The sequence below is a fragment of the Chiloscyllium plagiosum genome, unplaced genomic scaffold (assembly GCF_037043375.1).
Source record: "Chiloscyllium plagiosum isolate Xiang-an unplaced genomic scaffold, Cpla_swu_hap1 HiC_scaffold_14, whole genome shotgun sequence".
NCBI classification, from domain to species: Eukaryota; Metazoa; Chordata; class Chondrichthyes; order Orectolobiformes; family Hemiscylliidae; genus Chiloscyllium; species Chiloscyllium plagiosum.
The window spans coordinates 104651269-104795447 of record NW_028270152.1 but is presented as its reverse complement, the minus strand read 5'-3'; the positions used below and the strand labels follow the sequence as shown (position 1 = coordinate 104795447).

Below are 144179 nucleotides of genomic sequence, written 5' to 3'. Positions count from 1 at the left end.
ACTAAGGGAGTGGAATCCCTGGTCAAGAAGAACAAGAAGTCTTATGTTAGGACAAAATGTGAAAACTCAGTTAGAGCGCTCGAGGGTTCCAACGATATCAGGAAAGACCTAAAAAGAGAGCTGAGAAGAGCCAGGAGGAGACATGAGAAGTTGTTGGCAGATAGGATCAGGGTTGACCCAAAGGCTTTCCATAGGTATGTCAGGAATAAAAGAATGACGAGAGTTAAGTTTGGGACAATCAAGGAGAATAGTGGGAAGTTGTGCGTGGAGTCAGAGGAGATGGGGGAAGCACTAAATAAATATTTTTCGAAAGTGTTCGCTATAGAAAATGAAAATGTTGGCGAGGAAGATACAGAGATACTTGCATGTAGACTAGAAGAGATTGAGGTTCACAAGGAAGAGCTATTAGAAATACTGCAGAGTGTGAAAATAGATAAGTCAGCTGGGCCGGATGGGATCTGTCCTAGGATCCTCTGGGAAGCAAGGGAAGAGATTGATGACCCTTTTGGCATCGATCGTCAAATCATCGTTGTCTACAGGAATAGTGCCTGTGGAATGGAGCATAGCATATGTTGTTCCCGTGTTCAAAAATTGTCGTAGAGACAACCCTGGTAATTACAGACTAGTGAGTCTCACTGCAGTTGTTGGTAACGTGTTGGAAAAGGTTATTATAGATAGGATTTATGACCATCTAGAAAAGAGTAATCTGATCAGGGACAGTCAGCACGGTTTTGTGATGGGTAGTCCTTGCCGAACGAATCTTATTGACTTTTTTGACAAAGTGACCAAACAGGGAGATGACAGTAAACCGGTTGACGTGGTGTATATGGGTTTCAGAAAGTTGTTCGATAAGGTTCCCCACAATAGGGTATTATACAAAATGCTGTGGAATGGAATTGTGGGAGAGATTGCAGCTTTGATCAGTAATTGGCTTGCCAATAGAAAACAGTGTTGTAGTTGATGGAACATGTTCTTCTTGGTGTCCAGGTACTGGCGGCGTACTACGAGGGTCGATGTTAGGTCCACTGCTGTTACATGAGATCTAACCTTGCCAATCAGTCTCCCATGGGGAACATTGTTGAACGCTTTACTGAAGTCCATATAGATCACAGTTACTGCTCTGCCCTCATCAATCTTCTTTGTTACTTCTTCAAAAAACTCAATCAAATTTGTGAGACATGATTTCCCACGCACAAAGCCATGTTAACTGTCCCGAATCAGTCCTTGCCTTTCCAAATACATGTACATTCTGTTCCTCAGGATTCCCTCCAACAATTGGAGTATTCTTGGCAGATGCAGTTTCATGTCGGGAATGCGAGGTCATATACTTTGTTGGGAAGAATCAAAAGACACGCTACTATTAAAATCGATAGAAACGCAAAAGATGTGCACTGCAGATGAGTCTCAGTGTTCTTATACATGAAACGAACAAAGATTAATCACATATTTATTTCTTGCTGGCAAATAAAAAGCCTTTTCTGATGCTCACAATTCAAGAGATGGTTTCCAAGAAAATAGCAAAATTAAGTCACCAGTAGAGTAATCAATTACCAAGATATTCCTTCGTGATGTTTTATGGGACATGTGGGATTTTTTTGATGATGGTTCTCCAAACGTTTTTACAATGGAACAGAGAGTTTTAGATGGGAAGTTAAGATCACGCATGATTATTGCCATTTTTGTCACTCACACACAATTGTTTTTCCTTGTATGATTTATTTCGCTTTGTGGTTACTGCGAGTGGGCTTGTAAACTGCACATGCTTGTGAGTTCATTCCTCACTGTTCCTCAACTCCAGCCAAACAGAGTTTACATCCTTCTTTCCTGAATCAAGGTAATCTCTAACCATTGCATAGATGTCATTAACACTTCGGTATTTCACAGGCCTCTGTATATCATCTTACAATATTAATTGATCCTTTACTGTGTTGCAGTTGTGCATAAGAAGAGAAAAATAGAATAGAGAATGGTGGACCTCCGCTTCACACACCCGTTATTGAAGCGAAAATACAGATTACTGCCCATAATACGATCGTGGAAGCATGTGCCAAACCCTCAGGAAACACAGAATAAGTGCAGTGCCACAGGGCATGTCTGGTACAGCACCACAAAGACAACAGAAATGCTTATCTGAGCTTCTATTTTGGATGTATTTCTAAATGAGCAATAGAGTGTTACGTGTGTTCCATTAGGAGTTACCTCACACAAGGAAGTAACCAGTGTTGCAGACGGTCATATCATCCGAGTTCCAAGCCCTGGAATCAGAGACATTCAATATTCTGTGCATAACTGCAAGGAACAGCTGTCCGAGCCGTTTACAGTCCAGATGAAATTATGAATGCAGCTCTCTAGCTGTCAGCCTCTTTCTCCTTTGTCGTGTTTCGTGCAGTCCCTGCGTGGAATCTCGTCAACCACGCTTGACCTGCACATGATGCGGATTGGGCCTTGTTTTCTCGTGAGTTGTTGTCTGCGTGAGGTTCTCGGTTTCTATGCTGTCATACGTCCGAGTGTTCGGAGGAGTCTGGATATCGTTTTCCAGAATTTGTTTTTAATACAGGGAAGCATGATTTAAAAATTACCTCAAAGCATATCCTCGCTGCGAACTTTGTGTGCCATGCATTTGCGAATGAAGGTGTGTGGATATTGGTTCTTGGTAAAGAATTTGTGTGGGCGTCAGTCCAGCAGTCCCTAGTAGCAATACGTACAAACGGCAAGGGCCACACATTCGACTAGAATAGCACAACAATAATAGGACAGGGCAAGCAGAAGACAGCCAGACAATTCCTGGAAGCAGGGCACTCATCCACGGATTCCATCCGTTGGACCCAATCTGCAATCGCAACAAGCGGAAGCAGCGGTAATGAAACCAAATAAATTCGTACCAAAACGTGAGAGCCGCGTTTCACAGGAACCTCTGCAGCGCTGAGAATGTCGCCCAGACAGGCGAGGAAAAGTCTGCAAACCATATTCCTAGCGTCACCGAACTTTTCAACAAGAACTCCAGAAGCATCCGAGCTTCACATCTTTCTGCTCCAAAACACTTTGCTTTTCCACAACAGAGAATTGCACACTCAACTACCGCGTGTAAGATGAGAATACCAGCCCCTACACTACCAAGGCGGCAGTAAGAGCGAGGGGAAATAGCTGACACTGTCATTCCACAGCTACAAACGCTCTCTTTGAAAGGTACATTTTCGTATGAATGTCAGGGCAGCAGTAGAATATGGGAACTAAACAGCCCGCGCTGTGTATTCATATTCTGGACAATGTGAGTTGTTCACAGCTTTCCCTGAAAGTGAGTGGACGTCGTTATTTCACCGCTGTTGTGAAGCCAGATCCTGCACTGAATCTGCTCCCTCGTTTTTTGTTGTTGTGGCTAAAAGGTGGGCAATCGCAACGTGAAACTTTGTTATATTTCTCTCATTTCCTTCATTACTGTCCTGGTGAGGGAGCCTGGAGATTGGCTCGCTCGATCAGATGGAGGCACCAGCGCATTGTTGACCTAATTTAATCGAGAATATAATTGGTAATATTCACTTTGCATGGTACATTTTTCTGTTTTGTTTTATGTTACTTGAGCACTTTCTGTTACTTGGCAATGCACTAAATCTCCAGAATGTCGGCAAGCTCCGTTTGGAATTGTTTCGGTGCTATTTGTGTGAACAGTTCTTGACATACACGTCTCGCACTGCCTCACAGAGAGAAGTAATGAGTTTGTGTGTCTGATAATGACTCTGCCTTTTGAGTTTTGCACCTTGTCCACGTTAAGAGCTGTCAGTTTTTGGATTCTCAGGAGAGTTGAGGGGATAACACGATTTGTGAGTTTTTTTTTAGTCAACGAAATTATTTGATGGAGAACTTGGGAATGTATCAAGGAGAATGGTCATTGTCTGTAAATGCCTGGAAAACATTCCTCTCTGTGTCATTTCAAAACATTACGCCTCAAGAAAAAATAAAATTCAAACACGCTGACTTCGTAACAAACAGCATGCGTTTTTGCAAGTGGTCTATTGAAACTGTTGTCAGGCACTGGAGTGTCACAGAATTGCCGAGCACGGAAGCAAACCTTCTTATCCAACTTGCACCTGCTGAACAGATGACCGTAACTAATCTAAACATATTTGCCAATATTTGTCCCTTATCTCTCCGAACATTTCCTGTCTGCATACCCATTTAGATGCCTTTGAAGTGTTGTGAGTGCACCAAAATGTGCCACTAAATGTGGCAATTTATTCCACACGCACAAAAATGTCTGTATTAAAAACAACTGTCGCTCACATCCCTTTCAAATTGTACTGCTCTCACATAAAACCTATGCTATCTCGCTTTAAACTCACGTGACTTCTGAAAAAGCGAAGATTGACTCTGTTCTCTGCACGTCTCCCTCATGATTTTGTAACCTTTTCCAAGGACATCCCTCAGGCCTGAAGCTCCGGGGAAAGCTGTCGAAGAATATTCAGCTTCTCACTAATGTCCACACCGTGCAAACCTTTCAAATCGTTGTAAATATTTTTTTTAATTATGCGAAGGTATTCATAGAAAGTGCCAGGGGAAATTGTCTGAAGTGAAGCGATGCTGAAACATTAGTCTTGACAGGTTTGGCGCTTAGTTATCGTCAGGGAGCGTCGCCGAGTGGTTTAATGGAGGTAAAAACAATGAATGCAGATGCTGGAGACCAGATTGAGGATTAGTGCTGCTGAAGATCCCTGTATTCCTGATGAAGGGCTTTTACCTGAAACGTCGATTTTACTGCTCCTCGGATGCTGCCTGAACTGCTGTGCTCTTCCAGCACCACTAATCCAGAGAGGTTTAATGTGCTGTGTTTAGGGTCCAGTCTCTATTGTGTCGTGGGTTTGAAACCACACTTTGCAATAGAACAACTGCAGGAAGCTTCTTATGACAGAACTACACAGGTCCTGATATTGCTTTATGGGTGTGTTTGTTACTCCTCGGGTCTCTCACCCTCTCTGCGATAAACACGGGAACATGAGCAACTGATTCTTAAAATAATGAGAACTACTGCTGTCCACTTCCTCTCGAGCACTGTGCGTTTGGACGTGTAGACGCACAATTTTGCTGCCAGTTGCTGTGTCTCAAATGGTCAGAGCATTTGGCTGAAATGTTGGTTGTCCGAGCCCAAAAAGAGCACAGAGCCTCAAATATTTCACATCAAGTATTGTGACCGACCATATACTGACAATACAACCACGAGAACTCATCCATAATTGACCCTGAGTCCACAGTGAGTGAGACGGTCACGTGCAGCAAAATGTGACCCCACTCTCTACAAGCCCCTGCTGCCACCAGAAAGGGGCCACTGCAGTTTCAATCAGCGGCTTCCTGCCCATCCCTGGGACACACCTAATGGAAACTCCTTCCTCAGGAACGGCTGTTACCGTGTGAAAGGGTAAAAAAATTCGAATTCAAATTGGAAATGGCTTCAGAAGACTGTCCCTGTTTTTAAAACATTTTATAATCAGAATTCCTGTCTCGAATATTAGAAGTGGTAAACTTTGTAGGCAGGTAGAACAAAGAAAGTGTTGAATTGTGAGGACTCTGTCTCTTCAGCAGATGGGATTCCCTACACTCCAATCAGAAATGATTTGGTTTCCTGAGGTATTTTCCCGATTGACTGGCAGTCTGCCAGAGTGTCTGGGAATCAGTTCGGCGACCTAAGGATCAGGGTCAAAATATGAACATATTAACAGAGAATCGTACATCCCGGGGCAAGGCCTAAATGGATTGTAATGGTCTGAAGGAATAAATCTGAGATTTGAAAGACTTGAATAATGCTATTTGCAATGGGGAGGAATGAACGAGATTTTTGAAAATTGCCGTGTCAGCTGAATTAAACTCAGGATGAAATCATAAATTAACCAACACCAATCCTGTCCTGGTTCACTCAGTCAGTAGAGCTTGAGACCTTTAATCTCAATTATGTGGGGTCGAGACCCACGCAGGGCGCTGTTGTTTGCTAATCGGTTTGCCGCTCTTCATTAATGTTGCAAGAGCGAAATCGCTCGCTGAGGCAGGTTTTGTTGACACATTTTTTTCCTCCGTTTTTGATCATCTCTTGGTTTCTGAGTGAAAACTGTCTCCACTGTACTGCAGGTGCAAGAGACAAGGTTATCAGTTCAGCCGAATATGCTATAAACAATGTCCCTTCCAAAACGTGAGTTACCATTCCAAACGTGCCCCAACCAAAATGTCCAGAGACGTCGAATGCGAATGGCCACATGACAGTGACAGCTGCATGTCAAATGGTGCTGTAATATAATTAACTGAATGAGAATGCTGTGATGGAAACCGAATGGAACTCTCCCTGAAATTTTCCCAATTCACTCGGTAAATGATGCTGTTGTGTACCCATATGGGTTTACGAAATGAACAGCTTATTGTCAATAACAGAGGTGGGGGTGATGCAGGATAGTGAGGTTTTCGTGTGGGTCAGAAGTGATTTGTTCGAACAGGGAATTCAAACGTCCACAGAGCAGACATAGCTGATTGGTCCAGGATCGCACTTCTCCCTTCTGTTTCAGTACCAACAAAAGAAATTGCGGGAAAATCTCAGCAGGTCTGGTAGAATCTTGGAATGGAAAACCGAGTTAAATCTTCAAGACCAGTGACACTTATTTCTCCATGTCCATCTCCGTCTACCTTTTTTATTGAATATCTCCTGACTCTCAACTTTATACTCAGTTTGTCTTTTATTACTCCGTCTCCAAACTTTCAATGAACTTTCAATGTACGGAAAGTGAAATATGGGGCTGTAAGTTTTCTCAATGAATCCACTTTTTTTTTCATTTGTGATCATTTTAGCTGCACATCAGTTTCTTTCTTTCTTCCATTTCTGTCCGCTAGGAAAAGGCCTTTCCGCCCATCTGCAGTTCGGGTTATTGAACATTCATCTTTTCGAGTCCAGGAGCTACTATTTCTTGGAGGACCTTCTGCACTGCATCTCGGGTGGGGTGGGTGCGAGGCTGTACCACTATATTCATCTGTCTATAGATATCGGAGCAGGGTCTATTTATTCCACACCACCAGGCTTCGTCATCGCTCTTCTGAATCTTGGTTATTATTACCCTTGCCATGGCACCTCCTTCCTTGATAACAGGAAACCGATATCACGTGTCAGGTGTATCTGTAGCCGTGGTGGATACTACTAAGTGCCAGTAACTGGGTACACAAGGATCTCTGCGTAAATATTTAGTGACTTATTTATAGTCGTCCTGGTTACCAAACGGGCATGGGTGGCATGTAAATGTCAACTTAACATCCTTGGTTAAGATTACCGTCTGCGGTTGTATCCCAAATACCCCTGCCTTCACGATTCGTCCTGCCACGCAGCACCATATTTCTATGAGTCTACTAATCACTACTTACACTGATTTGGATCCGGTGTTGTCCAATGTCTCCTCAAGGTCAGCTGCACGTTTGCAATGGCTGGCGTGTATCAACGTGGCTCTTTCGGCGATCTTAACAGCTGTCTGTGTTGTAGGGAGCCCTTGGAACAATCCCAGCCAGCTCTTCGCCTTCATGCTTTTGCTCCTGAAGTCTTTCACCACCAGCCAGTCTTCAGGTTCTAGATTGTGCATCTTCCCTTCTGTAGGTTGGGGTAGTGCTGCCCTTCTTTTGATTCTGCATTTGAGACAGAAGTGTTGAGAGTTTTATTCCGCAACATAACATCTCGACCTCACAGTGGTCTGATACCTGTCTTACAATCGGTCTTGGGCCAATTCCTGTATTGGGCCACCTTCCAAACAAAATCTCAAACGTCCAAAGATTTACTCTTCCTCTCCTTCATATACATTAGCACAATTGGAAATGCCTTTGTCCATGTCACCTCTAGTTCCTCACAACATTTTGTCAATTTATTTTAAAGGGTAATTTTCTCTCTTTCCACTGCCCCACCGCTCGCTGGGTGGTAGGCACAATGTTGCCTCACCTTTATTCCCAAGTAATCACTGATCTGCTGGAGGGCAATATTTATAAATGGCTTTCCATTGTCGCTGATTAGCCTTTCAGGGATGCTCCATCTCGGAATTATTTCAGTTAGCAAAGCCTTGGCTACTGCACTGGCATCCTGTTTAGACGTGGGAGCACTTCCACCCCTTGGGAAAACATCAACTATTACCAGACAATGCCTTTTCCCCTCGCTGGGTGTTAGTTCAATAAAATCAATCTGTAAATGTTAAAGGGTCATTGGGCTTGGGGGTGTTCTGCCTGATTCATTTGTATTCCCCTCCCCACATTATTAGTGGCGCAGAAAACACATTATTCACTTTTTTTAAATGAGTAATGAGTAAATCCCTTTCTGTACCAGCGTGCTGAAATATTGTCGAACATCCCCACTTTTGACACGTGGTCCTTACCGTGTGTTACTTTGGCATAGAAAGGGAATAAAGATCGTGGTAGACAGGGTTTACCATTGGGGCCACACCACACCCATTCCCTCATTCTGCACCCTGCCCTTGTCAATTCACGCTTCTCCTTCGATGTGGCCTGCGACTGTAACTCCCATAAGTCTGCTTTGGATTACAAATATTTGACATACACATGTCAAACTGATCACTTGGCGGCTGATTGGCTGCCGTCCTTGCCGCTCAATCTACATTTTCATTGCCTTGAGAAATTGAATCATAAATTTTCCTGTGGGCTTCACATGTACATACAGTGATTGATTTCGGCAATCGGACTGCTTTGAGGAGGTCAGAAATCAGGCCATGTTATGTGATTGGCTTTCTAGTGGAGGTCAAGAAGCCCTTGTTTATCCACAGGGATCCAAAATTATGTACAACCCCGAATGCATATCTGCTGTCGATGTAAATATTCACTGTTCTTCTTTCGGCCAATTTACATGCCTCAATCAAGGCAATCAGCTCTGCTGCTTGCGCTGACAGATGAGAAGGAAGTGATCCCGCTTTGACTACCTCGTGGGTAGTTGCTACAACAAACCAGACACTGGCCTAGCTCTTTGCTTCTGAATGCTGACCTATCCACAATAAAACGCCGTATCCAGATTCTGAATTGGTGAATCCGAACACGTCTGGTCTCGGGCTTCAAACCTAAGAACTTCAACTGTTGTTCCACAAGTTGTAATTTTGCGAGACTCGCAGAGCATCGCAAGCCTACCTTTCTCACATTGTTTCTCTGTTGATGCTGCGATTAAGCATTCGCTTACATACTGCTGAAGCGCTGATCCCCCAGGTTAAAACAAGACTCTCCAGACTCCTGTGTAGAACCTCTTTAATTATGGCGGGGACTCACAGTAATCTTGAAAATGTCACGTGAAAGTATACTATTTGCCTTTGAATGAAAAAGTGAACCAGAATTGACTGTCGGCGTGTAACGGTACACACAACAAGGCATTTGCTAAATCCACAATAGAGAGCCATTTACATCCGGTGGAATTTGAGCCAATATAATATAGGGGTTGGGAACATTTGGGGTGTGCGGAACAACAGCGTTCTTGATAACCTGCAGGTCATGAACAAACCTCCATTCCCCCGATTCACCTGGTATGTTTGCCTTTTTGAACGAAAAAAATGGGTGTTCTCACCAGTGATTGTTCACGGGGGATTATCACTCCAGCCTATAAGAGAGATTCAAAGACTGGGGTAATTCCTTACACAGCCTCGGGTTTTGACGGCTCTTTTGCTTTGCAAGGACGACACTCAGACTTCGGGGTTATTCTTAAGGGTTCGTATGAGCCCCACATCGTGTTTGCCTTTTGCCCTGAAATCTTTTGGGACCCTTCTTAATCTTGGGTCCGAGACATCTACCATAGGTAAACGCCAGACGACACTCCTGGCGGGGATTACCTGGACTGCCCTGTCTGCCTGAGTTAGCCGATTTAGTATCTTCCTATACGTCCTTTTAACTGCATGGAAGCAGATACCCACACCGACACTGAAGATACAATCTTTCGTTTTTTGTGCCTGTCGTACCCATGGTCCCAAATTCTGACACCTGTCGCTAGATGCCTTCGCCAATGATCCGTGAGGAAAAAAGCCTTCCACATCAAAAAAACAGGGTATACTTACCGTCACAGATACTTAAAAACGTTTAAAGTGACAGCACATCGGTGATCATTCCAATAAAATTCGCACAATAACAACTGATCTGGTTTCACCAATCTCCTGAACCAATCCTTCTCTTATGATTTGTCAGGACCATCGCGGTGTATGTGTGCTGTGCAGTGCAGCATATCTCCAGCAAGAAAATCGGTGTTAATGGGATTAACATGGCTACTTGCTTCCTGGGTGAGTGAATCGCTCATGGACCCTATCGCTCTCTGACATGCATCAGGGGTCGTGATTCGTATTTTCCAGCCTGCACTGTTAAATCTTCTTTTTGTATTACCTGCAAGCCCGTCGGGGTACTGCGCAAATCCGACACCAGTCTCACTATGAGATCCCGAGACATCAGATATACAGAACAAGATTCTGATAACAGAAATGAGAATTGGAATGTTTCCCCATTACTGGTTTTGCACAATAGGGGTGCGGTAAAACTCTCTCGTGTCACGACTCCTGATGCACCGATTAAGTTCAGGAAGCTTCCGTTCATCTTTATTTGCGACGACTCTCTGAACTGCCTTGATTTATGACCTGAATATGTTGCCCTTGTATCTTCCAAAAAAGTAAGAGGTGCACCTTCCACATATAACATAGATGTAAGCATTGACTTATATGCATCATCGTTGTACTGAAAATATAGTTCATGCTTCGCAAACTCAATGCTCAGTGTAGAGGTGGGACATGTTTCAGTGCTAATAAGGTTAGTAGTAGAGATGAGCATAAGCGATTATTCGTTTGCAAGCATAAAGCAAAGAGGTTTACCTGTAACTTTGGGGCTTCCCACCTCCACCTCAACCTTCCTCCATTAGTCACCCTGCTGCCCAGCCCCCACGGCCGATTGAGACTGTCTGGGCGTGCACTGTCTCACTCATTGCTCTGCAAACAAAGCACCCGCCAGATTTACCTCTGCCAGCCCTTCTTTTCACGCAGCACCTCCTTCCAACGGCTGGGCGACCATTTGCATCATAGTCAGCTGAGCTTTATGTGTTTGCTGTTCCATCTTTAATTTCCGTTTTTCCTTCTCTTGGGCCAGAAAGTTTTCAGCATGTAGCGCGTGGAGTTCCATCAAATTCAGGTTTTTCCGTGTACCAGGGAAGACATTAGCAAGACGCCTCATGTAATGGGTGCCTGATAGCTTTCACATATTTGCTTTAAAGCACAATTCGCTTCTTCTTAACAACACTTCAAGGTCAGTGGCCTGAAACATTCGAGTTCCTTTCCAGATATGGAGTTGTTTTTTTTCTAATTCCTTGGCTGTTGATATGGTAGTTTGCTGGCCTTGTACGTCTGCTATTAGTTCGGTTTAAATATACATATATTTTCTTTCTGTCTGCAACACTTGCCCTCTGAAAAGTCAGGCCCTTACTTTTTTTGTTTCCCTGTGCTTTTATTGGTTTCAAAAGAAATGTTAATTTTCATTATAATGGACATCACATTATTTTCACAGTTCGGTGCACCATCGGGGGCCGACGTGCCTGTACTGCACTGTAACGTTCTCTGTTGTAAGATACATTTCCTGCTGGTTTCCGATGTCTCTCCTCACTGGAAACTTCCAGACACATCTTCCAGTGATTTGTCTGCACTTCATTCAATCCAGAAAACTGTAGTTCTTGCTGAGAATGTGATCTCTCTACAATGGAGAGAGGAAAACAGAGTCGGTGACAAAGCTGAGATCACTTAAGTTCTGTCCAGAATCAACAAAAATTACCCCGGTCTTCCAGTGTCCTGTCACTTTAACATTGCACTGTGTACCCGAGCCATCATACCAGTCTCTGGTCTGCTGCAGTTCTCCTTCCAGGCACAGCGCAAGCTGGAAAATCGGCAATTCATTTTCTACTGAAAGACCATGCAGATTTCAGGACCCAACATCGAGTTCAATCATTTTGGATCCTGTCCGCCCTCTTCCACATTTTTCACCCACCTATACATCCCATCAGTTCCCAGCACGAATCGTTGGACTCGAAGCGTTCACTGTCCTTTCTCATCATAGATGGACAAGAGCTGCTGATTTTGTTCAGCCATTTTGGCATTTCTTCAAAGAACATTTATTGGTCAGTTGTAATCGCAAGACTGCAGGAACCGTCTGATTGCAGGCGGAGAAGTTCACAGGAGATGAAAATAATACCAAGGGCTGGACCATTCCCATTGTGAAGGCAGATGAGCTAAGCTGGGGCTGTGTAACTAAGCACAGAGAAGGCTGAGTGAGAAACTGATTAACATGCATTATGAAGCGGATAGATATGTATGACAGGAATAAGGCTTTTCGGGAAGGAATAATAACCAGTGACAAAGATGAAAAGCAGGAGAAAAGCGGTTTAGAGGAGTTTTAGGAAAAACGCTTTCACCCATAGAGTGTTGTTCATCTGGAATTTCTTATCTGAACGTGTGGTAATGCTCAGTGTTATGAGGATTTTTCAGCAGTATGTAGCCGAACACTTGAAGATCCAGAGCACACGTGGATAAGGACCAGATTCTGGAAAGTGTGACGAGGTCAGACAGATGTGAGATGGATGTCCCGAACGAAATCGTTCTAAGTCAAACTTTTCTGCTGAAAACTGGGTGAGGCCGCGACTCTGTGGTGCAGTGGAAAGCGCGTTGAATTTCTACGCCTTTCTTAAGACTGCCATTCAAAAGTTGTGGATGCAAATCTCATCAGAGTCGAGTTTTAGTTTATGGTTTGAAAGGTGTTCAGACCAGACTCGGCTGCTCATCTGCAAAACCTATGACATTCATGAAGAAACCCAACTGGCTCCAAATGCAACATTTTCCTCTCAGCGATGAATAACCTCGATGTGTATTTATGGTAGAGATCGATAAATATGTGTTGGCCACTTGGCAACACGATGATATGGATACGATGGAAAAAGACATAAAAGTGCTGTGTGAGCTGTGATGGTACAGAATGGCGTGGCCGGGCAGGAGCGGTGTTAAGAATGGCCTACTTTTGCTCCATTCTGCTTGAGTCTTTTCTGGCCCAGGTTTTTAAACAATCACAATTAGAACAATGTGAATCTACACCAATTAATATTTTCTGTCTCACCTCCACTTCGCTACCCTCCAAGCTGGAATAGATAGCTCCTGTTTCAGCTTTAGGTCAGACAGTGGAGGATTCTCACAAGTTCTCTGTCAGGCTGAACATCCCTTCACATAGGTTTCCAAGTGGACACATGGAGCAAGCGATTACATGGATGCTGGGGATTGAGGGACAGATTTCCCTCTTGCTGGGCTAGAATTCTGGCCAAGGTAATGAACGTGAATTTCTGACATTTTGGAACTGACTCTGGATTCTTGCGACTTTACTGATTAAACTAAAATACAATTTGCCCGTGTATAACATGATTAATTTTTCACTATTTATAAAAAAAAACCATGCGACGTGTCCTTGGATGTAGTAATGCAGAAGATTGTTGACGTTGTGTACAGTGTGGGTCATTGTGCCGTATGAACATTCCAAAGGAGACTGGTGAAGTACCAGTGAATCGAATTCTCTGACGAATTGATACCGATAGAAGGAAAATCCCAGTACAGTAGCGACATGACATTGCCTGTGATCAACGCAGGAAGCCATGGTAAACGAACACAGAATTCAATAATGCCTATTTTCACCACATTTTACTATGTCATTTTCCTGAACCTGATGCTCCATAATCGAAAATCCATCATCAGTATAACTTTCTCTTCGCTGTGTTTCATTTCAGATCTTCAGCAAAAAAGGAGTAATTGTTTTGAGGGGCGCAGTGGTAGGACCAGTAGCGATTGGTCATTAGTACACGGCAGCTCCAGTGGTGCAATTCGTCAGTTTGATGTAATTGCACGACAGACTGGAAGTGCGTAAGGTGCCGAAGTTGCAAATTCGGTTCTCGCCAGGTGTTGGTTTCACTGATAGTGACCAGAGATGATTGCAACTTCAAGCTGAAGAACATTTCAAAGACCGAATATTACACCGCAATAAAGTTCACTTTGGCCCTAACACTGCACCGACCTGTGATACCAATCTGACTAGTATTTTACCATCATAATCCGCAAGTTTATACAATGACCATTTAATTGCCCTGAAAGTTGTTGAGTCTACGAGTGTTGAAGACAAGGCATTCAGCACCCTTTCTACTCACTGATAAAGGAACCTACCTCGGTATCTATCACCCTCAATTTACATCGATGTGCTCTTGTGCCAAAATTACCATTTGAAGAAAAATGCCTTCACTGTCCACCTTATGGCAACCTCTGATCATCTTCTATGTCTCTCTAAATTCAGCCCTCAAACTTCTTGTCGCTATCAAAAACCGCCTCAAGTCCCTCAACCTTCCCTCGTAAGACCATCTCTCCATAGAAGGCAACATCCTAGAAAATGCCCTCTGCACCCTTTCCAATGCTTTCACATCCATCGTATAATGTGGCGACCAGAAATGCACGCAACTCTACGAGTGCGGCCACACCAGTTAATTTCTGGAGCTGCAAAGTGATAATTTCGCTCTGAAACTGAATCAATCTCCCAAGAAAAAACTAACACACCGTGCTCCTTGCAAACAAACCTGTCAACGTGGGTGATAAATATCCGAGTTTTATATACATGGGCACCGAGATTGCTCTGCACATCTACACTTCCAAGAATATTACAATTAGCCAAAAACTCTTTATTCTTGTTGCTCCTTCCAAAGTAAATTATCTCACACTTTTCCACATTAAAATCCATTTGCCACTTCTGAGGTCAGCTCTGCAGATTATCCATGCCCCTCTGTAACCGTCAGCAGATATTGGCACTATTGACAGCATCGTCGATCTTAATGTCATCTGCAAACTTACGAATCCATCATTCCATGCCCTAATCCAGGTCATTTATAAAAATGACAAACAACAGCGGACACAAAAATGAACCCTGTAGTACACCATCAGTTACTGAACTCCAGGATCATCATTTCCCATGAACTGCCACACTCTGTCTTCTTTCAGCGAGCCAATTTCTGATCCAAACCGCTAAACCATCCTCAATCCCATGACTCTGTATTTCATGCAACAGCCGACAGTGCCTTACTGAAAACCATATCCACCACATCAACCACTTTACTCTCATCCACCTGTTTGCTCACCTTCTCAAAGACCTCAATAAGGTTTGTGAGGCACAACCTGCTATTCATAAAATCGTACTCACTATCCCGAATCAACTTCTTCCTTTTTCGATGATCATAAATCCTATCTCTCATAATCTGTTCCAAAAAGTTAGCTGCAAGAAAGCTAAGGATCTATAATTACCAGCATTGTCTCTACTCCCCTTCGCGAAGAAGGGGACAATATTTGCTAAACTCGGGTCTTCTAGCACTAATGACATAAACACTGACGAAATAAAGCTTATAGTCAAACATTCTGCAATCTCCTCCCACGATTCGCAGAGAATCCTCGGATACATACTGTGGAAGGCGATTTTCATAAACAATTGAGATGTGCATGACCCTAAAGTCTAAGGAGAATAGAGCCATAGGGGTGGGGTAAAACAGGCTTCTCTATAATAAAGGATAAGACATTTGCTACAGATTGATAAGACCACTCACGTTGACAGAGTAGAAAAACAAGTCCTTGATTGATAAGACCACTAACTCTGACAGAGAAGAATAAGTCCTTGACTGATAAGACTACAGGGTAGAAAAACAACTCGGGAGACATCTGCTGCAGACTTTGTGATAAGGGTGCAGAATAAAAAAATACTGACGGTTTAGAATGTGAACCTCGTGACTCTTTAGCGCCAAAGAGGGGAGGGACTTGTGCTGTATATAATGAGAAACGTTGTTAGCCTCGGGGCGCCTTTTTCTGAGAAGGGTACCCAACTCTGCAGACTTGCTAATAGAACTTTGTTTTCCTAAATTTGTCCAGAGCGATGATTGAGAAGCGATTTTCGTTTCTAACAAACTTGGGGGCTCGTCCGATCAACACTCCGGCCGCGGGGGGGGCTGAGGAAGGACATCGGAGAAGGTGCACCCTGCCGAGTTCGGCAGTCCATGATTCCTTGCTTGTCGCCCCGCGCGGCTTGAGCGAGTGATATCCGGAAGGCTCAGGAAAACAAAGGAGGGGTGTGGCCGAGGCAGTGGGGACGGTTAACGATCGAGTAAATTCGGTGCACCGAACCCAGGTAAGAACAGACTTGCGGGGACCGTCTTTCCGGAGGACTGGGGACCTGCGGAGTGCCTGTAGATTTTTCTACAGAGACGTGGGACTCAGGAATCTAGAGACCGGGACTCGTCTGTGAGAGATTTTGCAGAGACCGTGTTTGCGGAGGAACGTGGACCTACGGGGTGCCTGTGATCTGTTTCACAGAGACGTAGGACACAGGAATCCAAAGACCGGGGGTGCCTGCAAAGGGACCTGGACGATCACGGGACTGATGGTCCGGGAATTGGTTAAATAGTGATAGATTATCACGGGATAATACGGAAAACAGTCCTCGGCAATGGGAAATAAGGGATCCAAGGCGAATAAGGGAAAGGTAGGCTTGAACGTAGACAATGAAAAATATCCCGGGGTACCTGACGATAGTCCGTTAGGAAACATGTTAAATAATTGGGATCAGGGTAGGAGAAAAGGAAAATCTAGAAAAAAGATGGTGAAATACTGTCAGACGTGGTCCCAGAAACCTATTCAGGGAGACTCAGTGTGGTGGCCTAAATTCGGCACTGACGAAGACTGGGTTCGGCAAGCTCTAATTTTATATGTCAATTCAAAACCTAATGTTACTCGGGAGGAAAGTGATTACGCCCTTTGTTGGCTACCGGTCGCAATATCTTGCAAAATGAGGGTAACTAATGAAGACTCGAAAGGGCAGAAAGAATAGGAACCTTTAGATCACTTACCGCCGCCCTACGTGACCCCGTCTGCACCACAAAATAATCCTTCGGGTGGCGACGATTCAGGGGAAGGGGAAGAAAACGGGGAGGAACCACCAGGAGCCTCAGGAGTACAGACTAGATCTCAAGCTGAGAAGAGTCACAGACAAAACTCTGTCCCGATTGCAAGGATGAATCCACTCTGGGAAGTGCCCATGGGAGGCGCGGAAGGAGGGACGGGATATGTGAACGTCCCCTTAACGAGTACTGAAGTACGGAATTACAAGAGGGAGATGAAGGGCCTACTGGAGGACCCCATGGGCCTGGCTGAACAATTAGATCAGTTCCTGGGGCCGAATACTTACCCGTGGGATGACATGTATTCCATCATGGGAACATTGTTCTCTAGCCAGGAGCGACAGATGATACGACAAGCTGCGCTGTTGGTCTGGGAGAGAGAGAGAGGAGCAGGAGGGGAGCAGAAATTTCCCCTTTCCGACCCCGGGTGGGATATGCAAACGGAAGAAGGACGGCGCAACATGAGGCACATGCGGGAATATTGGATAAAAGGAATAAGGCAGGCAGCCCCGAAGGGGCACAATTTTACCAAGGCCTTTGGGAATCATCAAAACCCGGAGGAAACCCCTACAGACTTCCTAGACAGGATTAGGAAGAACTTGCAGCAGTTCGCTGGGGTGGACCCTGAGACGGAAGTGGGGCAACAACTCATACGGGTAGAGTTTGTATCAAAAGCCTGGCCGGACATACGAAAGAAGTTAGAGAAAATGGATGATTGGGATAGTAAACCTCTAAGTGAACTACTTCGGGAGGCGCAAAAGGTGTTTGTGAGAAGGGACGATGAGAAGCAAAAGAAGGCGACAAAGATAATGATGCAGACGGTGCAACAAGTGACAGTTGGAAGGAGGGAAAAGGGAGAGCCGTGGCAGGAACAGGAAAGGGGAGAGTCGTGGCAAGAGCAGAGGAAAAGAGGACCGTGGCCAGAACAAAGGAAGGGTGGAGGAACTCGAGGCCGTGACAGGGAAACGAGAAGGATACTCAGATGTTACTACTGTAATGAAGAGGGACATTTTAAGCGAGAGTGCCCCCGTTACAAGCGGGAAGTGCGGTCGTACGCCCTGATGGAGGAAGATTAGGGAGGTCGGGGGTTCCTACTCTTGGGGCAAAAGGACTATCGACAGGAACCCCTGGTAAACTTGAAAGTAGGGCCCCAAGGGTCGGAGATCACATTTATGGTGGACTCGGGAGCCGAAAGATCAAGTATAATCCAAATACCCCCCGGCGCCCGAGCAGGAAGAACAGTTATGGGGGTATCTGGTATTGGAGGAAAGACATTGCAAGTCCCAGTCGTGGAGGACGTGGAAATTGGGTATGAAAACAGAACTACTAGACGAGACCTCCTTCTACTGCCATCGGCGGGGTTTAATTTGTTAGGAAGAGACTTGCAGGTCAAACTAGGGATCGGAACGGTACCAAGTAACGGGGAAATAGTGGTAAGGTTGTTCGCCCTCACCGAAGAAGATGATCAACAAATAGACCCGGGAGTATGGTACCGAGAGGGGAACAGAGGGGGTCTAAACATCAAACCTCTCCAAATCACCATGTTACCAGGAAAAAGGCCCGGTAAGAAGGAAACAGTACCCGATTGCTATGGAAGGACGGGAAGGGTTGCAACCTGTGATAGAAAGATTAATCACAGATGGACTACTGGAGGAATGTATGTCCCCCTTCAATACTCCAATACTCCCTGTGAGAAAGCCGGATGGGACGTATAGGCTGGTGCAAGACTTGCGAGGGTTGAATGAAGTAGTCCAGGCTAGATACCCGGTGGTACCCAATCCCTACACGTTAATGAGTAAAATTCCCCCCGAACATGAATGGTTCAGCGTAATAGATCTGAAGGATGCCTTCTGGAGTTGCCCCCTTGACGAAGAAAGTCGGAACCTTTTTGCATTTGAATGAGAGAATCCCTTCACAGGACGAAAGCGACAGTTAAGATGGACAGTCTTGCCGCAGGGATTCACGGAGTCACCCAACTTGTTTGGACAAATACTGGAGCAGATCTTAGGAGGATTTCGATGTAATGCGGAGAATCAATTGCTCCAATATGTCGATGATCTCTTACTCTCAGGACCGAGAGAAGAGGAGGTACGAGCAGACACCGTTGCCCTGCTGAACTTCCTGGGGAAACAGGGCGTACGCGTCTCCAGGACAAAACTCCAGTTTGTGGAGCAAGAAGTAAGATATCTGGGCCATCAGGTCAGTAAGGGGCATCGCCATATCACGCCAGAACGAATATCGGGGATTACGGGTATGCCAATACCCAGGACGAAGAAGGAAATCAGCCAATTCCTGGGGCTAGTAGGGTATTGCCGGATATGGATTGAAAGTTACACCACTCTAGTAAAGTTTTTGTACGACACACTGGGACAAGAAGAACAAAAACTGAACTGGTCAGATGAGGAGGGGCAGCGATTTAATATTATTAAAAGTAAACTGATCCGAGCTCCGGTATTGGCTTTACCCACCCTGAAGGAACCGTTCCAGTTATATGTTAATAGCGCCGGCGGAATTGCCCAAGGTGTGCTTACCCAGCTGAGGGCAGGGAAACGTCAGCCGGTTGCATTTTTGTCAAAAATGTTAGACCCTGTGTCACGTGGATGGCCGACCTGTATCCAGGCAGTGGCAGCTACGGCAATATTAGTAGAAGAGGCCCGGAAACTTACCTTTGGAGGAAGAATCACAGTATACTCCCCACATTCGGTTAGTAACATACTGGCTCAAAAGGCTCACCACTGGTTAACAGACTCTCGCATCCTGAAGTATGAGACGATTTTGATGACCGGAGACGATCTCAATTTTGCAAAAGATCTCAGTTGCAACACTGCCCAGTTTCTATATGGACGTCCTGCAGATGGGGAACAGGAGCATGATTGTGTGGAATTTGTAGACTTACAGACCAAAAGCCGAGAGGACCTGCAAGAGGCCCCGCTGGGTGAAGGACAGGAACTGTACATCGACGGGTCCTCCCAGTGCATCAGTCGGGTACGGTACAGTGGCTATGCGGTCGTAGATGGCGCAACGAAACGGACGATCGAGTCCGGACGACTGCCCGGGAAGTGGTCAGCCCAATCCTGTGAGTTGTACGCCCTCCAGAGGGCCCTGAAGTTGTTGGAGGGGAAAGTGGGGACTATATATACTGACTCAAAGTATGCATACGGAATCGTTCATACTTTCGGGAAAATCTGGAAAGAGCGAGGATTGATAACTTCCCGGGGAAAAGAATTTGTTCACGAACAAATGATCAGCCTAACGTTGGAAGCCCTGGCGTTGCCTACAGAACTCGCAGTAGTCCATGTACCCGGTCACCAGAAGGGGTCGACACTGGAAGCGGTGGGAAACCGGCTGGCAGATGAGGAAGCCAAGCGGGCAGCGGTCGAAAAACCCAACCAATTATTAACATTAATACCGTTGAGGGAAGGGCTCGCTAAACAACCCGTCTTCACCCCGGGGGAGATTGATAAAATGGATCAATTGGGTGCCCGGCTAGAAACTAACGGGAAGTGGACGGGTCCTGATGGGAGACAAGTACTGAACAAACAGATCATCCGGAGTATTCTGCACCGATTACACCATCAGACCCACTGGGGGGGTGCAAGCCATGTGTGACACGATCCTGAGAGACTATGTATGTAGGGGGATATACACGTTAGCCCAACAAGAAATAGTCGGATGACCCACTTGCCAGCGAATTAACAAGAAAGCCATGCGTTCTATGCCAGCTGGTGGTCAGCCTCTCGCAATTAGGCCATTCCAGAGGTTCCAAATAGACTTTACAGACTTACCCCCAGTACAGAGATGGAAGCATCTGCTATTAATAGTAGACCATTTCACCCACTGTGTAGAGGCTTTCCCAACCGCCAAAGCCGATGCACCAACCGTGGCCCGTCTATTGTTAGAGAACATAATCCCGAGATATGGCATGATGGAATCTATAGACTCAGACTGCGGGACACATTTTGTTTCTAGGCTACACCATTTGATCTGTACTGCCCTGGGTATCCAATGGAAATTCCATGCACCCTGGCATCCCCAAAGCTCGGGTCGTGTTGAGAGAATGAATGGCACGCTCAAGACCCAATTGACTAAGCTGATGTTAGAAACTAAGTTACCATGGCCAAAGTGCCTTCCCATTGCCCTATTGAAGATACGTACAGCGCCTCGCCGGGATATCGGGGTCTCCCCCTATGAGATGCTGTTCGGATTACCATATTGGAGTAAGGTTGATGGGTGTCCCACTCTATAAGGGGGAGATGTATTTGTCAGAGACTATTTACTGGCCTTATCCCGTTCTTTTGCAGAACTCCGGAGGAAGGGTCTCCTGGCTCAGACTCCGCCGCTCGACTTCCTCTTGCATAATGTGGAGCCCGGAGATTGGGTACTTGTAAAGACCTGGAGGGCCGAAAAGCTCCAGCCGCAGTGGGAAGGACCGTTCCTGGTCCTGTTAACAACTGAAGCCGCTGTTTGGACGAAAGAAAAAGGGTGGGCCCACGCATCGAGGATAAAGGGGCCTGTTCCGCCAGAAGGAGAGAGCACTTGGACATGCGGGCCAGGGGACAAGCCATTGGTGGTAAAGCTGAAAAGACAGCGACAATGAACTCTACCTGGACTGTATTGGTGGGGATATTGATCGGTTTACTCCTGTATGTGGGGGAGGGCAAGGGGAGATGTGACAAATGTCGGACTACGGTGAGGCTTGGGAGTCAGATCTACTCGGGATCATTTGTGTCTCACTCCCATGTGAACGATCGGTGTTACGATGTGAATGCACGGCAAGAATGTTGGGAGGGTGGAAAACCCTATTATCAAGTGTATAATAAAGGGTACGGTGGCAAAGTCCGTGGATGCCCTAAAAATGACCGCTGGGTGTGTGTTAACAAAGATGGGCAGTGGGGCCTACCCTCCGTGTTGCTCAGAGAGCAGGTTGACAGAGTCAAGGAGACCAGAGTTCAGAACACTGAACGGGAGTTAGAGAAAGAGCACGACCGTCAGAGAACGGTCATTGTCTCTAAAGTGCCATCTATATATAAAGAGGTAGAAGAGCAGATTGAGCTCCCTGATGTAACACAAAACCTGTTTATTGATCTCACCTCTAGGATTGCCACTGTTTTAAATGTTAGCAATTGCTGGGTTTGTGGGGGGCCACATATGTCAGAACAATGGCCGTGGTCTGGTCAAAGCTTAGACATATGGGAATTGCTTCAATACAATTGGACACATGTCAACGAAAGGAAAAGCCAGGGGTGGAGACTGACAAATAGCCCTGAGGGCCAGTTATGTGTTGAAGGCAAGGGGACCGTGGAGGTAGGAATTAGTCCCTGTCAGAGTGTATTGAATGCCACCACACAAGTATGGTGGCCTGAGAATATTGCTTGGTACATTGCAAACCGAGATCATCAAAATTGCGTTCGGTTACGTACTGATTCCTCCTCTTACGAGCTAAGTGCTGACCCTTCTGATGGCATGAAAAGAGTGTGGAGCGGTGGTTGTCAGGGGAATCAATGCTGGGATAATCCTGTCCAGACTCTGCCACGGGGCCAAGAATCCGAATACTGAAATTGCAGTGGTCCTGGTCCTTATGAGGGCATCCCTGGGGTAAAGGAGCTGTGGGATGACGTTGTGAGGCTGGGAGGGCCTGCTCCAGATGGCCTATTTTGGATATGCGGTAATCAGGCATATTCCAAACTGCCCATGGAATGGGCTGGAGTATGCTTCCTGGGTCTAATACGACCTGAATTCTTCCTATTACCCCGTGAGGAAGGCGATGATTTGGGAGGCAAACACTTTGACTCCCTGCGTAGGTCGCCAAGGGATATCCAAGTCGGTGATTGGGGGGATGAGTGGCCACCGGCCCGTATTATTGAATACTACGGACCTGCTACATGGGCACAGGACGGATCATGGGGATACCGTACTCCTATCTATATGTTAAATCGAATTATCAGGCTCCAAGCAGTCGTAGAGGTCATTACCAATCAGACCGCCCTGGCCATGGAGTTGCTGGCTAAGCAGCAGAATCAGATGAGGGCTGCTATATACCAAAACCGGCTTGCCTTGGATTATCTGTTGGCCTCGGAAGGGGGCGTGTGCGGGAAGTTTAACCTGACTAACTGCTGTCTGAAAATTGACGATAATGGTAAAGCGGTTTTGAAGATTTCCGATAAAATTCGGAAATTGGCCCATGTGCCGGTACAATCCTGGCGTCCTCTTGGTGGCATCGGATGGTGGGATGGTCTCCTAGGTGGTAGTAGGTGGCGCACGGCGTTACTGGTGGCTGGGGGGGCGTAATGCTTCTACTCATCTTACCCTGCCTGACCCCCTGTCTTTAATCCAGAAAAATATTTCCCAACTCCAGGCAGTGGCGGTACCCCAACATGGAACGCAGGAACTTAAGGTGCTGTTGCTGCGAAAGACCAAGGATTTCCCTGGCCCTTGATGGGAGGAGGCTTATCTTTGTCATGCACACCTTAAAAAAAAAAGGGTGGAATTGTGAGAGACGATTTCGGTACAAACAATTGAGATATGCATGAACCCAAAGTCTAAGGGGAATAGAGCCATAGGGGTAGGGTAAAACATGCTTCTCTATAATAAAGGACGAGACATCTGCTGCTACGGATTGATAAGACCACTCACATAGACAGAGTAGAAAAACAAGTCATTGACTGATAAGACTACAGGGTAGAAAAACAACTCGGGAAACGTCTGCTGCAGACTTTGTGATAAGGGATGGAAAAATACTGACTGTTTAGAATGTGAACCGCGTGACTCTTTAGAGCTATAGAGGGGAGGGACTTGTCCTGTATTTAATCAGAAACATTGTTAGCCTCGGAGCGCCTTTTTCTCAGAAGGGTGCCCAACTCTGCAGGCTTGCTAATAAAACTTTGTTTTCCTGAATTTGTCTAGAGCGATTATTGAGAGGCGATATTCGTTTCTAACACACCCCATAACCTCCCTCCCCCATTCCAGTGGACTTACATGCTTCCCGTACGGCTGCCACCATCATTTTTGTCTTCTGTTTCTCCCTTATTACATCCCTCTGAACGTACACCTTCTGTGCTTCCCGTAATAATTCTGCAACATCTTTTTCAGCCCAATCCTCCACTTTCTGTAATTTCTTCTGAATGTCAGGCCATGACTTAGTCACAAAGTGCAGCTTAAGCATGCCCTTGCCTATTTCTCCATCGGGGTCTAAACCTGAATACTTTCGCATGGACTCCCGCAAACGGTCTAAAAACTCACTCGGGGATTCATCCTTTTTCTGTCCAACTTTGAATGCTTTCGCTAAATTCCGCTGTTTGGGCACGCAGGTTTGGATCCCCCTGATTATAAGGCTTCTGAAATCTGTCATATTTGCCCGTCCCCCCGCATCGTTATGATCCCACTGTGGGTCCTCTAAGGGGTACTTCTGCTCTCCACGCTGAGGGCCGTCCTGATGCTCCCTATCCCAAATGGCCATTGCACTATTCCGGATCATAACAATTTCATCGTAATTAAATAGTATTCTCATCATGGCCTGCAGTTCAGCCCATGTGTATATACTGGGCCCCAGAAATTGGTCCAGTTGTATTCCCACACTGATGGGGTCTCCAGTAGACGGGGTAGTTCGTTACGGAGTTGCCGGATATCCCCAGAATTTAAAGGTTGTACTACGAACCCAGTCCGTTCGTTCCCAAACGGCACCTCTCGTAAGGGGTTCAGCTGTTCAATATTGTCACTCCTCCCAGCTCTCAATTCCTCTTCTCGGCCTTACCGCATCTCGAGTCGGACTGATTTCCTAGTGCCTGGGGTGGGTTCTGCGCCCCCTCCTGTGCCCCCCCCCCCCAGCAGTCCCTGCCTCACTGGTCGTAGCCTGCTGGGGATCGGATTTATCCGTCGCAGGAGGGAGGTCCACGCTGGAAGCCTGGTCGTGCTCCTGGTCGTGCGCCTGGTCGTGCGCGGGTGGTATATACGGGGGCGGGGCAGACGGTGGCAAACCGTCGGTGAGGATGTCCCAAGACTTCTGGGGCTTCCTCGGGTCTGTTTGGAGAATCAGAGGATAGAGATGCGTGGGACTCTCGCCGTCGCCCGCCAACCAGGCGGCGGCGTATTTGCTCTCTTCTGGGTCAAACGGTTGTTTTCTGTTAACATATACATGTAGGATTTGACACACCCAGTCTTCATCAGACCCATACTCGGGCCAAATTACCGAGGGGGCGCGGATAGGTTCCTTCCATATAAAACAACAATATTTTATCATGGTCTCTTTCTTTAAGTCCTTCGTTCTACTACTGTCCGTCCATAGACTTAACTTCGACCTAATGGACTATCGGGGGGTATTTCTTTCCCATTTGCAGTCTTCCCTGACTTCTCCTTAGTAAATCTAGAAGTCTGATTTCCCATGGTCTATCTTCGGTCCTGGTCTTAAACGCCGAAAGCTTTTTCACAGATGACCGTCAAACCACAATTTCCCGTGGTTTATCTTCAGTCCTGGTCTTAAACGCCCAAAGCGTTTTCACAGATGACCGTCAAAACCACGCGGCCAACAAGGAAGAACAAAAGAAACTCTCTTACCTTGATCCGTGCACGGAGTTGTCTGGCCTTTTTAAATGTGTGTACCCCCGTGTATAGTCACTAACCGGTCGTCCCAACACTCGTCCGTGTGTTCCTTTTCCAGGATTCAAAATTATTTTTAAATAAGCTGGGTCACATCCTCTCTTGGCCGACGGCCGACGGACCAAGCTGATCAGTCAGAAGTATAAATATATACTAGACGCGTCTTTGTTGTGATCAGGCTTGATCCGTGAGCCGAAGAGACTGCCCCCCCGGCAATAATTATTTCATCCCGGACGAGCCCCCAATTGTGCGAGATAAGCGGCTGTCCAGCCCCATCTCCGGCACTTTTATTTCCCTTCCCAGGAACAAAGACACGGAGGAGTCTGTCCAAAACTTTTCATTCAACTTTGCAAAGTCGGGTGCAGTGCCTCGTGGGTACACACATGAATAATTATCTCCACACATTATATACACGTAAATGTGGGCTGGGTCTCCTACTGCTGTCTTGACCAACGAGTGCTAGGGTTCCCCACTGTTTTCCTTATTTGGGTTCTGGTGCCTGCGATTATTTTGTTACTCACTTGGCCAATCAGTGTTCGAGTTCCCCGTTCTTTCCTTATATGGATGATGTTGTACAACTGTGGTTAAGGGCCGTCTCTCAACTATCGAGGAAAGCTGTTACAATTGTTTCATTCATAAAAACATGGGGGAGGTCCGGCAACAGTTTCGAGTGTCTGCTTGTGTTTACTATAAGGTAGAAAAGACTAAAATGCAGCTAACCGTTTAAAAATTACACTACCCCCTACAATAGTTCTATTTGGTGTTGCTTGCGCTGTTTGGCGTGCAGGTTGGGTAGCTTCACCAGGTTAGCACCACATTTTTATGTATGCCTGGTATTGCTCCTGGCATGCTCTGTGGAACTCTCCATTGAACTAGGGTTGATCCCCTGGCTTGATGTTAATGGTTGAGTGGGGGTTATACCAGGCCATGAGATTTCAGATTGGGCTGGAGTACACTTCTGCTGCTGTTATTGGCCCACAGTGAGGCGGAAGTTGCAGGGTCAAGAGGGCTGATTGCGTTGTTGTATTTTCCAGTGCATTGGTAGATGTAATGTGGTCCATCAAGTTTCATTCCTTTGTTGAGACTGTGCAGTGATTAATACAATGAGTGATTTGGTGGGAGTGTTGAGTGTTGTCAGGAATGCAACTTTTAAAATAAGGTTTTGTGATTTACACATGAAAGAAATGAAACTATCATGGTATTCAAACAGATGAAAGACTCAACAGGCAATCAAGGTATTTTTCAATGGAAAATTTCACTTACATCACACTATAAATTTTTGCTATAAATTCTGTGCCATAGAACTGTGCCCTCCACAATCACCTGATGAAGGAGCGGCGCTCCGAAAGCTAGTGTACTTATAATTACACCTGGTGGACTATAACCTGGTGTTGTGTGATTCTTAGAACATTACAACACTACTAACAGGGCTGCATATAAACAGGCTCAGTCCAGTTAATCAATACATTCGGAAGGATTTCCTCCAAGTTTGATGACACAATATTAGTCAAAACCGTCAACTTCAACCTGCAATGTTGCTCTTAACAAAAACTTCAGTCTGACACAAAGCTCCCCACCCCCACTGCAATGTAGGAACTGGGCCCGGCCCAGGAACTGGAACTGGGACATTTGTGGACTGTGATCTCAAAGGAAGCGAGCAAACACAATTCTGACAGATTAGTCCTCAAAGGTGAGTAGCAAGTTTGAGACAAGGCAGGTGGTATGCCATCTTGCACTTAGCTTAATTGCATTTCTTATTTACAGTCGTGTTTTCCAAAGTATAAAGAACTGTGTTTTTTTTTCATGGTTGGGGAGTTTTATTCTAGTTGATCACAGTTGCCCCCTCTCGCTCCCCAAGTCAAATCATAGGATCGATAACAAAACAATAAACTGCAGGTGCTGGAGATCTAAACCCCAGAAACAAAGTGCTGGAGAAACCTAGCAGTTCTGAGGGCATCGGTGAAGAGAAAAAATGTTACATTTCAACTTCACTGACTCTTCATCTGAAAGGACAAAAGGTCATGAGACTTTGAACTTACAATGTTTTATTCCCCTCAGAGATGCTGCTGGACCTGCGGTTCTCCAACATTGTGCTTTTTATATTGAACTTTATTTACAAAACAGATTGGAAAAATACTGATCTGCAAAAGTGAAAAGTTCATTGTAAACCTGAGCATAGTGTCTACACTTGAGTTACAGAAGCACACCTCAGTTTAAAAACAAGATTTAACTCAAAATAACATTCCATCTGAAAATTAGCCGAGTTACACCAGTAATAAAGCTCATCCACCCAATGAGACACTTCAGCACAACATCCTGCAGTGTTGCACACAGCCACCTTTACCAAAGAATGATCACATGTCACAAAATTGAAGGCCAAGAGCATGTCTCTTTAAAGGAACTGAAGTCAAACTCAATTTTTGGAAGGATTTTTATTAAACCTGATTGAACATTTAAATCTCAGAGCATAATCTTTGCTTTTTTTAAACAAAGTTTGTTGGAAAGATCCCACATCTTACTAAAGGTTCAGTTCGGCCTGATACATAGAGCCAAAGGTCAAACAAACATCACACTTTCCATTCACTTCTACAAATTGTTTGTAAAATCATGTTACATTAAAGAACTGAACAATAAATGTCATTGTATACAATAAGAGTGAAGCCTGTGACAGCAGATTTAGCTTTGGAAGGCAGTGTGTGTGCTTTCTAAATTCTGGGAGCACTTTGGGAGACTGCTCCCAGATGGTGATAGTGAGCATATCTGGAATGCACCGTTTAGATTTGGGAATCCTTGGGAGACAATCTGTGGTTTCAGTAGTACTTGGCTTGTGTTGGTGTACAGTAAGCAATTTAAAAAGTTACTTATGCATTGTTGGTGACTACCCGAATGGTATTTAAATCTGCCAGGTTTCCTTTAATAGTGTGAATGCATCTATTGTAAATATTTGGAATATTTCAGAACTGCCTAGTGCTTGGCAAATTCAGGGGGGACAAAAAAATCACATTTGAGTAATTTGAAATTAAGAATCCAAGAGGACTTAACCACTGAAGTATTCAATTCAAATAGTTAAATGGAATGCTCACATTTAAAATACCTGTTATCCATAGGAATGGATGGACTGACAGAATTGGGATCAAATTCCTGACTGGGGAGTGTGAAATGTGCTTTGATAAAGTCACCTGCATTTACCAACAATAATTTGGCAAGCTCGGAAATTTAAAAAAACAATACGAGCTTCATTGCTGCTCCAGTCGGGTCCCAAGCTCTGTGAAAAAAATAACAATGTTCAGGTTTATTGCATACACTCTGAAACACGTGTTCCTTCTACAGATCCTGCAAGTTTCCCCAATGAGCATAGTCCATCCAAATGATGTTGCTAACTTTGGCCAACTCATTTCTTTCCAAGACTCGAAAACCTGAAGAGTGACCAGAAGCAATTACTCCAACATATGTGTCAACATTACTGACGAGGATTTTTTCGTTCAGCATTGACTTCCATATATTCAGTGCCCAGAAAAGATAAAACGCTTGTTACCTTTTATAGAGCAATGATTCAATGGAAGTAAAACGCTAACCTTTTCTTGCTTAATAATCAAGCTGCCTAAATTCTAAAAATGAACACTTCTTAATAGTTCACTAGATCATAACGAAATATTTTGTGCAAAACAAATCACATGATACATAGTTATTCAGATAACAAAACAAGTTTGTTCATTGAAGAACCCAGAGGAAAAGGTCATGAAACAATGTGAGTTCAAAGTTTGTGCGAAGATTTGTAGCTCGGGTGCTCGTTGCTGTGGTTCCAGCTTGGCGAACAGAACCACAGCAACAATGTGAGTTTGATATACCTCAATCATCATTTCAAGTGCATTGTCTGCATAAATTCTCCTTTTCTCCTCGAAGTATTTAACGTCTTGAATAATTGAGAGAATGAAGTCACAGTTGTACAACACAAAATCAGACCCTTCAGTCCAACTTGCCCATGCTGACCAGATATCAAAAATTAATCTAGTCCTATTTGCCAGCATTTGTTCCATATCCATCTTAAACCCTTTCTACTGATTATCAGTTTATTTTTCGTTATCAGCACTTGAAATACTGACTTTTTTGTCTCCCAACATTGGTTAAAGAAATCATTCATTCAAGTTAGTTTTGTAATCTTTCACAAAGAAACAAGTGAGAACAGCATATAGCTGAGTGCAAAACAAAATACTGCAGCTGCGCGATACCTGGGAACACGCTAAAGGTGAGGCACTGATATTGCACAAGTTTGTCAGCACGGTTTCAATTACTGACAATCATTTAGTAATGTCTTAGCCTTCACATAGTTAAGGTAAATGTGAGATATCTGAATTTCATGAATTGGTTCCTATTGCACTTTGATCAACAAAAAATATTCTTGGTTTAATCTACTCAAAGAAGAAAGTGACGACCAAAGATGCTGGACATCAGTATGGAAAAGTGTCATGCTGGAAAAGCACAGCAAGTCAGGCAGCATCCGAGAAGCAGGAGAGTTAATGTTTCGGGCATAAGCCCTTCATCAGGAAACACAGGCTTCAGAAAAATAACTGGCATAGACTTATGCCAATACATACGTAGAAGGGTCAGAACATGTTACTATCATATTAGAGACTAATTTCAGATTTGGTACCATTCAGTGCAACATTTCGGTATGATATTTACATATGTACCTAAAAGAGAAGTTGTCTAAAATTACAAGCTCTAGAATGATTATAGGATTAAACCTGGAAATAAAGCTGGTGAACAAGAATGGCAAAGTAAAGTCCCATCAGTATCGCCTTGGGCAGTGTCAAGTAAGAATTTGAGAGCAGAGTTGCCACTTTGGTGTAATCTTCAGTCTGGCCAAATTGCAGCAAAAAGCTGTTCAATTTTATCTGCAAATTATTGAATGCAAAATCCTCCTTGCTCAATAATGAGGCAGCATTTTGGGACGTCATTTTTAAAATATATTATTTTCAAAGTTACTCACAATTAAGAGTGATCATTCGGTGCTGTCTGCATAACACAGTATGAAAAGGAATTAACAGAAAAAAAACATTATAACCCAAATTCAGAGTCACAAATTCATTGATTATTGCTTGGGTCCAGCATTTATAAGTAATCTATTTTTTAAAAATAAATACAGATACATTTACTAACTATATTGGAGTACAGTCAAGTTTCTTAATGAACAGTGACAGGATTGGACAGAGTCCGCATGGATTTAAGAGAGGGGAATCATACTTAGCAAATCTACTGAAAGAACCTACAGAGTCGAATATTAAAGTAAGAAATTGTAGGACATTTAGAAAAGCTTATCATTAAAACATGATAGACTGGGGTTTGTGAAAGAGAAACTATATTTGACAAATTTGCGACTGTTCATTGAGGAGATAATAGGCAGGGCTGATAAAGGGTAATCCAATTACGTTCTGTGTTTGGATTTTAAAAATGCAAATGATAAGGTGCTACATAAAAGTTAATTGCACAATTTAGGAGCTCATGGTATCAGGGTAATGTATTAGCATGGACTGAGGATTGGTTAACCACACTGGCTGTTGCTGAGTCCTCACTTGGAGTACTGTATATAATGTTAGCTCCCATATTTAATAAAGGATAAACCACATCGGAGACCATTAAAAAAGATTCACTTAGCTGCTTCGAGGACGAAAGGGTTGACCTATCAAGAATAGATAAGCAGGGGTGATCTTACGGAAACAAGGTTCAGAGGAGCTTGAAAGGGTAGATGTTGACTAGATCTAGCACTAGTGAAGTCTCAAACCAGGGGACATTACATAAGGGAACATTCATTTTAGAAAAAATAAAGATTTTTTTCTCTCAGTGAATGGCTAGAATTTTCTCGCCCAAACAATTGTTAAAGTTAAATGTGGGAGGGGAATGGTTGGGTTACTCTTCAGAGGGTTATTCTGGCTTGTTGGGCTGAAGGGCCTGTTTCTACACAGTAGGGAATCTATGATTCTATCTCAAATTATTTTAAAAGAGGGCAGATAGATTTTTGAAATATTGAGCAGTTGAGGGCTATGTGGATCAAGCATAAAAGAGGTGTTGAGGTCTGGGTTGGCCAAGCCATGATCTGATAGAATGGGGGAACAAGCTGGAGGGAATGAATGCCCTCCTCCTGCTCCGATTCCTGGAGGCTCTGTTTCATGTATTTTTTTGTTTCCAAAGAAGAACGTGATACAATGTGCTAAAGATCTCAGATGTTGTGAAAATGGGCAGTTTATGTACTGATTTCAGATGGCACTGATTGATCAATCACAGCTATACAGTCATGAGTAGGAAGGTAATTCCCTCCATGAATAAAGGAAATCTACTGCACAGCTCATACAAAGGGAATTCTTACCCTCAGTAAACTTTCCCATCACATTATCCAACATATCAGCTAAAGCAGGACACACTGCGCATGCTCGAGTCAACAAAGCGACCCCCGGGTGATTGATGTCAGCACCGGACCAATGAAAGGACGGTGGGCGGGACTGGATGACCGAGCGGGATGTTGGTCCTCCAACCAATCAAAGTGAATGAAGGGCGGAGCTAAACTAAACCATGTGATCACCCTCGCGCGCGGCGCAGAGTCGCTGTAATGAATGTTCGGGAAGTTATGGAGAGAAAGGATACGGTAAGGAAAGAAATAAACAGGGAAACCGGAGAAAAACTGTGTTGCTACGAGCGGAGAGGCTCTACAAACAAATTGTGCACGTCGGAAAACACAAATTTGAACGTCCCAATTCCTTTTTTGCAGTAAACGGGGAATTGCCTCAGCGCGGCTGCAGGCCTGAGTGAGCGCCGCCATCTTTATTTGGGGCAACGATTCTCTGTACACGTGCGGAGCCGCCATCTTTGTAGGGGGCAAGGTGCAGCCAGGCGCATGTGCAGCCTTTCTCTGGTATAGAGTCATTGGGATCATAGCAGCCCATACTGCTCTGATTCACCTCTGGGCTCCCTCATGACCACTTTGTCAATATCTAGCTTCCTCAGTCTCGAACCATGGGTGTATTTTTGGTCTGTTTACTACTGTATTATGACTTTTATAGACCCTTTGTAAATGAGTTTTTCACTGCGGCCCAGCCCCTGACCATGTGCTGCTCTATTATCAGATTACTTTTATCTTGAATATTTTTGACAGTCAACAATTCTTTTTTCGAACAAGCAAGTGTATTTTCCTTCCATTTCTGACTATCAAATTCTGCACCATTTTCATTCCCTGTAACCCATTTTGCATTCCCTGAAACATCAACTGTGTTTCTCCTTCCACAGATAGCAGTGATTAATGCCAAAGCCCTGTTGCTTGTGGAGAGGGTGATGTTTGACTTTCTTGTACAGCTGCAGTTTGTGTGCTGAAGGTGTTCCTACAATGTGGTTGGGTAAGTGGCATGATAGATTATTCATTCAGCAACAGTGATGATTTGAAAATAATGTCTAAATCAGCAATAGTTTGTATTTTTATTATCATGCTTATAATTTCACAAAAGTACTATTGAGAACTTTAGTCATAAGACCAGAGAGGGAGATATTAGGTCAGGTGACCAAAAACATTGCCAAAAAACAGGTTTTGAGGGATGTCTTAAAGGTGGAAAGCAGACCTGTGAGGTTTTGGCTGTGAATTTCAGACTATGCTGCTTCAGCAACTGTAGAAACATCCACACAGGTGAAGTAATGAATTAACAAATGGTTGGGAGTCTTGAAGAAAATGGGTTGTCGAGGTGTCAAAATGTGTGTGGTGCAGGGAGCGAGGGATGATCACAGCCAGGAATTAAATCAAGTGTGAGAATTCTAAATTGAGGATATTGGCCAGGTGCTGGCAGGTGAGACTAGATTGGGTTGGGGTGTCTGGTCGGCATGGACGGGTTGGACCGAAGGCTCTGTTTCCTTGCTGTACATCTCTATGGCTGTATGCTGTTGATTATAATTAGGAGCCTTTTGATGAATCAACAAGCAGAGATTTAGACTTTCTTGAGATGACAGGGAGGTTGAATGTGGGAAGCTGGGCCTGAGTGTGTTTGGAAAATGAAGTCTGGAGATAACACAAGGTGGATGAAAGTATATGAGCTGAGACAAGGGTGGAATCAGCTAGAAATAGTGGTCTTGGAGTGGGCCTGAGTTATCACACTCACCTCACCTCTGGGATACAGCTGGTTGCCAGATTGTGAATCAGGGCGGTAACACAATCGGGAGCTGAGTGGCCCTGGTGGAGCCTAAAATGAGTGTCACTCAGCTGGCTGTTGCTGAGCAGCTGCTGCTTGGTAGCCCTGTTGATGACATCTTCCATCACTTTACTACTGATCGAGTGTGGACTGATAGAGGGAAATTGGCTGGGTTGGATTGCCCTGTGCTTTTGTGTTGAACATCCCTGGGCAATGTTCCACATTGTCGGTAGATGCCAGTGCTGGAGCAGTATGTGGCTTGGTGGGTGGCGAGTTCTGGAGCACAAGCCATCAGTATTATTGCCAGAATATTGGCAGGGCCCGTCGGCTTTGCACTACTTAACCATTTCTTGATGTTATTCAAACTTAATCGAACTGGCTTAAAATTCTCATCTGTGATGTTAGAAACCACTGGAGAAGGCTAAGATGGATCATCCCACTTTGCACTTCTGGCTGCAGATTGCTGCAAATGCTGTCATCTTATCTGGTGCATGGATGTGTGAGGCCCCTCCATCAGTAAGGGTGGGGATATATGTGATGCTTCCTCCAGTGAGTTGTTTAATTGTCCATCACTGTTCACAACTGGGTGTGGCAGAACTGCAGAGTTCCGATATGTTCCATTGGATGTAGGATCACTTAGCTCTGTTGCTTGCTGCTGATGCTGTTTGATATGCAGGTAATTCTGTTTGATAGCTTCACCAGGTTGGCAATTCAGTTTTAAGTCTGCCTGGTGCTGCACATGGTATGCCCTCCTTTACTGTCCATTGTGATGGGTGAGAGCAGGAATTACAAACCCATGAGATTACAGATTGTGCTGGAGTACAGTTCTGCTGCTGTTGATGTCCCACAGTCCCTCATAGATACCCAGTTTGAGATCCTACATCTCTTCGAAGTCTGTCCCATTTAGAACGGTGATAGTGTCACTCAACACAATGGAGGTTTTTCTCAACTTTAAGGCAAGACTTTGTCTCCAAAAGGAATGTGTGATGGTCGCTCGTACTGATACTGTCATGGCCAGATGTATCTGCAGCTGGTCAATTCATAACAATGAGATCAAGGATGTTTTACACTCTTGTTGGTTCCCTCACCACCCGCTGCAGACTCAGTTGAGCAGCTATATCCTTTAGGACCTGACCAGCTCAGTCAGTAATTCTGTTGCAGAGCTCGTCTTGATTATGGACATTGAAATCCTGTACCCAGAGTACGTTTGACACCATTTTATTGCCTGAGTGCTTCCCCCAAATGTTGTTCAACATGAAGGAGAACTGATCCATCAGCGAAGGGAGGACGGTACGTGGTAATCGGCAGGAGCCATGAGACTTCCTGGTCTCTGGAGCCAATGCTGTGTACTCCCAGGGCAAATCCTCCCAGTCTGTACACCACTGTGCCACCACCTCTGCCTGGTCTGTCCTGCTGGTGGGACAGGACATATCCAGAGATTTCAGGAGAAAGTGAAGACTGCAGATGCTGGAGATCAGAGTCAAGAGTCTGGTGCTGGAAAAGCACAGCAGGTCAGGCTGATGAAGGGCTTAGGCTCCAAACGCCAATTCTCCTGCTCCTCGGATGCTGCCTGACCTGTTGTGCTTTTCCAGCACCACACTCTCGATATCTAGGGATGGTGATGGTGGTGTCCGGTCATTGTCTGTAAGGGATGATTCCATGAGTATGAGTATGTCAGGCTGTTCCTTGACTAGTCTGTGAGACAGCTCTCCACATTTTGGCACCAAAAACCATATGTTAGTGAGGAGGACGTTGCACCATTGAGAGGGCTGATTCTGTGGTTGTAATTTCTGGTGGCTTGTTAGGTGCCAACTGGTCCATCCAGTTTCATTCCTGTGTTGAGACTTTGCAGTGATTAGTACAGTGAGTAGCTGGCTGGGCCGCTGTCAGGTTGGCAGGATTTTTTTCGCCATTGACAATGGTTCCATGGAGATCAGGAGATTCCGAACACTTTTTTTTTCTTGAATTCAGATTCCACCATCTGCCAAGACGGGATTCGAACCAGGACTTCAGTCATTTGTTTTAATATTCTGGATAAAACCTGAATACATCAGTCATTTTAAATATCACTAACCCTGGTTTTGTTTCTTTGTAAAACACTGTCCCTCATCTTGTCTCCTCCATCCTCTCCTCTAACAACGAGTGAAGAGCACATGGAGTTTCTCTGACACTAAGACTGAGATAATCCGATCTGCTCCTTCCCTCCCTCCCACGAGCCCACTGAGCCAAACTGCCTCACGTGGTGTTGCTGGTTTTCGTCCCAAACCTACATCTTTCTCCAGTCTCTTGTCAAGCCTTATCAGAGCTCACCTTGACCCTTTACCCTAATCTCGCTAAACTCACTTTCCAACTCTCTGTCCTCCGCTGCCGCCTCATCACCCCCCTCGCCAATTCATAGATATTGTTCCTTGTTCTGTCTATTGGTCTTTCTTTGGTTGTGCCCTTCTCTCCCATTCTGTGAAAAACTAATATTTGACATCACCATTGTTGGAAAATCCTGTTCCATCTCCACTCTCCCTTTCCTTTCTGTATTACTTACATTTGGTGTCCCTCAACGATCTATCCTTGGTCTGTCCTCTATCTCACGTACATAGTGCCAGGAAGTGATATCATCCAAAAACACTGTTAGGTTTCACATGTTCATTGACGATGCCCAGCTCTCCCTCCCCATCATCCCTCTCCATTACTCCACTGTTACTCAGTTATCAAACTGCTTATCACATTCCCACTACTCGATTAGCTGCAATTTCCTCCAATGAAACATTGTCACGGTTAAACCCATTGCCTTACCTTTACCTTTCTGCTGAGCCCCTCCCTCCCACTGGGAACTCTCTGAGGCAGAACAACACTCGTCACAATATTGCTGTTACATCTGACCCCAAGGTGACCTTCTGATCAGACATCCACACGATCCCAATCTCTTCAAAGTTGCATTTCTCCACCTCACCCCAGCTCCATTGCTACTGAAACCCCTTACCCGTGTCTGTGTTGCCTTATCTTGATGAATCCAAAACAGACCCCTTGATTCCGTGACTCAGAATCTGGTTTCAGACTCCTCTCTCAGTATTTACCCTCAGACACATCCTCTCAGTATTTATCCTGTCAAAACCCTTAAGAATCCCATCTGTCTCAATGAGATTACCTCTCTTACTCCAAAATCCAGTGAGTAGTGTCCCAACCTTTTCAGCCTTTATTTAAAAGATAATCCCTCCAAACCAGGGATCATCTCATTGAATCTTCCCTGAAATGCCTCCAATAAAGTGACACATTTCCTTATCTCAAGGGACCAAAACTCCTCTCATTACTGCAGATATGGTGGTCACACCAGCACTCCCACACGTTACTCTCAGGTATATATTCCAAACTCTAATACTAAAAACCTTTGAAACAAAATATTCCATTCCCCTTCCTGATTCCCTGTTGTAACTGTGTGGTAGCTTTCTGTGTTTCCTGAACAATTACCCCTGGTCCCTTTGTGGTGCAGTTTTCTACAGTTTCCACCATTTAAATAGTACTTTGTTCTTTTATTATCTCCTCCAAAATGAGCAACTTCCCATTTTCCCAAGTTACACCCCATCTGGCAACTTGTTGCCCCCTTCTCCTGTGCATCTCTCTCTTTTCATAATCCTTTTAGACCTTTACAGTTATGCCTTTTCTAGGAGATATCCCCCCTTCCCATTCTTCCAAACATTTACTGAGAGCACTGGGCAGTGGGAAGCAGGCAGAGTTGCTATCTTTTTAGGGATACGCTTTGAAGTGATTGCGAGGATCTCATACCCATTGGTCAGGATGGAGACAACTTGCCCATCGTTAGGCATTAGCCTTTCACACCCATGTCTTATTGATGAGGCAGAGCGGCAGCACGGAATGAAAGAAAAGAAAGCAATTCTTGTTCCCCATATCTCATTGACGCTTGGATCATTTTCTCCAATGTGTCAAAGAACTGCTGTGTTCAGTCACATGAGATCTCCAGTTGGAATCTCCTAGAAACCCACAGATTTCCCCCTGCGTTGACTGCTGTTGTCCTCAAGGGTAATATGTCCAGTCATCCTGGGCCACAAGGAGGGGATGGTGTGAGTTTCTAACTTGAACTGAGAGTGACAGATTTTATAAACTTGTATTACAGGATATTATAGGTGGACATTCAGATGGTAATCTCAGTAAATGTTCTGCCAAACTCTGATTGAATTACTCAGTACATTCGCATTGTGTGTGTGAGTATTGCGTTCTAGATCAATCCCATTTGCTGCTTAAAAATTCTCCTTTGAATCATCGCATTCTCTCAAAAGGTCTCCCCAAACCTTCAATGTGTCATGTAATCCTTTTATGATGACCTGATGAGTGTAAGGTTTATTATTCGAATGTGTAATTTTTGGATAAGAATGTCTCAGAGAGGGAGCAGAATATTCTTAAAGGGGAGAATAACCATTTTGAGGGGAGGCTGTTGTTTATTGGTGTCAATGACATAGGAATAGAAGAGTTAACATTGTTGGATCATTGGAATCTCTTGTGGGGTAGAATTGACCTCCATCAGAAGGATGGATTGTACCTGCACTGGAAAGGAAGAGTTGCCAGTGCTATTCAGGAGGCATTAAACAGTGAAGGGATGTGGGTAAACCGAAAGAGAAAGTGAGGAAAGAGCTAAGTCTGAGGCTGGGACAGTTCAGACGTCAAACAGTCAAGGCAGGCAAAGGCATGGCAGAGAACGAGGTAGGACAGAGCAGTTACACTGCATTTATTTCACCTGCCCAATAGGTCAGGCAGATGAGCTCAGGGTATGGTTTTGAACATCGCACTGGGATATTATAGCAATTACAGAGGCATGACTTAATGATGGATAGGACTAGCAGCTTAATGTTCCAGTGTATAGATGCTATAGCAAAGATAGAAAGGGGGCAACAGAGTGGTATTTTTGATTAGGGATAACATTACAGCTGGGCTTCAAGAGGGTATTCCTGGGAGTACATCCAGGCAGGTTATACAGGTGGAACTGAGAAATAAGAAAGGGATGATCTCCTTATTGGGATGGTACTATTGACCCCCCCTTCCCCAATAGTCAGCGGGGAGTTGAGAAGCAAATTTACTAAGAGATGACTTCTCTGTAAGAATAGTATGGTTATGTACAAGACTTGACCTTCTTTGTTATTCATTCACAGAATGAGGGTGTCACTGGCTGGGCTCAAAGGGCAGTAAAGAGTCAACCACATTGCTGTGGGTCTGGAGTCACATGTAGGCCAGACCAGGTAAGGATGGCAGATTCCTTCCCTGAAGGATATTAGCGAATCTGATGAGATTTGTTTTCGTAATAATCAACAATGGACTCATGATCTTTAATAGATTCTTAATTCCAAATTTTTATTGAATTCACATTCCATTGTCTGCCGTGACGGGATCCAAACCCCTGGCCACAGAACGTTTTCTGGGTGTCTGGATTATCCATCTAGTGATAATCTCACTAGGCCATTTGGCAGGGTGAGTGACTGAGGTATCCGTGGGGCAACACATCAGCACCAAAGATCCCATGATCTCTGCGGAAGATAGAAAGGGCTGGGGAGGGAGATATATCCCTGGTGGTGGGGTCTGACTGTAGGTAGCGGACATAGCAGAGGTTAATGGCGATTAGTGGGTGGCAGGTGAGGACCGGGGGATTATATTCTTATTGTGGTTGGAGGGGTGGGGGGAAGGCGGAGGTACAGGAAGTGGAGGATATGCGTTGGAGTGCATTGTTGATCAAGTGGGAGGGAAATCCGGTCCTTGAAAGAGGAAACCTTTCTGGGATGTCCTGGAGTGGAATTGCTTCTCCTGGGAGCAGATATGGCAGAGGCGGAGGAATTGGGAGTACAGGATCACGTTTTAACAGGAATATACTCGAGGGTAATCAGGAGAGCAAAAAGGGGACTTGAAATATCTCTAGGAAATAGTTTAAGGAGAATCCAAAGAGATTCTACAAATACATTAAGTATACAATAATAACCAGATGGAGAATAGGAATTCTTAAAGATCAACAAGGCCATCTATGGAACAACAGGAGGTGGGAGAAATACTATGCTATTCTATTCTAGAGAGTTTGGAGAAATAAATAGTGATCACTTGAAAAGTGTCTCGATTACAGAGGGGGAAGTACTAGATGTCTTAAACAGTAGCAAGGTGGAGAAATCCCTGTGACCTGATCAGGTGTATCCCAGAAATTTGTGGAAAGCTAGGAAGGTGATGGCAGTGCCCCTCCCTGAGGTATTTATATCATTGTTTGTGACAGGTGAGGTGCTGGAAGATGGGTGCCATTATTTTTAAAAGGTGGTAAGGAAAGGCCAGGGAACAAGAGAACAATAAACCTAACGTCAGTGGTAGGTAAGTTGTTGGAAGGGATTCTGAGGGACAGGATTTACATGTATTTGGAAAGACGAGGATTGATTAGGGATAGTTAACATGGCTTTGTGTGTGGGAAATTCTCTCTCTCTAACTTGATTGAGATTTTTTTGAAGTTGTGACAAAGATGATTGATGAAGGCAGACTATGGACGTTGTCTATATGGACACTGAACGATGTTCCACAAAGCAGACTGGTTAGCAAGGATAGATAACATGAAATGTTGGGAGAACTAGCCATTGGAATACAAACTGGCTTGAAGGGAGGAGGCAGAGGGTGGTGGTGGAGGGTTGCTTTGTGGACTGGAGGCCTGTGAGCAGCAATGTGCTGCAAGGATGGATATTGGGCCCTTAAATAAATGACTTGGATGTGAATCTATGAGATATGGTCAGTGGGTTTATAGAAGACACCAAAATTGGAGGTGTCGTGTACAATGAAGAAGGTTAGTTCAGAATACAACAGGATCTTGACTAGATGGGCCATTGGGGCGAGGAATGGCAGACTGGGTTCAATTTAGACAAATGTAAGCTGTTGGATTTTGGAAAGGCAAATCAGGGCAGGACTTGTACACTTAATGGTAAAGTCCTTGGGAATGTTGCTGAACATAGAGACCATGGAGTGCAGGTTCATTGTTCCTTGAAAGGAGAGTCGCAGGTAGGCAGACTAGTGAAGGTGGGGTTTGGTATGCTTATATTTATTGGTCAATGCATTGAGTACAGAAGGTGGGATGTCAAATTGTGGTTGGACAGGACATTGATTAAGCCATTTCAGGAATTATGTTTTAAGTTCGAAATTCCCTGTTCTGGAAAGGATGTTGTGAATCTTGAAAGAGTTCAGACAAGGTTTACAAAGACTTTGCTAGGGTTGGAGGATTTGGGCTACAGGGAGAGGCTGAATAGGCCAGGGTTAATTTCCCTGGAGAGTCAAAGACTGAGAGGTGACTTCATGGAGATTTATATAATCATGAAGGGCACGGATAAGGTGAACAGCCAGGGTCTTTTCCCCCAGTTAGGTGGGATCAAAATAAGATCACATGGGCTTAAGTTGAGCGGGCAAAGATTAAAAACGGATCTAAGGGGTAAAGTTTTCAAGCTGTGTGTGGTGTATGTGTGGAATGAGCTGCCAGATGAAGAAGTGGAGGCTGCTACAATTACAACATTTGAAAGGCATCCGATTGGGTACATGAATTGGAAGAGTTTCGAATGATATGGACCAATAGCTGGCAAATGGGGCTCCATTTGTTGAGGATTCCTAGGTGGCATGGACAAATTAGACCAAAGGTCTGTTTCTGTGCTGTACATCTCTATGACACTAATTAATGAAAATAAGATGTGTTCCTCTTTTGTGGAGAGCTAGCAGAAGCACAGATAATTGACCTTGGAGCTGAGAAGGTTAAGCAGTGATTTTGACCAGGTGCAGATTTGGTTCTAGGATATTTAATTTGCAGAGAGAGGGGAATTGTTAACAATGTCACAATTTTAGTAACTGTTTTCAGGTAATTGGCAAATAGAACATAGAACAATACAGCGCAGTACCGGCCCTTTCAGCCCTCGATGTTGCGCCGATCCAAGCCCACCTAACCTACACTAGCCCACTATCCTCCATATGCCTACCCAATCCAATAATATGTGAATATGTGAACATTATTTTATTCAGTAAGTTCTGAGCATCTGGAACAGTCTGAATGACAGCTGGACACAGACTCAGCAGTTATTCATAAACAGATTTGGAATTTTACTTTTTAAGGGAAGATTTGGGGGGCTTTGGGCAAATGGGAAGGGAATTGGGACAGACTTGCAGCATCTCCAGAGGGAGAGAGTACATCCCAAATGGGCTGAATAGCCCCAGACCCTGTGCTCTGTGATACTGCCCCATTCACTGTGAATGATGAAGCTTATCCCAGGGCAGAGAGAGGGAGGATCCCACCACTCACCTCACAATGGGCCCCAATGATTGATGTCAGCGCAGGCCAATAGGAGGCAGAGGGCAATACTGGAGGACCAGCCCGTAACAGTTTGTCTTCCAACCAATCGGAGTGAATGAGGGTATCCTCAAGGCTGGAACTAAAGAAAGGCACATATCGCAGAGATTTGAGAAACTGGAGGACATGAGATAGGGAGCGTTCTGTGGCTGGTGAGGAATTATATAAATAAGGAAGAGTTGTGAGGCTGGATGAAGTGACAGCGATCGGGAGAGTTGAGGATGGAGGAATTTAGAGTTAGTAAGGGTTAGAGTCATAATGATATACAGCAAGGAAACAGGCCCTGTGGTGCAACCAGTCCATGCCAACCATAATTCCAAACTGAACTAATTGTACCTGCCTCCGCTTAGTCCACATCCATCCAAATATTTCCTATTTATGTACTAATCTGAATGTCTTTTAAATATTGTAATTGTACTCACAGCTAACACTTCCTCTGGAAGTTCATTTCACACATATACATTTTTTTTATAAAAACCCTAATGTCTTTTCTCAAATCTTCCTAATTTCTTCCCAAAATGAATGCACTCGAGTTTTGAATCCCCCTCTCCCCTGGCTATTCACCTTATCTACATTCTTTCTGATTTCGTAAACCTCTCAGGTCACCCCTCAACCTTGTGCATGCTGGTGAAAAAATTTCCCAGCCTGTCCTTAGAACACAATCCCTCCATTCATGGCAACATGCTGGTAAATCTCTTCAGAACCTGCTCCAATTTAATAATATCCTTCCTATAACAGCGCAACCAGAACTGGACAGAGTATTCCAGAAGAGGCCTCTCCAATGTCCTGTTCATCCTCAACATAACGTCCCAACTCCTGTACTCAAAGGTCTGAACAATGAAGGTAAGTGTGCTAAGCACCTTCTTAACCACCCTGTCTACATGTAACACAAACTTCAAAGATGTGAAGTCCTTGGTCTCTTTGTTCCCATATCACTACTCAAGGCCGTACTTTTATTGAGTGTAAGTCCTACCCTCGTTTGTTTTGTCAGGATGTTATATTTTGCATTTATTCCAATCCAAAGAAATTTTGAGTATAAAGGCAGTAGGAGTATAATTAAGAGGGAAATCAAGAGGCAAAAAAGAGACGTGAGATAGCTTTGGCGAACAGGGTTAAGGATAATCCGAAGGGCTTTTGTAAATATATGAGGAACAAAAGGCTAACTAGGGAGAAAATAGAGACCCTCAAAGATCAGCAAGGCAGCCATTGTGTGGAGCTGCAGGCGATGGCCGAGATAGGGAAACAAGTATTTTGCATCAGTGTTTACTGTGAAGAAGTACATGGGAGATATAGAATGTGGGGAAATAAATGGTGATATCTTGAAAAATGTCCATATTACGGAGGAGGAGGAGGTGCTCAATGAGTGGCTAAGGAGCTGGTGCAGGGGAAAAGGATTCACGTTTTTGGATCATTGTGATCCCCTCTGGAGTAGAGTTGACCTGCATAAGAAGGATGGATTGTACCTGAATTGGAAGGTGTCTAATGTCTAGGCAGGGAGACTTGCTGGTGATACTCGGGAGGCATTAAACGAATGAGGGAGTGGGTGTAAACCCAAGAAGGGAGTGAGGAAAGAGATATGTCTGAGGCTGGTACAGTTCAGAAATCAAATAGTCAAGGCAGGCAAGGGCAAGGCACAGAATGAAGTCGGACTGAGCATTTGCACTGTATTTGCTTCAATAGAAGAGGCCTGACAGGGAAGGCAGAGGAGCTCAGGGTATGGTTTTGAACATGGCACTGGGATATTATAGCAATTACAGAGGCATCACTCAGGGATGGATAGGCCTGGCAGCTTAATGTTCCAGGGTATTGATGCTATAGGAAGAATAGAAAGGGGGACAAGAGAGGAGTGAGAGTGGCATTTTTGATTCGGGATAGCATTATGTTTTTGCTGAGGGAAGATATTCCTGGGAGTACGCCCAGTGAAGTTATTTAGGTGGAACTGGGAAATAAGAAAGGATGATCACCTTATTGGGATTTTCTGCATGAATTTCGTCCGGGTGCTCTGGTTTCCTCCCACAGTCCAAAGATGTGCAGGTTGGGTGGATTATCCAGGCTGAATTGCTCATAGTGTCCAGGGATGTGCCGGCTGGGTGGATTATCCAGTCTGAATTGCCCATAATATTCAGGGATGTGAAGGTTGGTTGGCCCTGGGAAATGCAATGTTTTCGGAGGAGGTTAGGAGGCTCTCCTGGTCAGTATCAATGTGATGGGCTGAATGACCTGCTTCCACACTGTTGGGAGTCTCTGATAATTCTACAAGTTTTAAAATAGTTACAGAAAATAATATACCAGATCTAAAAGTTAAGGTTCTGAATTGGACAAAGGCCAATTTTGATGGCACAAGGCAAGAACTTTCTTCTGGCCCCTCAAGCCTGCTCTACCATTCAATAAGATCAGGGCTGAGCTTTTCATGGCCTCAGCTCCACTTTCCTGCTCTCTCACCATAACCCTTAATTCTTTTCCTGTTCACAAATCTAACTTTTGCCTTCAAGGCATTCAAGTTGATAACGTTAAATGCTGCACTCGGCAGCGAATTCCACAGATTCACAACCCTTTAGCTGAAGAAGCGTCTCCTGAACTCAGTCCTAAATCTGCACCCCCTTATTTGTAGGTAATGCTCTGTAGATTGACCCGCCCCAGTGGAAATAGCCTCCCTGCTTTTGTCTTATCTATTCACTTCATAATTTTATTTTTTCCTCTCCAACTTCCCATTCTTCTAAATTACAATGACTATCGAACCAGTTTTCTCAATTTCTCCACATACACCAATCCTCTCAACTCCTGACTCAAACTAGTGAACCTCCTCTGTACTCCCTCCAATGCCAATACATCCTTCCTGAAGTAAGGAGAACAAACCTGTACACAGTACTCCAGGTGTGGCCTCCCCAGCACTCTGTACAGCTGCAGCATTACCATCCCTCTAGCAAGGAAGGACAATATTCCCTTCACTGCCTTAATTACCTGCTGCACCTGCAAACCAACTTCCTGTGATTCATGCACAAAGACACCCAACTCACTCTGTACAGCAGCATGGTGCACATTTTCACCATTTCATCATCCAGTTTGCTGTTAGTCCGACCAAAATGGATGGCCTCACATTTCCCAACATTGAACTCCATCTGCCAGATCCTTACCCACTCGCGTAACTGATCTGTATCCCTGTGCAGACTTACAGTGGCCTCTGCAGACATTGCTTTACCTCATCTTCGTATCAAATGTGAACTCTGACACCGTACACTTGGTCCTCAACTCCAAAACATTTGTGTAAGTTGTAAACAGTTGTCGTGCCAACACAAATCCAAACTCACATTTATCCCTGTTCTTTACTTTTTGTTGGTTAACCAATCCAGTATCAATGATAATACATTACCCACAATGCTGTGCATCTTTACCTTATACAGCAGCCTTTTGTGTGGCAACTTATCGAATACCTTCTGGAAATCCAGGTACACCACATCCACCGAGTCCCCCTTGTCCAACGCACTCGTCGTGTCCTCAAATAATTCCAGTAAATGCATTAAACGTGACATGTCTTTCATGAATCCATGCTTTGTTTGCTCAATGAGACAGTTTCTACCCAGATATCTCACCACTACTTCCTTGAGGTTCAAGCATTTTCTCCACAACAGAAGTTAAGCTAATATTTTGTAAAATAGTGGCACCACATTTGAGCTTCCATTCTGTCAAAACCATCCCAGAATCCAACAAATTTTAGTGAATTATCACAAGATCTATTTGTTATTCTCACACACACACCCCCACCACCCCCTTCCCTCCATCTCTTTTATTCCCTGGGATACATTCCATCAGGGCCAGGAGACCCATCTACCTTTAGGCTGTTATCTTTCCCAACATTACCTCTTTACTGAGAATGATTGCTTCTGTATCCTCATCTGCCATTGCCTCCATAGGCCTGCGACAATGAGAGTACATAGACAGTATGTTCCTGTTAAGGCCAAGGCTGGTAGGTGTAAAGAATGCTGCCTGACGAAAGAAATTGTGGACCTGGTCAAGAAAATGAAGGAGGGATATGGCAGGTACAGAGAGCTGTGTTTGTGTGAATCCCTAGAGGAGTGTAGGGGCAGTAGGAGGTAAACCATGAGGGTGAAAAGGGGACATGAGATAGCTTTCGGAAATAGGTTTAAGGAGAATCCACAGTGATTGTACAAATACACTAAGGACAAACGAGTAACCAGGCAGAGAATAGGTACCCGCAAAAATCATCAAGGCTGTCTGTGGAACCGCAGGAGGTGAGAGAGATTCTGTATGAGCGGAGAGGTTTTACAAACAAAATGTGCACAGCGGAAAACACAAATTTGAACGTCCCAGTCTCGTGTTTTCAGTAAACGGGGAATTGCCTCAGTGTGGCTGCAGGCATGAGTGCGCGCTGCCATCTTTATTTGGGGCAAGAATTCAATGGACATGTGCGGAGCCGCCAGCTTTGTAGGGGGCAAGGTGTAATCTTCAGTCCAATGGATAGGTTGGATTGAAGGATCTGTTTCCATGCTGTACATCGCTGTGGCTCTATGTTGTTGATTATGAATCGGAGCCTTTTGATGGATCAACACGTTTTAGTACGAGGGAGCACTTGGGCAGCAGAGATTTAGGGTTTTTCTTGATATTACAGTGAGGTTGAATGTGGGAAACTGGCCAGGAGTATGAAGTCTGGAGATAACACAAGATGGATGAGTGTATATGAGCTGAGACAAGGGTGGAATCAGCTAGAGTTAGTGATCTTGTAGTGGGACTGGGCAGTCACCCTCACCTCGCCTCTGGGATTCAGCTGGTTGTAAGGTTGTGAATCAGGGCGGTAACACAATCGGGAGCTGAATGGCCCTGGTGGTGCCTAAAATGAGTGTCGCTAAGCTGGCTGTTGCTGAGCAGCTGCTGTTTGATAGCCCTGTTAATGACATCTTCCATCACTTTACAGCTGATCGAGTGTGGACTGATAGAGGGAAATTGGCTGGGTTGGATTGCCCTGTGTTTTTGTGTTGAACATCCCTGGGCAATGTTCCACATTGTCAGTAGATGCCGGTGCTGGAGCGGTACTTGGCTTGGTGGGTGGCAAGTTCTGGAGCACAAGCCATCAGTATTATTGCCAGAATGTTGGCAGGGCCCGTAGCCTTTGCACTACTTAACCATTTCTTGATGTTATTCAAACTGAATCGATCTGGCTTAAAACTCACATCTATGATGTTAGAAACCACTAGAGAAGGCTGAGATGGATCATCCCACTTTGCACTTCCGCTGCAGATTGCTGCAAATGCTGTCATCTTATCTGGTGCATGGATGTGTGAGACCCCTCCATCAGTAAAGGTGGGGATATCTGTGATGTTTCCTCCAGTGAGTTGTTTAATTGTCCATCACCGTTCACAACTGGGTGTGGCAGAACTGCAGAGTTTCGATCTGATCCATTGGATGTGGGATCACTTAGCTCTGTTGCTTGCTACTGATGCTGTTTGATATGCAAGTAGTTCTGTTTGATAGCTTCACCAGGTTGGCACTTCATTTTTAAGTCTGCCTGGTGCTGCTCATGGCATGCCCTCCTTTCCTGTCCATTGTGGTGGGTGAGACCGGGATTTACAAACCCATGAGATTACAGATTGTGCTGGAGTACAGTTCTGCTGCTGTTGATGTCCCACAGTGCCTCAGAGATACCCAGTTTGAGATCCTACATCTGTTCAAAGTCTGTCCCTATTAGAACGGTGATAGTGTCACTCAACACAATGGAGGTTTTTTCTCAACTTTAAGGCAAGACTTTGTCTCCAAAAGGAATGTGTGATGGTCGCTCGTACTGATACTGTCATGGACAGATGTATCTGCAGCTGCTCAATTCATAACAATGAGATCAAGGATGTTTTACACTCTTGTTGGTTCCCTCACCACCCGCTGCAGACTCAGTTGAGCAGATATGTCCTTTAGGACCTGGCCAGCTCAGTCAGTAATTCTGTTGCAGAGCTAATCTCGATTGTGGACATTGAAATCCTGTACCCAGAGTACGTTTGACACCATTTTATTGCCTGAGTGCTTCCTCCAAATGTTGTTCAACATGAAGGAGAACTGACCCATCAGCCAAGGGAGGACGGTACGTGGTAATCGGCAGGAGCCATGAGACTTCCTGGTCTCCGTAGTCAATGTTGTGTACTCCCAGGGCAAATCCTCCCAGTCTGTACACCACTGTGCCACCACCTCTGCCTGGTCTGTCCTGCTGGTGGGACAGGACATATCCAGAGATTTCAGGAGAAAGTGAAGACTGCAGATGCTGGATATCAGAGTCAAGAGTCTGGTGCTGGAAAAGCACAGCAGGTCAGGCTGATGAAGGGCTTAGGCTCCAAACGTCGATTCTCCTGCTCCTCGGATGCTGCCTGACTGTTGTGTTTTTCCAGCACCACACTCTCGATATCTAGGGATGGTGATGGTGGTGTCCGCTCATTGTTTGTAAGAGATGATTCCGTGAGTATGACTATGTCAGGCTGTTCCTTGACTAGTCTGTGAGACAGCTCTGCACATTTTGGCATCAAAAACCATATGTTAGTGAGGAGGACGTTGCACCACTAAGAGGGCTGAATCTGTGGTTGTATTAAATGGTGCCTTCTTAGATGCCGAGTGGTCCATCCAGTTTCATTCCTGTGTTGAGACTTTGCAGTGATTAATACAGTGAATAGCTGGCTGGGCCGCTGTCAGGTTGGCAGGATTTTTTTTGCCATTGTTAATAGTTTCGTGGAGATCAGGAGATTCTTAATACGTTGTTTTTTTTTCTTGAATTCAGATTCCACCATCTGCCAAGATGGGATTCGAAACAGGACTTCAGTCGTTTGTTTTAATAATCTGGATAAAAGCTACATCAGGTTTGTTCACTCATTTTAAATATCACTAACCCTGGTTTTGTTTCTTTGTAAAACACTGTCCATCATCTTGTCTCCTCCATCCTCTCCTCTAACAACGAGTGAAGAGCACATGGAGTTTCTCTGACACTAAGACTGAGATAATCCGATCTGCTCCTTCCCTCCCTCCCACGAGCCCACTGAGCCAAACTGCCTCACGTGGTGTTCCTGGTTTTTATCCTAAACCTACATCTTTCTACAGTCTCTTGTCAAGCCTAATCAGAGCTCACCTTGACCCTTTACCCTAATCTCGGTAAACTCACTTTCCAACTCTCTTTCCTCCGCTGCCGCCTCATCACCCCCCTCGCCAATTCATAGATATTGTTCCTTGTTCTGTCTATTGGTCTTTTTTGGTTGTGCCCTTCTCTCCCATTCTGTGAAAAACTAATATTTGACCTCACCATTGTTGGAAAATCCTGCTCCATCTCCACTCTCCCTTTCCTTTCTGAAATCTTTGCACTTGGTGTCCCTCAACGATCTATCCTTGGTCTCTCCTCTATCTCACGTACATAGTGCCAGGAGGTGATATCGTCCAAAAACACTGTTAGGTTTCACATGTACACTGACGATGCCCAGCTCTCCCTCCCCATCATCCCTCTCCATTACTCCACTGTTACTCAGTTATCAAACTGCTTATCACATTCCCACTACTCGATTAGCTGCAATTTCCTCCAATGAAACATTGTCACGGTTAAACCCATTGTCTTACCTGTACCTTTCTGCTCAGCCCCTCCCTCCCACTGGGAACTCTCTGAGGCAGAACAACACTCGTCACAATATTGCTGTTACATCTGACCCCAAGGTGACCTTCTGATCAGACATCCACACAATCACAACACCAGGAATTCCAATCTCTTCAACGTTCCTTTTCTCCACCTCACCCCAGCTCCATTGCTACTGAAACCCCTTACCCGTGTCTGTGTCGCCTTATCTTGATGAATCCAAAACAGACCCCTTGATTCCGTGACTCAGAATCTGGTTTCAGACTCCCCTCTCAGTATTTACCCTCAGACACATCCTTACAGTATTTATCCTGTCAAACCCCTTCAGAATCCCATCTGTCTCAATGAGATCACCTCTCTTTCTCCAAAATCCAGTGAGTAGAGTCCCAACCTTTTCAGCCTTTATTTAAAAAATAATCCCTCCAAACCAGGGATCATCTCATTGAATCTTCCCTGAAATGCCTCCAATAAAGTGACACATTTCCTTATCTCAAGGGACCAAAACTCCTCTCATTACTGCAGATATGGTGGTCTCACCAGCACTCCCACACGTTACTCTCAGGTATATACTCCAAGCTCTAATACTGAACACCTTTGAAACAAAATATTCCATTCCCCTTCCTGGTTCCCTGTTGTAACTGTGTGGTAGCTTTCTGTGTTTCCTGAACAATTACCCCTTTTCCCGTTGTGGTGCAGTTTTCTACAGTTTCCACCATTTAAATAGTACTTTGTTCTTTTATTATCTCCTCCAAAATGAGCAACTTCCCATTTTCCCAAGTTACACCCCATCTGGCAACTTGTTGCCCCCTTCTCCTGTGCATCTCTCTCTTTTCATAATCCTCTTAGACCTTTACAGTTATGCCTTTTCTAGGAGATATCCACCCTTCCCATTCTTCCAAACATTTACTGGGAGCACTGGGCAGTGGGAAGCAGACAGAGTTGCTATCTTTTTAGGGATACGCTTTGGAGTGATTGAAAGGATCTTCCTACCCATTGATCAGGATGGAGACAACTTGCCCATCGTTAGGCATTAGCCTTTCACACCCATGTCTTATTGATGAGGCAGAGCGGCAGCACGGAATGAAAGAAAAGAAAGTAATTCTTGTTCCCCATATCTCACTGACGCTTGGATCATTTTCTCCAATGTGTCAAAGAACTGCTGTGTTCAGTCACATGAGATCTCATTGAATCTTCCCTGAAATGCCTCCAATAAAGTGCCACAGTGGTCAGCACTGCTGCCTCACAGCGTCAGAGACCCGGGTTCAATTCCCGCCTCAGACGACTGACTGTGTGGAGTTTGCACGTTCTCCTTGTGCCTGCGTGGGTTTCCTCCGGGTGCTCCGGTTTCCTCCCACAGTCCAAAAATGTGCAGGTCAGGTAAATTGGCCTTGCTAATTTGCCCGTAGTGTTAGGTAAGGGGTAAATGTAGGGGTATGGGTGGGTTGCGCTTCGGCGGATCGGTGTCGGCGGGCCGAAGGGCCTGTTTCCACACTGTGAGCAATCTAATCTAATCAAGTTGGAATATCCTAGAAACCCACAGATTTCCCCCTGAGTTGACTGCTTTTGTCCTCAAGGGTAATATGTACAGTCATCCTGGGCCACGAGGAGGGTTGGTGTGAGTTTCTAACCTGAACTGAGAGTGACAGATTTTATAAACTTGTATTACAGGATATTACAGGTGGACATTCAGATGGTAATCTCAGTAAATGTTCTGCCAAACTCTGATTGAATTACTCAGTATATCAGGACCTGGATATTCGCATTGTGTGTGTGTGAGTATTGTGTATCAGATCAATCCCATTCGCTGCTTAAAAATTCTCCTTTGAATCAATCGCATTCTCTCAAGAGGTCTCCCCAAACCTTCAATGTGTCATGTAATCCTTTTATGATGACCTGATGAGTGTAAGGTTTATTATTCGAATGTGTAATTTTTGGATAAGGATGTCTCAGAGAGGGAGCAGAATATTCTTAAAGTGGAGAATAACCATTTTGCGGGGAGGCTGTTGTTTATTGGTATCAATGACATCGGAATAGAAGAGTTCACATTGTTTGATCATTGGATCAAGGGGACATAAATTTAAGGTGAAGGGTGGAAGGTATAGGGGAGATTTCAGGGGTGGGTTCTTTACCCAGAGAGTGGTGGGGGCATGGAATGCGCTGCCCGTGGGAGTGGTAGAGTCGGAATCATTGGCGACCTTTTAGCGGCATTTGGATAGGTTCATGGATGGGTACTTAATCTAGGTTAGAAGTTCGGCACAACATCGTGGGCCAAAGGGCCTGTTCTGTGCTGTATTGTTCTATGTTCTATGTTCTATGAATCTCTTGTGGGGTAGAATAGACCTCCATCAGAAGGATGGATTGTACCTGCACTGAAAGGGAACAGTTGCTAGTGCTATTCAGGAGGCATTAAACCAGTGAAGGAATGTGGGTAAACCCAGAGAGAGAGTGAGGAAGAGCTAAGTCTGACGCTGGTACAGTTCAGACGTCAAACGGTCAAGGCAGACAAGGGCAAGGCACAGAATGAGCAGTTACACTGCATTTATTTCAACACAGGAGGCCCGATAGGTCGGGGAGAGGAGCTCAGGGTATGGGTTTGAACATCGCACTGGGATATTATAGCAATTACAGAGGCATGACTTAATGATGGATAGGGCAAGCAGCTTAATGTTCCAGTGTATAGATGCTATAGCAAAGATAGAAAGGGGGCAACAGAGTGGTATTTTTGATTAGGGATAACATTACAGCTGGGCTTCAAGAGGGTATTCCTGGGAGTACATCCAGGCAGGTTATACAGGGGGAACTGAGAAATAAGAAAGGGATGATCTCCTTATTGGGATGGTACTATTGACCCCTCCCCCCCCCCCCCCACTCCCCAATAGTCAGCAGGGAGTTGAGAAGCAAATTTACTAAGAGATGACTTCTCTGTAAGAATAGTATGGTTGTGTACAAGACTTGACCTTCTTTGTTATTCATTCACAGGATGAGGGTGTCACTGGCTGGGCTCAAAGGGCAGTAAAGAGTCAACCACATTGCTGTGGGTCTGGAGTCACATGTAGGCCAGACCAGGTAAGGATGGCAGATTCCTTCCCTGAAGGATATTAGCGAATCTGATGAGATTTGTTTTCGTAATAATCAACAATGGACTCATGATCTTTAATAGATTCTTAATTCCAAATTTTTATTGATTTCACGTACCACTGTCTGCCGTGACGGGATCCAAACCCCTGGCCACAGAACGTTATCTGGGTGTCTAGATTATCCAACTAGTGATCATCTCACTAGGCCATTTGGCAGGGTGAGTGACTGAGGTATCCGTGGGGCAGCACATCAGCACCAAAGATCCCATGATCTCTGCGGAAGATAGAAAGGGCTGGGGAGGGAGATATATCCCTGGTGGTGGGGTCTGATTGTAGGTAGCGGACATAGCAGAGGTTAATGGCGATTAGTGGGTGGCAGGTGAGGACTGGGAGATTATATTCTTATTGTGGTTGGAGGGGTGGGGGGAAGGCGGAGGTACAGGAAGTGGAGGATATGCGTTGGAGTGCATTGTTGATCAAGTGGGAGGGAAATCTGGTCCGTGAAAGAGGATACCTTTCTGGGATGTCCTGGAGTGGAATTGCTTCTCCTGGGAGCAGATATGGCAGAGGCGGAGGAATTGAGAGGACAGAATCACGTTTTTACAGGAGTATACTCGAGGGTAATCAGGAGAGCAAAAAGGGGACTTGAAATATCTCTAGGAAATAGTTTAAGGAGAATCCAAAGAGATTTTACAAATACATTAAGGATAAAATAATAACCGGACAGAGAATAGGACCCCTTAAAGATCAACAAGGCCATCTATGGAACAACAGGAGGTGGGAGAATTATTATGCTATTCTATTCTAGAGAGTTTGGAGAAATAAATAGTGATAACTTGAAAAGTGTCTATATTACAGAGGAGGAAATACTGGATGTCTTAAACAGTAGCAAGGTGGAGAAATCCCTGGGACCTGATCAGGTGTATCCCAGAAATTTGTGGAAAGCTAGGGAGGTGATGGCAGTGCCCCTCCCGAAAGTATTTGTATCATTGTTTGTGACAGGTAAGATGCTGGAAGATGGGTGCCATTATTTAAAAAAGGTGGTAAGGAAAGGCCAGGGAACAAGAGAACAATAAACCTAACGTCAGTGGTAGGTAAGTTGTTGGAAGGGATTCTGAGGGACAGGATTTACATGTATTTGGAAAGACGAGGATTGATTAGGGATAGTTAACATGGCTTTGTGTGTGGGAAATTCTCTCTCTCTAACTTGATTGAGTTTTTTTGAAGATGTGACAAAGATGATTGATGAAGGCAGACTGTGGACGTTGTCTATATGGACAATGAACGATGTTCCACAAAGCAGACTGGTGAGCAAGGTTAGATAACATGAAATGTTGGGAGAATAAGCCATTTGGATACAAAACTGGCTTGAAGGCAGGAGACAGAGGGTGGTGATGGAGGGTTGCTTTGCGGACTGGAGGCCTGTGAGCAGCATTGTCCTGCAGGAATAGATATTGGGTCCTTAAATAAATGACTTGGATGTGACTCTATGAGGTATGGTCAGTGGGTTTACAGAAGACACCAAAATTGGAGGTGTCGTGGACAATGAAGAAGGTTAGTTCAGAATGCAACAGTATCTTGACCAGATAGGCCATTGGAGCGAGGAATGGCAGACTGGGTTCAATTTAGACAAATGTAAGCTGTTGGATTTTGGAAAGGCAAATCAGAGCAGGACTTGTACACTTAATGGTAAAGTCCTTGGGAATGTTGCTGAACATAGAGACCATGGAGTGCAGGTTCATTGTTCCTTGAAGGGAGAGTCGCAGGTAGGCAGACGAGTGAAGGTGGGGTTTGGTATGCTTATATTTATTGGTCAATGCATTGAGTACAGAAGCTGGGACGTCAAATTGTGGTTGGACAGGACATTGATTAAGCCATTTCAGGAATTATGTTTTAAGTTCGAAATTCCCTGTTCTGGAAAGGATGTTGTGAATCTTGAAAGAGTTCAGACAAGATTTACAAAGATTTTGCTCGGGTTGGAGGATTTGGGCTACAGGGGGAGGCTGAATAGGCCGGGGTTAATTTCCCTGGAGAGTCAAAGACTGAGAGGTGACTTCATGGAGATTTATAAAATCATGAAGGGCATGGATAAGGTGAACAGCCAGGGACTTTTCCCCCAGGTAGGTGGGTTCAAAACAAGATCACATGGGCTTAAGTTGAGAGGGCAAAGTTTAAAAACGGATCTAAGGGGCAAAGTTTTCAAGCTGTGTGTGGTGTATGTGTGGAATGAGCTGCCAGATGAAAAAGTGGAGGCTGATACATTTACAACGTTTGAAAGGCATCCGATTGGGTACATGAAGAGGAAGAGTTTCCAATGATACGGACCAATAGCTGGCAAATGGGGCTCCATTTGTTGAGGATTCCTAGTTGGCATGGACAAATTAGACCAAAGGTCTGTTTCTGTGCTGTACATCTCTATGACACTAATAAATGAAAATAAGATGTGTTCCTCTTTTGTGGAGAGTTAGCAGAAGCACAGATAATTGACCTTGGAGCTGAGAAGGTTCACCAGTGATTTTGACTAGGTGCAAATTTGTTTCTAGGATAGCTAATCTGCAGAGAGAGGGGAAATGTTAACAATGTCACAATTTTAGTAACTATTTTCAGGTAATTGGCAAATAATGTGAACATTATTTTATTCAGTAAGTTCCAAGCATCTGGAACAGTCTGAATGCAGCTGGACACACTCAGCAGTTATTCATAAACAGATTTGGAATTTTACTTTTTAAGGGAAGATTTGGGGGGGCATTGGCAAATGGGAACGGAATTGGGACAGACTTGCAGCATCTCCAGAGGGAGAGGGTACATCCCAAATGGGCTGAATAGCCCCAACCCCTGTGCTCTGTGATACTGCCCCATTCACTGTGAATGTTGAAGCTCATCCCAGGGCAGAGAGAGGCAGGATCCCACCACTCACCTCACAATGGGCCCCAATGATTGATGTCAGCGCAGGCCAATAGGAGGCAGAGGGCATACTGGAGGACCAGGCCGTACCAGTTTGTCTTCCAACCAATCGGAGTGAATGAGGGCATCCTCAAGGCTGGAACTAAAGAAAGGCACATATCGCAGAGATTTGAGAAACTGGAGGACATGAGATAGGGAACGTTCTGTGGCTGGTGAGGAATTATATAAATAAGGAAGAGTTGTGAGGCTGGATGGAGTGACAGTGATCGGGAGAGTTGAGGATGGAGGAATTTCGAGTTAGTGAGGATTAGAGCCATAATGTTATACAGCAAGGAAACAGGCCGTGTGGTCCAACCAGTCCATGCCAACCATAATTCCAAACTGAACTAATTGTACTTGCCTCCGCTTAGTCCACATCCATCCAAATATTTCCTATTTATGCACTAATCTGAATGTCTTTTAAATATTGTAATTGTATTCACAGCCACCACTTCCTCTGGAAGTTCATTTCACACGTATACATTTTTTTAAAAAATCCTAATGTCTTTTCTGAAACCTTTCTCATTTCTTCTCAAAATGAATGCACCCGAGTTTTGAATCCCCCTCTCCCCCGGCTTTTCACCTTATCTACACTCTTTCTGATTTTATAAACCTCTAATAAGGTCACCCCTCAACCTCGTGCACGCCAGTGAAAAACTTCCAGCCTATCCAGCCTCTCCTTAGAACACAATCCCTCCATTCATGGCAACATGCAGGTAAATCTCTCCTGAACCTGATCCAATTTAATAATATCCTTCCTATAACAGCGCAACCAGAACCGGACAGAGTATTCCAGAAGAGGCCTCTCCAATATCCTGTACATCCTCAACATAACGTCCCAACTCCTGTACTCAAACGTCTGAACAATGAAGGTAAGTGTGCTAAGCACCTTCTTAACCACCCTGTCTACATGTAACACAAACTTCAAAGACGTGAAGTCCTTGGTCTCTTTGTTCCCATATCACTACTCAAGGCCGTACTTTTATTGAGTGTAAGTCCTACCCTCGTTTGTTTTGTCAGGATGTTATATTTTGCATTTATTCCAATCCAAAAAATTTTTGAGTATAAAGGCAGTAGGAGTATAATTAAGAGGGAAATCAAGAGGCAAAAAAGGGACGTGAGATAGCTTTGGCGAATAGGGTTAAGGATAATCCGAAGGGCTTTTGTAAATATATGAGGAACAAAAGGCTAACGAGGGAGAAAATAGAGACCCTCAAAGATCAGCAAGGCAGCCATTGTGTGGAGCTGCAGGCGATGGCCGAGATAGGGAAACAAGTATTTTGCATCAGTGTTTACTGTGAAGAAGTACATGGGAGATATAGAATGTGGGGAAATAAATGGTGACATCTTGAAAAATGTCCATATTACGGAGGAGGAGGAGGTGCTCAATGAGTGGCTAAGGAGCTGGTGCAGGGGAAAAGAATTCACATTTTGTGGACCGTTGTGATCTCCTCTGGAGTAGAGTTGACCTGCATAAGAAGGATGGATTGTACCTGAATTGGAAGGTGTCTAATTTCTAGGCAGGGAGACTTGCTGGTGATACTTGGGAGGCATTAAACCAGTGAGGGAGTGGGTGTAAACCCAAGAAGGTAGTGAGGAAAGAGATATGTCTGAGGCTGGTACAGTTCAGAAATCAAATAGTCAAGGCAGGCAAGGGCAAGGCACGAATGAAGTCGGACTGAGCAGTTGCACTGCATTTACTTCAATAGAAGAGGCCTGACAGGGAAGGCAGATGAGCTCAAGGTATGGTTTTGAACATGGCACTGGGATATTATAGCAATTACAGAGGCATCACTCAGGGATGGATAGGACTGGCAGCTTAATGTTCCAGGGTATAGATGCTATAGGAAGAATAGAAAGGGGGACGAGAGAGGAGGGGGAGTGGCATTTTTGATTCGAGATAGCATTATGTTTTTTCTTAGGGAGGATATTCCTGGGAGTACGCCCAGTGAAGTTATTTAGGTGGAACTGGGAAATAAGAAAGGGATGATCATTTTATTAGGGGTTTCTGCATGGATTTCATCTGGTTCCTCTGGTTTCCTCCCACAGTCCAAAGATGTGCAGGTTGGGTGGATTGTCCAGGCTGAATTGCCCATAATGTTCAGGGATGTGTACGTTGGGTAGCCCTGGGAAATGCAATGTTACAGCGGGAGGTTAAGAGGCTCTCAGGGTCAGTATCAATGTGATAGGCTGAATGACCTGCTTCTACACTGTTGGGATTCTCTGATAATTCTACTATTTTTAAAATAGTTATAGAAAATAATATATCAGATCTAAACGTTTAGGATCTGAATTGGACAAAGGCCAATTTTGATGGCACAAGGCAAGAACTTTCACCTGCCCCCTCAAGCCTGCTCTGCCATTCAACAAGATCAGGGCTGATCTTCTCATGGCCTCAGCTCCACATTCCTGCTCTCTCACCATAACCCTTAATTCTTTTCCTGTTCACAAATCTACATTTTGCCTTAAAGGCATGCAAGTTGATAACGTCAAATGCTGCACTCAGCAGGGAATTCCACAGATTCACAACCCTTTAGCTGAAGAAGCTGCTCCTGAGCTCAGTCCTAATTCTGATCCCCCTTATTTTGAGGTAATGCTCTGTTGTTTGACCTGCCCCCAGTGGAAATAGCCTCCCTGCTTCTATCTTATCTACTCCCGTCATAATTTTATTGTTTCCTATCCAAACTCCCATTCTTCTAAATTACAATGACAAGAGAACCAGTTTTCTCAATCTCCACATACGCCAACCCTCTCAACTCCCAACTCAAACTAATGAACCTCCTCTGTTATCCCTCCAGTGCCAGTACATCCTTGCTAATGTAAGGGGACCAAACCTGTACACAGTTCCCCAGGTGTGGCCTCACCAGCAGCATAACCATCCCTCTCGCATGAAAGGATAATATTCCCTTCACTGTCTTAATTACCTGCTGGAGCTGCAAACCAACTTCCTGTGATTCATGCAGAAGGACACCCAGCTCCCACCGCACAGCAGCATGCTGCAAGTTTTCACCATTTCATCATCCAGTTTGCTGTTCGTCCGACCAAAATGGATGACCTCACATTTCCCAACATTGAACTCCATCTGCCAGACCCTTACCCACTCACTTAACCGATCTGTATCCCTGTCCAGACTGACAGTGGCCTCTGCAGACATTGCTTTACCTCATCTTCGTATCAAATGTGAACTCTGACACCGTACACTTGGTCCTCAACTCCAAAACATTTGTGTAAATTGCAAATAGTAGACAATTTCTACCCAAATATCTCACCACTACTTCCTTGAGAGGTTCAAGCATTTTCTCCACTACAGAAGTTAAGCTAACGGATCCTTTTTGAAAAATAGTGGCACCACATTTGCAGCTTCCAGTCTGTCAAAACTATCCCAGAATCCAACAACTTTTAATGAATTATTACGAGTTGTATTTGCTATCCCACCCCCCGCCATCTTTTCTTTTTTTCCCGGGATGCATTCCATCAGAGTCAGGAGACTCATCTACCTTTAGGCTGTTATCTTTCCCAACATTACCTCTTTACTGAGAATAATTGCTTCTGTATCCTCATCTGCCATTGCCTCCATAGGCCTGCGACAATGAGAGTACATAGACAGTATGTTCCTGTTAAGGCCAAGGCTGGTAGGTGTAAAGAATGCTGCCTGACGAAAGAAATTGTGGACCTGGTCAAGAAAATGAAGGAGGGATATGGCAGGTACAGAGAGCTGTGTTTGTGTGAATCCCTAGAGGAGTATAGGGGCAGTAGGAGTATACTCGAGGTAAACCAGGAGGGCAAAAAGGGGACATGAGATAGCTTTAGGAAATAGGTTTAAGGAGAATCCAAAGTGATTGTACAAATACACTAAGGACAAACGATAACCAGGCAGAGAACAGGTACCCGCAAAAATCATCAAGGCTGTCTGTGGAACCGCAGGAGGTGAGAGAGATTCTATATGAGATTCTTTTACTGAAAGAGGATGTGGCAGCTCGAGTGTTTGGAGAAATAAATAGTGATAACGTGATAAGTGTCCATATTACAGAGGAGGATGTCTTAAACGGTAGCAAGGTGGAATAATCCCTGGGACCTGCTCAGGTGTAACCCAGAACTTTGTGGGAATCTAAGGAAGTGTTTGCTGGACCCCTCGCTGAGATATTTGTGTCATTGATTGTCACAGGTGAGGTGCTGGAAGCTGGGCACAATTATTTGAGAAAGGTGGGAAGGAAAGGCCAGGGAACAATAGACCAGTGAGCCTGAAATCAGTGGCAGAGAAGTTGTTGGATGTGATTCTCAGGGACATGATTTACATGTAATTGGAAAGGCAAGAAGTGATGTGGGACAGGCAGCCTGGCTTTGTACATGGAAGTCACTAACTTGGACTCCAGGAAGACACACGGTTCTACATAACAGACTGGTTAGCAAGCTTGAGACTGTAGAATACAGGGAGGACTAGCTATTTAGATACAGAATTGTCTAGAAGGTATGGAGATGTATAACATGGAAACAAACCCTTCAGTCCGTACCGTCCATGCCAACAACTTACCCAACCCAACAACTGTGTGAGAAATATGCTGTCAGGATGGGTGCTGGGTCCACTGCTTTTTGTCCTGTATATCAATGATTTCTATGTGAATATATGAGGTATGGTTAGTAGGTTTACACTAGACACCAAAATTGGAGATGTAATGGGCAGTGAAGAAGTTTACCTCAGTACATTGGGACTTCAATTAAATGGGCTAAGGAGGGGCAGATGGGTTTAATTTAGATAAATATGAGGTTCTGCATTTTGGAAAAAAGCCAATCAGAGCAGGGCTTGTACACTTAATGAGGAGGTCTTGAGGTGTGTTGCTGAACAAAGAGACCTTGGAATGCAGGTTCACACTTCCTTGAAAGTGGAATCTTAGGTAGGCTAGTGAAGAAGGTGTTTTGTATTGAGTATAGGAGTTGCGACATTATTTTGGGGCTGTACAGGGCATTGATTCAGCTACTTCTCGAATTATACTTTCAGTCCTTGTCTCCCCGCTATAGGAATGATGTTGTGAAACTTGAAAGGATTCAGAAAAGATGCACAAAGATGTTGCCACGGTTGAGAGTTTGAGATATAGGGAGAGGCTGAATTGGCTGGGGCTGTTTTCCCTGTGGCATCGCATGCTGAGAGGTGACCTCAGTGGTTGATACACTCGTGAGGAACATGGTGAGGGTGAACAGCCAGGGTCATTTTTCCCACGTTAGGTGGGTCCAAAACAAGAGAGCACAGGCTTAAGTTGTGAGGGAAAAGATTTAAAAGGGATGTGAAGGGCAATGTTTTCAAGCTGAACATGGTATGTGTACGGAATGAGCTGCCAGAGAAAGTGTGGAGGCTGGTACAATTGCAACATTTAAAAGGCATCTGATTGGATATGTGATCAGGCAAGTTTGAGAAGGATATGAGCCAAGTCCTGGCAAATGGGATGAGATTAATTTAGGATATCTGGTGGGCATGGACAAGTTGGACCAAGCGGTCAGTTTCTGTGCTGTACATTTCTATGACACTAATAAATTAAAATTAAGATCGGTTTCTCTTTTATAGAGAGTTAGCAGAAGGTCAGAAAATTCTCCTTGGAGCTGAGAACGTTAAGCAGTGATTTCAACGAGGAGCAGAATTGTTTCCAGTAAATTTAATTTACATAGAGACAGCATGAGAAATTATTAACATTGTCACAATTTTTATGAACTACTTTCAGGTAACTGGCAAATAATGCAGGGTAAAAACGTGAAGATTATTTGACTCAGTAAGTTCTGAGCATCTGGAACAGTTTGATTGACAGATGGATGCAGATTCAGTAGTTATTGTCAAAATAAATTTGCAATTTTCTTTTTTAAAGGAAGGATTTGGAGGGCTATGTCCAAATGGAAGGTGAGTTGGGACTGACTGGCACCATCTCCAGAGGGAGAGTGTACAGCCCCAATGGGCTGAATAGCCCCCAGCCCCTGTTCTGAGATACTGTCCCATTCATTGTGAATGATGAAGCTCATCACAGGGCAGAGCCATAGACATGTACTGCATGAAAGCACACTCTTTGGTTAAACTGGTCTATGCCGACTAGATATCCCAACCTAATCTAGTCCCATTTGCCAACACTTGGCACATATCCCTCTACTCCCTTACTATTCAAATACCCATCCAGATGCCAAATGGTATAATTGTACCAACCTGCTCCACTTCCCGAGAGAAGATTCCATCCACGCACCAACTCCAGTGTGAAAGAAATTGCCCCTCAGATCCATTTTAAATCTTTCCCTTCTCATTTTGGGCGGCACGGTGGCACAGTGGTTAGCATTGCTGCCTCACAGCGCCAGAGACCCGGGTTCAATTCCCGCCTCAAGCGACTGACTGTGTGGAGTTTGCACGTTCTCCCCATGTCTGCGTTGGTTTCCTCCGGGTGCTCCGGTTTCCTCCCACCATCCAAAAAGATGTGCAGGGTCAGGTGAATTGGCCATACTAAATTGCCCGTAGTGTTAGGTAAGAGGTAAATGTAGGGGTTTGGGTGGGTTCCACTTCGGCGGGTCGGTGTGGACTTGTTGGGTCGAAGGGCCTGTTTCCACACTGTAATCTAATCTAATCTAATCTAATCTAATCTAATCTAATCTAATCTTAAACCTATGTCCTCTCGCTCTGGACTCCTCCATCCCAGGGAAGAGACCTTGTCTATTTATCCTACCCATGCCCCTCATGATTTAATAAACCTTTGAGGTCACCCCTCAGCCTCTGATGCACCTGGGAGGATCCCACCACTTATGTCACAATGGAGCCTGGCTGATTGACACAGCTTCAGACCAATAGGACAGTGGCGTGATCCTCCAGCCAATAGAAGTGAATGAGGGGTGGGTCCAGCGGGCCAACACCTGACCATGAGCTTTGCAGGCGCAGTGTCACTGTGAGGGGGGAGGAGTCGCAGTGAGTGTGAAGAGACTGGGAGAGAGACGGAGTTAGTGTGGGCTGGGAGGGTTGATAAACACGGTTTCAGTCTGCTAGACCTGAAAGAAATACTTGGGGGAAATTAAAACCAAAAAGAACTGCGGATGCTGTAAATCACACACAACAACCAGAAGGTACTGGAAAAGCTCCGCAGATCTGACAGCATCTGTGAAGAGAAATCAGTTTGCATTTTGGATCCGGTGACGCTTCCTCAGGTACTGATATTACTGAGAAAAAACTATTGGTTTATATGCAGAAGATAGAGGTTAAGGAGTAAATGATAGGTGGGGATAAAGTCCAAAGAGAGAGAGATCGGAGCAGTTGGACAAAGGTTATCCTGTCTGGGGGAGAGTAAATAGCTGTTTATGGGGACTGTTAGTGGTTATCCATAGGTAGTGTGTAATAGCAGGCTATGTAATAACAAGGTCTGGTATGTGAGGTAGGGGGCAACGAAACTAGAACGTGGGAGAGTTCAGGACCTAAAATTATTGAATTCGATGTTGAAGCCAGAGGATTGCAGGGTCCCCGAGTGGGAGATGAGGTGTTGTTCTTCCAGCTTGCTTTAAAGTGTGGCGCTGGAAAAGCACAGCAATTCAGGCAGCATCCAAAGAATAGAAGAATCGACATATTGGGCATATAGGCACTTCATCAGAAATGTGGGAGTGGGGGAAGCTGGCTGAGAGATAAATAGGGAGGGGTGTGTGGGGTTGGGGGTAGGGAGCTAGGAACAGGCTAGGTAGATGTAGATGGGGTAGTAAAAACAATGACTGCAGATGCTGGAAACCAGATTCTGTATTAGTGGTGCTGGAAGAGCACAGCAGTTCAGGCAGCATCCAAGGCGCTTTGAAATCGGCGTTTCGGGCAAAAGCCCTTCCTGATGAAGGTCTTTTGCCTGAAACGCCGATTTCAAAGCTCATTGGATGCTGCCTGAACTGCTGTGCTCTTCCAGCACCACTAATCCAGTAGATGGGGTAGTGGTGAGAGGGTGGAATGGATAATTGGGAAGGATGATGGACAGGTGGGATAGTTCAAGAGGCCAGTGCTGAGTTGGTGGGTTGAATCTGTGATGAGGTGGGGGAGAGGAGATGAGGAAACTTTGATGCTGTGTGGTTGAAAGGTCCCTAGGTGGAAGATGAGGTGTTCTTCCTCCAGGCGTCGGGTGGCTCGGATTTGGGGGTGGATGACACCCAGGAATTGCATGTCCTTAGCAGCGTGGCGGCAGAGGGGGGTAGCTGAAGTGGTTGGCCACAGGGCGGTGGGGTTGGTTGGTGCATGTTCGCTGAAATGTTCCACAAGTTGGCATCCTGACTCCCCACTGTAGAGGAGACCGCATCGAGAGCAAAGGACACAAAAGGTGAGGTGTTTGGATGTGCAGGAAAATCTCTGTTGGATGTGGGAGGGGTGGGGAGGGAAATATATCACTGGTGGTGAGGTCTGATTGTAGTTGGTGGAAATGGCAGACGATGATGCATTGTATCTGGGTGGAAGGTGAGGACTAGGGAGATTCCATCCTTGTTGCAGTTGGAGGTGTGGGTTCCAAGGGCAGTGGTGTGGGAAGTGGAGGAGATACACGGGAGGGGAAATTGCAGTCCTTGAAATCGGAGGCCATTTGGTATGTTCTGAGGTGTTCTGCCAGCTTGCATCAAGCTTCAGTGGAACACTGCAGTAAGCATGAGACAGAGATGTTGGCCTGGGAACAGCCTTGTGTGTTAAAGTGGGGGGCAACTGGATGCTTCGGGTCTTTTTTGCAACAGATCGTAGATCATCAGCCGCCATTTCCACCACCGCTACTGAGATGCTATCAGGTTCCTGCCTCCTCCATTAACAGCTTTCCGCCCTCCCAGCCGGATCGTTATCCACTCTTTTGTCTTTCCAAATGTTCCAATCTCTCTTTGGGCTCTGTCCCCAACTATTATTTACTCTTTAACCCCTATATCCTGTAGTCCAAAGATGTGCAGGTTAGGAGAATTGGCCCAGCTAAATTTCCCATAGTGTTCAGGGATGTGCATTCGTCCGGGGAAATGGTGAGTAATAGGGTAGGGGAATGGGTCTGGGTGGGTGTGGAATTGTTGGGCCGAAGGGCCTGTTTCCTGTGGGGATTCTAATTTTCCCAGCTGCCATCGGTTCTGAGGAAGGGTCACTGGACTCGTGATGACCCTTGGTGTGTGCAGGAGGAGGAAACGGGAAAGGGGACAGTGGCAGCAGAAACTGGATGAAATGTATCAGTATAGACTGGGAGGATTTAGTTACACTCTGTGCAGGTCGTTAATCTGAATTAGAAACTCCTGGTCCCACGTTTGCAGCAAAGTGGAAGATGGCTTGGGCCTCAGGCAGTGAGAGGTGCTGGGTTATGGCTGCCATCTTTATCTGGGGCCAAGGTACAGCAAGGAGCATGCACGTGTCTTCTTCCTGGTTGGGGGCGGTGCGATTTCAAGAGGAGCATCCAACACATACCAAAAGAAGTGTTTGCCTTCACTATTCATCTTGCACTAACTATGAGCTTTGTTTTGTGAATTCATTTTATAGGATCTTAATTGAGAATAATTGAGACTGGGATCTCAAAAGCAAGTTTCTACAGTCCACAGAGTCATCACGATCTGAATATCATTGGCATTTAACTGTGAAAGGAGAAAGGTTTATCTGTTCTGACTGTGGGAAAATATCTTCAATATTTTTGTCAAGCCAAAAGCAGAACGATGTTCAGGTTCATGGTTGGATCACCCTTTGGGTATGTGTTTAATTCTTGGCCCTGTAGCTGTGGAAGGAGGTATTGGTCTGAGAGAGAGCACAGATTTATCCATATTACGCCTCGTCTCTTTGCAGGAACTGTCAGATTTAGTCACAATCATCCACTTTATGATGTTAACCTGTAAACTCCCTACTTCCAATTCCCTGCAAATTTCTCATTGAAATTCCTTGTGGACTCAAATTCCAGTACCATTTCAGGTGGAACGTTCCAGATTCTGACAACTGTCTGTTCATTCAGAAACTGCTGAAGTCCATGATGACTCTGGGGATACAAAGGGCTGAATTGAGAGATGTGATGCAGTCCCTGAGCTCCCATTGAGATGCATTGGAACAGTACAGGAGGCTGAGGGCAGTGTAGGTGTGAGCAGACAATGAAAATGACTGGGCTGCACTGTGAGGGCTGCTTGGATCAATGAGAGTGTTTTGGAGTTGGATGTAAACAAATTGAGATGAGACAGGGAGAAGGTGAAGCTGAAACTCTGTTTTACTTCAGGCCATTCAGAAATTCACAGTCCCAATGGGAATAGTCAATTTGCCAGTGATACCTGTGGAGTATTTAAGTTTTTAAAAGTACAACAGATCAGCTTAAGTAAAGATTTTTTTTAGTATAATGGGCATGTTTGAAGTGAAGGAAGGTTGCTCACTTATTTAAATTCTCTTAATGGGAGTAACTAGATGAATGTAGTGAGATGTTGTTACAGGAGACCTCAGACCTGTGGTGTGCTCCTCTTGCACAATGTGGGACATAAGGGATGCTTCCAGTGTCCGTGACGGCTATGTGTGCAGGCAGTGTGTCCATCTGCAGCTACTGAGAAACTGTTTTTCAGACCTGGAGCTGTGAGTGGACTCACTGTGGAGCAATACTGAGAATGTTAGGGACAGCACGGTTAGTGAGTTAGTCACACTGCAGGGGAGAGTTACACAGGCAGAAAGGGAATGGGTGACCATCAGATCAAGTAAAAGGCTCAGGAAGGAAGTGCAGGACTCACCAGTGATCATTCCCCTTCTCAAACAGATACTGTGCACCGCTTGGGATTCTATAAGGTTGGGAACAGGTGGGGTGGACTCTCAGGGGAAATCAGCAACAGCCAGGTTCATGACACCACAGATAGCTCCGCTGCACAGAACGGGAGGAGGGAGAATGGCAGAGCTATAGTAAGAGGGGATCCACTAGTCAGGATCAGAGACAGGCGCGTCTTTGGCCACAGACATGAATCAAGGACAGTGGAATTGAACCCCGGTCCATTTATTGATAAATGCACAGACCAATAAAGGTCAGCGTCCCAAATGCAACCTTCAGCACTTGGTCACCCTGAAGCTCTACTTTCCAGGGACTATGCACTTGTTCTGAGCTCTTCAGAGGGATTGAAGGGGACAGGGAGAAAACAGGAACAGGGTTGTGTTGCAGATCTATATAATAACTGTCTCCCTCGCCTGTCGGTTTCTCCCCCCGCCTCGGTCTCCCACACCCCATCGTGCCTCCACCCCCACCGCAGGGAAAAGACCTTGTGTATTTACCATATCCATGCCCCTACTGATTTTATAAACCTCTATAAGGTCAGCCATCAGCATCTGACACTCCAGGGAAAACGGTGTATTCAGCCTCTCCCTGTAGCTCAAATCCTCCAACCCTGGCAACATGCTTGTAATACTATTCTGGCCACTTCCAAGTTTCACAATATTGATTTGATAGGAAGGAGACCAGAATTGCACGCAATATTCCAAGAGTGACCTAACCAATGTCCTGTACAGCCGCAATATGACTTCCCAACTCCTGTACTCGGTACTCTGACCAATAAAGGAAAGCATACTAAACACCTTCTTCACTATCCTATCTACCTGCGATTGCTTTCAAGGAGCTATGAACCTGCATTCCAAGGTCTCTTTGTTCAGGAACACTTCCGAGGACTATACCATTAAGTGTATACACCCTGCTAATATTTGCTTTTCCAAAATGAAGCACCTCACATTTATCTAAATTAAACTCTAACTGCCAGTCCTCAGCATATTCGACCCTCTGATCAAGATCCCGTTTTAATCTGAGGTAATCCTCTTCACTGTCCACTACACCTCCAATTTTGGTGTCATCTTACTAATACTTCCAATATTCACATCCAAATCATTTATATAAATGATGAAAATTAGTGGATCCAGCACCAATACTTTGTGGCACTCCACTGGTTACAGGTCTCCAACCTGAAAAGCAACCTTCTACCACCACCCTCTGTCTTCTACCTTTGAACCAGTTTTGTATCCAAATGGCTAGTTCTCGCTATCTTCCTTGAGAACTAACCTTGCTAACCAGTCTCCCATGGGGAACCTTGTTGACCACCTTACTGATGTCCATGTTTCCACCGCTTTGCCCTCATCAATCCTCTTTATTACTTCTTCAAAAAAGTTGACTCATGTTCATGAGAGGTGATTTCTCACACACAAAGCCGTTATTAATACCCAGGAATTAACTCTGTACATTGGGGTCTGCGTCACCCAGTTATAGCTGTTAATATTCTGGATAAAGTTCATGTACACCAGCTTTGTGTTAGTGACTGTGTCTTGAATCTTGTTAATAACACCAGTGCCGGTTAGTTCGTTTTGAAAGGCAGTCCCTTCCGCCTGCTCTGTCTCCTCCATCCCCACCATAGACAGTAAGTGGGAGGAGCTCATGGATATTCCATGTGAGAGAGATTGAGAAAATCTTCCCTTCATTCCACTAGCCCACCAGGAAATGGTGGTAGTGTCCTTACCTCTGAACCACGAGGTTTGGGTTGAAAGTTGAGTAACAGCATCTTTGAAGCGGCTGATTGGAAAACATGCCCAAGCTCCCAGCTGTCCCTGCCTGAGCCTCCAAACAGAATCTTCCCTGTAGTTTCTCGTCTGTCAGACTCTCCCATTGCTCAGTTTGTCCAGGATCCCCTCCTGCTGCTGCACTGCTCCTGTCCGTCACTGACCTGCCCATCCCCCAGTGTCCTCCACATTCATTCATTGTTGACAATCCCATTGTCCCAGTCCTCCAGCCCCGCTCCCTCCACTCTATTGGGCAGCAGATGCTGTCAATCACCCAGGCTCCTGTGTGATCTGGAGCATGCGCTGTAGGAGGGGCTGGATTCTGGATTAGTGGTGCTGGAAGAGCACAGTAATTCAGGCAGCATCCGAGGACAGGCCTCGGATTTTGCCTGTCCTCCGATGCTGCCTGAATTGCTGTGCTCTTCCAGCACCACTCATCCAGAATCTGGTTTCCAGCATCTGCAGTCATTGTTTTTACCTCTGTCGGAGGGGCAACCAGTGCACGGGCGCAGTGCTGGCCAATTGTTGGCGTATGTGCAGTATGGGTCAGTGCCAGGGAGGGAGGCTGTGTATGTGTGGGATTAATCTGTCATTGGCTGCTCCCTCCCTTCCTCCCTCTGAGAACAGAACCCAGGGGCATGATCCCAGCCCTGCTATCGTGACAAGTGGTTGGGGTATCAGTGGGGGGGGGAGAATTTTGCAGAAAGTTATCAGAACTCGTGTGAAGATTCAGGAATGTTATGGAAAGGAACAAGGATGGGCCAGCATTTAAAGTTCTAATTTGGTTCACTTTAGTTCAACGAGATATGATTTGGCCAGTGTGTGCAGGATGGTTCTTATGAGAGGGTCGGTGTGGGGAAAATAAATAAGAGATTCCAGATTGGGGAAAAAAAATCAGTTTGGGTCTGACCAGGAAGGAAACCCTGGGAGGTGGGAGGAGGATTCACCAACACCTAGGAGGCTCTGAGTCAGAGTAATATACTTGATTAGATTAGATTTCCTACAGTGTGGAAACAGGCCCTTCGGTCCAACCAGTCTACACCGACCATCGGAAGAGTAATCCACCCAGACCCATTTCCCATTGCCAATTCACCTGACCTGCGCATCTTTGGATTGTGGGAAAAAACCGGAGCACCCAGAGGAAATCCACGCAGACATGGAGAGAATGTGCAAACTCCACACAGACAGTCACCCAAAGCTGGAATCGAACCTGGGACCCTAGTGCTGTGGGGCAGCAGTGCCATCGTGCCACCCCCTTTTTTTGGTTCATAGCCTGCAGGCAGGAGCTAGGAAGCTGAATTCAAGGAGAGGAGAGAGAGAGTGTGAGAACTGGGTGTGGAGGAAAGAAGTGAGGAGATTGATTTGGTCTTCAGTTAACAAGAGAGAAAAATTGTGAGACTGAGATTTAAAGCTTTGGGGCAACAAGGAAACTACAATTTATTACGATCATTGTCTTATAAAGATCCTTCCGGTATTAACGGTGGTATCTTGTTTTCTCCGTACGGTACTGAAATGGTGGATTTGCAGATGAGAAATTCAGATTGAACTTCATGTTCAGTTTTGATAGTTACTTGATCCGTGCTGATCTGGATATCATTGGGCTTTTCATGTGGAAGGAAAGGTGAGTATTCTGTTCGTGGGTGAATATTTCACATATCACTGTGACTGGAAACATTACTGAGACACAGCCAAGTCCATGTTAGTGTGGTGACTGTGGAGAGAGAGTTCGTTTGTTTTTAAAAGTCTGAAAAACATGGCACATTTTCCAGGAACAATTAAGTTACAGATTTGTTTTGTATGAGGACAAGGTTTTAATTATCCATGCAACCAAAAAGAGACCAGGATACCTGCACCATGGAACAAACGATGAAAACGGGATTGTTGTAAAGGAGTTAATTATCAATCGTGGCTTGTAATCCATTGGCGTTGTCGCGTCGGTTCCAGCGCCGTGGGGAAATACTGGAAATGTGATGAATGTAATGTAGGTTTCAGTTATTAAACTGTAAAAAGTGCAGAAGAAATTTACAGGGATTTTTGCCAGGGCTCAGGGATCTGAGTTATAGGAAGAGGTTGGACAAGCGAGGATTTTTTTTTTGTTTAGAGCAGAGGAAACAGAGGAGGATCTTTTCTCGAAGTCTATAAGACCATGAGAGGCATGGGTAAGGTGAATGCACTCAGTCTTTTGACCAGGGAATCGAGGACTGGAGGGCATCAGTTTAAGGTTACAGGAGAATGAATGAAAGGGAACCTGAGGTGCAACTGTTTTACACAGAGGGTGGTATGTATATGGACTCAGCTGCCAGTGGAAGTGGTTGAGGTGGGTACATTAACAATATGTAAAAACATTTGGACAAATACACGGATAGCAAAGGGTCAGAAGCAGAAGGGCCAAGTGCAGGGAAATGGGGTTCGCGTGGATGGACATTCTGATTGGTTTGGGCCCAAGGGCCAGCCTCTGCTCTAGGATGCTGTGACTCCAAGTATATTTACTATTTCTCCTGCTATCTCTGGTAGCACCCTGTGATGTATTTCATCTGAGCAAGGAGATTGTCTACCTTTACCGCCATAAGCTTGCCCAGCTCTAAAGCTTTTGTGATGATGGTTGTTTCTTGGTCCTCACCTTCCTCAGTCTCCTTATCAAGTACTGGCATGTTCTTCGTATTCTCCACTGTGAAGACTGACTGCTGTGTACTCATATTCCTGAACCCTGCTGGATAGGAATAACTGGGCACAGAACTCTGAGAGGTCATCTTTGAGTCTTTATTGATGAGACATGGCAGGTACCTTGATAGTGTACATGCAGAGCACCTCCAGGCAGCATCAGGTAACCCCCCCCCCACCGTCTGGTGTGCCACTCCCATTCTTATACCTTTGTGGTTTGTGGTTTTGAATGGACGCTGTCTCTCAATATTATCTCCATGGCAACGGCAGTTAAAAAGTCAAGTTCAGCTCAACACTTTGTGGTTAAATCACATACCCCTCTCCCACACCCCTGTGGCTCAGTCAGGTATCTGACAGGCACTTCAGTTTCAGTGGGACTGTCTGTCAGGATTCTGATGTGGAAGAGCGGGTGTTGGAGCGGGGTGGGCAAAGTTAAAAACCATGCATCACCATGTTGTACTTTCAAATAAACCTGTTGGACTATAAGCTTTTGCAGTGTGCTGTGAGTTTTAACTTCATCAGGATTATCTCTATGGTAACAGTTAAGTGCTTCAACAATTACAGAGGCCATATGTTCCCCACACAATAGGTTCCCCTCTAGCAGTGTAAACTGCTATTCTGGCCCTGGGGATAGCTACTCAATCCCATCTGGCTTTCTGTTGATCTTTAAAGTTTTTCTAATCTCCTAGTTTCTCCATGGTCTTTGCCAATTTGTATGCTTTCTATTTCAATTTGATAGACTCCCTTATTTCCTTAGCCACCCATGGCAGATTACTCCTTTTCCTACAGTCCTCCCTTTTCACTGATATATACTTTTGCTGAGCAGTTTGAAAAAATCTTTGATATTCCTCCACTGTCCGTCAACTGTCCCACCCTAAAGTCTTTGCTTCCAGTCTACATTAGCCAACTCCTGCTTCATCCTATTGTAGTCTCCTTTGTTATAGCACAGGATCTGGATTGGATTTAATCTTCCCGCTTTCCAACTATATTCTAAATTCAATCATACTTAACACAAGTCTTTTTATCAGATTATGAGGTGAGGCGATGTTACCTGGGTGTTTTGGTTTTCATTGTCAGAGACCTTGGCTTTGTAATAAAGTACAGGATAGATATTCACAACAGAGTATTCTGGACGGTGTGAATGTACTACACAGCCTAAAACCATACATCACTGTCTCACCTCCGTTCACATGATTTGAAGATGCCGGTGTTGGACTGGGGTGTACAAAATTTTAAAATTCACACAACCCCAGGTTATAGTCCCTCAGGTTTATTTGGAAGCACACTCGATTTCGGAGCGTTGCTTATTCATCATGATCCAATTAAACCTGCTGGACTATAACCTGTTGTTGTGATTTTTAACTCACCTCAGTTTAAAATTGCAAAATCATTATCTCCTACATACTTCCTCACTATCTCATCCACCTGACTATCCTGCTTTTTCTGAAAATCTCCTTTGGTGAAGGTGGTGAGTTTTGGATTCAGCTTTCCAGTTTTTACCGTAAGAAGATAAGCCCTGGGCCCAGGAGAGGCAATGCAGCCCTTCGAACCAGCTCCACCATTTAAGACCATGATGATTGAGCTCACCTCGCTCTCAGCTGGATTTTCCCACCTGCTCTCTCTCACCCTTCATCTCATTGCAAATGTAACATCTGTATCTCTTCAGTAAATTTGCTCATTGTCCTGGCATCCACTGCATTTTGAATAAGGAATTCCCCAGATTCACAGCACATTGAGATAAGTACATTCTTCTTCATGAGAATAGAATAGAGTCCCTCCAGTGCAGAAATAGGGTATTCGTCCATGGAGTCCACACCAACCCTATAATGAGCATCCCATTCAGACTCACCCATTCCCTGTATTTCCCATGGTTAATGGCTTAACCTGCACAGGCATGGACACTGTGGGAATTTAGCACAGCCAATCCACTTAACCTGCACATCTTTGGACTGAGAGATGAAACTTGAGCACCCAGAGGAAACTCGCACAGACACGGGGAGAACGTGTAAACTCCACACAGTCGCCTAAGGCTGGAATCAAATCCAGGTCCCTGACGCTGTGATTCAGCAATGCTAACCATTGAGCCACCTCTGCTTAAAGTCTGTTCCTCCTATTAACCACCCCACGCCCCAGTTGGCTGAATCTATATTCCTTACATCAGAAAATCAGATTGTGGAAGCAGATGTCTCAGTAAAACTCAGTGACAGTCCATATGTTCTGTGTGTCTGAATGGCGATCCTATACATAACACCCTCCAGTCTACACTTTTCAATCACTTCCCAGAGACAGGGCTCCAGTGGCTTCATGGGGACTACAACTCCCACAAGCCCTGAGGCAGGGACCACACGTGTGTGGGGAAACCCAGCGCTGTGCATGTACAGAAAATGGGTGGGTTTTGGAGCATGTGCTTTGGGTAGGTATACTTTGCGGAAAGTATTTCACACTGTGATTGGCTGGAGGAGGAATGCATCTGCTCATAGTATTGATCAGTTGGGGGGTCAAAGTGTCACTACACCCATGTAGGACCACTCTCCATCCCCAATTCATTGTAATGGTGGGAATCAACTAATGGGAAACAAAGAAGGATCTGACCCATTCTCCCAGACTGAAGGTTCTTCTGTCCAGGATCTGCCACCTCCCTTTCTGTTTCCTTTTGTTTCATTCTGCTGTTACATTATTGACTTGCAGCAACTGAAGGGAAAGGAAGTGAACCCAGAAAGGGTGCAGAGTCTAACCAGGGACAGGAAGTGGTGCCACGGATCTGTTTATCAGTAACTCCATGAGAATGGGGAGGGTGTACATTAGGGGGTAGCAGAGTCAGAATGGTGGGAGAGAGTAAGTGGGCTGGAGGGTTACAGCTTTGGGGGAAGGAAGGGGAAAAATATTCCAGAGAAACTAGAATTGTCTGTTCTGTATTTCTAATCTGTACATATTCCTTTATACAGGGTGCGAGATGGTGAAAATCTGCAGAATGAAATCTCAGAATCATGTGCAGATCATGATGAAGTTACCCAGTGTTTGAAGAACCAAAGATAGAGAATCATTCGGCCAAAATCCTGCAACACTCTACCTCCCAGCATTGTCGGTCTATCTGCACCAAATGGACTGTGAATGGTTCAAGCCGGCAGCTCACTACCATCTTCTCAAGGGTAACGAGAGATGGGGTATAAATGCTGGCTAAGCCAGTGGTGCCCATATCCTGGAAACGGTTTCTATCTCTAGTTGCTAAAACCCAGTTGATGTTACTGCAGGATGATTAGGGAGGCTGAGTACATACTCCAGGAGGCAGCACCATCACATTACCCCTGCCGATACCCACACAGTAACACCGCAACGTCACTGGAACAAAAGGCAGTGAAACCAAAGGAGGACTTCGATATAGTTCTTCGAGGTAAAGTCATGAAAGAGGATTGGAGCACAGCAGGGACAGGAGACTGAGCTGGATGGTTAGCTGTTTCCCATTGAATGGTGGAGCAGGATTGAAAGGCTGAATGGTCTCCTCCTGCTGCTATCTTCCAGGTATGTATATAGGTAGGAAGAAGTAGGCAGGGCAGGGATTCTCCAGGAGATTGAACTTCCACATCTTTTTTCAGTGAGGGATGGTTTGATGGATTTTATTTAACATTTATCTTTAACACAAGGTTTGTAAAGTTTGGTTTTAAAATGTTGTAAAAGTTTTTTGCACAGCAAATAAAATTAAAGAAAATAAATTAAACTGTCTGAATATAACAGTTTTAAAACTTTCAACCTCCTGTAAAACAAAATCCTGTCTATTCCCGGACCCCATCACTTTCCAGCTACTCAAACTCCGGGAAAATATTCCCTCCCTGTCTGAACCTTTGGTTTGATTTAACTGCTTTTCCGTTCTAGTTCTGTGAGCTGTGAAGCGTTCTTTTTCCCCATTTCTCCGACCCAGAAATATTATCACAGTAACTTTCCCACCATCAAAATCATCATTACGCCATTTTGATTTTGGTTAACATAATCACCAGCAGTGCAAAAGTGAGGACCGCAGATGCTGGAAGCCAGAGCCTAGATTAGAGTGGTGCAGGAAAAGGGCTTTTACCAAAACGTTGCTTTACCTACTCCTTGGATCCTGCCTAACTTGCTGTTCTTTTCCAGCACCACTCTAATCTAGACATATCATCACCAGCAGTAACCAATCATTTGTGTAACCAATTGAAGATTTCCAAACAAAGCCCATTACGGGCCAAGCAAACCATTACAAGTGACAAAGTGAGAAGGGACTAAATCAAAGTAGAGTTGTATGGAGGGGGCAGCGGTGGAGATAAAGCACTGTATCCCCTGCGGTGCCCACCTCTATCTCAAGGCATCGAGAGCATTGATACACAGCACATGCTCCTTCTCCAAGGACATCCTGCTGTGTAGCCTTTATCCTCAATCATAGAATAGAATCCCGACAGTGTGGAAGCAGAGCATTGGCCCATCAAATCCCACCGACCATCAGAAGAACATCCCAGCCAGAGCACTCCATCCCTGCAACAGTGCATTTCCCATGGCTGATCCACCTAGTCTGCACATTCCTGGACACTGTGGACAATTTAGCACGACTGGTCCACCTAACCTGCCTATCTTTGGACTGTGGAAGATAGCACCTGGAGGGGACCCACACTATCATGGAGAGAATGTGGAAACTCGACATTGACCAAGGCTGGACTCCAACCTTGTCCGTGCTGCTGTGAAGCAGCAGTGCTACAATCATAATTTAAATCAAAACAGATTATCATTGCTTATTGTCACATTGCTGTTTGTGGAGACTAACTGCACAGAGAGACACCTTGAGGTTCAGAAAGTGGCAATATAAATTCAGTCAACTCCAGCCCAGTTAATGTGATGAACAACCACAACATCAAAACTCCAACGGTGTCGTCATATACAAGGTCCTGTGCTGATTCTGATGGACAGTAACTCCAGAATCAGAGTCCTGCAGTGATGTGTGAACTCTACCCCACACGGAGCAGGTGGGTGACCACTTCCCTGTGACCACTCACTGGGCTCTCAGTCGTGTTGAAGACTCAGCAAATCCTTTGTCACACAGAGAGGTAAACAGCTCCTAACCAGTGTGAACCCGCTTGGGTCTCAGGGGACAGGATGAATAACTGAATCCTCTCTCACACACTGACCATATGAATGGCCTCTCCCCTTGTGTGGGCTCGCTGGGGTCTCAGGGGGCAGGATGAATCACTGAATCCCCCCCTCACACACTGACCATCTGAATGGTCTCTCCCCTGTGTGGGCTCACTGGGGTGTCAGCAGGTGCTGCATTTGAGTGATTCTCCCCCCACACTGAGAGCAAGTGAATGTCCTTTCCCCCAGAGTGAGCTCGCTGGTGTTTAAGCAGGTCACTGCGTGAATCCTTTCCCACACACTGAGCAGGTGAATGGCCTCTCCCCGATGGGAATGCACTGATGTCTCCGCAGATGGGAGATTTGAATGAATCCTTTCACACACATGGAGCAGGTGAAGGATCTAAATCCACTGTGTCATCTCTCGTGTCTTAGCAGATTGTAAGATCGAGTAAACCCTTTCCCATATGTGAGGCAGGTGAGCGGCCTCTCCGCAGTGTGACTGTGTCAGTGAGTGTCCACTGGGAGGGGTAGGTAAATTCCTTCCCACAATCTCCACTTTTGCGTACCCTCGCCCTGGTCCTGTCATAATGGTGTCTTCCCAGATCACATGACCGGTTAAATATTCGACCACATGCAAAATATGGGAATGATTTGTCTGGGCTGAGAATGCTGCGTTCTCCTTCCATATTACCGATAAGGATCTGGACCTGTGCAATTGGACGACTCTGCAGTCGATGTGATGTTAAAGCTGAGTTTCCCATCTGGGAGCTCTCTCTCTATGTAAAACAAGGTTTTCCCTATCATTATTACAACCCCCAATACCAGTTCTCCTGTCAGTTCTCCTGAACTTCTAAATTAGGACTAATGCAATGACCTCAGTAATGTGCCTTTTTCTCACTTGTTTCTGAAAGTAAATTAGGACCATTTTGAATAACTTTGTGCAATTTACCAGAAGAACCCATACCTATTCTATTATTTACAAGTTTTAATCCATGGGAAATTTGTTAGCTTCTCCAATGACCGTTATAATGTTCTGACCACTTCTACAGAGCTAATGTAAGTCAATTCTAACAATTATCAATAGATTGTATCTAAACAGGATGTCCCACAACAGGAAGTGCTCTGACACTCAATGCCCGTAAGTTGTGTTTTTTTCTTAAAGCCCCTCATGCTTCTGGCAATCTGGCAATACAATTGAAGATATTTTATACAGTAGCCTTACAGTCTCAATTGCCAGTTCCAGTCCATGAAGCAGCCAGTTACACACACCAGTGACTTGAATTCTGACGACAGTGTTGCCCTGGCAGGAGAGATTGAAGAGCATGACACTGTCTTCTCTGGAGTATCTAAAATGAAACACTTGAAATGAACAAAATTCTTCAAAAGCTCGATAGGACAGATACAGGAAGGATGTGCTCCCTGGCTGGTGTATCTGGAATGAAGTCAGCACTAACTGTGGTATCTTTACCCAGCATCCCCTTTAGCTGCATCAATGTTTAAGATGTATTTGCTGCTCTAATTCCACTCTCTTGATCACTCCCATTTGTAATGGCTGTACTGTTGGGGGCCATGCAAATTTATAACATTTGATTCAATCCATCCCAAAGTCTTTCTGTATAGGTGTCTCACTTCTGTTCACAGAGACTCTCAATCAATCTGACTTCTTCACAATCCCTGCTCTGATATTTCCTTAGAGGGCTCAGAATGAAATGTTCACAGAAGGACAAAAAGAGGCTGATTGGCTCATCAGCTCTCCAAAGGATCACCTCACCAAATGCCATTCTTTACCTTTACCCCATAAACATTCCCATTCATCCCCTTCCAATGACTGTTCAATTCTATCCTCTTCATTGTACCTGGCTCCACCACACTCTTTGGCAGTGCATTCCTGACCATAAACTTTCTCTGCATGAAAACATTTTGTCTCATGTCACATGTACTTCTTTTATGAATCCCTTTACATCGGTGCCTCCTCATTATTGATTATTTCCTGAATGAGAACAGTTTATCCTGATCTACTCTCACGAGACCCCTCTTGAAGGTACCTTTACCCACTATCCTCTGGGATGGTGAATATCTCTCCCGGTCACAGGAGACCAGTACGAGACCATTCAGGAGCTCTCACTTTGGGACTGGGTTCAGTACATCATCCAACCTCACTGTACTCCAGTGAATACACACTGGGGAGAGGCCATTCACCTGCTCTGAGTGTGGGAAGCAGTTCACTCCAACTTGATGAAACACCATCGAGTTCACAACTAACCACAGTGATTGGATTTGTTGTTTGTTCATGGGATCATGGCATCACTTGCTGGGGCAGCATTTGTCATCCATTCTGACTGCCCAGGAGATGGTTCAGAGTCAACCACATTATTCAGGGTCTGGATTCACATGTCGGTTGGACCAGGTCAGAATAAACAGTTTCCCAGACCCAATGACATGAAGAGTTGTTTACTGGTCTATTATCCTATTTCAGAAATAATAATGAATAATTTTTGCAGTTGAATTAAAAGTGAAAGACCAAAATGGGTTTTATTCTGATTGAGCACGTCCTCCTGTTTTCTCAGTTGTTATTGACAGTCTCATCCCCCTCGCACCAGAACCTGTTCCAGAGAGTGTTACAGAAAAGGCAGAATGGTCAGCTGCAGCTGGTCACCTGACCGGTCACTGGACCCAAAGGTTCACTCTCCACAGATGTTGCCAGATCTGCTGACGTTTTCCAGCAATGTCTGTTTTTATTCCTGATTTCCCAGCATTTGCAGATGGTTAGTTTTTCAATATTGATCTTGTCTGTTGCAGAGGAGTTTATTAATGAGTTTGGAGGGTTTTGAAAATTGCAAGTTAGGCCACAAATCAGCCATGATCATCCTGAATGGCAGAGAAGGGTTGAGGGGCTGAATGGCCTCCTCCTGTTCCAATGAAAGTTGTCCATCTGCAGCTTGTGGTAACTTTCCCCCTCACTGTTCACTTCACATCCATGTCTAACACACTGTTATTGACTGAACAAACCTCCTGTGTTTGAGCTAAACCTGCTAATGTTCAGTGGCTCCCTCTCCTGCCTCTCGGGTTTAACTCTCATCATGGAATGCTGTCTCGTATTACTGCGGGAATGCCCACAAAGGGCTCAGCCTGGATTTTGTATCCCCTGAGACCCACAAACCCGGTTTATTTCCTTCTTCCTCTTTCATTCTGGCTATTGAACACTCAGTTTCAATCCAATCTCCTGTCATGATCTTCAACGTGTCCATGTGGGTGGACGAGAGGCAGCTGGGATTTAATGAAGAGAAGTGGGGATTAGGCAGAAGAATGAGGAGAGCTGACAGCAAAGGCAGTTCTCATTGTAACGGCAGAGTTTCTACATGACCCAGTGAGTGGTGAGGCACCTGAGATTGTGGGGGAGTCAGATTTTGGATCAGGGATTTGGAAAAGCACTCAGACACTGACTGACCTGTCCATCTGATTGTTAACTCAGACAAAAAGACACAAAGAAAGAGGCACATTTAGATAGCACCTTTGATGACCTGGGGCAATGAAACATGCTTTAAACCCAATGATTTCAGCCTCAGATCTCTGAAAATACAGTCACAAAGCTTCCTACTTGAACCAAGTTGTCTCTCCAGCGTCCTTTTTTCTTGAGAATAGAGTTTTAAGCTGTGTTGCCATTCCTGGTGATTGTCACCTCTGTGTCCTTGTAAGATGTATGACTGTACCTTTATTTTCCTGTTCCCTGTGAGCGACATCAACAGCAGAAACAGGTCCTGACCTGTGCGGGTTTCGGTTGGAGTATTTATATTTACAAATGTATTCTCACCATCGCGTACAGTGTGAAATTGCTGTAAAACAGAAGGAAAGGAGTGAGAGAGCACCCACAGAAACACAAAGGCAGCATGTGTAACTGAGCTGAATGAACCTGGCATGAGGAAAACGTGTCGACAATCACAACTAGTTAGAATTACAGGATCTCTGAGGTGCACAAAGAGACTATTCGGTCCATCGAGTCTGCAATGACCCTACCTCCATAACCCACATTTACCATGGTAAGCCCAATCCACCTAACCTACACACTACAGGCCATGTTAGCACGGCCAATCCAGCAAACCTGCACATCTGTGGGAGGGTCATAGATTATGTCTAGTGCTCAGAATTGTGGATGAAGGCTCACAAATACTTGACTCTGACACAAATGCTCTGTTTTTTTTCAAAATAAAATCTGGGGGAAACTGCAACTGGAAACATTTCTGATTATCTCAGGAGGAAGAGAATTCAAAACTCGTGCCATTGACCCAGAGGGCGCAGTGATAGTTACAGATGTCTGGGAACCATCAGAAATGTAACAGGTTGTGAGCAAGGTGGGGGTGAGACAAGGACAAAAAGACATTCTGTCACACGGGGGAAGGCAGGAGAAATTAAACAGCAGAAATGGTAGTCTCTCAAGGCCACAGGGAATGGAGTTAGGGCTGGGAAAGAAACAAGGAAACAAGGTGAGCAGCTGCCAAAGAAATACTTTGAAAAAACAGATTATAACAACAAAGAGGACAGAGTTCACAGTCTGAAATTGTTGCTGTCATTGGTGAGTACAGAACGCTGTAAAGCCTGGATAGTTCTATTACAGCCAACACATACAGGATGGACAAAGTGGCCTCGATCTGTGCTGTAACTTACTGACAAATTTATTCTGACGTTTGGAATTCAGGTCGGCTGATATTCATAAATTCTCAAATTGGACTTGAGTTTAATATTCTGGAGAAATGTCAAATAAATCGCAATGATCCCATTCTGCAGACTTTAGTCCATAGCCCTGCATGTTCTAGCGTTTCAGTTACATCCATGTCCTTTTATTCTAATGTGATGCCGACTACTGCCTCTACCTCCCCATCAGTGAGTTCCTGCTCCCCACCATCCACTCCCCTTCTTTCTGAGAATTAGTTTCAATCTAAAACCTCCAGTTTCTGACCTCTCTGTTATGAATAGCTCCTTCCTATTCACTCAATCTGGATTCCTCAGCATCTTATCACTTCAATTAAATCTCAGCTCATCCTCCTCGGAAAACATCCCCAACTTATCCAACCTTTCCTCAGAGCCGACATTCTCCAATCATGGAAACATTCTGATCAATCTCCTCTGTACCCTCTCTGGTGAGAACTCATCAACGTGGGGACGAGGAGTGAGTGCAGTACTTTAACCATGGATTAACTGGTGTTCCTGACATTTCCCGTGTCACCTCCGTGTTCTTGTGCTTGTCGCTGATACAGGAAGGGTCCTGGTTTTCCCACATGGAACTGGATGTGCACTCCATGGGGCTGGGATTCCCTACCATTTGTTAACTAATCCTAAATTAACTCCAGATTAAGACAAGATTATCAGATTCTCAACAATCAACTTGTTCCATTATTCTCAAGTCACCTTACTTTTTAAAATTATTACTACCTAAACACAACAGGCTTTAATTTGCTGAACAAGTATTCAGATGTATTCTCTGTTCGAATCACTTGAAGATTATTACCTTCAGCTACATTTGGTGAATTGAACACTGATTGTAAATATATGAATATCAAATGGATTTGAGTTTGATGATAATTAATATAGTCTGACATTCGTGTTGATTAATATGAATATAAACAGCAATGGGTTTGATTCATACCTGCCCTCTGGGCAATTAGGCATGGGCAGTAAATGCTGCCGGGTCAGCGACACCCTTATCCTGTGAATGAATAAAGGAAAATAAAAGTCTCTACCCAGTGTGAATCTGTACATGTTCAACAATGTTGGGAACATTTCCAAAACTAAGTTCTCTATATTCAAAAAACGTTATGAACTGCCAATACCATTGTTCATTACTTGGTGAGAATAAGAGAAAAAAAAATCCTTCAACTTGTGGTTATGAGTAAATTCACTGGTGACTCAGCAGGATGGATGCCTGAGTGAATCCCTTACCCCCCCGCTCCCCCCCCCCCCACACACACACGCAATAGACAATAGACAATAGCTGCAGGAGTAGGCCATTCAGCCCTTCAAGCCTGCACCGCCATTCAATATAATCATGGCTGATCATTCCTAATCAGTATCCTGTTCCTGCCTTATCTACATAACCCTTGATTCCACTATCTTTGAGAGCTCTATCCAACTCATTTTTAAATGAATCCAGAGAGTGGGCCTCCACTGCCCTCTGGGGCAGAGCATTCCACACAGCCACCACTCTCTGGGTGAAGAAGGCTCTCCTGAGCTCTGTCCTAAATGGTCTACCCCGTATTTTTAAGCTGTGTCCTCTGGTTCGGCACTCACCCATCAGCGGAAACATGTTTCATACTGCCAGAGTGTCCAATCCTTTCATAATCTTATACGTCTCAATCAGATCCCCTCTCAGTCTTCGAAATTCCAGGGTATATAAGACCAGTCGCTTCAGTCTTTCAGTGTAAGGTAATCCCACCATTCCACGAATTGACCTCATGAATCTATGCTGCACTCCCTCAATAGCCAGAATGTCTTTTCTCAAATTTGGAGACCAGAACTGCACACAGTACTCCAGGTGTGGTATCACCAGGGCCCTGTACAGCTGCAGAAGCACCTCTTTGCTTCTATACTCAATTCCTCTTGTTATGAAGGAGAAAGTGAGGTCTGCAGATGCTGGAGATCAGAGCTGAAAATGTGTTGCTGGAAAAGCGCAGCAGGTCAGGCAGCATCCAGGGAACAGGAGAATCGACGTTTCGGGCATAAGCCCTTCTTCAGGAATTATGCCCGAAACGTCGATTCTCCTGTTCCCTGGATGCTGCCTGACCTGCTGCGCTTTTCCAGCAACACATTTTCAGCTCCTCTTGTTATGAAGGCCAGCATGCTATTAGCCTTCTTCACTACCTGCTGTACCTGCATGCTTGCCTTCATTGACTGGTGTACAAGAACACCCAGATCTCTCTCTACTGCCCCTTTACATAAATTGATTCCATTGAGGTAGTAGTCTGCCTTCCTGTTCTTGCCACCAAAGTGGATAACCATACATTTATGCACATTAAATTGCATCTGCCATGCATCTGCCCACTCACTTATCTTGTCCAGGTCACCCTGTAATCTCCTAACATCCTCATCACATTTCACCCTGCCACCCAGCTTTGTATCATCAGCAAATTTGCTAATGTTATTGCTGATACCATCTTCTATATCATTAACATATATTGTAAAAAGCTGCGGTCCCAGCACGGATCCCTGCGGTACCCCACTGGTCACTGCCTGCCATTCCGAAATGGAGCCGTTTATCACTACCCTTTGTTTCCTATTAGCCAACCAATTTTCAATCCAATCTAGTACTTTGCCCCCAATACCATGCGCCCTAATTTTACTCACTAACCTCCTGTGTGGGACTTTATCAAAAGCTTTCTGAAAGTCCAGGTACACTACATCTACTGGATCTCCCTCGTCCAACACACACACACACACAGAGCAGGTGAACAGCTTCTCCCCGGGCTGTCTGGTTTGGCTCGTTTCCAGGTGGGAATGGGTAAAGAATTCCCTTCTGGCATTCCCCACATTTCCAGAGTCTGTCCCTAGTGTGGCTGCACTAGTGTTTTCATTTCAGATAAATGCTGGCAGACTGTTATACACACCGTTAGCACCACCCCACCCACCGCTCCCCCTCCCTCCTCCCAGAACCCAGTATAAAGCAGTAAACATTATCTCCTGCTGTGAAGGGACAGCCTGTATTGGTTTGAGTAGGAACACTGAGCAGATTTACCTCAATGACAATTTAATCGGTGACCAGATCAAGTTAAGTAGGTCCAAATAAAATGCATTATAGCACAGAAAGAGGCCCATCAAATCCAAGCTGTCTCTCTGTAGCAGAATCCAACATTCCCATTCCCCATCCGTCTCCCAAACTCTGAGATTTTATTTCCCTCAGACCTGATATATTTGTTTTTTTTAATCATTCATCGTCTTGCTTGCAACACCGTAATAGGCAGCATGTTCTGCATATTTCCAGCCAATACAGTCAGCAGAAACACTTGCTCATCTCCCACTTTCTCAAAACTTTACATCTGATCTTAATTGTTGCAGATCACCTATCGAATACAGATATTTTTGTCTGCTATATCTAGGTGTTATAATCTTATTCAGCTTTATCAAAAATATATTCAACTTGTTTACTTCAAAGAAAATCGCAATTTCTTCAAATCAATTCAGTGACTGCATTTTCTTCATCAGTGAACTACTCCAGTAAGTCTGTACGCCACACCCTGAAGATCACTCATATCCTTCCTTGTTGATGCCTATTCTGTTCCACAATCCAGACGAGACAAGTTTTCTGCAGAACAGCAGTAGCTTTATTATCGGACAGCCGGCGAGAGTTTCAAAGCGTCTCTGAAGTAGCCGAGTGTCTACTTGCAGAGACTCACCTTCACGAATCTCTGCCTTACCCACAGAGACAGTATATTTAATAGGAATTAGACAAAGGCATATCAGCCACATGGGCGATTGTCATCATATAGTTTAAAGTACGTAATTATGACCTTACAAAGCTTGATTTATGGCGATGTCCTGTGATAACGTGTGATGGATTACAGAAACTGATTATCGTATTGTTCATGTTTATGTGTTGATGGGAAGAGATTAAGGCAGAAGGGTTCTTCCTTCAGTTAATGGGGGATTCACTTACCTATGCTCATATGGAGGGGAGGTAAGATAATGGGACCGGGAGGCAGTTTAACAGGCTTGTACCCAGGACTCTCAGTCTTGTCTGGAAACGGCAAATTCCTCTGTCTGGGATTACGGGGGAATCCACATTTTTTCCTGCAATACGTTCTATTTCGAAGGTACAGTCCGCCTGCCCCTACTGAGGTGTTCTGTCTGTGTTGTAAGAGTACAGGCCTTGTATTCTTACAATACAGCAGTGAGACCTTTGGCAGGAGAATGTTTAACCCTTGAGTCGCCAATGCATCCTGAAAGAAAAGCGCAGCAGGTCAGGTAGCATCCAGGGAACAGGAGAATCGACGTTTCGGGCATAAGCCCTTCTTCAGGAAGGGCTTATGCCCGAAACGTCGATTCTCCTGTTCCCTGGATGCTGCCTGACCTGCTGCGCTTTTCCAGCAACACATTTCCAGCTCTGATCTCCAGCATCTGCAGACCTCACTTTCTCCTCCATCCTGAAAGAAAGCAAATTATGAAACAGGTCCCTCTGTGGTATTTTAACTTTCCCAGCCTGATCAGGAATCTGGTGACCAGAATTGGATGCAATGATTAACTGTGACCTAACTGGAGCTTTGTCAATGGTCAGCATTTTTTCCATGAGTATGTTACCATTCCCTCTATTAATGAAGCCCAGTATCCTTTACGTTTACTCAAAACACTTTATGTTCTCTCTCCTTTAATGATTTGTACACATTGCCCCCCATTCCTGCTGTCCTACTCCCTGTGTCTGTGCCATTCAAACATATATTCCCTTTCTACATTGCTTCTCTCAAAATTGTCAACTTACTGTGTGTTCTAAAGAAGAGACATATTCCACTCAAAATATTATCTCTCCCTCCACACATTCTACCCCCTGGAAAACAGAACAGGACAGCACCGGAATAATCGGCCCACCATGTCTGTGTGGACCATGATGCCATTCCAAACTAATTCCATCTGCCTGTACATGATCCATATCCCTGCCAACCCATGCCCGCTTATGTGTCAGCCCAAATGCCTCTTAAACATTGTGATTGCTTCTGCTTTTACCATCTCTCAGGCAAGTACATTCTAGTCACTGACCACCTCCTGCATAAGAAACTTGTCTGACACAACTCCCTTTTAACTTGTTCAGGTGTTGTTGGAAATGCTCAGCAGGTCATGCAGCATCTGTGAAGAAAAATCAGTTAATAATTAGGGTCTGGTCACCCTTCCTCAGATACGTTATCGCTGATTTTTCTTCACAGGTGCTGCGAGACCTGCTGAACTTTTCCCGAAAATGTTTTTGTTTCTGGTTTACAGCATCTGCAGTTGTTTTGGTTTTCATTTTCTTTAAACGTGCCCCCTCTCCCCTTAAATCTATGGCCTCTAGAATTTGTCGTTTCTATCTTGGTAAAAGACTCAGATTATTCACTCTGTCTGTGCCTCTTGGGTCACCCCGCAAGTGACAGCAATCCAAGTCTTTCCAACCTCTCCCAATCCAGAAAACATCCTGGTAAACCTGTTTTCAACCTTTCCAAAGCCTCCACATCCTCCTTATGCGGTGCTCAAAATGGCCCACAATACCCCAAAGGTGGCCTAATGACAGTTTTATATTCAGTCCCCTGAGAGAAGAAGGCAAGCCTGCCATCCACCTCCTTCACCACTTTCAGGGAGATGTGAACTTGTACCTGAAGATCCCTCTGTATATCAATGCTGCTCAGGGCCCTTCCGTTTAGTGTATACATTCCTCATGCAATGTGCCTCCCAAAATGCATCACCACACATTTGTCCAATTCAGATCTATCTGTAATTTCTCCGTATAACCTCCTAACTGACCTTTCTTGCTGTGTCCTTTGACAACATTCTTCACTGTTCACAGCTTCATCAATTGTACCATCTACAAACTTGCTAATTAAGTTGTTTACATTTTCATGTTATTCACTGATATATGTTGCAAACAACAGATGTCCCAGCTCTGATCCTTGTGGAACAACGGCACTGGCCACAGACCTCCAGCCGGCAACATGCCTCTGCACAACTGTTGCTGGGAGAAGTATCAAAGAGGAGCCCGAGTTTAGCAGCACACGTGACCTTTATTCAACGCTCCTTACTGTGGCATGATGGGAGCGTTCCCTATCGAGAACTCTGTGGCTCCCCCAGCCAAGTACAGCTGGGTTTCCTTCATGCGTTCCGGTAACATTTTCCCCCGACCCGACCTCCTGGGTTTGGAATGTCAGCTCGGATATTTCTGTGCTCCCTTTCCCAGTTTCTGGTTCTCTGTCCCTCTGCAACTTCCCCTCTCAGCTCATGTAGTTGCTTTGCCAGTTCTTTCAAGAATTGTTTAACCCTATCCTTGCCATTGCACATCTCGGGCACTCCCAATACCGCACCCTGTGGTATCTGCATAGTCCGTCCGGTCACTAATTGAAAGGGGGACTGCCCCGTTCCCTTTGCTGGGGTTGATGTCAATTTAATTAGGATGGTGGGGAGTACTCTAACCCATCCCTGCCTGTCTCTGGGAGGGCCTTAGTCAGACTAGCTTTCAGTGTCTGCTTCATTCCTTCTGCTGTCCCTGAGCTCTGGGGGTGGTATGGGAGATGGGATTTCTGTTTAGTACCAAACAGGCCACAGAGCTGTTTAACTATGTTCCCTGTAACATGTGTCCCTTGGTCAGAATCTGCAGGGGAATGCTTCCACCCACTGAGTAAACCTGTTTATTAAGACCCAGCAGGATCTCCTTCCCTGGGATTGGGTTGGGGGTGGGTGTAAAATCCATCTGTAACTGTACCCATGTGCCCCTGCGTCCCTGCTGCTGCCTCCATTTTACCCTGATTGTTTTCCCTGGCTCATATAGTGTGTACAAGACTACACCCCTTCAACAAAAAACTGCTGTATCTCCCCCTGTTCCAGGCCTCTCCCTGTAGTGGAGCATCTGATATTGCATTGTATCCTGCCCAATACAGGCTGGCCCATGATATGTTTTTAATAATGTTTGTCTTTTACAGTGTGATGGCACTGCTGGATCATCCAGACTCTGTCGTGTCCTATTACTGCCCCACCCTTTTCCCATTCCTCTTTCTCCTGTTGTGGGACTGTTTCTGGGAATATCTTTAAACCTTCCTCTCTCACTTCTGCAGCTACTGCCACTGCCATCTCCTCAAATGTCTGCACTGTTTCAGTCAGTATTTCGCCCGCCTGAGCCACATACTCACTGCCTCGCTGGTGTGAGGATTCTACTTTCCTGTGAGCTCTAATCTTCATTATTGCTGCTTCACTGGGAAAGTTAGCTGCTTCCACTAACTCTCTGACCGGTTCTTCATGCTCCATGTGGCCCCCAGACAAGGTGATGTACCTCACCGAGCCCGACCAACACATGGTCATGAACTATACCAAAGGCATGCTGACTGTCTGTGTATATGCTGACTCCCTGACCCCTGGCTAATGTCAGTGTTTCTGTCAGGGCTTATGGTGGTTCTGCCAATTCTGGATAATTCTCCACAAAAGGCCTCCAATAATTAAACAATCTAAAGTTTGCCTTACCCCTTCGCGATGTGCAGGTGAATAGTTTTAAAATCATGATCTTTCGTTCCACTGGGATTATCCCCTCTGTCTTCCTGATTTGATCTCCCTGATATGATGTCCCAGGTACACCTCTACCTACCTTCCCAGTTGCACTCTTAATTTTAATTTTAATTTTATGCCCGGCCTGCCTGAACTGACACAATACTATGTTTAATATTTGGATATGTTCTTTCTCACCAACTGAGGTAATGAGGTGTTGGTGAGATTAAATAGACTAACTCCATCAGCCATACATCGGTGGGATATAATGGAATATTAAAGGATCCCTGAGGTAACTGGATCCAGGTGTACTGTTATCCTTCGACAGTAAACACCAGCTTATTCTGCCATTAGGAACCAGAACGCATTCACAATATCAAGGGCTGAGACTATATCCTGTTGTGATTTCAATCCATTAAATACAGTGGTGTGGTTTGCAACTGTAGGATACTCTTTAATGGCAGATTTACTGAGGGAGGTATACTCAATAGTGAGATGGGATGAGCCGTCTGGATTCAGTGAATTAGCCTGGGATACTGTCGGTCTGACTATTTCCTGCTTCTCTCAATCTGTTACTGTCACAATTACCGCCTCCTCTGCCCCAGCTTTAATGGGATCCGGTTTGTGTGGGGAGTGAGAGGGCCCTCGATCTTTACAGTATCCAAAGATAATAACCGACATTCCTGTTTGAGTAACCCACACTGCTGTTTGGGTCCTAGCTATAACTCCCAGATTCCCTGACTGTTCCAGTCTCCCTGCAAGGTAACGACTGTGGAGATGTCGCCTCTCCCTTTCTTCCTGTCCCGGGCCTGGCCAGGTTGTTCCCATGTTACAGTTCGTGTCTCTACATCAATAGTTGCTCCTAACTGTTCTAAACTGGCAACTCCCAGAGTGGTCCCTTCCTCAGTTTCACACTCCCATATTTGAATATATTTTGCCATATCCGTGATCTGCGTCGGGAGAAGTTTATTTCATCCAGCTTCCTCGATTCTCTCTCCAATGGCTTTCATTTTAGTGATTGAGGGGTGAGGGGCAAATCCGTATCGGTAACTGATATAAATGCTCCTGTAGTAATATTATGTTCTGCTGGTTTCCAAACACAGCATCAATGAATATTCATGGGCTATACATGTCCCAACGTGAATTCAGGCCACACACAATGTGAACATCTATCTCCCTCTCTCTGCCTCCGTTCCTTGGCTATGTGCCCTTTCCTGCTTCCGTTGTAACATTGTGGGTCTGATTACCCTCCCTGTACTGCAGCTATTCCTCTGTGTTTCTGCGTTTGCCTCAGCTCTCATGGCCCAATTCAGCATTTGGTTAGAATTATCTCCCACTGGGAGTCCCATGTTTATAATTACAGTTAAATGGGGTCCCATGCCATCTTTTAAATACTTCAAACCTATTTCATCACAGGTTGGGGTTTGGTAATCCTCCGTGGTCCTTACACACCTCAGGCTTCCTCTCTGTATGATTCTTGATATTACCCTTGGGTCCCTGAGGCACCAAGATTATTTTAGCCCATTCAGCCTGTCTCCTCCTCAGTGTGTCCCTGTAATATCTGTAAATGCCTAGAGGCACTGATCGGCTGTGCACTGGGGGGAACCGGCTCACACCCCCACCCTCTCATTGCAGGGACAGGTTCTGCTGTACACTTCAGGGCATCTTGGCCTGAGAGATCTTGGCTGACACCATCTTCGGTGAGACTGTATACCTCAATTAATTCATCCATATTGTCTCAATAAGGCCCATTAATAGCATTTCTCTATCAGGCTGGGTTTTCATTCACCAATACCTGTTGTTCAGCCAGGTAAACGGTTAAGGTTTATTTCTGTCAGTTTCCTTTTTGGCTCCCTACTGTCTGTCCAAGTTTGAGCTTTGATGCCCAGCGGTGCCATGGACATGGCCTTCTGGGCCTTACAGGGCGGTGGGTCATCCCACCCATTGCCGTCCCACTGTCGATACGTGGGCGCTTCACCATCTAACCCGTTCCAGCCAGTGTCACCATTCTCACTGCCTTCTAAGGAGAGCGGGGCACTAGGTACACTCCCCACTGTAACTACTACCTGGCCCTTTAGCTTTAAGGCGGCACGTCAGAGAGGCACCACCTTCACTTGTTCCTGTTTCTCATAATAATGCAACACATCCTGTCATTCCTGGAAGAAAACAGAACAAAATGTGAAATTGCTTTTACTTGAAATATTTATAACTTGACAATCACTTTACATATCTATAGAGGTGAGAATTGTACTGTGATTATTTAAGTGAATTTAACGTGATCATACAATGAAAATAACTCTTAACATCAACGGCAATGAATGAACTGAATAATATGTGATCATTTATACCAGTTCTTGCATTGAAAATTCGATTTTATTTTAATGCTTGTCACCCATTACACCATGTATTCTTATTAGGGAATAAAGTATTGGAAGGATATCAGAGAAAATAAATAGACTTTAAATTTAGCTTCACTACAATAATGAACCAAAACAATATTTTGAAATATGATTAAACTACATAACAAAGTTTTCAGTATCATTATTGACATGAAAACTATTTTAGTTTGCAAGTTGTTTTGCTCTAAGAATAATTGGAAATGAATTGTGATTATGAATTGATCATATAAAATATACTTTGAAGAGAATAATTAGATATATTTTTGGAGGAAATTAGGGAAGGAAATAAATATGTATACATTGAGATTAATAGTTTTAAAATGTTTGGAAGTTGACTGGGATTATTTGATTGAGAGAGGCTGCATGATTATAAAGACTAATTCACCTTTCTCATTGCTTTGTTGGTTTCACTGGAATTTGTTGTGGTCAAAGCTCTTGTTGTGTGCAATAATTAACCTGCGAACCCCTGATCAGGTTTCCTTTGTCTGTAAGTTAGTCTGTAAGTGCGCGACACACCTGCTTTTCTGAGGGGAAACAGAGACTCTTTTCAGAGACAGATCACACTGAGAATGGTTTCTATCATACACCATCAGCAGGGAAGGGTTTTTCTAACAAATTCCAATCTCTATCTATCAATCTGATGGTATCTGTGTTTGTCAGTTTGTGGAGGATTCAGCCCCTTTGTGCTGAGCTGTTTTTATACAAGCAGTTGGTTCATTATGTCTTTGCCAAGAATGTTGTTTACTTTCCCCTTTTACTGTGATTCTGCAGGTTAGAATATTCTGTGAATCAATAATGTTCAGTAACTGAACATTGAATGATTTTGACTCTCATAGAGCAGTGACCTTGTTTTCAGCTCATTATTCACTTTTTATTTCCTGGTTGTGTTGACTGTTACAGAAACAGGCTCTGAGCAATGTTTCCATTCACTTGTGTTGGAGTCACTGACAGCCACGTGGTCAGTCAGTTTCAGGCTGATGGATCAGTTTCTTTGTCCTATCAGATGGTGGTCACTTGCTCAGTTACCAATTGCTCACCTCAGCATCAGTCCATCAGCTGCTGAACCCTCCATCCAGCATTTGTTCCCTCTCACTATGACTACTCCAATACAGTCCCAGCTCGTCTCCCACATTCTACCTCCAATACCTTATGATCACCTCAGATTCTGCTGTCTGTGTCCTTGCAGCAAGTTGTGTCAGACACCTACCTCAGTTTTAACCTGATCGACATCATGTTCAGAAAGATATTTTCAAAATTTGGTTCACTGCTTTTAAATCTACCCGTGACTTCACCCTGTCCTCCCTGCGTAGTTCCACACCTCCCTGAGGTATCTGCACTTATCCAATTCCAGCTGCATGTGAGTTTCTTGTTTTAATCTCCTCCCTGTTGGTGGCTTTAGTTTCAGTTGCCTTGAACCTAAACTTGGTAATTATTTTCCCCCATTCCCTTCAACACTCCTTAATTCTAACTATTTGATCAAGGTTTTGGTTTCCACACTTTGTAGCTCGGTAAAAGCCTCATGCTATCATTGCTGAACTGTTAATGTAGAGACCCAGCGAATATTCTGGGGTTCCTGATTCGAATCCCACCATGGCAGACATGGAACTTGAATTTATCTACAATTATGAATCTATTGATGAAATTATTCTCGAATGTCAGGAAAAACCCATCTGGATCACTGATGTCCTTTACGGAAGGAAGCTGCCATCCTTACCTTGTCTGGCCTACATGTGACTCCTGATCCACAGCAATGTGGTTGACTCTTATCTGCCCTCTGGGTAATAAATGCTGCCCACAGCCAGTGGCACCTACATCCCAGTAAATTAAATTTAAACAAAGATCTCATTCCTTGGATCATGTGAGAGAGAAGCAGAAGGTGACCATTCGGCCCCTCGAGCGTGCCCAACCATTCAATTAGACCAGGCCTGATCTGTTAGTGATTTGTGTTCCATCTTCCCCCAACGTCCCTTAACAAGGATCTATCAACTTGTGTCTTAAAAATACTCAGTGAGCTCACCTTCTGGGGCAGAGAGTTCCAAACTTGCACAGCCCTCTGATAGGAAACAAATATCATCATCGCTGTCCTGAAAGGGTGAACCCAATTTTAAAGCAGTTCCCTCTAGTTCAGGAATGACCCACAAGTAGAAACATCCTTTCCACATCCGCCTTATCCAACCATTCAGGATGTTAGATACTTCAGTCATGTCACCCCTCACTCTTCCAAACTCTAGCTGTAACAAACCAATCCTGTCCAACTGATTCACATTTTATTTCTGTCATGCCGGGTGTGAGTGGGGTTGAAATGTTGTGTTATGTTTATTATGCAGTGAATGTGTTGCTTCACTGTGTGGGGTCTAAGAGTCAACATGAGCCATACTAGCTTTCCTGTCTCACTGTATTACATATATCTTACATCACTGTCGTGTTTCCATCCCTCCCTACATCATCTAACTAAAAGGAATGACAGAGATCGACAAAAGTTGTTAGAAAATGTGTTGTTGCATAAAAGGTATTTGATCTGTTTGTAGAGATTGCATTGTAATTTTAGTAACCAGTTAATTAAAAGTTACTGACAAAATATTTTAAGAGGATCTACTGTTGGTGGTGGAAATGCTGCTGGTTCATATAAGAGAGGGCTGGGGTGAATACTGTACTCGATTTTGATGAGAAAGTTGAGCAAGGTCAGATTCTTTTATCTTTTTTCAAGAAGGGGCAGAGATTGCAGCTAGGACAGTGTGGAGCTGTTTTGATCTTGTAGACATTTTTAAAATATTTATTTGATGTGATGTGGGTGTCACTGGCTGGGCCCAGCATTTATTGCCGATCCCTAGTTGCCCTTGAGAAATTGGTGGTGAGCTGTCTTCTTGAGCCGCTGCAATCTACCTGCTGTGGGTATATACCTTTAGGGTGGGGATTTCCAGGATTTTGAACCAGCGACAGTGAAGGAACAGCTATATATTTCCAATTCAGGGTGATTAGTACCTTATAGGCGAACTTGAAGATAGTTGTCTTTCCATCTAGCTGCTGCCTTTGTCCTTCTCGATGGAACTGGCCATGAGTTTGAAAGGTGCTGGTTAGGGGATTCCTGCAGTGCATCTTGTAGATAGTATATATTGCTGCTACGGAGCATCAGTGATGGTGGGGGATGGATACCTATGGATGCTGTGTCAATCAAGCGGGCTGCTTTGTTCCGGATGGAATTAAGTTTCTTGAGTGTTGTTCGGGCTGCACTCATACAGGCAAGTGGGGAGTATTCCATCACACTCCTGACTTGTGTCTGGTAGCTGTTGGACAGGCTTTCAGGAGACAGCAGTTGAATTACTCTTGTAGCCACTGTGCTTATGTGGTGAGACCAATTCAGTTTCTGATCAATGATTATTCCTAGGATGTTGATAGTGGGTGTTCAGTGATTGCAACACCATCGAATGTCAAGGGATGGTGGTTAGATTATTTATTATACGTGATGGTCATTGCCTGCATTTGCGTGGGATGTATGTTACTTGCCCCTTGTCATCCCATACCTGGATATTGTCCAGATCTTGGTGTATTTGGACTTGGACTGCTTCGGTACCTGCGGAGGTAATTAATTATTAACGTTCAATAACCATGAAATTATGCAAATTCATTTTTCTATCAAATTCCATGGACTGTATTTCGTGGTCACTCTGATATTCACTTTGGTTATCTCCTTACTTTCTTCCTGATTCAGACACAAATGTTTGATCATCGATCAGGATAAAATTACATAAATTTCTCCTTCTTTAAAGTGCACTGACAGATTTTCAAAATCTCAGTGTTGCTAACATCTAATTATTGTTCAGTTCAATAGGGGGTATAAATGTGTAATAATGGCTCAGTACATGAAGTAATGTGAAGATATGGCAGCGTACAAACTCACAATCATTGTGATATCAATATCAATATTTATTTTAACCATATCAACACAGTTGAGTTGATTTAATTATATTTCACTTCAATGCTCACATTCATTGTATTTCTTATCACAATAAGAATGGACTATTTCTTGTGACAAAATTATTTAAAATTCATGTCACTTTTTTATGGACACAAAATAGAATCAACACTCATTTGTTCTCTCCTTTACCAATCACAGTCAAGTTTGAATTGTACAATGCTAGCTTGATACAGCACGGAAACAGGCCATTCAGGCAGCCCGGCCATATTCCCTCAACTAAACTAACCCCATTTTCCTGTGTTTGTTCCATATCCCTCTGGACGTTTTCTATCCATGTAACTGTCCAAAAGTCTTTTAGATGTTATAATTGTACCAGCCACCACCTTTCCTCTCACAGGTCATTCCATATGAGGCAAACACACTTTGTGAAAAAAGTTGCCCCTCAGATCCCTTTTAAATCTTTCCCCCTTACCTTAAATATAATTTACACTGTAGAATCTTTATGACTGCAAAGTTATTAAAAGTTGAGAGGTATTTGGAAGCAGCATAATAACATTCATAGTGTCGTCAGTGACCGTAAGCAAATAACTTCAAGATATTGTGAACATTACAATGAACAACAGATAAAGTTGAGAAAATGTTGGATTGAAAAACAATTCAGTAGACACTTAGATATTTTCTAATCAAATCTGAGGTGCTTTGACACATCTCTGTTGAAGGTTGTAATTGAATCCATACCTCCTGGTCTTTCAGTACAGACATTACCAGAGCCCTACATAATGTTCCTATGCAAGAAGGGCAGGACTATAATCACATACTTACTGTGGTTACTCACAGGGAAAACTGCTCAAATATTTATTGTGATAATCATACTAGGATTGTATTAGACAATTCCAGTGTGTAATGGACCGATAAAAGGAATTAGTAATTTCTAAAAATGTTGGAACGAAGCGACAATGATCTTAAATAAATATAAATCTCATGATAATCAAGTAATTAAATATGTTTGAAGCAATTATTTATGTACTCAAAATTAAACTGCTTTGTAATGCACATGACTTGGAAATAAAGCATTAGTCATTCAATGTGACTATTAAGCGAAAGATAATTTCCCTCATTTTCACAAAATTATGATTTCTAAGAATTCAAGATTTAATGTAAAAGAATAGAGCAAACATTTGTTAATTCTGGTTTGTGTACACAAGAAACACGTGAAATTTATATAATGGTTAACATGAAAATACTTAGCTCTTATCGTAATAATCAGAAATATAGAATTGTTAGCATTGAAATGAAATACAATCAATACAAGAACGCAAAAAACTGTGGATACTGGAAAGAAAAATAGCTGATAACAAATTTAAGAATGATGAGAAAACTCTTATTGCAATGTAATTGTGCAATATGTTTGAAAGAACTGAAATATTGATGTGAAAACTAGTTAGCCATCTCTTAATTGATAAGACTGATTAATAATCCTTTAATTAACACGAGAATTCAAATGAAAGAGAATGAGATAGTTACTATGAGTGTTGGGTGAGAAAACTTTGCTGGATTGCAGGTGTGTTGACCTGAAACGAGTGTAAATATTTCATCATGATACTGACACTAAGAAATAATAGATTCAACTCTCATAATGATGTGATAATTGAAATTCCAATTAAAGAATAATTAATGTTAGAATTCAACACTTAAAATGATTCAATATTTTCAAAGCAGTTTGTACTGGATATTCATTAAGATCAGTAAACTGAGAATTAAAATATTGGGTTAATTTCAAAACAAAAATCACACCTTCAGAGATTATTCATCAGAATAGTTTTGTCGTTGAAAGAAACCTCATTTATTCAAGAATTATGCATTTTCCTCATTTTCTGTCTTTTTTCCCACAGGGATCTGCACTGGAACCCTTCTGATGCGGGACAAATATATGTAAGTGACATAGATTAAAATCTAATTTGGTGAATTAATAAATTGGCAGACGATACAAAGTTCAGTGCAGTTGTGGATAATGTAGAGGGTTGTCAAAGACTGCAGCAAGAAAAAAGATAAATTGCAGATATGGGCAGATAAATTAAAGGCAAGGTTTAATCCATACAACTGTGAGGTATTTCACTTTGGGAGCTCAAATATTAAGGAGAAGTGGGTAATGGCAGGATCCTGAACAGCTTTGTTGTTCGAAAGGATCTTGGCGTTCAAGACCATGGCTCCCTGAAAGTGACCATGCAAGTAGATACGGTGGTAAGGAAGGCAAATGGCATACTTGCCTTTATTGGTCAGGGAACTGGTTACAAGAGTCAGGATGGCATGTTGCAACTTTATAAGACTTTGGTTAAGGCATACTTAAAGTATTGTATTCACTTCTGTTCGCCACATTATAGGACGGGTAAGGAGGCTTTGGAGAGGGTACGGAGGGCGTTTACCAGGATGCTGCCTGGATTTGGAGACGTGCAAAAACTCAGGTTGCTTTTTTGTGGAGTGGCGGAAGATGAGGAAGAATTGATGTAAGTCTATACAATCAGGAGTTAAGTAAATAGGGTTGACAGTCAGAATGTTTTTCCTAGAGTTGAAACGTCAAAAGTATGTGACATGCGTTTAAGGTTAGGGGAGACAGTTCAAGGGGCATGTGAGGGGCAATTTGTTTTTTACAAAGGGAGTGGTAGGTGTCTGGAATGAACTTCCAGGGTTGGTGGTAGAGGCAGATACATTAGGACTTTTTAAATGTTAATTTAGATAATTTGGAAGGATATGGACCAAGGGTAGACAGAAGGGGTGAGTTTATTTTGCATCATGTTCAGCTCAACGTTATGGGCCAAAGGGCCCATTCCTGTGTTGCACAGATCTTTGAGAGAAAACTCATGGCTAACACATATGACATTTAATCTAATCAATGTTTAGTCACTGGTGTCAAAAATAGGAATAAAATAACTGGAGAATGAACTTGACTCTAATCTAAAGATATAATTTGACATTTAGACAGGTAATGCTTTGGTATTTTTTTCTGAATTATCAGATTTGATGGAGATGTGTTAAAAATGTTTGCAGTTACTGATCTGCTGAACCAAAATTACCCTTTTTAAACTGATGATTGGATTAGAAACCTTTTAGAAAACTTGAAAATATTTGGTAAAGTGAGATGTACATCATAATTTAATCCTATATTTCTTATTGCCAATACTCCAATAAAAAAAATTTTCACGACTATACCAAAAAGATTGATTTTCCATCCAATGTTCATTGGAAATATCTGAATGCCACTCATTTCAACAATCAAAGTAACCATAGCCTCATCGAGTAAGAGATATCTAATGACATTTCACCAATAATTACTGTTTATTTCGGCACATTGTATGTTCAAACAGTTATTGCTAATATCTAATAACTGATCAATCCAGTAAGGATATAAAAGTGGAATTATGGCTCAGTACATCAACTGATGGAAAGATATTGCAGTGTTCAATCTCCCAATTATTGTGAATATCGATGTATATTTTGATTTGATTTGATTATATTTTTCTTCCACGTGAAGGTTTATTGTATTTCTGATCTCAGCAAGGGTTAAATATTTTAAAGCTAAAAAAAATCAAATTTGTGACTTTTTTTGTTAACACGAGAAAAAACTTACATGTGTTTGTTCTTCCCTTTATCAATCAGAGTACATTTTGAATTATTGGAAGTTGTACATTTGTGTAAGGAAGGGGAGCTGCCTGCAGCTGAATAGTCACAGTGAATAACTTTTTTTTTGGTGATTACATCTGCTGCTAAGCATTGTAATTATCTTTTCATTATCAGAAAAATTGCTTTAAACATATTCAGCAGTTGTATTTTTCATGAATTTAAAATAAGCGCATGATATGTCTGTTTATTTTTCCTTCAATTGTCACGATATTAATTTTTACATAAGAGCCTATATACTTAGTACCATCATTATTGTGAATTACCATTTCATTCTCAGTCAATTGCATAGAAACAGACGAGTTAATTCCCAGCCCAATTATCAGAGTGAACACTGGTTAGTTTTCATTTGAGTAATCACAATTAATTATAATCCCACCCTTCCTTGGTGGGATGAAAAAAACCTTTGGAGCTCCAGTAGAGTGTCTCCCACGAGACCAGGAAGTGTGGGTTGAGTTCCCATCTTCAACAGAGATGTGCCAAAGCAGCTTAGAATGGTGATTAGAAAATATCTAAGCAGAGTTTGAATTGCTTTTCAATCCAATTTTGGATTTGCTCTGTCTGTTGTTCATTCCAATAATCACAGAATCTGCAATTTATTATCTTCAGGTCATTAATAAATGTATGTATCACATTACATTGTCTCTAAATTTTAGATTTGAGGACACTGTCGTTTTTCAAATTTAAAATATCTAAATAATGACATTCATTTTATTTAATCAAAATATCTTGCTACTTCCACTTATCTCACTTTGTGTATAATGGCTTCAATGCATTTTGCTAAGCAATTCTACTAAACATAAAGATTTTGTTGACTTTGAATAGTATCTTTAGCACTCGCTTATCAATCTATTCCTAAACCAAAGAATCATAGAGTCATAGAATACCTACAGTGTTGAAACAGGCTACTTGGCTCAACAAGTCCACACCGACCCTCCGAAGAGTAACCCACTCAGACACATTCCCTTGCTCTATTACTCGACATTTCCCCTGACTAATGCACCTAACCTAAACATTCATGAACACTATGGGAAATTTAGCATAGCCAACTCCCCTAACCTGCAGACTTGTATACTATCACAATGTTATTGAAATCAATGCTCACACAAAACACTATTCATAAAGCCAGGCAATGGTCTCATGATCATTTAATTACTGTTCAGTGGAATAATCTGAGTAACTGTCTTATTGTCCCTAAGATCAATCACCACAGTAAGCATCTGATTATCATTCCCTCCAGTAAATACAATGAGTGTCTTCTGAAATTTCTGTTCAGTAATTATCCAAGATACGTATTGCTCACAGCAGTGTTTATTCTTCCATTACGAGTGGCCAAGGATTCTAACAGCCATTGATCTTGATCTTATTGTGACTGAGTGCAGTAACCACAGTAAACATTTGGTTATAATTCTTGCCAATAAATATAAGAGCTATCCTCTTACTTTTCAGCCCAGCAATTACACATGATACTTGTTACTCAAAGTAGTATTTATTTTTATTACGATTGGCCAAGAGCACTAACAGCAAGACTTGTCGATAGTCCTGATTTGTTCATGTTTTCAAACAGGTTTTCAGTCTAATTATTTAAAAAAAAGAGTCATTTTACTTAGTTCAAATGTAGATGTAAACATTTTCGGATCATTTCCATTCAAAGTATTTATTTGCTTATTCGGATCAAACTTGAATTTGCTTCTGTAAATTACATTTACTGTGTTTTCCATTCATGGAAGTACTCGTTAATTGGTCCTCATTTTTATCTTAAATCTGATGCAAATTTGAAATACTGATTACAGTGAAAATTATATGAATTGTGGGCGGCATGGTGGCACTGCTGTCCCACAGCGCCAGGGACCCTGGTTCAATTTCCACTTCAGGCAACTGTCTGTGTGAAATTTGCACATTTTCCCCGTGTCTGTGTGGGTTTCTTCCGGGTGCTCCGGTTTCCTCCCGCAATCCGAAAAATGTACAGGTTAGGTGAATTGACCATATTAAATTGCCCGTAGTTTTAGGTGAAGGGGTAAATGTAAGGAAATGAGTCTGGGTGGGTTGCTCTTCGTAGGGTCAGTGTGGACTTGTTGGGCCAAAGGGCCTGTTACCACACTGTAAGTAATCTAATCTAATCTAATCTTATCTATAAATGTGTGGTCTCTAAAAGAAAACCATGGAAGGCTAGATAGAATTCTTGAACAGCCTGTATATTTGAATGAAAAAACAATTCCTTCCTAAAAACAAACTTAAAAAATCACACAAAACCAGGTTATAGACCAACAGGTTTATTTGGAAGCGCTAGCTTTCGGAGTGCTGCTCCTTCAACGAACTGATGTAGGAGCATTTCTTGGTGGGCGGACTCGAATCTCGACTTTACTGCTGCTTGCAAAATTGTTCCTTCTCAATGATTCCCTGCCCCTATTCTTCCAATTAGAGGTGTTCTGCTCAAATTCTTTAATGAACAGGCAATTTGTACTAATTTTCCAATGGCATGCCACTGTGCAACAATTCTCCCATTTACTGATACCCAACAATTCTCCCACTGCCTGACACCCTGACACCCTGTCATGGAAATTTAATCGACTCTAATCAACTGCTCGCAAGAGCAAAGGAAAGGCTTTATTTTTCAACCTCTGCATGCAGGGCCGCCAAAATACTTGGCAAAAGTGCGTTATGTAAGAGCTGTGAACAAAATTCACATATTCTTTTTATACTATTCTTATCACATGCTCAATGACAAGTGTTGTGAAACATTCGAGCTCATATTTTCTCATTCCCATGCCTTGAACATAATTGTCTTTATGATTTCCAAAGCTTTTTTTATGAACTCGGCTGCTCGCAAGGCCAGGTGAAATGTTTGCAAAGTTCCACAAAGACAAGCTGACTCCTCGACGCAGAATTCAGCAAAGTATTTGCATATTTCAGCGAAGTATTAAATTTTGCAAATCATTCTCTGACAGATTCCACAGTAAATGTTAATTTTGTTAATTTTCCATTACATTTTCCAATTTTTTGTCATTTTTCAAAAAGGACAGCAACCAGAAAAAAAGCCAGATACATCAAAAATAATTTATGAACACCAGGCATTTGCTCAGACACTCTAACAAAGCTTTGTGGTGTTTTTCCCACTTCCCTGGTTTGCCCGATACACCAGCCCATCTTCAAACGTCACATTCATCAACGTCGCTGTAGGGTGTGGACATGCAATCGGATCTTCCTTCTTTAGGGCCACGATAGTTTAACATTTCGTATCCTACTGCATTCATAAGCAAGTGGTGTCGGCAGGTACACAACTAGGTTCTTATTCAAAGCAGTATGAGTAAGACCAGTCCTACAACGAGTAGAACGATATGCGTCCAATACCCCCATCCTCCATAAGGGACGTGAGCCATCGGGAGCAGGAGTCATCTGCTCGTGGAGGCGGTCATATAGCTGCCTTCATATCATTTATTAAACCAGTAATATTTTGGGACTCATCAGAAACATTAATACAGCATGAGGTACCTAACGTTTTGCAGACGCCCCCTCTCTCGGCCGGCAGGATGTCTCGTACTAATCGATTTTGTGTCACTGCTTCCTAACCACCATGAACTCAGTGTTAATGAGTGCGAGGCCTTCGTCCGTCTCATTTGCGAATACACCATATGGAAGGATGTTCTGCGAGTGTGTACCCATTCCAATGCAGAGGGATGCACCTTCGAGTTCGGCAATTGCTGCCTTTTAGGGAGAACACTGTTGTGTTGGTGGTCTGTATCGCGTTGTAACAACACCCCTTTCTCCCCAGGAGAGTGGTGGTACACTTTCTCGCCACTTGGCCAGTTTATACCTGCCATCCTGATTAGATTAGATTACTTACAGTGTGGAAACAGGCTTTTCGGCCCAACAAGTCCACACACACCAGCCGAAGCGCAACCCACCCATACATTTACCTAACACCTAACACTACGGGCAATTTAGCATGGCCCATTCACCCGACCTGCACATCTTGGTGACTGTGGGAGGAAACTCACGCAGACACAGGGAGAATGTGCAAACTGCACACTGTCAGTCGCCTGAGGCGGGAATTAAACCGGGGTCTCTGGCGCTGTGAGGCAGCAATGATAACCACTGTGCCACCGTGCCGCTCATGGTCTGACCATTGATAAAGGGAAAAGCAATGTTTATGGTCGTATCATTTGCATATGTTGCTGTACAAGAGTCATTGTTCAAATACAGCATCAAGGTACACTGGGAAATACCCAAAATGAGTCTCCCCCGATTGGTGCAAATATACGTTTCTCCCCTGCAATCCACTGTCTGGAATGCTGTGGTCGGTGGTGTGTCAGGCGTGGGGCTGTAGTTATCCTGGAGTTCGGGTGGTGATACGAGATTTGCCCAAATTGCCCCCCACTATCAGGGTCAGGCTAGTCGCCTCCCGTGGAAGCAGACCGCTGGCATTTCTCGCCAGGCTCTCAGTAATTTGCTGGGCAGTCTATCTTTGAGCTGTGTGCAAACATCCAACAAGTGTAGCCAACGTCTAATCTCTCGTTTTGTCTTATGACCAAAGCACAGGCTCTGATCCCTTCACATCTAGCAATGACTCTTCGCAGCTCCCAACCTACTGGCGTCGCATTTACGCCATTTATCTCCAGCAGGCAAATTCCCCTCCTGCGTCAAATTCGCTTTCTCGCCACGGCCGTCTCCCTTCGGGTTCGGGTGTGTCATTAATGACCTTTTCCCGGCTTGGGGTTAGGTCCATGATCTTGTTCGATTGGTTGCCATGCCCCATTGCTCCTATGATCTGTAATACATTCTGCACTGCATCTCGTAGGGCGGGGGTGGGGCGACTGCTCCACTATATTCACCTGTCTACTGATGTCGGAGAAGGATCTATCTATTCCACACCACGAGATTCCCTCGTTCCTCTTCTGAGTCTTACTATGATCATAGAATATGTATTTCCCATGACAGGTGCCCCTTTTGCCGTGGTGGCTACTACTAAGTGCCAGTCACCGGCGCACCATGGATCCCTGCATAAATCTTAATTCTCGAATTTATAGTCGTCCTTGTTACTGAACGGCTATGGGTCGCATGCAAAGATCCACTTCGTCCTATCAGTTAAGATTACCGTCAGCTGCTGCATCCCAGACGCCCCTGCCCTTATGAATAGTCCTACCAGGGCGCTTGCCAACAGTTTGAACTGGGGCAGTCCCACATTTGCTGAAGTCTTCTAATAAATACTTGCTCTAAATTGGTTTTGGTGTTGTGCGATGTCTCCTCAGTCCCAGCTGCAAGTTTGTAATGGCTGGCGTGTATCCATGTGGCTGTTCCGGCGATCTTAACAGCTGTCTGTGCTGAAAGGCGTACTTGCAACGTTCCTAGCCACCTCTTCGCCTTCCTGTTTTCCCTCCTGAAGTCTTTCGCCACTATTCAGGCTCCAGGTTATAGATAGTACATCTTCCCTTCTGCTGATTGGGGTAGTGCTGTCTTCACTTGATTCTGTATTTGGGACAGAAGAGTTTCATGCAGTAACACAACATCTCATCCTCACAGTAGCCTGTTATTTGGCTTCCCTTACATCTCGGGACAATTCCTGTGTTTGGGGCCTACCAAACAAAATCTCAAACGGGCGAAGATGAGCTCTCCCTCTCCTCCTAGATCTCATACACATTAGCACAACTGGAAGTGCCTTTGTCCATGCCATCCCTAGTTCCTCACATCATTTTGTCAATTTATTTTTTAAGGTAGAATTTTCTCTTTCCGCTGCCCTACCGCTCGTTTGGTGGTAGGCACAGTGTTATCTCATGTTTATTCCCAAATACTCACTAGTCTGCTGTAGGGTATTATGGAAAAATGGTGTCCCACTGTCACTACTAAGCCTAGAGTGTAGGTTTGCTCGCTGAGCTGTAGGTTTGACATCCAGACGTTTCATTACCTGGCATATGGAGGTTAGTGGGCTAGTGTAGTTTAGGTGGGCTTGGATCAGCGCAACATCGAGGGCCAAAGGGCCTGTACTGCGCTGTATTTTTCTATGTTCTTTGTTCTAGGTAACATCATCAGTGACGAACTCCAAGTGAAGAGAAGCTGTTATCTCCTGCTTTCTAGTTATATGTTTGTCCAGGATGGGGTTCCTGGGTTTTGTGGTGATGCCATTTCCTATTCGTTTTCTGAGGGGTTGATCGATACTATCTAGATATATGTCTTTTTTATGGCGTTGTGGTTGGAGTGCTAGGTCTCAAAGAATTCTCTGGCATGTCTTTGCTTCGCCTGTCCCAGGATAGATGTGTTGTCCCAGACGAAATGGTGTTTTTCTTTCATCCGTGCTACGAGGGAGAGAGGGTCGTGTCTTTTTGTGGCTAGCTGGTGTTCTGTATCCTGGTGGCTAACTTTCTTCCTGTTTGTCCTATGTAGTGTTTGTAGCAGTCCTTGCATGGAATTTTGTATATGACGTTGATTTTGTCCATGGGTTGTACTGGGTCTTTTAAATTTGTTAGTTTTGTTTGAGACTGTTGGTGGATTCCGAGAGGTCTTAGTAGTCTGGCTGCCACTTCCGAGACTTCATTGATGTATGGAAAGGTCGATAGGGTTTCTGGCTGTGTTAGGTCTACTTGTCGTGGTTTGTTCCTGAGGAATCTGTGGACTGTATTTTTGAAGTATCCATTCTTCTTGAATACGTTGTATAGGTGGTTCTCCTCTGTTTTCCGAAATTTGTCTGTGCTGAAATGTGTGGTGGTTCGTTGGAATAGTGTTCTGATACAGCTTCCTTTTTGCGTGTTGGTTTGGTTGCTGGTGTAGTTAAGTATTTGGTCAGTGTTTGTCGGTTTACTGTATATGCAGACACACCAGAGAATTCCGAGAGGCCTCACACTCCAAACACAACGCCATAAACAAACACATAAATCGTTTTACCATCTGTCAACCCCTCAGAAACGAATAGGAAATGACATCACCACGAACCCCAGGAACCCCATCCAGGACAAACATATAAATAGAAAGCAGGAGACAACATCTTCACTTCTCTTGGAGGTCGCCACTGATGATGTTACCTAGCCAGGTAATGAAACGTGTGGATAACAAACGTACAGCTCAGCGAGCAAACCTACACCCTGAACCTCAACCGGAGCTATAAAGCTTCGCAAACCTTGGGACTACTAAGCCTCTCAGGGATGCTCCATCTCGGAAGTATTTCAGTTAGGAAAGCTTTGGTTACGGATCTGGCATTCTGTTTTGCCGTGGGGAACGCTTGCACCCATTTGGAAAATTTATCAACTATTACCAGACAATACCTTTTTTCCTTCGCAGGGTGTTAGTTCGGTAACATCCAGTTGTAAATGTTAAAATTGTTTTTGGGGTTTCGGAAGTGCTACATGACTCATCTGTATTCCCCTCCCCACATTATTGTGGCACAGATAATACATCGTTCACAATATTTTTGGAAGTAATGAGTAAATCACTCAGTGTGCCACTGTGCTGAAATGCTGCCATATGTCCCCACTTTTGACACATGTTCCTTACCGTGTGTCAGTTTGGCATAGAATGGAAATAATGATCGTGGTAGAAAAGGTTTAACATTGGAGCCACACCGTACCCCTTACCTCAAACTGCACTCTGCTTTTTCCCACTCAAACGTGTCTTCAAGCCTGGACTTTGACTGTGACTCCCGTACGTCTGCTGTTGGGGTAAGGATTTTTGTCATTCCCATGTCAAACTGATCATTTACCGGCTGCTGGGCTGCCGTCCTTGCCGCTGAGTCTGCCCTTGCATTTCCTTGAGAAACTGAATCGTTATTTTTCATGTGGGCATCATATTTACGCACAGCAATTGATTTAGGGAATAGGACCGCTTCCAAGAGGTCAGAAATCTGATCACGGTGTGTGATGGGCTTTCCGGTGAAGGTCAAGAAGTCCCTGTATTTTCACAGGGTTCCAAAATCATGTGCAACTCCGAATGCATATCTGCTCTCGGTTAAATATTCGCTATGTTTCCCTTAGCCAATTTACATGCCTCAGTCAAGGCAATCAGCTCCGCCGCTTGCGCTGACAGTTGAGAAACGAGTGATCCCGCTTTGAATACCTCATGGTTAGTTACTACAGCATGCCGGATAAAATTCTGGCCTATCTCCTTGCTCCTGAATGCTGACCCATCCACAATGAAAACTCCATATTTAGATTCTGAAGTGGTGAATTCTGCAAGTCTTGTCTCGGCAGCACACTTCATTAATTTCAGCGATACAATCATGTGGGTCTCCGTCTCCTTCTCTAGTGAGAGGATTAGCAGCATTAAGGACGTTACATCGTTTTATTGCAATGTTAAGCTTCTCCAATAACACAGTATTGTATCTGAGTCAACGAGCTGCCAACGTATGTTTTGTCGTTTGCTCGGAAAGCAGCAAGGATACTGCATGTGCGATGAGTTTGGTTAAGTCGCCATAGGAGAAAGTGAGGTCTGCAGATGCTGGAGATCAGAGCTGAAAATGTTTTGCTGGAACAGCACAGCAGGTCAGGCAGCATCCTGACGAAGGGCTTATGCCAGAAACGTCGATTCTCCTGTTCCCTGGATGCTGCTTGACCTGCTGCGCTGTTCCAGCAACACATTTTCAGCTTAAGTCGCCATAGCTGATTATATTCCTGGACACTGCAACAGCCTTTTCAGCTGCAACCACAGCTCGCAGGCATTTACGCAATCTCCCAGCTACGAGGTCTAGCTTAGCTGAAAAATAAGCTGCCAGTCTGAATTTTCCCCCATGATCCTGCAACAACACAGATGTCAGGCAGCCATGTTTCTCATCTGCCGTTTGACAGAAGGCTTGTTTGGATTCGGAATCCCCAGTGTAGGTGGACTTTGAAACGTCTTTTTCAATTCAACTCGGCCGCTGAAATCCATTGCAACGGACCTTGGTTCTGCTACCCTTTTCCATGGGCCATGTCACTTCAGGGCGCCTCAAGATTTGTGTAATGTGGGATAAACGTTCTTCAGTAGGAGCGTATGCCCAAAAAGGATAGCAATTGTTTCTTCATGTGAGGCCTTGGAAATAGCTGAATTACTTGCACTGTGTCTTGACCAATGGCCTTCCCTTGTTCAGATATTAAGTGACTGAAGAACTACACCTGTTGTTGCATAAATCAAAGCTTTGCGAGACTGGCTTTGTGCCCTTCCCTCGTGCAATGCAAGGGAATCCTTCTCACGTTGTTCATCTGTCGGTGCTACTATTAAGCAATTGTCGACAGATTGCAGAAGCGCAGACCCAGGGGTTAAAAGAAAAGTCTCCAGACTCCTGCGTAGAGCCTCATTATATATGGTGGGTGACTCACAGTAACATTGACAAAGTCGTGTGAACTCATAAGATTTCCCTTTGAATGAAAAAGCGAACCATAATTGGCTATCTGGATGCACCGTTCCACTAAAGAATGTATTTGCTAAACCCACAGCAGGGAACCATTTACTGTCCAGTCGAAATTGAACTAATACAGTATAGGGTTTTGGAACATTTGATGCGCGCGGGACAACACTGTTATTGACTCTTTGCAGGTCTTGAACAAACCTGCATTCTCCCGGTTCACTTGGAATTTTTGCCTTTTTGATCAGAAAAATGGGAGTTCTCATCGGTGAGTTTACACAGGGGATTATCTCTCTCGCCTTTGGGAAGGATTGAAAGACTGGAGTAACTACGTCCATGGCCTTGGGTTTTAACGGGTATTGTGCCCTACAAGGACGATACTCCAACTTTATGGTTTCTCGTATTAGTTCACAACCTCGTATAAGCCCCACATCATGTTTGCCTTTTAACCATAATACAGTAGGGACCGTTATTAATCTTGGGCCTGAGAAGTTTGTCTTAGGGAAACGCCAGGCCAGCCTTCGAGGCTCTTCAGGGCTAGCGGGGGTTACCTCGACTGTTCTATTGCCTGAGTTAAACAAATTAATTTCTTCCTATATGTCCGCACATCTGCATTGAACCACATACCCACATCGTCCCAGAACACCCAAGATTTCGTTCTTTAAGCCTTTAGTACCCATGGCCCCAAATCCTGCCATCAGTCACTGGATACCTTCGCCAGTGGCACGTGAGGAGCATCGCCTTCCACATCAAACATACAGAGTTTACTTGCCGTGACAGGTACTTTACATAAGTTCACACTGACTGTACATCTGCCATCCCCTCAAAAAAATTCGCACAATAACAACTGACCTGGTTTAACCAATCTCCTGAACCAATACTTCTCTTATGGTTCCTCAGGGCCATCGTGGCGTATGTGGGTTGTGCAGTGCAGCATATTCCCGCAAAAAAAAAAAAAAATCGGTGTTAATAGGATTAACATGCTTACCTGCTTCCAGGGCGAGTGAATTGCTCACTGAACTCATTGCTCTCTGGCTTATTCGCCACTCATAGATATACACCAGGGGTCGTGAGTAGAATTTTACAGTTTACACTTGTGAATTTTCCCTTTGAATTGCCTGCAAGCCAGTCGGAGTACTGAGCAAATACAACCCCAGTCTCACTATGAGATCCCGAGCCATCAAATGTAAAGGACAGAATTCCGCTAACAAAATTGAGAATTAGAATGTATGCACATTACTGATTTCACACAATAGGGGTGCGGTACAACTCTCTCATATCACGACGCCTGATGCCTCCATTGAGTTCAGGAACATTCCACTTGTCTTTATTGCCGTCAACTCTCTGAACTGTCTTGATTTGAGGAGTGAATGTGCTGGCCATGTATCTACCAAAAAGGTAACTGGTGTGCCTGCCACATATAACATATAGTTAGGCATCGACATATACGCACCATTGTTATATTGAACATATTGTCCACACTTCGCAATCTCAATGTTCAATATAGAGTTGGGACACATCTCAGTGCCCGTTAGGTTAGTAGAAGTGATTAGCATAAGGGATTCTTCGTTGCCAAGTATAAAGGAAAGGGGTTTACCTATACCTTGTGGCCTGCCCACCTCAACCTCAGTCGTCCCCTGTCAGTCACCATGCTGTCCAGCCTCCAGGATCGATTGAGGCTGTCTGTGCGGGCACTGTCTCGACCAGTGGTCCATTGCTCCGCAAACAAAGCACCAGCCAGATCTATCTCTGCAAGCGCACTTCCGCGATCCCTCCCTCTTTTGCGAACTCCACCTGTGCCTCTCTCTTTTCCCGCAGTTCCTCCCTCCAACGGCTGAACGAACATTTGCATCATAATAAGCTGAGGTTTATGTAATTGCTGTTCCATCTTTAATTTCCGGTTATGGTTCTCTTGAGCCAGCAATTTTTCAGCATGTATTATGTCTTGTTCTATCTAATTCAGCTTTCCCGTGTCCCAGGTAATACACGTGTATTGTTACCTATTTTGTTGTTTCGTACTTCATTCCATTGGTGTGCCTCAAACGGTGTGATCTCTGCCGTCGCTATGTCCTTGGGTGGTATCAGTCCACCCAAGGACATAACGTAATCGACTTTCGTGAGGTGCTTAAGGTACTGGGACATTGTCTCGACTTCTTTAGGGATTCTTTTCAATTGATTGTGGGTACGATATGCTATTGGTGATTCAGCAGAACCTGAGGCGGCGACCGTTGACTTGGAATCTTCACGAAGTGGATCTCGCAGGGGGCTGTAGCTCTTCGAGGGCACCCATTAAGGTCAGGATCTGATCCAGTCTTAAGACACTGTACAGCTTCATAAGGTTGTTTTCCGTGTGTGTGTGTGCATGTGCGCTGGTGTTTGTACCTGTACTTGATCTATCTTTTATTCGAGATTTTCTTTCCCTTAAATCAGGCTCAGCCTTCAACATGTTATAAGCACTCCAATTCACAGGTTCTATTTTACCCTTCCGTTTCTCCTTCTCTCTCTCTCCTCCAACGGTGACCTCAACATTTGCAACTGCATGTTACTAAAACTTCCTTCCTGCAGAAAAACACATTCCTTGATTTACATTTTTAACTGCTTTACAGAAACTGGGCCATAATTATTTAGCATATATTCTATTTTTTCTTGACCATTCTGAGTTGTCTGTCGACCCTCTTTTTGTTCGCTCTTGCTGGAGCCGATTTTCATGGATATTGGAAAAGTGTTCATCTCTCTCTGTCTGTCTCTCTGTCTGTATATCTCTCTATCTCTCTCTCTCTCTCTCTCACACACACACACGATACCATAATCTTCTCTTTGCCAATATAACTTGCTTTTACCTCAGGAGGTCCCCTCTCATTGGGCGCGACGTCTCATTGCCTTGGTTTTCACAAACCAAGAACCCACGTAACTGGTACAGCTTTGGCGACTCCAATGCTGCCCATGGTGGCTCCAAGTCTCAAACCACCGTTAATCTTGCTACCTCTGAAACTCTCGAGAGACGGCAATCCTTTCCCTTGAGTTTTACTCGAATACCGCGCGAGAGTTCACTGGTCCCTCTTCCTGCTTCATTTATTCTCTTCGAACGAGTCTCTATGTCGGATTACTTTAGCCACAACTTTTACCTTGACCCTATTCGATTCGGAAAGCGACTCTGGGGCGATCCACTTCCCCCAGTCCTCTCACGCAAAGGGGCCAATTCAGCGCTGGAGATGAAGTGAAAGACATTCAAGGCAGTGGCGCGTGCACCTCCTGGGAATCTTCAAAATCTTACCAGTCGCAGGGTCCCAGGCGAGCCCCCTAGTTTACTGCCGTGGAATTTCAATCGACTCGACGCAAATGCGACCAAGAGCAAATAAAAAGTTTATTTTTGAAATTTGCAGAGTGGACCCGACACATTTGCAAGACGCCTCATGAAATGGACGCCTGACCGTTTTCATATATTCCCTTTATACTATATATTGCCTTGCCTTATCACACCTCAAGCCAGGAACCTGGATCAGTCGAGTTCCTTTCCACACATGGAGTTGCTTTTTCTAATTCATTGACTGCTGATATTATAGATTATTGGCCTTGAGAGTCAGCTGTAAATTAGTTTGAACTTTACATTTTTTCTGTCTTTTTGCAAAGTTAGGTCCATACTTCTTTGTTTCAACCATGGTTTCACAGATTTCACAATAAATGATAATTTTCCATTACAGGGGATCAGGCTGACAGTGACTCAATAAGTGTGATGGAGTGAAGATGATAGTGACACAATGAGGGTGAGGTATCAGCGTGGTAGTGACGCAGACTGTGTGAGTGGATCAGTCCGATAGTTACGCAGTGAGGGGGGTCAGAGTGATAGTGATGCAGTAAGTGTGAAGTGGTCAAGGTGACAGTGAAACACTTCGTGTGAGGGGTCAGTGTGACAGTGACGCAATAAGAGTGAGTGGTCAGGCTGATAGTGACGCAGTAATTGCAAGGAGATCAGGCTGATAGTGATGCAGTAAGTGTTACTGTGTCAGGCTGATCCTGACGCATAAGGTGGAAGGGGCCATGGTGATAATGACGCAGTAAGTGTGATGGGGTCAGGCAGAGACTGACGCAGTGAGTGTGAGACAGTCAGGGTGATAGTGAGGGAGTAAGTGTGTGCGTTCAGGCTGGTAGTGACACAGTAAGTTGAGACCGTCAGGCTGATCGTGGCCAATAAAAGTGAGGTTTTGGGGAATAGTGACGCAGTAAGTGTGAGATGTCAGGCTGTTAGGGATGCGGAAAGTGTGAGGGGTCAGTCTGATAGTGAAGCAGTAGGTGTGAGGGGTCAGGCTGATAGAGACGCAGCAGGTGTGGTGGGGTCAGGCTGTTAGGGATGTCTGGCTGTTCGGGATGCGCTAAGTGTGAGGGGTCAGTCTGATAGTGTCACAGTATGTGTGAGGGGTCAGGCTGATAGTGATGCAGTAAGTGTCCGTGAGTGAGAGTGATCCTAATGCAGGAAGTGAGAGGGGACACGGTGATAGTGACGCAGTGAGTGTGAGGGGGTCAGCGTGATGGTGACGGAGTAAGTGTGAGTGTTTAGGCTGATATTGATGCAGTAATTTGAGGTCGTCAGGCTAATACTGGCCAGTAAGTATTAAGTGACAGGGTGACAGTGATGCAGGAAATGTGAGGAGTCAGACTGATAGACACGGTGAAATTGTGAGGGGTCAGGCTGATAGTGATGCTGGAAGTGTGCGAGTGTCAGGGTGATAGTGACGCAGTGAGTGTGTTGGGAGCAGAGTGACAGGAACGCAATAAGTGTGAGTGGCTCTGGATGATAGTGACAGGTCAGTATGAGGGGGAGGATGGTAGTGATGCAGTAAGTGTGAGGTGTCATGATGACACTGAAGCAGACTGTGTGAATGTGTCATTGTGATGGTGACATGGCAAGTGTGATGGGGTCAGGGTGACAGTGACGCAGATGCTTTCAGGGGGTCAGGTTGTAGTGATGCAGTAATTGTGAGGGGTCAGGGTGATAGTGACGCAGTGAGTGTGAAATGGCAGTGTGATAGTGAATCAGAACATTTGAGGGGCCAGGCTTATAGTGACGCAGTATGGGCAAGGGGTCAGGGTAACAGTGATATGGATGCACTCACAGCGCCAGGTTGTAGTAAAGCTGTAAGTGTGAGTGTCTCAGGCTGATAGTGATGAAGTAAATGCGAGGGGCTAAGGCGGGTAGGGATGTAGTAAGTGTGCAGGGGTAGTGTCAGAAGTGACGCAGTAAATGTGAGAGTTGAAGCTGATAGTGACGCAGTACGTTTGAGGGGATCAGGCTGATCAAGACGCAGTAAGTGTGACGTTGTCAGGATGATAGTTACGCTGTAAGTATATGGGGGCACAATGATCTTGACGCAGTAAGAGTGGGGATTCAGGGTGATAGTGACACAGTCAGCATGAGTGGGTAAGTCTGATAGTGACGCAGGAAATGTGAGGGAGTCAGCCTGGTAGTGGCGCAGTATGTGTGAGATAGTCAGGCTGATATTGATGCAGTTAGTGTGTTGGGGTCAAAGTGATAGTGACGCAATAGGTGTAAGCGGTTCAGGATGATAGTGACACCGTGGGTGTGAGATACCAGTGTGATAGTGACTTAGTAAGTGTAAGGGGTCAGGATGACAGTGACACTAAGTGTAAGGCCCTCAGTGTGATAGTGCCGCAGCAAGTCTGGGGTGTCAGGGTGTAAATGACGTCATAAGTGAGAGAGGGGCATTGCGATAGTGAAGCAGTAAGTGTGAGGGGGTCAGCCTGATAGTGACACAGTCAATGTGACGGGACAATGTTTTAGTGACAAGATAAGAGTGAGGCGTCAGTCTGATACTGACACAATAAATGTGATGGAGTCAGGCTGATAGTGACACAGTAAGTGTAAGGAGTCAGGGTGATAGTAACATAGGAAGTGTAAGGGCGTGACTGATAGTGACAAAGTAAGTGTTTGACAGTCAGGCTGATAGTGACGCAGTCAAAATGAGGGTCTCGAAATGAAAGTGGCGCAGTAAGTGTGAGGGCGCCAGATGGATAGTGATGCAGTAAGTTTGAGGGGTTCACGCTGATATTAAGGTGGGAAGTGTGAGGGGTCATGTCTATAGTGATGCATTAAGTGTCGGCGGGTCAGGCTGATAGTGATGCATTCAAAGACCAAATATCCAGCTCTCACTGTAGTGCTAAATAGCGAGACTCCTCAAGGCTAAGACAAAAAACAATAGTTCTCATCCTGGTCATAAATCACAGTGCTTCATTTTAAAATTGTCCTCTCCTGCTTCTAGATTCACCAATGAGGGAACAAAATTTAATTGCACCACCCTGTTTATCTCTTCAAATATTTTGCAACTCTCAATGAGATTACCTCTCTTGTTTTGAAACTGTTCAAAAAAATTTCAATTCAGAGGACTAACGTTCATCCATGATATCAAGGCTAATCACTATTCGTGGTATTCCTCATATGGCATTAGTATCTTTCCTAAATTGAGGATTATAATTCCTCATACTGTAGTCCAAGTGCGGTCGAACTGAGCCACCATACATTGGAAATAATGCATCGTTCTCGTGCCCTGAAATCCTTCTGCAGCTTTCACAACATACTTCTACAACTGCTACTAGACTTCAATGACTTGTTAAAAACTTCTCCAAGGTGCATTTCTAAACATCTGTCCATTAGACTTTCTACTTCAAACCATCGACAAATAATCTCCACACATTTCCCTCCTGACAAGTATGATAAAGTCAAATCGTTGCTATTTATTAATCATGAGGGACATGGATAGGTTGACTCGTCAAGGTGTTTTTCGGCTGGTGAGGAAGTCAAAATTTAGAAAACATCGATTTAAAATTAATGGGTAAGGAATTAAAAGGGACGTCAGGGGCAACTTTTTCAGATGCGTCCAGAATGAGCTGCCAGAGAAATTGTTGGAGACTGGTACAACTGTAACATTTAATGGCATCTGGATGGATATATGAGTAACAAGGTTTAGAGGGATGTGGGCCAAATGTTGGCAAATGGGACCTATTAATTTAGGGTAACTGTCCACCATGGTCATGTTGGAAAGAAGGGCCAATTTCCGTGTTGCATTGTTCAAGGACTTGATGACTCTAGAACTACCGCAAGAACTTTGCAAATAATTCCGTCCAGACGATTTCAAGTTCCAAATCTTCGGTTAATCTTCCTCTCTTGTGCTCACAAGTTCATTACCTGATGTCAGAACATACGGATTAGTTGCTGGATCCATTCCTGTAAATTGGTTCTGCATTCTTTCTAATTATGATTTTTTTTTACGAATGTAGCTAGTGTTTATGGACTTAGCATCAATTTTTATAATACCGTATGTCGATGAATATTAAAACACAACAACACATCTAATTTGGCACCAGATGATGAGCAATTGAGTCAAAATCGATCGGACGCAGTGGGACAATGACCCTGTCTTCGTGGTGTACATCCGTGACTCTATAATTCGACGAAGAATCATTCCCACAACTTCAGCTGTGTCAGAATCTGGTTTGCGGTGAAAGCCTGTCAATCTGCGAAGGTAGCGTTCGTCTGGGTCTCTGCAAAGGAGTTGGCGAAATCTTTGGGTCTTGACAATTTGTTCTTCCAACAAATGAATTCAGTTGTTTTACTATTAAAATTGACCAAATTCCCGCAGCTGTGATGGCCGAGAGGTTAAGGCGTTGGATTTGAAATCCAATGGGGTCTCCTTTCGCATGTTCGAATCCTGTTCACAGCGCAGAATCTCTTAAAAGTCATTCATTGTTTTGCAGGATTTGGATTTCGTGGAGATTGCATTCAATCGAAAGTAAATTTTCAACTGTGAAGAATCCGAAGTAGTTTCAAGACTGACCCAGTCATCTAATTGAATAAATTATATGTCGATACACAAAAAGCCACCAACTTCCAACACGAATCAGTTTCAACACATTTGTCGAATTATCGTGAAATTTGGATGTTTGGGGTGGGGGGTGTGTGGAATTGAGTAAAACAAGAAGCAATGCAATACATTTACCTGCAAGTGATGAATTTTTTTTAGGATCAGTTGAAAGTCAAGCTGAGAAAGTTCGACCTAATTTACAGCTGACTCTCAAGGCCAATAATCTTTTACATCAGCAGTCAATGAATTAGAAAAAAAACAACTCCATGTGTGGAAAGGAACTCGACTGATCCAGGTTCCTGGCTTGCGATGTGAAAAGGCAAGGCGATATCAGCGGAGTAGAATTTTCTGGAAATATTAGAAATGAAATGTTTACGGTCTTCTGCTGTCCACATTCGTTAGAAACTGTGCATTAAGAACTGAAATTGAAAATTAACGATGAAAATCAGACTTAGACCTCTGCTTGTGGTGTAGCATTGTTCAGAACAATAGGTTGTTGTTGAGGTTAAAATTGACCAAAATAATCGATGGGGATCTTATCCACGGCCTTCGTTGGAGCAGTTGGTGTGGAGAGCTCAGCTTGAAGAACCAAATGCCAATTATTCATCCTGGCTGTCTGAATTGCTTAGTTAAACATACTCCCAGTTTAATGAAAAAAACCTTTGCTATCAGAGTTAGATGTTTTCATGTCAGCATGTTCCGATATGAGAAGACCCTTATGAGTAGATGTGAATTAAATTTTGACTCTAACGTCAGAGAAGTTGACACATTTCTGCACCAAAATAAGCACTACCATTGGTATCAAATCAAACTGAACAAAGGACTGGTCACTTAGACATTTCCTGTCTGCAGTCTCTGCCAATGGATCGTTCAGGCCCGATATAGGAATAGGGCGTGGTGACATCTGTTCGCAAGTGGATCACTTTATTCTTGCTCACGATCCATAAACCGTAATTCATTTTGAACTTCTTAGCCATCAGCATGGTCAGTGGTACATAATGCACAGGTTTGCTTCACGAAACAAAGAGCGAAATCTTATTCAATGCAGACGCAAATTCAAGTTCTCCCTGGTCGACCAGAAGACAGATATCGCGAAACAAAGTGAATACAGAAAACAATCAATGTTTTCTGGGAGTCAAAAAGATGTACTGGAAGAACGGAAACATATATTTGGAATTAAAGTCACATACCACTTCCACAGACTAAATGTTCTTGAACCGTTATCTTAATTTGACCTTCATGTCCACCATTGCTGCAAAAATTATCTTAACAACTCAGAACTTTGTGTTCTTTGATATTCTCTCCTTCATGTTTCTCTTGATTTTGAATCTAAAACCGAGCAATTGTAATGCACCCTATTTCACTTGCAAAGATCAGAAGAAGATCAATTTATAAGAGAACAGAAATAAAGCTACGTCTGTCTTTCGAGAGAAAACACAGTTACCATTTCGACTCTAAAAAGTCTTCTTCAGAAGTCTGCACAATGAACTCGAAATAGTAGACCGAAAATGAAAAAAAAGAGCCAAACTGCCGCGAATACACCACCCGCAAGTGCATCAAGTCCTACTCGAATATGCCGAATTACTACTATCAACATCAGTGAAGAACGGAACAAAGCTCATTCTGCAGTTGTCAACCTGTTATGGCGTAGTTTGTAAAGTCAGAAATATGATTCGGTAAAAAGCGGGATGAAAGCGGGATATAGGAAGTCTGAAAAAAGCAAATGCGTGCTTTGCTTTGAAGAAGGTTGGCAGTGATGAAAATGGAAATTAACTACAGTCACGGGGGCTTAATTAATAGCTGAAAATGTGTTGCTGGAAAAGCGCAGCAGGTCAGGCAGCATCCAGGGGACAGGAGAATCGACGTTTCGGGCATAAGCCCTTCTTCAGGCATCTGCAGACCTCACTTTATCCTCAGGGCTTAATTAATACTCAGCATCGTTGCAACACAGGGACACAATTCTTTTTGCTAGGTTTCTGTTCTGCCATTTTATAATCACGACTGCTGTCGGGTTTGGTTTCCATTCCAGCCTTCGGTGACAGCCTGATGGAAGTTTGCACATTCGCCCAATTTCTGTGTGGTTGCTCTGGTTTGCTGCCACATTCTAAACATTTGCAGGTTATTTGGAATCGCCATTGAACGCACACGGTTACAGAGACACTGATGTCTCTGTAATAGGAGTGTCTGGATAGGACGTACTTCAGAGGATTTTTGTGAACTTAAACAGACAGAGTGGGGTTAGTCTGCTGTTTCCTGGGTGAGCTACATGGCCAGAGAGGGGTCAGGGTCTTCTTCCCTGAGGGAGATACGTTGACAGAGTTGGGTTAGTTGCTCTTACCTGTGTCAGTCACGCAGATACAGAAGCGTCAGTCTGCCCTTCCCTGGGCGAATTTCTTTCACAGAGTGGTGACAGTCTGCTCTTCCCTGCCTGAGTGAAATAGAAAGAACGGGGTCAGTATTATCTTCCCTCGATAATTTATGTTGACAGTCTGGCTTCCGTCTGCTCTTCCCTGGCGAGTTACATTGGTAGAGTGGGGTTAGTGTTCATTCATTGGGTGAGTGCCATAGACGGAATGGGATCAGTCTGCTCTTCCCTGAGGGAATTACATTTATAGAGTGGGGTCAGACTGCTCTTCAGAGAATGACTTATATTGACAGTGTGGGATCAGTCTGCTGAGTTACACTGAGAGTGTGGGGTCCGTCTGCCCTTCCCTGGGTGAGTAACACTGACTGAGTGGCGTCAGTTTGCTCTTCCCTCAGTGAGTTACATTGACAGAGTGGCGTCAGGAGTGGAGTCTTTGAGGAGTTGACAAAAGTAACTCGTCCCCTACATCTTTGGGATAATTAGGGATGGGCAGTGAATCTTATCTCATTGAAAGACAACTGTGTCCCAGAAATGCATTTCTAATAATTGCATGTACTAATTCGACAGTGCAAGCGGTCGGGAATAACTTGAGGACAGGTGCAGGGTAGAACAATTAAAGTCAAATGCATTGATGCCGAGGAGACATGACACAAGATGTGACTGTGGAGCTGATGGTGCAAGGGTCAGTGTCAGTGCTATTGGTTCAGCATTTATTTCTCACTGTTCGCAATGACTCACACACTACTGCTGTCAATTCACAATAATGAGCCTGTTCATCTTGGTTTGAAAATCCCTGCGTGTGTATTAATGTGGTTAATGGGACGCGAGAGAAGATGAGCACATCCTCTTTATTCTGTCAGTTTAAACAGATGAAAATATCTGTTGGATGCCAATGCAAGAGGATACTGTCTTTTTCTGTGCCTCTTCAGTGGGGAATGCTCAGCATTGAAATGTCTGTTTTTGCACAAGCAGAGTTTGATTGCCATTCATACTGAGCAACGCTAATACAGAAAACGCGTTTTCAAATTCCTGTGATCAAGTGGTTCAGACATTGCACATATGGACGACAAATCTGGCTTTTAACGTGGCGCCGTGGCTAAGCTGGTGAAAGCACCTCCCATCACACTGGTACCTGCTCATTGTATTGAAAGCTCGTTATTTATCGCAAGTATTATGTTGCTGATCGAAACACTCAGTGTCCTGTTTGAATTGCTATATTTTCTGATTTTGTGTTCCGGCTTCATTTTCCAGGTTTAAATCCAGTAGTGTATGTTGCTCTTTTTAACTACTATTTTAACCTGGAGATTCCTACCGTAGTTCCACAAGCACTTCTGTTTCTCATCCTCTTATTCTCAATCCTTTATTTCCAGTTTGGTGGAAATTAAGTGGTGAAGCAGGAGACACTGCAGCATTCCCGGGGAATGTAGTGGTAATGGCACTGACACCACGACCTGATCACCCTCATTCTCTGCTGTCACCATTCATTGGTTGTACACTAACAGTAAATGAATCTTTGTTCTTCTTCAGCTATCATGTAATTACTTTCTTTTTATGTTGGATAAGGAATTCAACTTTAACTTCGAAAGGGTCTTTAGATTTTGAGGAAGAAATGTCTCCTTGCTTCAGGTCGAAGTGACAGACGCATTATACAGAGAATGTGAGACTCATTCGACAGATTCCAGCCAGGCGTCAGAAAGCCTCTCAGCAGTTCGAATCTCAAACTGTCTCTGACTGTCAGGCTTTTCAAAGAGCAGAAATAAGAAATGAGGGATATGGACAGCTAGAGTGTCGGAGAATGTTAAAAATGCCCAGTAGGATTCAGAGAGAAATATAGAAAAACAGAGACACGTATTGAGGTAGACACTGGAAGAAACAATTCTCCATTCGACGTGACTGCTAAATAACAGAAAGCAAAAGGAAATGTAGCCATTAAAACATAGCCTTCCACCAGCTCAGGAAAAGGAAAGTAGCTTGACAACTTATTAAGTTCTTTTAAGATTGTAAATTCGACATTTGTAAGCTCAAGAGTGATTTTGATAAATGCAATGATTCGACAGGTAAGATTATCATTTTCCCAACAGTATAATCTAGAAATCAATAACTAACCTGCTTCTGTCGCTCTAAAAAAAATCTGATTCTCTCTGCAGATGTTGCCAGGTGCAGCGGGTTTCTCTATCAATTCTCGTTTTTAGTTCAGATTTCCAAAACCTGCATCTTTTTGATTTTTGATAACCTGGCACAAAACCAAGCATTACCAGGATCGGACCAGTGGTCAGAAATACTGGTACCACGATATATTTGCACAATAAAACATTCATTCCCTGTCCGAAAATAGAACTAATGCCATGGCAGTTCTAGTTCCAAATCCTCACTACGAGATTACACTGAATGAAGACAGACGCTCTTGCACTTATTCTCAATGAAATGGCTTTTCCCTTTCATTTCTGATCAGTTTCACTGCAGATTGTTTTCTACTCGTCTTCACGTTTTGCAGAATGGAAAAGTCCATTTGGCCCATGGTGCAGTCTGGTTTAAAGACATTCATCTATTCTATTCCCAGTTTCCAGCTTTGGTCCATAACCTTATGTGTTCTGATGTTTCCAGTGCAAATGGCAGTGAGGTTCTCACTTTGATCTTAGATGACACAACAATGGGATTGAAGTTTGATATAGTCACACTGTGTTATTACCCACGTCGTGTCTTCCTCAGAAAGAGACACACAATAGTGGTAGAGTTCTCAGGATTTGACCAGCTCCTTGTGCTTCACTTCAGCTGTCCGCTCCAACATGCAAGTTCAACCGCTAAAAGGCAGCTTTTGGTTAAACCAAAGCCAGTTCTACAGACAATGAGAGACATTCTAGCTCTGAGCTAGAATTTAAAGTGGACGAAAGAAACAGTAAATTCGAAAACCCAAACACTTCCGTTCCTGACAGACAACAGGAATGGACTAGCACGCTGCATCCTCGTGATTTTAAATGCGAACCGACAATCCCCTAACTCGACATAAAAGGCGTGTTACCAATTCCGTCACTGACGCAAAGATCAGGTTTGGCTGTGACAGTTTGTCTATTTGTAATGTAAACGTCCACATCATGGAAACAGCAATCACAAGGTGAAAAATCAGCAAATATAATCACCGTCACTGTTTCACTTGGAATTCCACACTCTGTGAACCGTTACCTTTCGCTGTACTTTCATATTTGAAGTTTTTTACATTCCAGACCATGATCTAATTCAGCAAGAAACCACTGGTCATTTCGAGCCCGTCATCCGGAATGAGGCGAGTTGAACGATGCCTTTCTTGTTGTCGACACATCACCACAGCTCAAAACGAGCTCGTGTTAGCACCAGTCTTTACTTAACTTGCTGCAGTATATCTGCTGAACAACTTCAGATTATCACAGCATTGCCTTCTTCACATTGAAACCAAGGGTGATAATATGAACCGACTTGGAAACTTGGAGAGAGAAACGCTGCTGAGAAGTCGATTATGACGTGAAGAGCAGGCACAGGCGTTTGTACAGGTCAGGTCCCAAATGCTATTGCAGTATCAATGGACATCCCTGCATACGAGACTGAGTTTATATTGCCCAGAACAGACTTTAATTCCCAGTCAGGAAGTGAAGATTTAATTCTCTTCTTGTGAGTTATCCGAATGAAAACTAAATCCTGATTGCACACAGAACACACACACGGAGCCTGCCAGAGAAATTCAGTCATCGATCAGCATCTGTCTGGAAGGACAATGGCAGAAAATACAAGGGAAAGCTATCACCGCAATTATCCCTACAAAGATCTCGCGTTTCCCAGTTGAAAATATCTCGCTGTTCCTTCAATGTCACTAGGTCTAAATCCTTGCCTCGTGGCATCATGCCTGTAACCTCGGTACTGAGGACATCCAGGGTTTTGCGGAGTAACTCAAAATCTCAATCTCTCGGGTAATTAGGGATTGACGGTGCATCCCATCCCATTGAGTAATGACTTTATCCCAATAATACGTTTCCTAAAGCTGCAGTTTCTAAGGGAACACTTGCAAGCAGTCGGGAATACGTTGAGAAGTGGAACGGACGAGGGGAAAATATTCAAAGTTTGTGCGAAGATTTGTAGCTCGGGTGCTCGTTGTTGTGGTTTTGTTCGCCGAGCTGGAAGTTTTTGTTGCAAACGTTTCGTCCCCTGGCTAGGCGACATCATCAGTGCTTGGTACCCAATATACCAACCACTACAGCGGACGGCTGAAACTGACAACCGGAAGCGGCAGGGACAGACCACTATAAACACCGGAGGAAAAATCAAAGAAGCGCTTCGCAGGAGGCTCCCAAGCACTGATGATGTCGCCTAGCCAGGGGACGAAACGTTTGCAACAAAAACTTCCAGCTCGGCGAACAGAACCACAACGAGGGGAAAATATGAAAGGCAATGATGACTGGGAGACATGAGACAGCAAGTGAGTGAGGAGCTGGCGTTGCAACGTTCAATGTCAGTGTCAGTATTTACTAACCACTATTCACTCTAATTCACACACCACGCCTTAACAATTCACCACAATGAGCCCATTCCTCTTAGTGTGAGTTTCCCTTTGCAGATATTAATACGGTTAAAGGTGCCCAAGACGATCGCCAGATCTTCGTTATCCTGTCAGTTTAAAAGTCGAAGTTATCAGTTTAAAACAAAAACAATAAGAGATTCCCTCTCCCTGTGCATTTTCAGTGGAGAATATCCAGCTTTGAAATCTTCTGCATAAACGGAGGTTGTTTTAAATTTTCTCTGAGTAACTGTGAAACACACAAAAATGAGTCCGAGTTCCTGTGTTCGAATAGTCAAGTAAATGCACACATGGTTTTGAATCGTTGAGCTTGGGCAGTCCCTCTGCCTTAGTTAGTGAAAGTTCCTGTCAAAAAATCAGCCGAATATGGGATAAAATCCTGACATCTCAATGTTTATAGGTCTTTCATGAAAAACAGAGTTCCCGTCTTCACCTGTGGTTCTGGTCGTGGTGGGAATTCAAACCAATGACTGGATCGAGGTTATAGTTTAAAGACAGCTCCTTCGACACCTCTGCCATGCTGCCACACAAACCCCCGCAACCACGTTTTTCAGGATGAGTGTTTCAGCATCGCCTCACTTCAGGCACTTTAACACACGCCCTTTCAATGGCGAACTTGGCGCAAGTTCGATAATATGTATGAGGATGTTGCAAGGCTTACAGTGTTACGATTGTAGCGTAAAGCTTAGTAGGATATGAAAATTTTCCCTGGAGCTTGAGGGCTTAGGGATGGGCTTACAGAGGTTTATATAAATATGAGGGAGGTTGCAGAGTAAATGGTCAATGAATATTTCTTCCGAAGACAGGCAAGTTCAAAACAAGGGAACACAGGTTTAAGGGGAGAGTGGTAAAATTTAAAAGGGATCTGAAGGACATTTTATTTTCACACAGAAAGTTTTGCGTGTTTGGAATGAATTGTCAGATTTAGTGGTGGAGTCTGGTACACTCTCAACATTTCAAATGCATATGGATCATTACACTGACAGGAATGTTGAAAAAGAATAAACGTGAAAATTTGGCAAATAGAGTGGTTGAGATGCTGCAGTGCTGATCACCAGTTTGAATAGGCACTCATCACTTAGTCAGTGGCTAGTTTTCTGGAAGATGGTTAGATTAGATCCCCTACAGTATAGAAACAGGCCCTTCCGCGCAACGAGTCCACACCGACCCTACAAAGAGTAACTCACCCAGACCAATTTCCCTCGAACTAATGCACCGATCATTATGGGTAAATTAGCATGTCAAATTCACCTGCATTGAACATCTTTGCAGTGTGGGAAGAAACCCACGCAGACGCAGGGACAATGTGCAAACTACGCACAGGAATCAAACGTGGAACACTGGTGCTGTGAGGCAGCAGTGGTAACCACTGAGCCACGGTGCCGCCCTAAAAGGGGATGAAGAACGCAGCTAGCCACCCCGCAATCTCTCGCATGCAAAGCGAGTACTCTCCCATTTGAGATAACTCCCACAGGCTGCTTCGGTTAAAACCAGCAACGAATCATTTTTTTTCTGGTCTTAGGCTGCCAATGACCATTCTTCTTGACACATTCCCAACTTCTCAGTGGGAGATTTTGGCTGCGGAACATAGCTCACAAATCATGTTGCACGCGCAGCTCTCCAGCGAAACCAAAACCTGACAACTGATGAACAGAAGCAGAACTGATAAAGACAACCTATTTTCAGACACACGGACTCATGGATGCTGTCTGTGAGGCAGACCGAGTCGCCTGGGTCATGGGCTGCTCACACAAATTGCAGCGAGGGAATTCCAAATGGTGCTTTCAACGTACTGGCGCCTTAGTGCACCAATACTTCCAGGAAAGTGCTCACGTAACATGAATCAGAACTGACTAACAATGAACCATGAAAAGGGAAGATTTCCAGTTGCAGTCTCGAGTAGATGAGGTTAACAATTGGGCTGATGTCTCCACCAGATCGAGAGGACCAATCACCAGCCTCTCGCATCAGGACAGAAATTAAGGAAATTAGGGAAACGTAACCTAGTTTCATATCGCAATTTCCCTTCTTTTCGCAACAATAACAGAAAACTGCGAGCAGATTCAATGTAGAACCTAATTTCACATAAACAGGAAAATAAATATCTCAATTCACTTTCAGAGAAAAATGCAAACTGTCTGGAATATGAAAGATTGGCGCAGCCTGTTTTTGAGTCGCATATTATGCTGGTGGCCTTTCGAGCTGGAGGGGAACGTGACAACTACAGCACAAGGGGAAAACATGGGCACTGACATGTTGGTTGTTTTCTGCTGTGCCACATCACAGCTGGGTTAGAAGAAATGACCGCTTTTTTTCTGTTCAACTTTAACAAAACTCATCCCTGCAAAACGTTGCCAGCTTAGTCCATTAGCACACGTGGCCGCGCAGGGATGCAAACACAAGCCTTCTTAAGAAGTGGAATCTGAAATCAGAGTCTCAGGTTGCTCAGCCACGCGAGCACACAGGCCAAAACCGGAAACCCAAGAGCATGTACCTGATGATACCCTGCAGCATACTCACAGCAACTGCACCAGTTCTGCAGAATAAGCGGTGGGAAGGAATTGCTCTATCTGAGCGGTCGTGCTTGTTGTTCTCATCAGCAAATCTGGCTTTGAATTTGCTAGCCCATATCTGCTGCCATGCTGAAACGGAATGCAATTCCAATTAGTTGCTGTGTGAAACTTTGTTCATTTTCTCTCCTCAGATAAAGTGATCACTGGAGATGATGAATTCTGCTCCTGCCAGAGACGCCGACTCTCCTGCTGCTCGGATGAACTGAAAAACTGGTTTAACACTGGAATCCGAGAATGGCAGAACACGTAGCAAGATTATTCGAAACCCAGAGCCAATAAGAGTTCCAGCATTCCTTTTCTTTCTTCATAATAGTGCATTATCCAGCAGAGCCATGAGCAACTGCCACCTGGCTGCAAACTGAGTTGGAAACCTATGTGGCAATCAAGGACATGCGACTCACTTATTGTCGGTAAATCAAACACTTCTCACTTTGAGGTGTACAAAAATTAGTTTCTATACATATTCAGGGAAGGTCAAAGGCGATCTGAGATGTCAAAGAGGTGGTCACTGTTCATGATTGGTCTTTGTTCGAGTTGTGAAAAGGTTTCCCGCTTTAGTCGCATTCACGTTTCTTGTTGATCACTGATTTAGACAGAAGGTGTTTCACCAGAACTGCACTTGACTTGCATTCCTCTCCCTCGCTGTCATAATTTCCTGGAACTGTGTGAGAACAAGAAAACAAAATACATACTGCGTCATTCGGCAGCCTGTCTGTGATTTCCTCATTTTCAGTGACAACAAGGCTTAGACTTCAGGCCACACAGTAATATTATTACCAGTATGAGAACAAGAGTCTATAGTTCATCTGTGCCTGTAAATCTTTTCATTCCCGTGGTTGACTGAATGAACTGGATGCGTGTCTGCTGCTTCGAAACTCGAATATGTGAACTGCTCCAAACTATGATTGAGGATTTCTGCTTTTGGTTGACACACGTTGAGAAACGCCAGACAGCGTTCAAATGAAGCTTTCACAGCACATTTTCGGATGAATTTGACAGAGATTAACATCATGAATCCAGTGTTCGCTGTGACAGAAGGAAATGAATGCTCTCCTTGTTACTGATCCAGGCCACCTTCGCATGTCAAGCAAATGCGGTACTGTTGTTACAAAAAGGATCAGTGCCTGGTAACTGTATCCTTAAAGAGGACATGATTGAAAAAATAAAGAATACCATGTTGAAATATCCAAGAAATATTGACTGAAACGGCGCAGACAATTTTCCCTGCAGCGCCAAGACAGAGGAACATATGTAACGGCACTCTTAAACAGGATGGCCAGCAGTGATATAGACATCACCACATATGAAGGACCACTGCTAATAGAAATTTGAAAATGAAATTCACGCAGCAGGTATTCGGAATTATATTCTTTTCACCGCTACAGTAGTATTGGGCGAGTAAATTCAAAACAAGGTTTGCTGATGAGAATGCAATAAAGCCCCATCGATCATGATATGAAAGACTGTCGCCCGGAAAGAGGGAACAATAATGTTTCTTCTAAGCTTTGTACTGGGCCACTTTCGCACAAACTGATACTGCTACTCTCCAGAAAAGATCAGGACCCGCGGCATGCACTCTTAGAAATGGTGACCATCAGTACTGGAAACTTCCTGCATATTCATAACAAGGAAGAATACATATCGAATAAAAGTGTAGATGGCAATAAATTGGACTTGTATTCCCTTTCATCACGACAGCTAGAATGTGTGGGGATATACAGAGTAAGGTTTACTGACCAGGTCAGAAACCAGTTACCTCCACATATCTTGACACACAAGCCTATCTTTCTTTCTGTCCATTTTTTGTTTTGAAGCGCCGATCCTTTCCGGAGGAGATGAAGATGATTACTGCTCCCCCACAGGATCACAGTGGGGCCAGAGACCCGATCGAGCTGCTCAGAACAGTTTGTGTTTGCCAGAATCACTGAAACTGAGATTGATGACACGTAGACACGGTGTAACAGCTGCCAACACATGTGGAGGGTTTTGGGACGGATTAGGACCCACTCTGGGTAAAAGACTGGATCCTAAGACTGGGGATTAAGTGTTCAGGTAGAGGACTGGAGAATGGAGTTAAGAACGATATTAGCCAAGATCGAATGGCGGAGCAGACTAGATATTCTGAAAGCGCTAACCGTCCTCCTATGTCTTCCAATCTCTGGCCATCTGGTATCGAAGGAAATAGAAACAGAGTTATTTGTTCAGTTGTAAGTCCTGGGCAATTTGAGAGATAGAATAAGCATGATACAATTTTAGAGACTGGGAAAATGTTTGGAGAGGAAGCAATAAAAGTGAAGCTGAATATAAAGTTTGAAGTCAGGACATATTCAATAAGAAGGAAGTTTGTAGAAAGACAGAGGGACATGAAGATGGAAAAAGAAGTGTCACCAGTCCCGAAATCTCATTCGGTTTTAATTTTCAAGATGCGACCGGACCTGCTGAGATTTTCCAGCAATTTCATTTGTTGATTCTGAAACAGAAGATGGGAGTGATCCTGGACCAATCAGCTCTCACATGTTCTGGGAATATTTGACTTACCCGTTCGATCAGATCACGTCTGTCCCACACTGAAACCTCAGAATCCTTCCCCGCCCCCAGCCTCGTTACTGGCGCTAAACTGTTCATTACATAAACTTACATGAGCACACAACAAGAACAATTGCAAAATGTACAGGGAGAGCTCCGTTCCGTTCCATCAGCACATTCTGAATCAGTTAATTTTTGTTCAGGGCCCATGAGACATTAAGCCGTCTCTGTCAGACCACTAACAAATGGCCATTCGCGTTCTGTGTCTTTGAACACTTTGGTTGGTGCACGGATGAAGTGGAATCTCATGTTTTGAAATGGACATCATTCATAGTATTTTCAGCTGCACTGATAAAGTTGTATCTGGCGCTTCCAGTAAAGTGCAGACAGTTTTCACTCAGTAACCGACATGTGATCAAAGCAGGAGGACATATATGTCAGCGAAAGCAACAAGAATGCTCCACCAGCATTGGCTTGCAATTCTGCATGTGGAACGAAGAGCTGGAACTCTATTAAACAGTGAAAACGACTATTATGGGGCTTGGACGCACGACTCTCTGATTAAAAACTCACATTGCACCGAACTGAGATATCCAGGCTTGGGACACGATGAATTAGTTTGCTATTTCATTCTGAGCATAATTCACCTGGCACAGAAATTTGCAAAGAGCCAGCTCATTCCTTCCAATCACAAAGAACATAATTCACATCTTTCACTTTTGTTATTTCTTCAAAACATTACAATCTATTTAACACTGGTCCCGGCATTTAAGATTCAACCCGAATATTTTCACATGAAGTGAATTTCCAGTCATTCTGTCAGACAGTAAATCATTCGGAAAATTATCTTAGGAAACCCAATCATTTCTGTTTACAGTATTGGGAATTTCCCATCTGCTAACGAGACAGAGTCCTTACAATGAACATTTTCTTTGTTCTTCCTGCCTAAAACGTTTACCACTTCTTATTTTCAGGACAGGAATTTTGTTTATAACACGTTCCAAGAACAGGAACAACCTTCCAATCTCCTGAAGCCGTTTCCAATTTAAAATGGAAGTTTTGTTCCTTTCCCACGGGAAGAGCAGTTAATGAGAAAGGTGTTTCCACGAGCTGTGTCCCAGGGTTTGGCAGGAAGCCGCTAATTGCAGCTGCAGTGGCCGCTTTCAGTTGGCATCGGGGGATTGGAGAAACATGGTGTCGTATTCTGCTGCGTGTAAACGTCTTGCTCCCTGTGGACTCGGGGTGAATCATGGATGAGATTTCGGAACAACACTGCCTTCCAGTCTCTGGTCATCTGCTATCTAAGGAAATAGAAACAGATTTATTTGTTCAGTTCGAAGTCCTGGGCAATGTGAAAGATGGAACAGTTCTGATACAAAATCGGAGACTGGGAAAATGGTTGGAGAGGAAGTAATAAAAGAGAAGCTGAATATAAAGCTGGAAGTCAGGAGACATTCAATAAAAAGGAAGAGTGTGCAAACGCAGGTGGAGATGCACATGGAAAAGGAGTGTCACTAGTCCTGAAGTCTTAAATCGATTTATATTTCCAAGATGCTACCAGCATTTTCCAATAATGTTATTTGTTGTTTTAGTAAGAGAAGATGGCAGTGATCCTGGACCAAACAGCTCTCCCGTGCTCTGGGGATATTTGACTTACTGTGTCTATGTCCCACACTGAAACCTCACGATCCTCCCGCACCTCCACCCTCGTTACTGACAATATACTGTTCATTACATTAAACACAAGAAGAACAATTGCAAAACGTTGAGGGAGAGTGCCCTTCGGTTTCCATCAGAACAATCTGAATCACTAAAAATTGGTTCAGTACCCATGTGACATTGATCCGTTTCTGTCAGACCGCTAGCAAGTCGCCATTCACTTTCCGTGCCTTTGAACACATTGGGTGGTGCATGGTTGGTTTGGAACCTTACATTTTGAAACGGACATCATTCATCGTATTTTCGGCTGCACTGATAAAGTTGTCTCTGGTGTCTCCAGTAAAATGGAAACAGTGTTCACTCAGAAACCGACGTGTGATCAAAAGCAGGCGGACAGATGTGTCAATGAAAGCAGCAAGAACATTCCCCTGCGAAGGGTTGCAATACTGCACGTGGAAAGAAGAGCCGGAATTGTAATAAGCGGTGAAAGCGCCCATTGTGAGGCTTGCACCCACCAACCACAGATTAAGCATCTCACACTGCACCGACTGAGCTAACCAAGCACGGTGCACTGTGGATTAGTTTGCTATTACATTGCGAGCATAATTCATCAGCACTTTGTTAGGATCCAGTTCATTGCTCTTAATCACAATATCATTCACTCCTTTCACTTCAGTTATTCCTTCAAAGCATTACAATCTATTCAGCACTTGTCCCGGGATTTAAGTTTCAATCATAATATCTTCATATTTTTACCCTCACCTTTATATCGCTGATTTGATTTCCAATCACTCTGGCAGGCCGTAAATCAGTCGGGACGTTACCTAAGGAAATCCAATCATTTCCGTTTACAGTGTTGGGCATTTCCTATCTGCTGACGAGACAGAGTCGTCTCAATCAACACTTTCTTTGTTCTTTCTACCTAAAACCTTTTACCACTTCCTATTTTCATGGCAGGAGTTTTATTTATAACACGTTCCAAGAACTGGAGCAACATTCCAATGTCCTGAAGCCCTTTCCAATTTAAAGTGAAAGTTTTTCTCCTTTCTCACGGAAAGAGCTGTTACTAAGGAAGGAGTTTCCACGAGTTGGTTCCCGTGGCTTGGCAGAAAGTCGCTAATTGAAGCTGCAGTGGCCGCTCTCTGTTGGCATCGGGAGCTTGGAGAAAGTGATGTCGTATTCTGCTGCGTGTAAACGTCTCACTGCGGACTTGGGGTGAATCATGGATGAGTTTTCCCGGTTCCAATGTCAATATATGGTCGGGGTGAATGCTTGTGCTGAAATATTTGAGGCTTATTCCCTGGGTGGGCTCGAACCACCAACATTTCAGCCAACTGCGCTAACCATTTGAGATACAGAAACTGGCAACGCAGATATCCTAAAGCAAAGCTATCGACGGGATATGAGGATACGTCGGACAGCAGGAACTTGCGTTGTTTTCAGAGACGGTCGCTGATTTTATCACCGAGAGGGTAAGCACACTGAGGAGCTGCAAACACTCAAATTAAAGGGTATCCACACATGCGCAGTTCTCTCGCATACATCTCCACATAGTAGCTCACTTACGATGCTGGTATTTGAAGCCACGATTCGATAGAAACTGAAGCTTAAAATCCAGCATCTTAAAACACTCGATCCCGCTACCACACAAAAGCCCACACTCAGAATTTTTATGACTAGTGTTTCAGCATCGATTCACTTCAGGCACTTAGACCTCGCAGATTATGGAATGAAATTGGCGTAATTTAAGAAGAAAGACCAAAGGAAATGTACAGACAAGGAACAGGCCCTTCATCCATTCAAGCCTGAGCCGATCCAAATCTACTGTTTAAACCTGTCACCCAATTCCTAAGCACCTGTATCCCTCTGCTCCCCACCTGCTCATGCATCTGTCCAGACGCATCTTAAATGTATCTACCGTGATTACCTCTCCCGTCTCTGCTGGGAACGCATTCCAGACACCCACCACCCACTGTGTCCCTCTTAAACTTTTCACCACTCATCTTGAAAGCGTGACCTCTCGGTATTTAATCCTTCAATCTGGGACATAAAACTTTTCTCTATCTATCCTGTCTGTACCCTTCATGATTTTGTAAACATCAAAAAGGTCCCACTCAAACTCCTTTTTTCTAATGAAAACAAAACAACTCAACCTCTCTTCCTAGATTACACCTTCCATACGAGGCAACATTCGCTTAAACCTTTTACGCGCCCTCTCCAAAGCGTCCACATCATTTTGGTAATGTGGCGACCAGAAATTTGCACAGTATTCTAAGTGTGGCCAGACCAATGTATTGTTCAATTTTAACATGATCTGCCAGCCATTTTATTCAATACCCCATCCAATGAAGCCAAGCAGACTATATGCCTGCTTGACCACTCTATCCACCTGTGCAGCGACCTTCAGTGTATAATGGACCTGTACTCACAGATCTCTCTGTCCATCAAGTCTTTTTTTCCCGAAGTTCTTCCTTCATTGTATAACCCCATCTAGAATTAGACCGACCGAAATGCGTCACCTCACATTTGTTTGGTTTGAACTCCAGCTGCCACTTTTCCGCCCAACTTTCCAGTATCCTCCTGGATTCTTTAACAGTCACTTATACTTTCTGTTAGTCCAGAAATGTTCGTGTCATCTGCAAACTTTCTGATAATTCCAACAGTGCTCTCTTCCAGAACATTTATCTATATCACAAACAACAGTGGCCACAACACTGACCCCTGTGGAGCACTACTGGTCATCTTTCTCCATTTCCAGAAATTCCATTCAACTGCCACTCTCTGTCTCCTATTGCTCAACTAATTCTTTATCCACCTATCTAGAACACCCTGCACACCATGTTACTTTACGTACTGTATTTGGTTACCATGGGGAACCTTATCTAACTCCTTACTGTAGTGTATGTATATGACATCAACAGCCTTTCCTTCATCTATCAACTTGGGCACTTTCCCAAAAAACTCTATGCCTCTCACTGATATGCACATTATTTTCTAAATATGAATAGATCCTATCTCTCAGTACCTTCTCCAGCAACTTTCCCAACACTGATGTTAGGCCCATTGTTCTGTAGTTATCTGGAATATCCCTATTATCCTTCTTGTACAGTGGACAATATGAGTAATATTCCAGTCGGCCAGAACCTCACCTGTGCTGAAGTTCGCCACGGAGGTATCTGTCAGGGCCCCAGCTATTTCCTCTCTCACCTCACTCAGGAACCAGGGATAGATCCCATCCGTTCCTGGGGAATTGTCCACATTAATTACCCCTAACCTGCCCAACACAGCTTCCCTACTTAGGTCAACATGATCCAGACTAATCAAATGTCTTACTCTAGACACAATATTCATCATATTCCTCTATTCAGTGAACACTGATGCAAAATAATTATTCAGAATCATACCCAGTCTCTCAGATTCGACATACACCCTTCCTTCATTTTCCTTTAGTAGACCAATCCTTTCTCTGGTTACCCGCTTGCTTCGTATATATGAATAATAGGCTTTAGGATTCTCCTTAATTGTGCTAGCGTGAAGTTGTTTCATGACCCCTTTTAACCCCCTTGATTCCTCGTTTAAGACTTGTCCTACTCTTCTCATGTTCCTCGAGGGACCATTATGTTCTTAGCTGCCGAGGCGTTAGGTATGCTTCCCTTTTCCTCTTGGCGAGTCGTACAATTGTCCTGTCATCAACAGTTCACGAATATTGTCTTTCAAATCCTATGCCTTCAACGGGACATGCCTATCCTGCACTATATTTAACCTATCTTTGAAAGCCTGCCACATATGAACTGTGGACTTTCCTACAAATGGCTGTGTCCAATCCACATTTCCGACCTCCTGCATAATTTTGATATAATTAGCTTTGGCCCAGGATAGTACTCTTTCCTCAGGACCACTCTCATCTTTGTCAATGAGTATTCTAAAACTTACAGAATATTGGACACTTCCCAAAGAAATCACCCTCGGCAACTGCTATCGCCAGCCCTGGCTTATTCCCCAATATCAGTTCCAATATGGCCTATTCCCTCGTCAGACTATTGATATACCGCCGCAGAAAACTCACCTGGAGGCTTCTTACAAATGGTATACCATCCAGACCTCTGACGCTAAGAGTATCCCGGACAATGTTGGGAAAACGGAAATCTCCAATCAACACTAAATAATTGCCTCTACGTCTTTCCATGATCTGTTTAACTATGTTTTTCTTACACCTCACGCTCACTGTAATACAGCCCCAAAAATCTAACATCACCCTTCTTATTTCACTGCTCCATCCATAGTGTCTCACGACCCAAGCCTTACATGGTGTCTTCCTTTCGCACAGCCATGATATCATCCCTGACCAGCAATGCAACTCCTTCCCTTTTAACTTCCCTCCCTGTCCCGTCTGAAGCATCTATATCCTAGAACATTTGGTTGCCAACCATGCCCTTCCTTCAAATAAATCTCTGTGATCGCAATAACGTCATATTCCCAGGCACCAACCTAAGCCCTAAGTTCATCTGTCTATACTCCATGCATTAAAGTAGATGCATTTCAGGCCACCAGTTCTTTTGCATTCATCTGCTCTCTGCCTATTCTTCCCATTATTAATGCTATCTTCCTGATTCTTAGCGTTTCCAGTTTCCACCTCACTGCCGACTTGTTTAATCTTGTGGTTCCCAGCGCCCTGCCACATTAGTATAAAACCTCCCCAACAGCAGTAGCAAAAACTCCTGAAAGGACATTCGTTCCCGTCTGGTTCAGATGTAGATCGTTAATTTTCTTATAGTCCCACATTGCCCAGAACTGGTCGCACAGTCCAACAAATCTGAAACCCGCCCTGCAGCACCATTCCTCAAGTCACGTGTTCATCGTGCCATTTTGTATTCATTTCTACGCTGGTAGTCACATGGCACCGGCAGTAATCCCGAGATTACTACATTTGAGGTCCTCCTTTTTAATTTCTCTCCTGGCTCCCTGAATTCTCCCTGCAGGTCCTCATCTCGTGCCTGTATGCACCAAGACAACTGGCTGTTCACGATCCCCTTTTCGAATGCTCTTCAGCCGATGGGCGACATCCCTCGCCTGAGCACCTGGGTGGCAACATAACTCTCCAGAATTGCTGATGCTCCACAGTGAGTCCACCCGCAGCTCCAGAGTGACTACGCGGTCAAGCAAGTGCTGCAGCTGGACACACTTCCTTCAAGTGTACGTTTAGAAAACCTTTACAAGGATTTGCAAGGTTTGCACTGCTTGGACGTGAGAACGAAACTGAATAGGCTTCGTCAGATTCTCAGGAGCTTCAGGGCTTAGATATGGCCTCACAGAAGCTTATAAAATCATGAGGACGACAGACAAAGTAAATAGTCAGGGAGCACTTTTTCACAAGACACGCGAGTTCAAATCTACATAGCAAACATTTAATGTGATAGAGGAAAAATTTAAAAGGGAAGTGAGGGACACATGTTTTTCACACAACACTTTTCTGTGTGTGGAATGAATTGCCACATTTAGTGGTAGAGTCTGGTGCACTCACATTTCAAAGGCATCTGAATGGGTGTATAGACAGGAAGACCTCGGAGAGATAAGGCACAAATATTGGCAGATATGTATGGATTACTTTCGGTTATCTATTTAGCAAGGGCAAGTTGGATCGCCGGATTTGTTTCCATGCTCGACAACTCAGATGCTCCAGCCACCGGCAACGGTTTGAATACACCATTTGCAAAAAAAAAACGCATGATGTTTGTTACTCAGTCAGCGAGTTTGGCTATTTTGTTTGGAGGGTGGATGGGCCCAACCGATCCAGAGATAAAGGTTTTCCGGATATTTGCTGCCAATGACCATTCTTCTTGACACTTTCCCAAGTTCGCCATCAAAGATTTTGGCTAAAGAAAAATACCTCACATATCGCATTACCCACTTTCCTCTCCAGCGAATCCAAAACCTGACAGCTCTTAACGTGGAATAGAATCAGAACTGAAAAGGCAGTATCATGATCAGACACACCGAAGCTTAAGTGCTGTCTGTGATGCACTGTGAGTCGTCTCTGACATGAACCGCTCGCACAAGTAACAGCGAGGCAATTCCAAACCTACTGGAGATTTAGTTTATTGCCAAGTCCCAGAAAGTGCTCAAATATCATAAAACAAAACAGAACAACAACGAACCAATAAAAGTGAACATTTCCAATTGTATCCGTGATTAAATTAGGCCATCAATGCCCCGGTGATCACCTTTCTCCCTCGCCAGGACAGTAATGAAGGAAATGAAAGTATAGCAACGTTTCACATCGCGATTGCACACCTTTTCACCACAGCATCAAATAACAGCGAACAGATTCAATGCAGGATCTTCTTTCGAAATAACGGTGAAGTAACTATGTCTATTCACTTTCAGAGTAAACGGGGAACAACACAAGTTGTCTGGAAAATGAATAACCAACATAGACTACAGATTCTACTGATGCACAGACTTTCATATGAAAAGGTACCTTGGGTGATTGCCCTACACCCAGAAATCTTCTGGCTGCCTTCTGTTTGCCCTGTCACATTAAACTTCTGCTGCTCTAATCGAATTTGCAGTTCTTGCCATTTGTCCGTATTGCTACTCGGGATAGCTGGTCGTGGCAACTCGTGACTGCCACACAAATTATTTGCCAAAATTGGATTGTCCCGCAACGTGATTCGCAGTGCACGAACTTCACAACGAGGATATGTCACGCAGCAAGTTAAAAAGCACGCTTCCATTTATTAAAGTCAGTTTCTGGGAACTGACAACCAGATTCCTCCTTACACTCGGAATTATGACAACACATAAACCAACAGCCTCTCTCAGAGACAAGCGACCAATGCCATTCTTGTGCTGGACAAACGTAGTTGACAAGATTGCATGCAGGGACTGCACAGAAAACTATAGAGGAGAAGCAGACAGACGACCATCGAGCTGCATTCATGCAGTTCTGTTACCCTGTAAACCCCATGTACAGCTGTTCCTTGTAGGTACACACAGGGCACTGAGTGTCTCTGACTCCGGGACTTGGGACTCGGATTATATGACCGTCTGCAGCACTGGTTACTTCCTTGCGTGAGGTAACTCCCGATGGAACATATGTAAAACACGATAGCTGATTGAGAAAAACGTCCAAAATAGTACCCAAGAGACGTATTTCTGTTGTGTTTCTGGTCCTGTTCTGACATGACATCCAGCATTGTACTTATTGTGTGCTTCCTGACGGTTCGGTGCATGCTTCCGTGATTGCATTGTGTGCAGTAATCTGCGTTTTAGCTGCAATTACGTGCGTTTGAAACCCAGGACCACCTGCCTCTATTCTGTTTTCTTCTTCACATGCGCAATTGCAACACAGTAAACGATCAATTAATATTGGAAAATGACATACACAGGCGTGTGAAAAGCCCAGTTTCCGTGGCAATTATGCAATGGTTAGAGATTACATTGATTCAGGAGATAAGGATGGAAAATGTGTTTGGGTAGAGATGAGGAACATTGAGGAAAGAGGAAACCAACCGGTGTAGCTTACAAGAACACTAACAGTAACCACAGTGTAAAAAAAAACGTACAGGAAAAATACCACCTGTGAATGCTAAAAGAAGGCAAGAATTATGGGAGACATTCATTTCCCATCTTCCACTCCCGTTTGAATTGTAAAGAAACTTTGAAGAAAAACAATCGAAAAGTCATATATGCAACATCGAACAACGTGCGTCATACCTTGGCCATTGATTACCGTAGATTAGAATACTTACAATCTGGAAACAGGTCCTTCGGCCCAGCAACTCCACACCGAACCGTCCCAGCCCAAATGCATTCCTCTCCATTCACCCCGTCAATTTAGCACGGCCATTTCACCTAACCGGTACATTTTTCGACTATGGGAGAAAACCAGAGCAAGTGCACGCAGCCACGGGGAGAATGTGCAAACTCCACACATTCAGTTGCATGAGGCGGGAATTGACCCTGACTCTGTGGCATTGTGAAACAGCAGCGCTCACGATGGTGTCAGCGTTAGATAGGACTTAGTTGCCGTCTTTTATTGGGAAAAATCTCTTAAATTGTGAGCATCTGGAAAGACCAGCTCCTTCGCCAGAAAAAGAAATGAATATGTCACTAACCTTGGATTGTTTCATGTCCAAGAAAACTCAGATCAATACCTCTCTTGATCAGCTCTGCTGATCATGTTTGCAAAGAGATCTAGCAAATTGCCAAAGTGGGATTGTCCTTTCAATCAATAATTTTGACTCAGCTTGGCTGCAAATATCTTTTCCTAACTTTGTGTTTTTCTTCCTTTACGTTGGTGTCTCGCAACTTTCAATTCACAGCAGAGGTGGGAGAGGAGAATGGAAGAATTTAGCTCATCAAGTCAACGGCAGCTTTCAATGAGATAACGGCTGATTTGGTCAATGCTCAACCCACCTAAGCTGTCTGTAGTCATGGTCGAGTGGTTAAGGCGATGGATTAGAAATCCTTTGGGGTTTCTCCACGTATGTTCAAATCGTGCTGACTACGTTATGAATGCTTTCCTGCTGGTATAATTTTCGCTCAAAGTTCAGAAAAACTATTTTGTGAACCAGGCCGGTAATTTGATTAGACTTGGGAAACTCGAGTTCTTCATCAGAAATGTTCCATATTTAAAACATTATCTCTGTTTCTCTTTCCAGATACACTGCTCGACACATCGGGTTTCTGCAGCTGTTATTGAACGTCCTGAGCAGAAGTGCTGCTTTTCATTAGATTCCTTTAATCCCTGTCCACTGTTCTCTGACTCGGGTCAGTGGCAACACTTCCTCCTGCTCGTCAAAGTGCTCATTCCCCACCGCTCCCTCTCCCATCATTAGAAACAACCGCCGGAAATCGCCACTTAACCATCTTTGTTCCAAAGTGAAACTCATTAGCCTCGGGAAACTCGCCACCAAACGGGACTTCTCATCCCTGGACATGGTACAAGCCAGAGGATTGTGAAGAGATACTGTGAAAATATTGTCAGTTGGCAGTTGACAAAATGTTTAGGAAGCAAACCATATAACTTAGGCTCCAGCTTTGTAAATCTTGAGAAACTCTTTGGGAAATGGAATCAGAGGAGAATGAAGAAGTGTGAACTGTCGGACCGAGTAGAGGACGGGACATTGACTCTGATGTTCTCGGGACAGGAACTGATCTGAGACATTGAAATCATTCTCGCTCACGTACGTGAGGAATGCAAACTTCATCTGGACTCTGGGACAATGAAAAACTCTGGAACACTCAAGACAATATCCAAATATTTACTGGGATCACAACAGTACGAGTACTATAGATGAGTCATTTTTTTCCCAGTGTGTGCAGGAGGGCTTCCTGACACAGTACGTACACATGCCTTCAAGGGACGAAGCCACTTTCGATTTAGTACTGGGTAACGAGCCTGGCCAGGTTTTAGATTCGGAAGTAGGTGAGCACTTTGGAGACAGCGATCACAATTCTCTCAGGTTTACTTTCGTGATTGAAAGGGATAGGTGTACTCCACGGAGCAAGAGTTTCAGCTGGTGGAAGGGAAATTACGATGCAATGAGGTAAGATTTAGGAAGCGTAGAATGGGGTAGGAAACTGCAGGGAGTGAGCACATTAAAATGTGGAGCTTATTCAAGGAAAAGCTCCTGTGTCTCCTAGATAAGGATGTACCTGTCAGGCAGGGAGGAAGATATAGAACGCGTGAGCCGTGGTTTACTAAGGAAGTGGAATCCCTGGTCAAGAAGAACAAGAAGTCTTATGTTAGGACAAAACGTGAAAACTCAGTTAGAGTTCTCGAGGGTTCCAACGATATCAGGAAAGACCTATAAAGAGAGCTGAGAAGAGCCAGGAGGAGACATGAGAAGTTGTTGGCAGATAGGATCAGGGTTAACCCTAAGGCTTTCCATAGGTATGTCAGGAATAAAAGAATGACGAGAGTTAAATTTGTGACAATCAAGGATAATAGTGGGAAGTTGTGTGTGGAGTCAGAGGAGATAGGGGAAGCACTAAATAAATATTTTTCGACAGTGTTCGCAAAAGAAAATGAAAATGTTGGCGAGGAAGATACAGAGCTACTTGCGTCTAGACGAGAAGAGATTGAGGTTCACAAGAAAGAGATATTAGAAATACTGCAGAGTGTGAAAATAGATAAGTCAGCTGGGCCGGATGGGAGCGATCTGATTTTGTTTAGCAAATGCACTGCAGGAAGGTACAAATCAAGCTGATGCTTACAACGGCTCGTTTTGAGCTGCTAATTTCAGTGAAGTGGCGGCGCCAATAAAAGGTGTCACGCATCTCGTCTAATTCCACATCCTGAGCTCGAAATGACCAGAGGTTTCTCGCTGAGTTTCTGCAGGGTCTTGTTTGGACGACACCATGACACTTTTTCACTGGAGTGGATCATGAAATCGCGTCGTGACTATGAATAAAACGATGGAAACGTCCAGCCGAGAAGGACGCGACCCTGAAGCGGGCAACTGAGGACAAATGTTTCTCCTTTGCCAGTGAAAAGCACTGCTTCACAAATTGGAAACTTCGAAGTGAAGCAATGTTGGTGATTATCTTCGGTGCTTGTTCACCTTTTTAATTCTGATTCCGTGAAAGCCCATGGCATTACATATCAACATTCTGCCATGTGCAGGCTTGTCTCTTGGGCCAGTGGCGTAATGGATAACGCGTCTGACTTCGGATCAGAAGATTAGAGGTTCGAGTCCTACCTGGCTCGAGTGGGGGATGTTTCACTTTAACCGTGGTATACGTTGACGCTCCCCTGTAAAGTTCTCTCGGGACATCTCCTCTGTGCTTCCGCATGTAAATCTTGCATTTGTCCCATTGTCCATTTCAAATTCCAGCTCTCCACAACGGACACCTCCGTCAGTTTGGCGGTATCTTCTGGTGTGTCTCCCTCTGTGGGTGAAAATGAGCATGAGTTCCTCAAAAGAGTTACAATTCGTTATACTTCTGTCCCATTATTGTGCAATGTAAGAACATAGGATAACCTCATTGACATTTGACCTGGAAACATTAGAACACACGAGGCTTTGGGCCAAAGTTCGAAACTGCGACTGGAATACATGGCTCTCTGATTAGCCGCAATGCACACGGGCGGAATGGCCTTTTCCCACTTTGTAAATCTTCGAAGACAATTTGAAAAAAATCTGCAACGAAAATGTTCAGACAGGGTGTTTTATTTACACCAAATACGATAGTATCTATCGCCTTGTCTTGTTATTTACTTGTGAGGATTCGGTACTCTCAGCACCGTGGCCCGGATTGTATTCCCGCTCATGGAATGGTTGTATTGTTCAGCAAACATATCGGTGTACCAGTACTTCTGCCGATTTTCCGATGCTGGCAGGTCATTGGTTTTGTCCAAAACATTATGAAGGTTAACATAAAACCAATAGCTGCAGGTGCTGGAAATGTGAGCCAAAAACGAAAATTGTTTGTGCAGCGGAGCATGACTGGCAACAGAAACGTCGACTCTCCTGCTCCTCGGATGCAGCCTGACCTGCTGTGCTTTTCCAGCATCACTCTGATCTAAAGTCAGGTTTCCAGCATCTGCAGTCCTCACTTTTGCCTAGTTTCTTCACTGTCTCTGGTTCCCAATTCAAGAAGTCCATCTCTAGCGGTTTCATGTTTGTACCTCCGTGCTGAGGAGTTGAAGAGTGAAGAAAAGTAACTCACCTCCTCCATCTCTGGGGTAATTAGGGACTGAAAATGAATCGCGTCACATTGAAATATATCTACATGCGAATTAATCTCTGTCTTTTATTGGGAACCATCTCTTTCATTGTAACCATCAGGAAAGATCATTTCGTTCGCCCGAAAAAGAAATGAATATGTCACTAACCTTTGTTTGCTTCAGGTCCGAGAATACTCAGATCAATAGCTCCCTTGCTTACTTCTGCTGGTCATGTTCGCAAAGAGATATGGCAAATTGCCAAATGTGATTTTCCTTTCAATAAATAATTTTGACTCAGTTTGCCTGCAAATATCTTTTCCTACCTTTGCGCTTTTCTTCTTTTACATTGGTGTCTCCCAGCTTACAAATGACAGCAAAGGTATGAAAGGAGATGGGAGTATTTCGCTCATCAAGTCAACGGTAGCTTTCAATGAGATCTCGGCTGATTTGGTCAATGCTCAACGCACCTGAGCCATCTGTAGTCATGGCCGAGTGGTTAAGGCGATGGATTAGAAATCCATTGGGGTTTCCTCACGTAGGTTCGAATCCTGCTGACATACGTTATGAATGCTTTCCTGCTGGTACAATTTTCGCTCAAAGTTCAGAAAAACTATTTTGTGAACCAGGCCGGTAATTTGATTAGACTTGGGAAACTCGAGTTCTACATCAGAAATGTTCCATATTTAAAACATTATCTCTGTTTCTCTTTCCAGATACACTGCTCGACACATCGGGTTTCTGCAGCTGTTATTGAACATCCTGAGCAGAAGTGCTGCTTTTCATAAGATTCCTTACATCCCTGTCCACTGTTCTCTGACTCGGGTCAGTGGCAACACTTCCTCCTGCTCGTCAAAGTGCTCATTCCCCACCGCTCCCTCTCCCATCATTAGAAACAACCGCAGGAAATCACCACTTAACCATCTTTGTTCCAAAGTGAAACTCATCAGCCTCGGGAATCTCTCCACCAAACGGGACTTCTCATCCCTGGACATGGTGCAAGCCAGAGGATTGTGAAGAGATACTGTGAAAATATTGTCAGTTGGCAGTTGAAAAAATGTTTAGGAAGCAAACCATATAATTTAGGCTCCAGCTTTGTAAATCTTGAGAAACTCTTTGGGAAATGGAATCAGAGGAAAATGAAGAAGTGTGAACTGTCGGACCGAGTAGAGGATGGGACATTGACTCTGATGTTCTCGGGACAGGAACTGATTTGAGACATTGAAATCATTCTCTCTCACGTACGTGAGGAATGCAAACTTCATCTGGACTCTGGGACAATGAAAAACTCTGGAACACTCAAGACAATGATGTGTTTCTGTTCGCCGAGCTGGAAGATTTTGTTGGAAATGTCCCCTGTCTAGGTGGCATCCTCAGTGCTTGGGAGCCTCCTGTGAAGCGCTTCTGTGTTGTTTCCTGCGTCATTTATAGTGGCCTGTCCTTGCCGCTTCCTGTTGTCAGTTTCAGCTCTCCGCTGCAGTGGCTGGTATATTGGGTCCAAGTCGATGTGGTTGTTGATGGAGTTTGTGGATGACTGCCATGCTTCTGGGAATTCCCTGGCTGTTCTTTGTTTGGCTTGCCCTATAATAGTAGTGTTGTCCCACTCGAATTAATGTTGCTTGTCGTCTGTGTGTGTGGCGATTACGCATAGTTGGTCGCTTCGTTTCGTGGCTAGTTGGTGTTCCTGGATGCGGATCGTTAGCTGTCTTCCTGTTTGTCCTATATAGTGTTTTGTGCAGTCCTTGCATGGGATTTTGTATACTACATTAGTTTTTCTCATGTTGGGTATCGGGTCCATAGTTCTGGTAAGCTGTTGTCTGAGTGTGGCTGTTGGTTTGTGTGCTGTTAAGAGTCCTAGTGGTCGCAGTTTCTGGCTGTCAGTTCGGAGATGTTCTTGATGTGTGGTAGTGTGGCTAGTCCTTTGGGTTGTGGCATGTCCTCATTCCGTGGTCTATCCCTTAGGCATCTGTTGATAAAATTGCGAGGATATCCGTTTTCGGCGAATACCTTGTATAGGTGTTCCTCTTCCTCTTTTTGCAGTTCTGGTGTGCTGCAGTGTGTTGTGCCCCTTTTGAATAGTGTCTTGATGCAACTTCGTTTGTGTATGTTGGGGTGGTTGCTCTCATAATTCAGGACTTGGTCTGTGTGTGTGGCTTTCTTGTGTATCGTTGTGGTGAATTCTCCGTTAGTTGTTCTCTGTACCATCACGATTAGGAATGGGAGTTGGTTGCCCTATTCTTCCTCTCTGGTGAATCGGATTCCTGTGAGTGTGGAGTTGATGATCCTGTGTGTTTTCTCTATTTCCGTGTTTTTAATGATTACAAAGGTGTCATCCACGTATCTGAACCAGTGTTTGTGTTGAATTTGCGGTAAGACTGCTCTGACCTTTGCTTTACTGCTTCTGCTATGAGTCCCGAGATCGGTGAGCCCATGGGTGTTCCGTTGATTTGTTCGTATATCTGGTTGTTGAATGTGAAGTGTGTTGTGAGGCACAAGTCCCAAGATTTAGGAAGATTTGGTAAGATTTAGGAAGCGTAGAATGGGGTAGGAAACTGCAGGGGGTGAGCACATTAAAATGTGGAGCTTATTCAAGGAATAGCTCCTGTGTGTCCAAGATAAGTATGTACCTGTCAGGCAGGGAGGAAGATATAGAACGCGTGAGCCGTGGTTTACTAAGGAAGTGGAATCCCTGGTCAAGAAGAACAAGAAGTCTTATGTTAGGACAAAATGTGAAAACTCAGTTAGAGCTCTCGAGGGTTCCAACGATATCAGGAAAGATCTAAACAGAGAGCTGAGAAGAGCCAGGAGGAGACATGAGAAGTTGTTGGCAGATAGGATCAGGGTTAACCCTAAGGTTTTCCATAGGTATGTCAGGATTAAAAGAATGACGAGAGTTAAATTTGGGACAATCAAGGATAATAATGGGAAGTTGTGTGTGGAGTCAGAGGAGATTGGGGAAGCGCTAAATAAATATTTTTCGACAGTGTTCGCTATAGAAAATGAAAATGTTGGCGAGGAAGATACTGAGATACTTGCGTCCAGAGTACGAGAGATTGAGGTTCACAAGGATTAGGTGATAGAAATACTGCAGAGTGTGACAACAGACAAGTCCCCTGGTCTGGATGGGATCTGTCCTAGTATCCTCTGGGAAGCAAGGGAAGAGATTGATGAGCCTTTGGCGTCGATCGTCAAATCAACGTTGTCTACAGGAATAGTTCCTGTGGAATGGAGCATAGCATACGTTGTTCCCGTGTTCAAAAAGTGTCGTAGAGACAACCCTGTTAATTACAGACCAGTGAGTCTCACTGCAGTTGTTGGTAACGTGTTGGAAAAGGTTATTATAGATAGGATTTAGGACCATCTAGAAAAGAATAATCTGATCAGGGACAGTCAGCACGGTTTTGTGATGGGTATGCCTTGCCTAACGAATCGTATTGATTTTTTTGACAAAGTGACCAAACAGGGAGATGACAGTAAACCGGTTGATGTGATGTATATGGGTTTCAGAAAGTTTTTCGATAAGTTTCCCCACAATAGGCTATTATACAAAA

The 144179-nt window shown here is 44.1% G+C and overlaps 1 long non-coding RNA gene and 1 other non-coding gene across 4 annotated transcripts; both read left to right on the top strand.

The window, feature by feature from the left end:
- Positions 1 to 32156: 32156 nt before the first annotated feature.
- Positions 32157 to 137768, top strand: LOC148148109 (uncharacterized). 3 transcript variants are annotated; one of them, XR_015759316.1, is made up of 8 exons: positions 32157 to 32201; positions 32840 to 32946; positions 38883 to 38969; positions 42812 to 42916; positions 48843 to 48921; positions 51348 to 51451; positions 52659 to 52745; positions 56467 to 56540. It is a non-coding gene; the product is annotated as an uncharacterized LOC148148109 (long non-coding RNA). The 3 variants fall into 3 exon arrangements; XR_015759317.1 differs by lacking the exons at positions 52659 to 52745; positions 56467 to 56540 and adding an exon at positions 137621 to 137768; XR_015759318.1 differs by lacking the exons at positions 52659 to 52745; positions 56467 to 56540 and adding an exon at positions 73784 to 74130 and having other exon boundaries at positions 51348 to 51449.
- On the top strand, positions 115069 to 115150 carry trnas-uga (transfer RNA serine (anticodon UGA)). Its single transcript has one exon. It is a non-coding gene; the product is annotated as a tRNA-Ser (tRNA).
- Positions 137769 to 144179: the final 6411 nt, after the last annotated feature.